The following is a 143,434-nucleotide window of genomic DNA, read 5'->3' on the forward strand; positions in this document are numbered from 1 at the left end:
CTTGAGAAAGCATCCCGAGGATCCCGGCAGATGAAATGACACAAACATTGTGGCGGCTCAGCCTCCTGGGGGGATGAGGGGCTCTGTGAACAGGCCCCCAGCTGTGACTGCAGGTTGGATCCAGAGAGCACAGCCCCATGGAAGCTCCCGTCTATCAGGAGCTGTTGCTTCCCAGACAAGACCTGGGCAGCAGGGACCAGTCTCTTCAATGGAACAATGTGCTTCTGGAAACACTTCCCATGACGCTTGCAAGTAAACACGGAGAATGGTCAGGCCTCACCGACCTGAACCCAACGCTGGGCAGAGCTGGAAACACGGGAGAGACCGTGTCGAGAGGCCCTTTCACTAGGCCCGGGCCTGTGGCACCTGACAAGACTTCAGGGCACAGAAGAGTTTTGGAGGCGAGAGCACTGAGTGGTTGGAGCCTGGAGGATGCAAGGGAGAGAGCCCCTCCCACCGGGCCACCAGTGCAGTTGCAGTTGGCTCTCTGTTGCTTCCCACTAGAGACTGCCCCTTCAGAAAAAGCAACCTGCACCAAACAGCCTGTCTTTTCTGGAACAACCTAGAGTTTACAGTTGAACTCTACCATTGGTACAGAGGGATAAAAAAAGGCCGACATATTTAATATGTTATCACTTTACTTCAACTATTTGTCAACAGTAACACTGATATATTTTGCAAATATACAATACACAGATGTGGCTTCACACAAGCAGCACCGACGACACGCAGCACAACCTGACTTTCCCTCGTCAGAACAGCACCCTTTAAATGCAGAGAATGCCTTGGGGAGCTGGCTCTGACGGGAAACCAAAGGTTCAGTCAGTGGACTGGGGGGCCTCCCACCAGCTGGGCCTGGACCAAGTCAGGCACGCCTGTGCTTTTTATTGCTCTCTGAGCAGATGCCCGAGAGAGAAAAGCTGTACCAACGGGAAGAAAAGGCGGGCAGGTCAAAGTCACACTTCTTTTAAAAAAGGCTAAACTCTTGGTGCTGTATTTGCTCTCTGTGGAGATTAACAAAGTGCTGTTTGCAGATTTGCTGGTATGATGACCTCAATGATATGACAAAGGGGCAGGTGGGGAGGAAATGGACACCCAGCCGCTGGCTAGGGCGGGCTCCCCTCTGTCGTCTGCCGTCCGGCCACAGCTCGCCACACCTTCCACGGAGCACGGAGCCCCGGAGCCCACAGTCCTGCGTTAGCTTCGCCCTTTCTGAAAGGGCTCTCCGCCTGGGCAGGTGCCGTGGGGCAGTCCTCGGGTCCCATGGCTTAGGAACACAGCACTGGTGGCTGCAGTGGCTCGAAAGGCTGAAACTACAAAGTATGGCCCATGGGTGACTCAGGCACAGAACTGGACGCGTGCAGCGCCCGGCCCCAGGGAGCAGATGGTGTCACAAGACGGAAGCAACAAGAGCACAGCTGAGATCATGTGATGCCCTGGCAGCTAAGTGGACCATGAGGAGGCAGCGGGGGCTTCACCAGTGAGGCTGGCACGTGTCAGCTGGGGTCACAGGGCCACGGTGATGACACGGGGTTATGCTAGCACATGACTACATGAAGTTACAATGATCACGGCTACCACTCAGAAAATAAAACAGGGAACACACACCACCCTGGGTTGCTAAACACTAAGCTCAGCCTGCAGGTCTGAAAGCGGTTCCCCTGGAGCCGGGCTCGGGCTCCTGCCTGCTGGAGCGGGGGCGGGAGGAGGAAGTGACGGTGCTGAGGGGGACGAGGGCCAGCGCTGGTCATGTCATGGTGGAGGTGATGCATCTGCCGTGCATGGGTGCCCCTCTCAGAGGACTCTGAATGAGTATGCTCAGAATCATGTGCCTATAAAAGGAACATGGATCATGGAAATTCACAGTTTTCACAGCCGTTCACGTGTGCATGAATCTGGGTAACCAACATTCTAAGACAACCAGTTCTCAACTAGTTATCCTGAGTTGCTACTGCAGCTTACTGCACTTTATCTACTTGCTTACCTGAAATAACAGAGCAGTTATAATACTGAGTACTTATGATAGTATTCTGTTAATAAAATAAGGATTTATATAAAGCAATACTGGACTTTTTAAACAGTTAGATGCTATGCTACTTGGCACAGTTAGTAATGATCTGTCAGTCCTGGAGGGACTTCTCTGAGTTGGCTCCTAGCATCTAGGTCTGGTCTCCTCTCAGTCAGCTCAGGTGCTGCCTTCCTGTTAGGGAGTGGAGCTCCTTGTAACATCTATATTGCTAACTTTGTGGCCTGAAATGTTTGCCTTTCACACACGAATACTACCTATACAGTATATACATATATTTATTTAAATATTTATATATTTATATTATATAAAGTTTACTTACGTATTCTCATCAACCATATCAGGTCTACTTAATTTTGCCCATTGTTAATAAAAGAGCAATAATGCAGCAAGTTTTGGGTTTTCTGTTTTGTTGTGTCTCTGGTTTTTTGTGTCTTGTTTCTTCTTTCTCTAGACTTTTCATATGCGTGTACAATTAGGGAGGAGGGAGCTGAGGGCTGCAGTGGGGGCGGGAGTTCAACATCTTGGCTGGAGGGACTGTTTCAAGGCTGACGGTGGCTGAGGCCCACCTTGGGTTGAGGTGGACGGTGGATGGAGCCCCGGGCACCTATGCTGAATTAAATCAGGAGCTCTGTTCCCTACAACACAAGCCCATGGGCTCAGGGGGTTCCATCCAAGCCTTGGGGAGATGCGGGGAGAGATGGAAACAGAAGTGCCCAGGCCTGGTCTGAGGCTGGCTGCCCCCAGGCATGCCTATGTGGTGTGCACTTGCTCTGGGGAGTCTGGGATCCCCGCTCAAGCTGTCTACACAACTGTGCTGATGCCACTGGGTTTGGCCTTGCTGCTGGTGGGGGGCGGTGGGGCAGGGGCCTGCCCGTGGTGATGTGCTGTGTGGCCCGAGTGGCCAGGATGGCTGGCATGGGCCAAGGGTAGTGGTGGGTGGCTATGTGTGTGGGCCCCGTAGGGCAGGTGCCCCCCATGGGGGCTGTGGTGGTACTGGTGTGCATGCGGGACGTGCTGGGGGGGGTGGTAATGGTGGTGGTGGTGGTAGGGGGGCGGGTTCTGCTGCAGGTGGCAGTACTGGGTGTGGTGCCCGTGTGTCGGGACCTGTGGAGGGCCCTCTGCAGGCCCCTGGTGGTGGCCTGCCACAAGGTGGTGTGGGTGGGGCAGGCCTGGCGGGTGTGAGGGGGGCTGGGGAGGGGCTGAGGGCAGGTGAGCCTGAGGAGGGGGCTTCCCTCTCTTACTCCCAAACAAGGAGCCCAGGAGGGAGGAAGAATTAGGCATAGTCTGGTGTGGGCGAGATGGACACTCTCGTGTTGATGTAGCTCTCCGGCGCATGTGAGGACTGCTAATGATGGACCCCTAAAAAGGAAATTCATAGAAATCAAAATTAAAAGATCTTAAAGCACTTATGTCAGAATGAATTTCTTCTAAATGTAAAAAGTTTACCCACTGACTGCTAAGCCTTAGTTTTAGTTCAACTCACTGGCCGCCGAGGGGGGGCTGGGTGAGGCTGGGCTCTGGCGCCACTTGCCGCTTCTCACACAACTCTGGCAAGTCGGCAGGGGTGGGGGCTGGAGGGACCTGGGGAAGGGGCGCTCCAGTGAGAAAAGTAGAGCTGGGGCAGGAGGGGAGGTCAACTGCTGTGGCAGCATGAGTTTGGGCTCTCCTCCTGACAAGCACCCTGTCACGCAGGCGGCCTGAGCTTTCAGGTCAGAAGTTTGTTGGGGGGTGTCTGAGCGGCGTGTGCTGAGAGGAGTGGGCAGGCTAGTGTGCATGGAGAGGAACCCCATTCCTGCTGAATTGCAGCCTCAGCTCTCCGGGCCCCATCAAAGGGCCCGAGGCACCTGTCTGCCTGAGTAGAACCAAGATTTCTGGGAAAGTGGTGAAGGAATAGGAAGGCTCGGGAAACCCTGCCCTGGGCATGGGGCTGCCTGGGCCTTTTACTGCAGCTACCTACTGCAAACCAAACAAGGGAAAAGAAACAGAAAGATCTGCAAGCTGAGGTTAAGATGTGAACAGTAATATAGAGATGGCTGGAGGATGAATGAAATCTCATGAAATCCACAGTTTCTCTTTCTCAGGTTTTCCTCCTCCCCGGAGCTAGCTAAGCAATTCCACGGTGCCCTATCTGCAGACACACAGCAGCTGAAACTCCAGGAAGGAAGCAGTGGGGACTCTGGAGCATGGAGGTCAGGAAACCAGCAAATGGGGAGGCTGCAGGCACTCAGCAGCCGCTGCTTCTGGCCCAGGAGCAGTGCTGGTGGGTGGGGACAGGGTGGGTGGGGGTAGGGGGAGCGCCAGGAGCCAGGGATGTTAATGAACCATGCTGGGGTCACAGGGGACAAGGGTGAAGTGGGAACTAAAACACACAATCCAGAACCAGCCTCCCACCCCCTGGCTGCAGCCCAAACAAGCGGTGAGATTCTAGCAGAGGGGAAGCTGCATGCACCGGGGTGGGGGCTGAGGCAGGCGGGAGGGGGTCTGCGCCTCTGCAGTAGTGAAAGCGCAAAAAAATAAAAAAATAAAAAGACAACAGGTATAAACCAAGGATCAGGGAGGCAACACACGACAGCCGGCTGAACGGAGGAGCTTCCTACTTACTTCCACATTGCTCTCTAGCGATCCCGCACTGCTGCGCCGCCCTCGCTTCCCTGCCCAGAACATGCAATACCAGAGGTTAGACTCAGACGGGCAGCAGGATGCCGCCACCACCACCAGGCTCAGGTACCCGGCCCACCTGCTGGGTGTGAGGGCAGGGGGAGGGGCTCAGTGGGGAAGCTGGTGGCAGGGCAGTAACTAGTTAATAAAAAAAAACTACGGGATTAAAAAAATAAAAATAAAATTATTTTCAACCAGCTCCTCTCCTGGACTGGCAGTCTATGGGGAGGGGCCTCCAGGCAAGCTGAGGCGGGCACACAGGTGGGGCCCAAAGTCCCATGTGCAAGTTGGCCACAGCGGCTGCTGAAGAAAGCTTCTGCAATGACTGACACAAACGAGACGTGGTCCTGCCCAGGGCCTGGCTCTCAGTGGGTTTCAGGCATGTATGGTATGGACCTGCACATACATGCACACACCTCCAGGCAGGGTGGGGACCACGGTCAGGGAAAACGGGACTTCAAGTCCTTTTCCTCTTGGAGCCTCTGGGGCCAAGTGTCTGGTTTGTGCAGAGCCCTGGCCAGGGACAGGAGGAAGGTCGGGGGCTGCTAGGAGGGGCCTGGAGTCCTGCTCCCCTCTGTGGGCACCCCCCTCAGGATGCCGCAAGCATTCCTTCGGGGCTCACTGCCAATGCCGTTTTACGTCCCCAGCTCATGGCGCACGAGCACACAGTATGTTAGCCATAGTAGAGGAAGGCTGAGTTTTCCTCTTGGCTCTGGATGCCCAGTGCCCATCCTGGCCTCCACAGTCCTTCCAGAGGACTTCGTCATGGATTCTGGCAGGACATCCAGGCCAGGGGGAACAATGGTGCCCAAGCCGAGGGGTCCAGCCTCCATCAGGTCTCTGGGAATGCAGCCTCCCCTCCATGTTCTCTAGGATGCTGTCCATGCAGCCTGGCCAGGGGTGAGCACCATGCTGGTTCTTGGTCAAGTTTCACAATGATGCAGGACAGGTGGCCCTCTGCCCACGCCAAAGAGTAGGAAACAGGTTCTGATCAATGGCCTGGCCAGCTCAATTTCCATAGTGAGCAGGGTTCACTCCCAGGTCTGCCTGTCCATCTGAGGCTGGAAATCTTGGCCATGCTGAGCTGGACCCAGGCCCAGACCAGGCCCAGGAGCCTGGAAGATGGAAACTGCCATGTGCCTCTCTGTGGCCCATACCTCTGTGAAAGGGGGTTGCCTGTGGGTCCTCTGGGCCTCAGGGTAGCACCTGACCATGCTGGGCCATGCCCAGGAAAAGGCCTCACTCCTGGGCAGGCTCAGGGGAGGTTCAGTCCTTTTGCCTTGCCTGCTGACCCCTCCCTTCCCCAGCCTAAGTTCCAACTGGGAGCCTGAGGTCCATAGAAGGCCTTGCTGGACTTTGGCAAGTGTGAAAGGGCCTCAGAGCCCACTCAGGACAGGGCCACACAATGGATAAGGCAAGAGAGTTTTCTACCAGTTACTGAGGACCAGGGAAAACTCTTAATCCCAGCCAGAAGAAAGATGAGGGCCACATTTCCTCACCTTCCAGCTGGTGTGAGAAGGGGAGTAACCTTCTCAAGGCCCTCCTCTTCCTGCCCGGTGAGGGCCAGGACTCAGGAGAGCTTTAACTTAAGTAATGTTAAGTGTCTTAGAAGTCATTTCCACTTCTGGATCAACATGAGATGGAGGTGTCCCTACAGGAGCTCTCTGCCCTCATCCCAGAGCCCCTCCCACAGGCACTGCCACAGACACTGCCTGCTTCACATCCGTGTCCAGATGGGTGCACACTGCACACACTGTCCATAACAGAGGAAAGCATGCCAAACAGTGGCTTACCCCCACTCCCCTACACTACCCCTCATCTGCACTCTTTCTAGGGAACCTGCCCCTTTTCTCTGGATCCTGCACTAGCTTCAGGTGAGTCCCGCCCCAGCCAGCACCTCTCCTAGGGCCTGATCAGAAATCACGTCTGGAAGCGGCTCCCAGAGTGGCTCTTCAGGGCCTTCCCCTGCCTGTTCGCGTCAGGACAGACTGTAAGCAGGGCTCTCTGCCTAGGGTCTGCCCGGTGGCCCTTAGCAATTCTGGAGGCCAAACAGGTGCACCTGCTCAGGGACAACAGCCACACACCCTGGGCCAGGCCCTGTTCTGAACACTGGGCATATGCCAACTCTCTCAGAGACCTTGCAGCTAGGGAAACAGGCAGAGAGCTATAACTTGGCCAAGGCCTGATAGCTAATGAGCAGCAGGCAGAGGGAGAGATCTTATCAGTATGGTTCTGAGATCAGTGTGCTGTGTGTCCTCTGCTGGGCTCTGCTGGGGTGGCCATCCCAAGCGCATCCCTGAGCATGGCCTGTCCCAGGAGAGGCAGCCACAGGCTGTCTGTATGCAGAGTGCCCATCTTGGGGCAGCAGGTGCTGCTCTGGAAACTGGCCACAGGAACCACCAAGTCTCCCCAGACAGGGCTGCCCTGGTGCAGGACACAGCAGGCCCAGCTCCAAGCCTGGAGTGGTGACAGGTGCAGGCAGGCCCTGTATCCCCGTAGGAACTGATGTGGAGCAGCTTGGCTGGGACCGACGGACTGCAGGGCCCTCAGAAAGTGTCTACAAGGACTTGAATGAACTGGGGTAGGGGCTAAGGCCCAGTTACACTGTGTCCATGGTCCTAGACAGTCCTTGATCATAGGTCGGCAGGACTCTGGTGCCACTGAAACAAGTGCAGGGCCCCACCAGAGGGAGGGACATGGGGTGAGGCCTCACAGCTCAGTGGAGAGCTTGGGCTAGAGCCAGGCCCCTTCCTCTAGCTCTCAGAATGTCAGGGGCCCCTGGAGGCATCTGCTGCCAATCATGGACATCAAACCATGACTGCCTCATGGGTCTTCAAGGTTCATGAAGGGCTGAGGCCACATTCTTGGTGAGCTGCCTCCTGGATAGAGGTGTGAGCGCAGGTCTGGGGCAGCTTCTCTGAGAGCGATGACCTGCCAACCACTGAGTGTTGGCTTTCCTGAGGTGACAGACTGTGGGGGCCTTGCCTCTTCTTGGAGAGGTCATCTTGGTGAAGCCACAATGGGTGGGAGTGATGCTGACTCTGAGAGCTATGCTCCACCCTGGTCCAGAGCACCTTATGCCATGTATCCAGCTGCTGAGTCCAGCATCTTCTGGAAGGCTGCTGATGCTGGCCTGTCTCCCTCTGAAGTCACAGGTGGCCAGTCCCCAGTCTGGGGTCTTGGGGACTGCCAGGACTCAAACACCCACCTCCAACCTTCCTGGGGTCTGGGGGCTTTCTTTCCTGGGAACTTGTTTCATTGTAGCTTTATCCCTGAGAATACACAATCCCTAGAGTCCTTCTCAGCTCAGAATCCCTAAATGGTGGCGGCAACAGTAACAATAGATGGAAATTGGCCAAACCTTGGAACTCTGACCCTCACATGGCCATGTGCCTGGGCATGGGCTCTGCCTGACACCTGAGCTCTCAGCTCCGGCAGAGTGGACATCTGCGGATGGAGAGCCTCAGTCCCCCAGAGCCTTTGCTGCCTGAGGGGGCTGGGCAGAGGCCAGAGCCCACTCCACTGCACAAATGCAAACACAGGCCCCAGATCCCACCTGCAGAGGCCCACAGGAGTCCAGGTGTGTGTTGCTGGTTTTAAGAAGTCACAGGGAAAACCAGTGGTTCTCAGCCAAGGGTGATTTTGCCCCCTAGAGCACACCTGGCAATTTTTGGAGACATTACTGACTGTCATGGCTGAGAGGTGGAGCCAGGGATGCTGCTGACCTCTTGCACAGAAATGTCCCCACAGCCAAAGATTATCAGGCACAAAATGTCAACATGGCTGCCATTGAGAAGCCCTGGGTTAACCCTCATGCTGGCAATGGATTTCTGATTTTCACTATGGAGGGAAAAAAATGACAAGACAAAAGCAAAGGAAAAATCCAACTCAAAAAAGAAGAAGAAGAAAAAGAAAAAAGAAAAAAATTTCTGGGAAATAAATAAGCCAAACAAAGGGAGACAGAGCTGCTGGCGAGGCAGGTACCAGATGGGGTCATGAGCTGGCTCTCGTAGTGGGACCTGGAGCTGGCCACACGGTGATGCCTGAGGCAGGGTGGGATGGGTGAATCCCTAAGAAAGGAGGGGCCGCTGGGTCCCTGGAGAAGCGGCGGCTTATCTCAGCCTGAGAGGATCTCCCCCAACAAAGCAGGGGCCCCTGGGGCCAGGATACCTGGAGCCTCAGGGCACATAGGCGCCAGGGTCCAGGAGCCTAAAGTGCTGGGCACAGCCCCCTGCCCCTGTGCAATGCCTGGCAACCCCCATGCCCTGCAGACCCCGAGCCTCCTCCCAGGAGAAGCTGACTGGCTAGACATGACGAGTAGGGGGCCGAGGACACTGCCAGGGTGCACCCCTCACTCCACAGCTCCTCTGACAGTGCAGCAGGCAAAGCAGGCTGGAACAGCACTCACAGGCACTTAGCTTAGGTCTGCTCCCACACCTCCCTCCTTCACCTGCCCAGCCACGAGGGCTTGGTCCTGTGAGGGCTGGCAGGGGAAGCTCCTTGCTCCCTGATACCCAGGCACAGCTTTCCCCCAATCTGTGCCCCAGGAAAGCTGGGAGGCTTGAGGGGTGCTGCTTGCTTGGGGGTTAATAGGCTGGCAGCAAATTAAACACACAGAAACAAAGAACAATAAAAATCACAGTTTCCACCAGGGCTTTCCTGAGTCCTAGGGCCAGTTGTGGCTGCCGATTCTGGGCTGGACAGAGGCCAGAAGGGAGGCCTCTGGGGAGAAAGCAAGACAGGGATAGCGGGAGAAGAGTTTCAGACACAGCTTAGAGAGCTTTACTCCGTCTCATTCATCAGCATAAAGCGCAGGGTGTGGCAAGAGAGTGCAGGGCACACCCACCAGCAGGCCTGGCTCACTTGTGAGAGTGCTTTTCAGAAAATAAAGAACAAATAAAACCCCTGGAAGAAGAAAGGGAGAGTGGAGGTGATAACTGCCTTGCTGTTCTGCCTCTGACAATTTGGTCCTGTTTTCTTTGGCCTTTTGGTGATGTCTTCTCTGCATGAGCATGTGCTGCTATGATTTGGGGACTGTCAAGGAAAACCCAGCAGGGCTCGGTACAAGCCCTGCACCGCCAGCCACCTGCATCACCTTCCCAGCCCGCAATGCATGTCCCAACCACGGGGGTGCCTGTCTGAGACCCAGGCTCAGCTCTTACCAGCTTCCGACAGGTCCCTCAGGGAGCTGCTGAGGGCACTGCGCTTGAGGCCCTCGCTGCCAGCGTAGCTGTCGTCCAGGCAGGCCCGGCTCAGAGTTCCACTGCCCGGCTCCTTTTTGAGGCTGGAGCACTGGGACATGCTGGGCCGCACGACACCCTTCTGTTTCTCGAGCTCCGCTGCAAGGGAGGAGCAAGGGCCCAGTAAGTGGAGCATAGCCTGGAGAGGGAGGGGTGGGGTGGGGCAGAGCTAGGACCCCCCAGGAGGAGATGAAGAGGACCACCCTCGGTTCAGAGCTGGCACTGTACCAAGTCTCCATCTACCCAAACTGGGGAAAAAGGAAGGGTGAGCATCGTCTTGGGAGAGAGGTGTGATGGCTACCTTCAGGATAAGGGAGCCCAAACGAGATCCCGAAAGGGAGGTGGTGGGAGAGGGCAGCGTGCAGTGTGGTCCACAGAATGGCAGCCACTCCCAGGCATGAGGGTCCCAGGGAGACAGAGACGCTGGGTCTGGAGATGAGCAGGTGTCAACCTGCCTCTCATGGAAGGGCCAGAGGTAGGCACACCTGACCCTCCAGGTGGTGAGGCTTGGAGCCCAGAGAAGCAGGGGTTATCATCAGCTCTAACAGAACCCAGGTGATGGGTGTGGCCGTGACCTCATCAGTCTGCCAGGGAATATAAAACCACGTTGAAGTACAAAGAGCTCAGCTCCAGAACTCTGGGAGTTCTTGTCCCATGGAGTGACCAGGAATCAAAGGGCCTCCAGCTGGGCCTCTGAAGCCCTGGCTCTCATCAGGAGGCCTCTGCCACCCCCCTCCCTCTGTGTCATCTTCTGTGGCCGGGGCAAGTGGTCTGCCAGTCACATGGACAGAAAAGACCAGGGCACCTCATTTCTGTGGGCTCAGAGTCGCCGGGCCGCTGGCTTCTCCCCGGGAGGCCTGCGACTTACACTCTATCCGGTGCTTCTCCATCTCCTGCACCTCTGCAATGGACTCCCGCAGGTCATCACTGAATTTCTTTCGGTCTTGAGGGTTGGGAGCATTGAAGTTTATTAACACCTTCACGTCTGCTCCAGGGACTGCAGACGTGAGCCGGATGCCATTGGGGTAGTCTGCAAAGGAGAGGAGTGGAGAACCAGTGGGCCCTGCGTTCTCTGCCCTTGTGCTTCTGGTCAGGAAGATACCAGTATGGGATGGGCGTGACAGAAATTATCAGAATGCAGGCTCTCAGCAGGCACGTCTGAGGGTGAGGAAACGCTTCCATAGTGCAGACTGGAGGGGCCACCAGACAACCTCCATCTGCCATCTCAGGTCTGTGCTCCTTCATATGTAAGTCAGACCTGGCTCAGACCTGGTTGCTCTGAGGAGAACCTCTCCAACCTGAATGTCAAGGCACCCAGACCCTTCATTTCCACTCTGCCTGGGGTTAGAGACAGCAGCCATGAGCTGAGTCAAGAGGAGAAGTGGCATCCTGTGCTTGGTGGAGTCTTACCTGTCATTTTAGATAGTTCTAAGAGGAGACTGAGCTCTCTTCTCTCCCAAATGGCCTCCAGACCCTCAGCAATGCTGGGGTCCACTGTGGGTGCCCCACAGTCAACACACTCTATGTTGAGTGCAGTGTCTTTCTGCTCAGACCTGCCTGGTACCACTTCTGAGCTCAAGGGGCCTTTGGGGCTTTGGTCTCCTGGAAGCACCTCTCCCCTCTGGGAATCGAGCTTCAGCCACTGGGAGTTTGAAGGATCGTGACTCAAACACCAACCCACCTTTGACCCATGTCAAGGCTGAAAACTCAAATGCTTAGAAGTGCAAGTGAGTCTCCTGGTGCAGGTGGGTCTGTGAGCAGCCAAGGGCATGGGGTGGACAGTACAGCAAGGACCCCACCATGCAGGGATGAGGGCAGGGATGCCCAACACTTCTCATTTTTCAGAAGCCAAAAATATTAATGTGAGGATTTAAATATCAGCTCAACAAATTTTTAAAAGTATACAAACTAAATATAACATAACTGAGCCAGATCGACCCAGGGCCTGACAGTATGTGAACCCTAGTGTGAAGGCACAGCCTGTAGGAATGTGAGGTCAGTTCTCACTAGCATCTGTGTCCATGACCATGGGGGCGAGCCCTCGGAGTCTAAAACTGATCCAGGCACAGCTTCTGTCTGGAACTCAGTCTGGCCAGGCTGCTGCTGGTGTGGGGGACACCAGCCTGCCTGGTGCTGCCAGGTGGAAACTGAAGCAAGGCAGGCCTTTTGGCCTTGGGTGGGGCAGACATTTAGGATAAAGAAGAGGCAAAGGGCCCAGCCCGTGTGGATCAAGGGTTGAGGGCTGACCCATGAACCAGGAATCACAGTTTGATTCCCGGTCAGGGCACATGCTCTGGTTGTAGGTTTGACCCCCAGTGGGGGACTTGCAGGAGGCAGAAGATCAATAACTCCCTTATCACTGATGTTTCTCTCTCTCTCTCTTTCTCTCTCTGAAATCAATAAAAACATTAAAAAACAACAATCTGTTCCAAACAACAAAAAAAGCAGAGGCAAAGAGCCCCAAATCCAGGCCCTGACACTTTCCACTTGCAGATGGAAGGCTGAACAGACAGCATCACAGCAGCCTGCTTGAGAGGCTGAGGCGTCCCTGCTGCTGGAGACACAATGGTGCTCCATCAGGACAGTCCTCCCCCAGGCAACTCCAGAACACACGGGGCGGCAGAACCACCACCCACCATCTCAGGAAGGTTGGTCTAGCCTGCAGCTTGGACCTCCAACAGGAAGAGAGGAAGGGTACAAGGACGTGAGCAGGAACAGCGTCAAAAGATAAAGCCAGTGGGGGTTTCCTGGTTGGAAGCCAGCTACCCTCCAATCCCCAGGCTTCTGTGACCCACTTCCAACCAAAGGTCTTCCAACTGTACTTAAGAATAAATCCTGACCACGCATTTCCTCTGTGCCAGGAGTGCTTTATGTGTATCTAATCCAACGATGTAGACATTGGCATCACCCCATTTTACAGACAAAGGAAACGCAGCCCCAAGAGGTTAAGAGACAGGCTACATAGCGCTTACCATGAGAACTGGGACTGGAGCCTGGTGGCTGGCTCTGGGCCCAGCCCCGGACCTGTACGGCCCGTGTCACCTTCACCTGTTTGTCTGCCCACATCTGCATATCATCCGTGCCATTTGCTTCATGCTGTCTTATCAGCATTTTATTTAAAAAAATTTACTCTGCCCTAAATATTCTTATCACCTGCCAGAAGTAATAGTAAAAATAAACCTAGAAAGCACCACATACGATGTTATTAAATTCTTCCTGATTACTACTGCTTATCAGAGAGCATTGGAGAGCTACCCTGGGCTTCCATCCCTGATGGTGCAGAAGGAAGGAGGGAGGACAGAAGCGGAGGGTGGGTCCCAGCCGCTCGTGCTCAGGGCCCCAGCCGAGGGTAGCCCAGCGCAGACTTACACTGGCTCTCGAAGAGCAGGACCTGCATGCCGCACAGGGAGAAGGACTGTCGGAAGTTGTATGTCACTGAGTTCTTCTTCTTCTGGAAGATCTTGGTGACCTGGGAGAGAGAGAGACAGAAGCTGAGCCACTTCATCTGCCCGGTCCTGAACAGCTCTGGAGTTCAGGACTGAAGATGGACTGATGGCAACATGTGCTCCTGTAAGAATTACTCTGCAGCTCAGAAATCAGGGGCTGCTGCAGGAGGGAGAACCAACCCGGGGAGGAGCACACACTGATCATGCCAACCACGCTCTGACGTGGACATTGTGCTCTGTTCCTGGGAGACCTCGGTGCCATCCTGGTCGGCAACAAAGCCCCTCAACCCAGCAGAGAGGTGGCAGGCATGTTACCTCATGTGGCACTGAAGACACCGTGCAAGGGTCTGATGTCCAGGGCCTTACCTGATCACTGTATCCTCAGAGATTAATTTCACAAAGGAAACAGATTCAGAGGTGTGAAGTGACTTGGTCAAGGTCAGGATGCTTAATAAATAACTTGAACCCACACATGTGATTCCCACCTCAGGAATCACAGAAGTGCAGCTGGTCCTCATGTAGGTGGGGACTAGGGAGGGGACCTCTAGCAAGAAAGTCTGTGGCATGCAGGGGGGACAAAGGTCTAAGAATAGGTTCCTCCTGCTCTCTGCAGAGGCATCTTCATCCCCATCAGCTCACATCAGTACACTCCTTTTGGGGGGGCAAGAGCTCCTCCATCTCCCTTTGGGGATCCCCCTTCTCTGCCACCCTCAATCATTAGTCCTGGAGACTGTGGCCCAGCTTTAGCCACTGAGACAGCACCACACCTGCCTGGCCCCATGACTAGCTCAGGCTTGGGCACAGGGAGCAACAAGACCTTGGCTGGATTCTTAGTAAGATAATCCCACTGGGGGCCAAGGAGACACGAATAGCCTGGGGCTGCTGGGGCTGACTTTCCCATTTTGGTTAGGGCTAGCGTGAGAAGGGAGCCCACAAAGAGGAGGAGCCCACAAAGCTGAGAGATGGGGATCATCAAAAGGAGTCCTGCTGACATGCTTGAGCCTCTGGAGCAGCCAGGGCTGAGGCTCCAAGTCCCCCTCTGGACTCACATAAGTCAATGAAGCCCCATTTTCAACAGTAGCAGTTTGTGTTAGATTCTGCTCCTGGTAACCCAAAGATCTGGGCTCCACCCTGTCACCTCCACCCCCACCTGTGTGGGTATTTCCCCACGTGCAGGCACATAGCCAGGTCTCCCTATGTAGCAGCTGTCAGCCACAAATCCATGGGGAACCACGTACCACCAGGAGGTCGTTGAACAGGAAGATTTCTCGCTGGTGCAGCCCAAGTTTCTGGGGCTTATTTGGGTCTGGAACCTCGAAGAGTCGGCAGTAACAGACCAGCCGCCGGTGAGGCAGAGAGAGGACCTGTAAGGGGAAGGGAAATGCTGTGCTCAGTAGCTGGCCACACCTCGGAGCCTGGGCAGCACAGGAATCTGGCCTGAGTGCAAGGTACCCAGCTCTTGGGCCTCGTGTTCAAAAAATGCCTTTTCTTACAAACCATGAAGAAGGCACGGTGTTTCTGGCTTGTAGCTATTTTCCCGCTCTGTCTGTGGGACCTGGGTAAGTGTGTTGCTTCTGTTCCATTCTTTCAGACAGGCACCAGACTTCTTAAAGCACCATGCTCACATGTGAGCCCCCAGCTAGAGAGGAATGCTTGTTTTCTGAGTCCCCACAAAGTGCCCATTAGTCCCTGTAAACGTTTTTCTAGAGTCTACTCTAGATGAGGAAACTGAGGCACAGAGAGGTGGAACAAGTTGCCTCAGCCACAAAACCAAGAAGCTTCAGAGCCTCCAAATTGCTCCACTCCCCCAGCCCCTCCTAAATGATTTCAACATTTCTGAAGCCTGAAAGGCCCTATCCAAACCCTGAGCCAGCATTCACTGCTCTTTGGGGCCTGGTCTGACCCTCTGCTCTGAACACACCTATCACAGGTTTAAAGAGTCCCCACCTTGCCGCAGGCCAAGCTGCTATTAGGTCTGGTCTGACCAAACCATCATGGAGGCCTGCTAGTGGCTCTGGGAGTGCCGAAGATCCCGCAGGAGACAGAGGAGTTAGCAAGGAGATAGCACACGCCCGTGTAAGATCCCCAGAGGGTAAGCATAGTGGCAGCCAGGGAGCATTAACTCTGCAAAGGGTGCCAACTCTGTAAGGGTGCCCTGGTGGAGGGTGCCCGAGCTCAGCCCATCAGAGGACGAGATAAGGGGCACACTCAGGAACAATGTTTTCTGGAGCAAAAGCACAAAGGAAGGAGGAGGGTGGGATGTGGGGCTAGAGAGGTGGAAGAGGGCAGGTCACGGAAGTATCCAGGGGTCCTGGTCTCTCTCTGGGGAAACTGGGAAGAGGGAGGCAGTCAGAAGGTTTTGTGCTGCTGACTCGGCTGACCATGAGCGGTGAGGACAGACACAGGAGGGACGTGTCATGGGACTGCAGGCTGGCAGTGTGTGCATGTCCCCAAGGGACATGCAGGCATACCTCCGCAAGGCTGTGGCCGTAGAGAGGATCCTGATGTAGGAGCAAGTTTTGGGGGACAGAGTTGGGCTGGGTGGGGAAAGAAAAGGCCCTCCAATGCACATCAGAATCAGTATCTTAGGGTCTGGGAACAAGCCTGGGTATCTGAGCTCAGCCAGGCCCAGGTGAGAGGGAAGGGGACTATCTGCCTTCAGCCTGACCTCACAGCCCTCCCCGTGAGGCTGTGATCTCTGGGCCTGCAGAGATTTGAGGCTGGGTTAATTATCAAAATCAAATTTTTATTGCTCTTGAATTAACTGTGGATGTGGGAGCAGGGAGATGTGGGCACACTGGGAACCCCCAGGGTGGGGTATTAGCCAGAATGAGAAAGCAGAGAGATACTCACACAGCCAAGCCCATGATGCAGGGATCCAATCTACATGGGGAAACACAGTAAACAAAAAAAAAGAGATCAATGTTCCAAAAGATGCATCTGGGGCCCAAGGAAACTAGAGGCAATTGCCAAAGAGGCAATGGCCCTCCTAAGGCACCTTCCCTTACTCTATCCAGCCACACCCAAGAGGAGAGGCAGGGGTGCCTCTCACTGGCAGGCTGAGGGCATTCCCAAGTCACCACAGAAATGTACAACCCTGCCTGCTGGCTTATTAAAAGCCTCAGGTTCTCAACTGTAACACAGAGCAAATGGTTGTTATTCCAAAACATCAGAAGCCACTTAAAGAAACCCAAATCAGGAAAGAATTCTCCAGACCTGCCTGAAAGGTGCATCAGGGCTACCGGCAGAAGCTGAGGCCGGCAGGGCACCTGGGTGGGAAGGGGGATGTGAGCACCTCAGGCCCTCCAGCAGCTCCCCTGGGACACAAGGCCACCACATACCGGCTTCTTCCCCACGATAAGCTTCTCCACCTTCTGCACCTGGGACACATGGTCTTCATTGGTCTTTAGTTCCCGCTTGCGGATCCGTTCATAGATACCAATCAGTGTCTCCCGGGGAATGTCCTCGCCATCATCTACACCTGGGCAGGAGACAGTGGCGAGGCGTCAGTCAGGCCAGGGCTTGGGTGGTCCATTCAGCCTCAAGCCCCAGGCTTACTCCAATTTACCAGTTTCTAAGCCAAATCAGACAGCAATCCCTTTCACCAGTCAGCAGAACCACATACCTTCCACACCCACAGCTACCAAACATCCTCAGTCAACCACAAATTCCTCAGAATCCTTCCACCAGGGACAAGGCCAGCACATTCACCTGGACAAGCGTAGCAGGGCTGCTCAGAAGGCTGATCCTGATCACAGCCCATGGGGTGGGCACACCATCCCCATTCCACAGACAAGAAAGCCAAGGCCTGGGGAAGGTGCTGGGTTGGGGTGAGGGAGGCTATTTGACAGGGTTTATAAGTTCAGGCTCTAACACTGGGCCCAAATCCTCCCTTCAACCCTTGTTAGCCTGTGACTCAGTCTTTCTGAGCTGGGCATCTGTGAAAACGGCCATCAAGAGCACAGGTGACTCCTCAGGGCTATGTGAGGAAGTATGAGCAGCTGGTGGTGTGCCCATAAAGTGAGAGTTGGGAGCATCTGAGCAGTTTTGCCAGCTGTTGTCCCACATCACATGGGCAGAATCCGGGGGCAGGACTCAAATCCGGACTGCTAAGACAAGTGCATACCTTCTGCAATACCACTGTGAAAATTGCTGTCAGAAAAGAAACAGCCCTACTCACAGGAGAAACATAAACCCATACCTATCCTCAGACCACAGAGGGGCACAAGTCCAGAGGCCTGATAAAACTGTTGGTGAGGCTGTGGGGAGGGGCCCGCGATGCCCTTCAGACCTAGCAGAGGGCCTCACTGTGAGTGCTCTGCGCAGGGAGTGCTCTGAAGTCAGCCTCCCCGCCCCTCAGGGGCAGCCAAGCTTGGGAAGAGGGTGGTTCTGCCATCTCCTGGTGGCCTCTGCTTTCTCCAGCCTTCCTGTTATGGAGGTGCCCACCACCAGGGGGCGCACTGGGCAGTTCCAATCCCAGGGAGGACACAGAGGTCCCCAGGATTGTCTGACCCAGCAGCGGGACTGACAGAGCAGCCTTTATTACAAAAGTAAACACAACAGTAGAAACTTTAAACAGCTCTTGACTTTAGACCAGATTTTTTTTCCCCTTTTTAAAAAATATGACACCTCTTCCCTGGCTGCTCGAAGATGGGCCGTCATCACGAACGACACAGTAACTATCCGGAACAGGAAGTTTACGGCCAGCAGACTGTTCCGGGGAAAGAAATGCTCACTGACGTCCTTCGTGCTGGGAAGTCAGTAGTACCCAAGACAGGAATTCGAGAAAAACCAGCCAAAGTGTACAAGGCCATACCAGGTGCCATCTTTGTGTCTGGATTGAGAATTCATTCTAGTGGGGGCCAGTCAACTGGCTCTGGCATGATTTATGATTCCTTGGATTACACAAAGAGAAATGAACCCAAACACAGACTTGTATGAGAAGACGGCCTCAAGAAAACAGAAAGGAACGCAAGACCGGAATGGAGAAAGCCAGGGGACTGCAGAAGCCAGTGTGGGTGCTGCAAAGAGAGCCGGAGGTGGGATGACAGAGCAGTGAAGATTCTTCAGGGGCTTTATCTGTGCTGTCTGGGCAGATTTTCACTAGAGGATTAATAAATTAAGAACTTTTAGGTGAATAAAATAAAAATAGGATGCCATTTCTAAGGGGACCTCAGTGCTGCAGCTGGTATTTCCAAGGAGAGGACATAGTTCCTGCCCCCTGCTGCCCAGGGACCCCAGGTGTTCAAGGCCCAGCCATCAGCCACATGGAGTCAGCTGGAGGACAGCTGTTCCCGTTTAATTCCTTTCCCATCTCACGCCAAGAAGGCCTCCCTTCTTGCTGCCTGCCTCACAGCACCTGTCTAACATGGGCCCACCTGGAAGGGAGGGCAGCCTCAGCCTCAGGGCCCAGCCAGAAACAGCTAGTGCTGGAATCAACAGCAGTACTGTCTTTTCTCTCCATGTATTCATTTCCATGGCTGCCTATGTGTGGCAAATGCTACTGGCTTCCCATCACAGTGGTAATATACAGTTCCTTTAAAAATGTATTTAAATAAGTAGACAAAAAAAGGCAAGTTCGCCCAGCTGGGAGTGGCTCAGCGGTTGAGCATCGACCTGGGATCCAAGCGATCGGGGTTCGATTCCCAGTCAGGGCACATGCCCGGGTTGCGGGTTCGATCAATGACTCTCTCACCATTGATGTTTCGATCTCTCTCTCTCCCTTTCCTTTCCTCTCTCGGAAATCAATAAAGATATTTAAAAAAAAAAAAAAAAGGCAAGTTGGTTTCAAGAGAACCATGAAGTGTACAGGATGGGTGGCTGGGCAGATGCTGGGAGGGGTGCAGCAGTGACGGGGGTGGATGTGCTGGCCCGTCTGTCCAGCTCACACCTGTTGGAGGCCTCGGAGATCCCAGCACCCAGGCTCCATTCTGGGCTCCTACACATGCTCCCAACCAGGCCTGGTCAACCAGTGTCCGGCCTGGCCCTCTGGTGCTGTGATGAGCTGGTTTCTCAGGTCTCTGCCCTGTGACTAAATCCCCTCTCCCTGGACCTGCGGACACCTGTTCACCCTTTAATAACAAGCTAAAAACATCACTTTCTCGCAGAGTTAGAACCCCTGCATCTCCAGACCCAGGCGTGTGCTACCCATGTGTACCCCTAGGATGGCACTCGCTCTTTATGGCAATTTGTGCTGTGTTCACTCATTTTTGGGACCAACACTGCCCAAAGACCCCTGAACAAGAACTGGGTGTGCCGGAGCCAGGCCCCGTGCTCTCTCTGTACCCAGCATGAGGCTATGTTGCCTTCGCCTCTCACCCCACACAGGGCTGTGCCTCATGCTTAGAGGGTGTCCGTGGAGGCTGTGTATCTGAGCCTGGGGCCGAGCAGCTCACCTCGGAGATTCTTGACAAAGTCCTCCAGCTTCATCTTGCGCTCGGGCTTGACGTTGGGGCTGTACATGTCCGTATTGAGCAGGATAATAGCGAAGGCCAGGATGAAGATGGTGTCTGGGTTTCGGAACTGCCGCACCACCCCAGGGTTGCAGATGCAGTACCGCTGGCTGGGGGTGCGGAGAGGGAGGGGGGTGAGGACCACCTCAGTCAGGCAGGGATTGAGTCTGCCACAGCTCCACCTGGCGCTACACAGTGGAGGCTAGACACTGCCCTCAGAGCCTGGCTTCTGCAGCTGGTGAACAGGAATAACACTTGCCTGGCAGAGAGCTGGCCTTGGCTGTCCATTGCCCCTTCTCACCTGTGCTGGAGCTGGCAATGGCTCTCAGGGTGAAGACCACATTCCCCAGGCTCCTAGGACCTGGTACAGCCACAGGATTAAGTTCTGGCCAATGGGATATGGGCACCTTCAGGGCTGTGCCTTAAAAGACAGGGGTGAGCCCAGCCAGCCTGGCTCAGAGGTTGAGCATTGACCTAGGATCCAGGAGATGGCGGTTTGATTCCCAGCCAGGGCACATGCAGGCTCGATCCCCAGTGAGGGTTGTGCAGGAGGCAGCCGATCAATGACTCTCACATCATTGATGTTTCTATCTCTCTCTCCTTCTCCCTTTCTCTCTCCGAAATCAATAAAATTTTTAAAAAATTTTAAAAAAAAAGAAAAGGCAGGGGTGTGCCCTCCACTCTCTTGCCCTGCCTGGAACAGGGTGTGAGAGTGGGTGTTGGACCTGAGGTAAGAAGAGCCTGTCCCCACACCAGCTGGGAGGGGGACACACTTCCCTCTCTTTTCAGCTGTGGCTGCTGGGGCAGCTTGTGAAGGCACCTGACTCAGCAGCCTCACTGAGTCATCTGCCCACGATCCTCACTGCCTCTGACACACCAGAGGCCCTTCACTGGTACCCTCTTGGAAGCACGGAGAGGGGCAGAAACACAGAAGAGGAGCCAGGTGGGGCATTGTTACTGAAGCAGTGCCATCAATGCTCAGACAACATGGACTCCAATTCTGTCTTCCCTGTGAGGGCCACCCCCTCCAAGAAGCCCTCCTGGGAGGAAGCGGCTGAACACCCCCCTCTGAGGCCCTGGGACTGCCCTCCTCCTATATCCTCGCTCCTCCTTGGCCATCACTGGTGCTGCGGCAAAGTGCCGGGGCAGCAGCAGACTCAGGCCTGTCATACCAGCTAGGAGCAGAGGCCCTACACAAATGGTGTGCACAGTCCCGGGGCGGAAGGCGGGGCAGTGACCTGGAATACAGGCTCTCTGTGGTGCTAGGTGCTGGGCTAAGTGTGCCCACCCACCCCAGGTGCTTTTAGCCTTCCACCCTGCCCGGGTAGGGGGGTCTTGTGTCCCCACTCTACAGGCAAGGGCGTGAGGCACAGAAAGGCCAGCAAGCACAAGGCCACACAGCTGGTAAGTGGTGGAGTGGGCATTAGGACCAGGCCCTCTGGCTCTGCAGCTCAGGCTCTGAGTCACTGTGAGAGAGTGGCTGCCCCATAAAAGGGCACACAAAGGAAAACACAGGTGGACTTCTGAATAGATGAGGCTCATGAGGACTTGAAGGAAGACAAAGACTGTTCAAAAACCCTGGCTCCAGCACTGACCAGTACAGGAGGGGCTTCTGCCTTATCCCCCAGTGAGCTCAGGGCCACCTGATACTGCAGAGGGAATGGGGCTAAGGAGATCCAACCCTTGAGCTAGGAACCTTCCTCTCCCCGATACCTGCCCCCTGCCCTGACGCAGCCCCAACCTGAAGGCCTCAATGAGCCGCTCCACCTTCTGAGCCTCCCCTTGAACTCGAATGTGCGCCTGGAACTTCCTGAGGGCTTCGTCCAGCTCCATGGCAGAGAAGTCCATCTCGTCCACCACGCAGCTGAAACAAGACAAGGCCGTGTCACTGTCTGTACAGCCTCTGCCAACTTCCCATAGGCGAGGTGAGCACCTGCTTGCAGAGGGTAGGGCACAGAGGGGTTTGATGCACGGGAGCCACTGCACACACGCTGACACTTGTCTGGGAGGGCATCTGCTTAGCTTCCACCAATCAGCAAACAATTCAGATTATGGCCAAAGATCCCTGTGCTTCTGGGGAGTCCATAAAGCCCCGAAACTGCAGGAAAATGCTGTTTATACCTATGTGTGCAACTTTCTAGACATACAGGAAGCCAGAGCATATAGCTAGTCCCAGGAAAAATGTTTTCAAGTGTGTGGGTTACCCCAGGCACTCAGCAGCCGTAATGTACGAGTCTGTGTGTCCGTGAGGGAGGCGGGAGCATGCACCCATCCTCACAGGAAGGAAGTGGAGGCCGATCTCACACAGCCTGTCCTCTCCCGGCAAGGGTCTGCAGAGAGGTGGCTGGGTTTGGCTGGGTGTTTTTGAGACCATCCTCATCTGCCAATCAGATGGATGGAGAATGGAGCTTGGGGAGGCCTCCAGTTCTTACCACAGCCAAGCATTCGCCTTACAGCCTGCTCTTGTCCTCTGGTCAGGACCCTTAAACAGAGAAGGTGGGTCTAAACCCAGGATCGAAGCAGCATAAACTGGTGTCCAGATCATGTCTGTAACAAAGACATAGCTATCCTTGGGGCTGCAGAGGCTTGGCCATGGGGGACCTAATTCCACTCCCAGAGCTCACCCTCCCCTGGAGTGATGGGCTTAGGATAAGCTGCTGTGCCCCCAACCTTCCCTGAGCACTAAGTGCTCTTTGTGGGGAAAGTCAGAGGGCAGGGCCACCAGGGACGACCTGCTGACCAGCTCCCTAGCAGTGCTGGTGTGGAGGATGGAGCTGTGGGGGGCTCGCTAGTCTCGAGGGCGCTGCTGCTCCCCCACCCAGGAGAACACTACACAGGCTTCCTCCCGGCCAGAACCAGTGTGGGGCGGGGCCCAGAAGGCAGGGGGTGCAGACAGCTGCACTAAAACGTCCAAGGCCCAGCTCACCAGGACGCCAGTCTGCTGTCCCCTGAACGGTTTCCTCATACCACCTTAGGGGGGAGGGTGGGCATTAACCACACTAACAATGCAGCAGGCAGACTTTCCGGGACTGAGGCGAAAACAGAAATGCTGAGCTGAGCAGGAAGAAAGCAGACCAGATGGGCACACCTGGCCAAGGAAGGGCATAGGCTCCCTTCTGCTAGGTACCGGCCACATACCAGCCATAGCCAAAGGCCCTGGCTCACTGCATCTCTTGTGTGTGTGTCTGCATGTGACTGAAAAAGTACCTATGTGCATATGGGAGGCCCTGTGCGGGGGGTGGGGGGAATGCACCCAGGCCAGTCCCTCTCCCTCTCCCTCTGACCCTGAGTTTCTTCACTTGTGGTTAAAGAGTCCACAGCACCCACGTGCCTCCCCCAGGGGAGCAGCAGAGGCAGCAGGTGCACATGTGGCCAGGCCCTCCTCCTTGCAGAGGGTCTGACCCCGAGGCCATGCACCTCGCTATCCTTTTCCCTGATGAGGCAGGGGCTGGACAGAAGGAAGCCACTGCCATTGTTACTGATGGTTAGCTCTCTACTCCGCTTAGATTTCTGCTTCTGGGCTATCTGCCCAAGGTCGGCATACCAGTTCGTAACTGCCCGAGTCAGAAAAATCCTCAACAACAGGTCTGGGGAAAATCCTCCAGGTCTCAGAAAAGGGTGAGCAGAACCCACATACCAAGCCATCCATTCCTCTGGCTTTGGCTCCTTGACTCTGAAAGGGGGTCATCAATCCCTGATACCCACCCCCACGGGTGACATATGGACATGGCCTGACATAAACACAAGGGTGCAAATGTAGGTGCCTTTCCACTTTGGAAAGTCTCAAGGAGGACTGGAGAGATTTAGGGCATATACTGGCAGGCTTCTCAAAAATGCCAGCAGCTCCCAGGAAGCTGGAAACCCATTTTTCTGCAGGGTTCCAAGCAGCTGAGTGCTATGGCCACCAGCTCTCTGGGCTGGTGGGTTGTGGGGTGAGGAGATGGGGGTTGGACTCTTACCCCCGATCTCCCATCCAGGAGGGGCAAGAGAGGGAGGCAGGTGGAGATCTGGGTGTGGTGCTGCCCATCTTGGAGGTGCCGCAGTCTCTCTGGGCCGGCTCCCCTACTCCTTCAGAGGGCACCTGTCCAGGTCCTGACCCCCACACACTGCCTCACCTCAGCCTGCCTGAAGAGGAGTGGCAGTGCCAAGGGTACGTGGGGGGTGCCCAAGGGTGGATCCCACATGTATGCCTGAATAAGTAGGTGTAAAATGGTGTGGGGGTGTCTAGAAGCTAGAAAAAGTGAAGGGGAGGACTGAGTGTGTGTCCCAGAGCAGGACAAGGCTGGCAGGCCATGGAGTCTGTCACAGGAACGTGTCCATACTGATCCCAACCCCGTCCCAGAACTTACTCCAGCACATCGCGGTTGAATTGCTTCTGCCTGTTGCCCAGGAACTCGCCAATCATCTGCCGGCTCAGGCCCTTGCGCTGCAACAGGAAGTGGGCTACTCCCACTGGTGTGTCCGGCACGAAGCCACGCTCAATGAGGTATTGGACACCTTTCTCAGGCTTCCTGGGGGGAGGGACAAAAGACAGGCTCAGCCCTGGCCCTCCAAGCTTGCTCTCCACCCCTGTGGGCACTCAAAGCTCCCCAGTTGGCCCTTGGAAACCCCAGGCTCCAGGCACCCTGTCCCGTCCCACCCCCAGCCTGCAACATGGGGGAACCCAAAACTGCCTAGACCCTGAACCAAGAATGGGCAAGACTGGGCCAGCCACGGAAGCATAGCTGTGGGTACTGGAGCAGGGACCCTCCCTAGCTGGCCTGTATTGCCCCAAACACCGGCCCCATACAGAACTGCCCACCCAGCTCTACTCTATGCTCCCCACCAAGTGGAAGCTGGTGCCCCATGCTGCACTTCTAGGCAGACTTGAACCCCTTGCCCAGCACGTGCTGGTCTGCCTTCCCTCGCCCTCCACCCACCCACAGAGAATGAATGCCTGCGGAGCACTGCTCTGTGCACCATCACCTAAGCACCCCACACCCACTCACTCAGTCACTCACTCACTTCTTACACTGCTCCTTGGGGTCAGCACTCATTACCTGTGTTGTTTAGGAGCCCAACAAACTTGTGACCTTGCCGTGCTGTGAGGACTCACTAACAGAGCTGGAATGATGCTCACAGTAAGCACTGAGAGAGGTGCTAAGGATTAGCCCTGACTTACGTGAAGAAATGAAGGTGCAGCACATGCCCTGACTGGGCAGTCGCTGGGGGGCTGAGAGGCCCCCTAGGGGGCTAGGTAGGGAGCCCAGGCAGGCCCCTTCCTTCCTTGGGGCCTCCATCCTGCTGGTTGCATAGTATGACATGAGCTTGGCTGACCTCACAGGGACGTACTGGTGGTCCAAGGAGACAAGGTGAGGTGAGGGGCCACAAGTGTGACCCTTGGAGGGCAGGCATCCTCGTCTGACAACCCCAGAACTTGAGGAGCTGCAGAGGCCTTAGGGCGCACGCAGCACCCATTCTCATGGGGTAAATCAAGTCGCCCACTAGCTGGGGGCCGGCCTGCCCCTTGCCCCTGTGGGCAGAGGTCAGTATTCTGCTGCTGCCCGGGGCCTGGATACAAGGCTAGGGTCAGCTGCCTTTCAACGCTCTGGCTCCCACTGCCAGCAGTGTCCTGCAAATACTAGATTTCCACTCGTAGCCAAACTGAACTCCTGCTGCAAGGTGACCCTGCTATTTTTATCCTGGATGACTACACACCTTGACCTCACCCTCAGGAGACTGGCAGGGAGCAGTTGCCAGCTAGATGGTTCCTGGCACTAAAGTGGTGACAGAGTGGTTCTGTTCTATCACCCCTGCCAGCCCCCCACATGCCCCATTCTTCCCCATGACTCTGGGGACTTTAACCAAGAACCTCCCACTCCAGGCCTCTCCAGCCCTCAGTTGCTGATGTAATGGCCAGGGCCGGTCACGTTTCCTCACCACCCACTCCAAGCTGGCCCACAGGACCCCAGTCTATGCCACTTCTCCTCCCTCAACTTCTAGATGAGGGGGTCAACTGGGCCTGTGTTTCCGCGTGGCAATGACTGAGGGCTGGGCTAGGCGTCCCTGACTCAGGCACTCTGAACCACCCACCCACACCTGGCCTGCCTGGCTGATGGCCCTCAATTTGGCAGAGTGCAGCTGACCTCCCAGGATGTGGGATGGCTGAAATCTCAGAGCAACCCCCACAGCAGAGCTCTCTGCCTTCCTCTTGAGCAGCTCCAGCAGGTAGCAGGCATGATGATACCTGGAAGCTGACGGACCCCACGGGTTGGATGTGGATGGAGGGAAGACCTGCCTCCCAGTGCAGGCCCTGGGCTGGAAGGGACCTCAAAGGCCCCCATAAATAGCTTCTAGCCCAAGCAGGAGTCCCAGCACACCGTCACCCCAGGCGGTCTCTGAGGCCTGGCTTACATGCCCTCCAGGGATAAAGCACTCACTCCTTCTGAGGGCTCCTGTTTCATCATGGGGCAGCTCTGGGGACAAGGACACTCTTCCAGAGTTGGGAGAGGTCTGGCCTGCTTCACCTATGACAACACTGGCTTAGACGAGGATCACCTGGACCCTTGCCAGAAAGGAAGTGGGAGGGGCACAGTGAGGCTTGCACCTGGAACACAGGAGCAGGGGACCCTAGGGTGGAACAAAATCCCCTCCGTGGACAAGCAGGCTGAATAAGGGTCCTGCTGGGTTCCCGTCAGGACTGTGGGATACTGACCCCAGGTCCTGTCACTGCGGTAACCCCAGGACCACTGCTCCAAGACGGTAGCCTCCTGTGAGTTCTGCCTCCTGGAATCTCAGGAGACATCTGTGGCCCAGCGGGCAGGTAGAGGTGCACAGGGCTGCACGTGTGGTAGCAGTTCCTTCACTGGGTTTTCAGAGGATGCGCTCAGGAGCCAGGTGGCAGGGGTGTGAATTGCAGCCTGGCCACCTATCAGTGGAGTGACTCTGGGAGCCTCAGTTCCCCTATCCGTAAAATGAGGCTAGTAACAGTCCCTACCCTACAGGAGATCATCACTTAAAGCATGACAGGCCGGAGAACAGTGCCTGGCACACTGCCAGTATATCTAAGTATTAGCCATTCCTATTATTTATAACTTCTCTGTCCACCAAGCCACATGTTGGGTCCTCCTGAAGCCCGAGGCCCTTAAAGCACCCTCCCCTTGGCTCCGGCTCTCAGTGCAGAAGCCCCAGCTGCCACCCACGAACACCTCCAGGCGAGGCTCTTGGTTCCACTATCTCTAATCCTCATTAGGCCTCTGATGGCAGGGGCTCATTTTCCAGGTGTGGCCAGAGAGGCTCCGAGGATGCAGGGAATTAAGTGGCAAAGCTGGGGCCAAAACCCTCTTGCCACTGGTTCCTGGACCCCACCCTCCCTCCAGTGATGTGAGCCAGATGTATGGTCCCAGAGCCAATAAAATGGCAAAATCTCAGAGGAACACCTGGATGTCAGGCTGACAGCCGCAGCCTCCTCTAGCAGGCTGGGATGGGCCCTGCCCGCCAATCCACATCACTTTCTCAGGTTTCCGTTGTTTTGCTTTTCTTCCTGCTCACAGCTCTCCCACTTTAGATCCATCATCCAGACCCTCCATGTCCCCCTCAAGAGGGGGTCTATGCGGGAAAGCTCACTGCTGGGAGTGGGTGGGAACTAAGGGCTGTCCAAAAGGCTGGGTGGACAGGGGAAGCAGTTAGGGGTGTGGAGAAGGGTGGGGGGCTGGGGAGGGAGAAAGATGGGGAACAAGAGACCCACAGGGAGAACCATGGGAAGCAGAGGTAGGTGGTGGAGAGGTAGGTGGTGGAAAGGTATGAGGTGGAGAGGAGGGACCTTCAGGGGAGGGACCCCGGCTTTGGGCATCAGGGTGCTCAGTGTCACTAGAATCCCCTGCCCTCGGTCATCCTCAGCCGGCAGCCCCAGGAACCAGCCACAGCGCTGCCCAGTCCTAGAAGGTCTCAAGCTCCCAGCTCCAGCTTTGCCTCTGCAGAGGGCCCTGGGCCTCTGTCTACGTAGAGTCCAACCACCTGCCCTCTTGTCTCCCAGGAGATGGCCAGTGTGCGTACATCTGTGGAAAAGCTTTGAATCTGTGTAAGAAAGGTATTTGCTTATTTAAATAACACAGTTTTGGAAAAGCAGTTTCTCCTTCAATCCTCCCAACAAACCCCTGAGATGGTAAATCAAGGCTCGGAGGCACAAAGGCTGCACTGGGAGGAAGCCAAGCTCTGTGCTGCGCCCTCATGGAGGGGTAGAGGGCATGTTTCACAAGGAGTCCAAGGGTTCTTGCCACGGGGAAGGGGCTGCTACACAACTTTGCCCCACCCCCCACATGCAGCCAGTGTCACTGTGTCTCTCTCAGCATGCTCAGCCATCACTGTCCACTAGCATGCTCTGCAGCCAGGATGCTGTTCTAGACTCAACACCGCCCGGTACCGCAGCCACTAACCACACATGGCTGGTGGGCACCTGTACTGCAACTAGTACACCTGAGGAACTGGGTTAATTTTAATTAGCTTTAATTTCTATTTAAATAGCCACCTGTGGTTGGACCTCACTGTTGTAAAAATTCAACTTACAACTAGTTCAATTCTGAGCTAAAGGCAACTCCAATGAGAAGCCCATCAGGATTTTTCATGGGTTGTAATAAGCAGATTCTGAAATTCATGTGCAAGAATACCCACCAAGAAGAGCCAAGACACTTTAAAAAGAACAAAAGCACGGTTTTGCCCTAATAAGAAAACACATAAAACTAAAAGTCTGATGTTGGCAGAGCAATAAAAACAGATCCTCTAACCATTAGGGTGGAGCTGCACAAGTATCTTTAGTCTGTTCAACTGGTAGGTGTGGGGTCCCTGAGACAGTGCCCAGAGTGTAGAAGGTGCTCAGTAAATACTTGCTGAATGAATGAAGGGGTCCAAGCACAGACTTAAGTTCATGCAGGAATTAGATGGAATTTCAAGTCAGTGAAGAAAGGACATACAAATATCAAACCATTGTGTTGTGTACCTGAAACTAATATAACGCTACATGTCAATTATACCTCGGTTAAAAAGTGAAAAAAATAAAAATAAAAAACTTCCATTGGATAAGAGAGCATAAACAAAGTTAAAAGATATTTAACCTTTAAAAGACGGCATTTAAATTCCGTCGGCATTTAAATTCCGTCAGCATTTAAATTCGGCCAGCGGGACCCACTCCTCGCTGGGAACTAAAGTTCCCTTTCGTAGGATAAAGGATAATTAAAAACCAAATAAGGGTGAATTGCATGGTATGTGAATTATAGCTCAAAAGAAAAAGTAAAAAAAAAAGACAAGTGGTGGGAAGTAAGTATTTGTAATTACAAAGGATTAGTATCAACAAAATACAAAGAACTTCTAGTCAAATCAAAATGACAAATAACCTAATAGAAAAATGGACAAAAAATAAGAACAGACATTTTATAGAAGAAAAAACCCAAATGGCCGAAAGACACACACATAGATGCTCCATCTTAGAAGCAAGCAGGGAAATGCAAATAAAAACAAGAGACACCATTTCTACTCTCAGATTGGGGTGAAAGGCAGGTGATAAGATGGATTGTTGACAAGCATGTGAGGGAAAAAGGAACTCTCAGGTCCAGCTGTAGAGATAGGAAGTGGGTAAGCCCCCCTTTCAAGCGTAAATTGCAGTTCCTATTTCAATAAAAACATGCCTAAGCCCAGACAATTCCACCTCTTAGCTATCTTCCCTGGACACTCTCTGGGGAGTGTGTGTAAAGAGCAGATCTATCCTCACTGTCCTCTTATTGGTCATAGTGAAAAAGCGAAAGCAACTGGCCACATAAATATGGATTAGCACAGATGGACCTATGCAGCAGCAAGCAGAAATGAGGCAGTCCATGGCACTGACAGGGAAGATCTCCAGACCATGTGTCCTTATCACAATAAGATGATCCTCATAACTGCAGGCCCAGATGATGTCAGCAAGGCCATAGTAACAGCAGCTAATCCTCGGGGAGGGTGGATTCTGTGCTAGCAGCGGCTCTAACTCAGCACATCCCCTCCTTTCCTCCTCACACCCTCTGAGGTAGATGCTGTCGGGGGCCTCTGGGCTGTGCTATCCAAGGACATTCAGAAGGAAGTAAAGGTGCTAGGCTTGAGCCCAGGCAGTCTGGCCCAGATCTATGTCCTGAACCACAGTGGTCTCCAGTTCCTAAGAGTGCACACACATACACAGAGACAGGGATCTGGGAGGAGAGATCCAAAATAACAGTCACAGGGGATGTTACCCTAATCAGAGGTTTCATTTCCTTTGGATAAAATATTCACATACTACACATGTATTTAGAGGTAGGAGAGGAAACAGGGGGATAAACGGCGATGGAAAGAGACCTGATTTGGGGTGGTGAACACACAATACAGTATACAGATGACGCGTTGTGGAATTGTACACCTGAAACCTATGTAATCTTCTATCACGTTGAGACAAGCAGAACAGGGGAACTGAGAGTTAAACAGCAGTGTGCAGTCATCTAGCATATCCTATCTCCCTAAACCAGGGACACACTTAAGAGTAAATGGTTCTCCCCAACCAGAGGGTAACTATCTTAAATCACCCCACTCAGGGAGACAGACAGCAGAACCCAATTAGTGCCATTTGCCAGCCACACCCAAGGACAGATGAAGTGAAGAGAATAAATCTCATTTTGGTACATCAGCATAAAGTTGATAAATATTTTGTTGAGATCCTCCCCCAAATGCACAGCCTTTAAAACCTCTCAAAACGAAGGTCCCAGCGCCCACTCTCCCTCCCAGGAGCATGCCCGCACCTTTCCCCTCTGCCTCCCCTTCTTCCCCACAGGCACGTATCTCCTAAACTCTAAGGGATCCCACAAGACTTGCAACCAGGGCAGTGAAGGGCAGTGGCAGTTCATTCCGGGCAACCCCCTGAGCCTGTCCCCAAGGCCCCCTTTTCTCTGACTTCTTAGTGAGCCAAAAGCAGCCCAGCCTCATTCCCCAGCCCTTCCTTGTTTCACATCCCCAGCTTTAATAAACGTCCTCTAAAATTGACATGGACTTGTGTTGTGAAATCTTTCCTGCATGAAGCGAAGAACTCACATACTACTGGCCAGTCCTAGGCAGACCTGCCAAGGGCCAGGTCCCCTTTCCAGTAACAATGCCACACCAATAAATTCAGTAAGAAAGAAAAACCAAAAAAAAAAAGACTAACAGAGTTAGAAACAATCTACTGGGTGGCTGAGGGAGACTGTTTTTTCTGGCCTCCACCTGTCCACTCAGCTGGGACTCCCACAACAGAACACAGTATCTGCCAGGACCGAGGTAAGCTTGGATACTGGGGAAAACCCCAGGTTATCTCAACCCCCAGTTATCTTGGCCTCCCCTAGGAGGGCACAGGCCTGGGTCTAAGTTGACCCAGGAAATAGCTGTATCCTGAAGCAGGTGGGGCAGACTCTTTGTACAGAGCTTAGGATGGCCTCAGCAAGACATGACCTTCCCTGCCCAGCGTGCTGTTCGGCCACAACTTGCACAGTGGCAGGGCTGATCCTTACATGCAGCAGACGACAGGCAGATGGGAGTCTCGGGAAAGAGCACCCATGGCAGATATCAGGTGTCCAAGACTCTTAGTTCTTAGCTGAGTGAGGACCAAAGACCCCCAGACCCAACTGGCCCCATAGGAATGCAACATTCCCTATTCCTGCCCTCTGGGACAGGCCTCTCTGAATCCCCCAGACAGCACTTCCACTTGTACCAGGGATGGCTCAAAAGTGCCCACAAGACTACCCTAATCTAGGAGACAAGGAAGCAGGAAAGTGTAGTAAATGTGTTAGTAACCACCAGTCAGGCTGGCTGGCCACATCCTCAACCCTGACTGGTGTCTGGTGACCCCAAATCCCAGAGGCCCCACGGGAGGAAACAATGTGAAATCTGAGGTTTAATAACCAGAGCCTGCCAATGTCTCCTCCAAGGGAGTGTCCAGCCCCTTCCCCTTTGCTTGCTACTTCTAGCAGTGCTAAGAATAGCCTGCTTTTAAAGGCCTGCCTCTGTCCTCAGTTCTGCTGTCAGGACTGTCCTGTATACCTTTCCAGAACACCTGAGGGAAACAGCACTCAAGAGGCCCAGTTCACACTCCTCCCAAAGGACCTGGTGGCTGGCTGAGACTTCTGCTAGCACAGGCTTACCTGTGTCCACCTCCATCAACAGGTGCCTCCAAGTCCAGCCAGCACACAGACCACACCATGCCCTTGCTCAGATCTTCATGCTCCACATCACCCACCATCCAAACCCTGGAGCCTGATGCTCACAGCCAGGCGTGGCATCACATACTGCTGCTTTATGTAGTTTCCTGAGCACCTGCTGTGCACTGGTCACTGTTCTAGGTGCTGAAAGGGTCCTGAACTCATGTTGCTTTAGCAGAGAAGCCCCTCATTCTGCCCTGCTCAGCCTGTCAGCATCTGCTCTCCCCACAACACTGCTCACTGGGTTCTAATCTCCCCGACCAATAGCACTGGCTATTGCAGGCACTGCTGGACGTCCACCCCTGCAGGTGCTCACAGAAGCACTGGGGCATGAGAGTAAGGCCCTGGCCAAGGTCCCTTGGGTGTCACTGCCCCACCCTTCTCATCCCTGCATGACCAGCAGGTACTCACTTGTTGAAAAGGTTGAGGCCAATGCGATAGTGCCTCTTGCGGATGACATCATTGCTGAAAGCAGGAGAGTCCCAGCTGTTGCGGGTCTCCTTGTGATAGGTCTGCTTGCTGAGAGTCTGCTCCCGCAGGCTGTCGCGGGATGACGACTCAGAGCTGCAGTTGATGGTGTCATTGGAATTAGAAGTGCTGTTGATGCTGTCGTTGTCCCCATCTGAGTAGTCTGACTCTGACTTGCTCTGCCTGTTGGCTGAACCATTGATAGCCAGGTGGCCATCAAGGGGCCTAGAAGGCCGGGGCCGCAACTCTGGCTCCTCCCGGGGCAGGCCCTTAGGGGGGCCACTGTGGGGGCCGTGCTTGGGGCTGCCCTGCTGCCCACTGAGGCTGCGCTCACAGGCACTCTGTCTCTTGAGTGAGCCACGCTCTGAACGGTCACTAAGGTCCACAGAGCTGTCACTGGGTGGCTCAATGGTGAGCAGCGGGAGGTGCTCCCCCCGCAGCCGCTGTTCCTGCTGCTCCAGCGACGGTGTGCTCTGACAGCTCGTGTCAGTGTCCCGTTTGTCATCCTTGTGAGCCAGCGCCCAGTAGTCCTGGGCGGTGCCCCCTGCCCCCAGCTGCAGGTCTAACTCAGCACTGGATGGCAGATGCCCCGCCTGGGAGAGGGGCAGGGGTGGTGACAGCTCCTCCTCGTCGATATACAGGGTGACATCACTGTACGAGGCTGTCATCTCGTCCAATTTGCGATGGTCCACAGCATGCAGGGCTGCCTGGGGCTCGGTGTCCCGGGCTCGCCCACTCACGGGGACAGGCATCTCCTCAGTATGAAGGCTGCGACAGTTGAGGGCGTCATCGATGGACTCAGCCAGTGATTTCACCTGACGAGAGAAGGCGTCCTCCAGCTCAGTGATGGCGTCTGCAAAGTCACTAGATGGGGCAGAAGACTTGAGGGAAGGCGGCTCACTGAAGTCACTACACTCAGAGGGCATCAGGGCTCCCAGCTGAGAGCCATCATTGGTCACGGAGACCTGCTTCCCTTCAAAGTAGGAGCTGTGCATCTTCTCAGGCCCCTCAAAGGAGAACTGCATCCTCATGTTGGACAGCACAATCCGGCGGGACATGCGGTTCTCTGACATGGAGCTGCGCAGGCGCTCGAAGTTCTTGTTCATCTGGTACTGGCGGAAGGCCGTCTGGATGGTGCGGGCTGCATGGCGGGTCACGAGGCGCCCCCCATACTTCCGTTCTAGCATCTCCACCTGGAGGGGCAAGGAGAGGAGAGTGAAGACATTCCTGAGTGCTGGAGTAGCAAGATACCTATGAGCAGTCATTCCCTCCCCAGCCAGTTGCGGCACCGTCTGGGAAGGCTTCAGCATGTCCCTAAGCTGCTTAAAACCACTGGGGCATGCTAATGTGCCCAATCTGGGTTCTAAGGTTAAATAAGATGGAGAAACACCTTTAAAGTTAAAGCAAGTATGTTCTTTGCAGGACTTCTCAGAACCTTTAAAAGGTGGTGATTCCTCAAACTTCTTTGGCCACAGAAGCCTTGCACATCTTGTGGTATGCAGTTTAACACAACTTTGGAGATGTTGGAAGAGGTGAAGGTAGCCCCTCCAGAGAGGAGGAACCTGAGGCACGTGCAGATTAAAACACCTGCCAGCCCTGGCTGATGTTTCTCAGTGTTTAGAGCATCAGTCCTTGCACTGAAGGGTTGCAGGTTTGATCCCCACCCTGGTCGGGGTGTGTTTAGGAGGCAACCGACCAATGTATCTCTGTCACATCAATATTTCTCTCTCCTTCCCACCCCGTCCCTCCTTCCCTTCCACTCTCTAAAAATCAGTGGAAAAAATATCCTTGGGTGAGGATTAACCACAGAAAAAGACCTGCCTAAGATCTCAGTGAGGCCCAGGCACTGAGCATCAGCCGTAGGCTTCCAGACTTGTTTCCTTTCTATGGCACTGACAGTGCGTTCTTTGTGGCCTGGAGGGGTCACTAAATTTTAGGGAGACCTGAGAGAATCGCCAAGCTGAGGAACAGGTTCCAAGGCCAGATGCCTGGATTCTAACCCTGGCCCTGCTGAGACACTGTGCCAATCACTCATTGAGACTGAGGCAAGTGCTCAGTACATGCCAAGTTCAGGGACACCTGGGGCTAAAAGACCCTCAAGTGTATTCCTGGAAGGTGTTGACAGATTATGGGGTTCCCAAGTCCCCCACTATACAGATGAGGAAACGAGGCCCAGAGAAGAGACCTAGCGCACACCAGGGTTGGGAGCACCTTCTTATTCTCTGGTACCACAGGCCCTGGCAGCCCTTCCCCTAGAGTTTGGAGGTGGAGCAGGGCTGCAGGCCAGTGACAGGGGCTAGGACTCTCCAGTGTGACACATGGGCTTCCAGAAGTCCTGAGGCTCACACCAGCCCACTTGTGACCAGGCTATGAGGGCTGTTGCCTGCGCCTCAGTCCTGAGTGAGAAACAAACGTGCACCTGGAGCTGGAGCCTGCTTGGTGGGAGTCCAGGAGAAGGAACTGGCCTCTCAGGGAGCCGGGAAAAGAGGCACCTGATGTGGGGCCAGGAGAGCTCTCAGATCCTCGGGAACAAGTCACCCTGCTCAGGGGGCAAAGCAGCACACCAGCTCACCTAGGTCCCACCTGCCTAATCCATGCAGGCACCACGCCAAAGCTGGCAACACAGAGACAGTTTCCTGCTCTCAAGAAGCGAAGAGTTGCCCTAGCCAGTTTGGATCACTGGTTAGTGTCAGCCTATAGATGGACGGGTCATGAGGTTCGATTTGCAGGTTCAATTCCTGGCCAAGGGCATCTACCTTGTACCTCAGTTGCAGGTTCAATCCCTGTGTGCAGGAGGCAACCAATCAATGTGTCTGTCTCACATCAATGTCTTTCTCTCTCTCCCCCTTCCTCCTTCCCTCCTCTCCACTCTCTCTAGGGAAAAATCAATGGAAAAAATATCCTTGGGTGAGGATTACCAAAAAAAAAAAAAAAAAAAAGAGAGAGTGAAGAGTCACCCTGGCAGGTGTGGCTCAGTGGTTGAGGTCGTCCTAGGCACCCAAAGGTTAATGGTTTGATTCCTGGTCAGGACACATGCCCAGGCTGTGGGTTCAATCCTCAGTGGGGGTGTGCAGGCGGCAGCCAATCGATGTTCCGCTCTCACATTAATGTTTCTCTTTCTCTCTCCCTCTCCCTTCTTCTCTCTCCAAAAATCAATAAAAAAAAAAAATTAAAAGAAGAAAAGAGTCTGTCTCAGAGAACAGAAGCACAGACGTCACTGAAATAAAGTCAAACAGATGCTGGAGTCGGGAGAGAGGGCTGCTCAGAGCCACTGAGGGCTGGAACAAGGGCTCACAGCCTCACACACCAAGGATGGGCACTGGTCCCCACTTGCCAGCTGGCAGCCTGTTCGCCTCTCTGGAAAGTGAGAGCATGCCCAGTTCCGTGAGCCACCCATCTCAGGGATGCCGGTCCTCCAACGTGGGCCACACGAGCTCCTGGGGGGTCCACAGGAGAGGAAGCAGCAGAACAGGGGAGGGGACAGGGGGTTGGGGGGTGCGTGTGGCTCAGACTGACTTTTCAAATCTTGGCCAGATCCAGTCAGCAAGGGTGGGTCTGTTTTTCCCTCACCCTGAAGGTGACTTCACTCCACATCTGTATGCCGTTTGTTGTTTGGGTTTGACTGCAGCTTTGTAAGCCCACAGGGCCAATAAAAGGCGCAAGCTAAGCTCCAGGGAAGCCCTCCCTTCTCTGCCCTCCAAGGCCTGTGGTCCTGGGCCCCTTATGTCAGCCTTTGGGATAGGGAGGTATTACCATGCCAGGGCTCACTCTGGGGCCTATTTTCTCCTGCTAACTTTTGACTTCACAAAGTAAGCAGTGACCCTGTTTGCCTGAGACCAGCTCCCCAAATCTGGGGGTGCAGGGGCAGGAGAGAAGAGGGACTTCAGGAAGGCAGAAATGGGCTGTGTTTTGTCATCAAAGCCCCTCAGTCCCTCCTGTCGGGCCTCCCCAGAGCACACACTGACCCAGGCCCGCCCTGACATGCCCCCAGGCTCACTGTGGCCGCTCTTCCCTCTAAGCCAGCACCCACCCAAGGCCTGATCTGAAGCTCACTGGGACACAGGGAGGAGGTCATCAGTACGTGCTCACCTGACATTCACAATGACTTCCCATCTGCAGATACTCACACACTTCTCAAAGGAGGCACAAAGAAGTAGCACGACAAGGAGTCAACCCTAGCCGGGGCTCTCCCATCAGCCCTCACTCCCCCTTTAAAGGGGCACTTCTAACAGCAGGGAAGAAAAACTGAGAGGCCCTTCCACGGAGCAGAACGAGCCACCTCTCAATGACTATGCCTCCCACTCCTGCTGGCAGGAAACTACCAGGAGGTACAGAGACCCAGGGACCTGACTGAAAATCCAAGGCTTCCCATTGGGCTCCTTTCACTTAAATGGGACTTTGTATCACACAGATTTTAACCCCTTTGGAACCAGGTATCCTACATTCATCTGGTAATTCTCTTGTAATCTGTTCTATTCCCACTTTGGTCTTACTTACCAAGAAGCTCAGCACAGAGTTAAATGCTCAGTGACCATCAATGTCACTTCTTCACTCTCACCTCTTAGCACCTCTTCCTGCCATCCTCTCTCCCAAGTCTATTCTGCTTCAGGGCCTTTCAACTGCTATTACCTAGAGAGCCCCTTCCACAAACACCCAATTCTCAGGCTACCTTAGAGAGGTTTTCCCCACCACCCTCTTCCAATGCTGTTACCTCCCATAATCACTTAATTTCTGTCCCCTATTTCACAATCTCTAACATTTGTATCACTTTCTAGAATTAAACTGTGTCTGTATTGCTAACCTGTCCGTGGTCTATCTCCTGGAACCACAGTGTCAGCTTAAGAAATGGGGCATGACCTTGTCCACTGCTGACACTCCAGCACCCAACACAGTGTCTGGCACAAGGTGGACATTTGGCCAATAGCCATGGGACAAAAATCAACAGCTGTGGCCATACTAAGGCTATAGGAAGCACATGGTTGTTTCTATTGGCTTCCGTTAGTCCTAATCTTTCTTAATTCTATTTTAGTGGTCCTGCTGCACATGTCCTTTACTATAAATTGTTTCTGATCCACTTTGGATCTAGGTGTAACTGATAAAGGGAACAGAGGCTGTGCCCCCTGCTGTGTCCACGGGACCAAATACCACAGGGGCAGAGGATTATTTGCTCCCCCACCCTGAGAATGGGCCATTTGCTATTAGGTACTAGCCACTTGCCATCTCCCCTCTCAGTATCGGCTCACAGGTAGAAGCATGAAGTGAGATCAGGGCTGTCCAGAGTCAGAGGGCAACACTGAAAGCAGGAGAGAGGTGCTGGTGGGGAAAGACCCACCTTGGGCAGTACCTACACTGCTCCCCGGAGAAGTCAGGGCCACAGCAGGCCCGAACCTTTGCTCCAAAGACAAATGGGAAGACTCGAAGCAGACAGAGGGCAGCCAGGAGTGGGGCAGATGTGGGCAGAAGGGAAGATAAGACAGGGTCCTGGTGCCAGGCCGGTGCAGAGGTGTCTGCTCAGGACCCACAGGAGACTACCCAAAGCTGTGTGCCCAGGAGCTTGGAAAAGTAAGACCACCTGACCCTCCCTGCTTAAACAGCTGCTTCCAGGAAGCCTGGGACTTCTCCTGAGGGCTAAAAGTTTCCCTCGTAGTTTCATGCCTGAATTCTTGTTGAAGTGCCTACTATGTGCCTGCACTCCAAGGGGCTAAAAGTGAGAACTCTCTGATCCCCAACTGCCTCCTGCTCCCTCTGCTCCCCCACTCACCACCACCCAGCTGGGAAAGACCTTTCCTCTCTTCCCTCAACCCCAAGAGGCTTTCTCTAGTCCTTCCTGGAGCCCAGCCAGGTGGTGCATCAGCCTTGCTCAGCACACAGGCACTGACCTCACAGTGCGGGTCTGGGTAAAGGCCCCTCAAGGAGGAGTGTGGCCTTAGGATTGGGTGATTTCCCACAAGGATTCTAAGTTGTGAACTGGAAGGGTATCATCGCTGGTTCTTCTTCAAGTAAGAGCTATTTCCCTTGTAAAGTAACCTCCCTCCCTTCTCCCCGGGGGCTTCCTGAACAGACTTCCCAAGGGTCAGAACTCTCCTGGGGACTTAGAAACTCAGCAGCCAGCCACACAACCTGTGTATCCTTGTGGTGTCAGGCCTTGACAACCAGACCGCCAACATAGCCCCTGGACTCCAGCCATTAGGGCTGGGAACAAGGCAAAGGGAAAGGCCTAACAGAAGAAATGTCCAGAGTTCAGCCTCTTCACTCTGACTCCCTCCATCATTGGGAGGAGCCAATCAGCTCTGGCTTAGGCAAAGGCTCTTTCTTAGGGAGCTTACACTTAACTCATCCTGCCGCGTGTCAGAGCGCGCAGAGCACCATCAGGGAAGCTGAGAGGCCCACTGCCTCAGGCGGCCCCAGCAAAGGGCTGCGTCGTTCCTGGGGGACACGCTGGCAGGCCGAGCAGCACTGCTGCCTGTCCCCAAGTGGCCCAGAGTCTGGTCCCACCTACCTGCTTGTCTTGCAGGTCCGAGGAGAGCTCATAGCTTTCAGAAAGGGAACGTGAGCGCTTGATGGCCTCCTCCTCAGCCTGCTTGCGCAGGATGGAGGTCGAGTGCTGCAGCTTGGGCCTCCGTGTGCGCTGCCCCAGTGGCCCGGAGTACAGCCCATAGGCGCCCCCAGAAGTGTGCTCGTAGTGGTCTGGGCTCAGGCTGGAGCCAGGTGCTAAGGGGTCCTGGTGATAGGCTGAGGGGCTGTCCAATGATGTGCAGGTCTCGCTGCTGGGGGCCTCGCCCTCCACACTGTAGAATAGAGAGGAGAGAGGCCTCCAGTGAGCAAGAAACCAGAACCCAGGGCATTTCGGGGCACCAGGAGGTAGGAGCGGGTAATGGCCAAGAGGCAGCCTACCATACTACAGTACGACTCCAGCCAGCCTTCCTACTTCCCATCACCCTCCTACAGTCGATCACTTTGTACAGCCAGAGGGACCCTGCCAAGACTCCACTCCAAATCTTCCTGAGGCGCACCTCCCTGAGGTTTCATTTTTCTCTGTAAAACTTATCACCTTCTAACTCTGACACTTTACTAACTGATTTTCCTTACTGTCCATCTCCTATACAAAAATGTCAATTGTGAGGACAGAGGTGTAGCCCACTGATCCACTGATGATACCAATGTCTAGAACAAAGCCTGCACACAGTAGGTACTCCACACTTCCAGAGAAGGCACACAGGCCACCCAGGCTACAGTCCTCCTCAGTGTTCCTGTCAGCAGACCAATGGGCCAACTGGTTTACCCCCTTCCATTGCCTCCACTTGGCACAGGGATTGGCAGGGGGACATTGCCAAGTGTAGAATGTGAGACTGGTCCCTGACTCCTAGGTGAGACTCAAAGTAGGGGCTTAGAGAAGGAGGCTCTGGAGCAGAGAGGGCCCAAGACGAAGGCAGCAGACCCACACAGTGAACAGGGAAGCAGCCTGCCTTTCAATTCCAATTCTGCCCTGAGCCAGGGATGGGTGACAAGACTTCAACTTCACCACTGGCTCTGGCCTCTGGGAACATGCAGTGGCTCTCCTGTGACAAGGGACATCCCATTCTGCTCCCTAGAAGCTAAAGTGTGACAGAGGTCCATCTCTGGGGAAGAGCCCTGGGCTAGAAGTTAAGAGACTGGGTGTGCCTGGCTGGTTCGCTCAGTGGTTGAGCATCAACCCATGAACCTGGCGGTCACGGTTTGATTCCCAGTCAGGGCACATGCCTGGGTTTTGGGGCCCCATCCCCAGTAGGAGGCCTGCAGGAGACAGCTAATCAGTCACTCTCTCTCCTCACTGATGTTTCTCTCTCTCTCCCTCCCCTCTCCCTTTCTCTCTCTGAAATCAGTTTAAAAAAAAGAGACACTAGGTGCTTTGCTTTGATCTGCTGTGACCTAGGGTGGGTCAGCCCTCATTTCAAGGCCTGCTTCCCTATCAGTAATACAAATGAGCTAGCCTAGATGCCTTCCAGGGGCAGAGGAATGCCACCCTTCACAACTCTCCTGACATCAGTCACCAGCAGCAACTTCCTTTGGGTATGTGTTGTATTGGGTAGGGAAAAGGATGGGGACAGGCAGAACTTAAAATTCCGTACTACCCGGCCAGCGTGGCTCAGTAGTTGAGCACTGACCTATGAGCCAGGAGATCGAGGTTCAATTCCTGGTCAGGGCACATGCCTGGGTTGCAGGCTGGATCTCCAGTGTTGGGCGTGCAGGAGGCAGCAGATTAATGACTCTCTCTCATCATTGATGTTTCTCTCTCTCTCTCACTCCCTTCCTCTCTCTGAAATCAATAAAGATATATATTTTTTAAAAAATTCTAGTACTATTTTGTGGACAATAAAGGGGCTCTGTAATAAATCTAACCAAAAGTAACCTCACAGGGTGATCTGATCATAAATTCATAACTGGGCAGGTCATGGTGGGTAGTCACACCCCAGACCTATAAAAAAGGCTTATTTAGCCCTAGCCAGTTTGGCTCAGTGGTTAGAACGTCAGCCTTTGGACTGAAGGGTCTCAGATTCGATTCCAGCCAAGGGCATGTACCTCAGTTGCAGGCCTGATCCCTGCAGGGAGCATGTGGGAGACAACCAATCAACGTGTCTCTCTACATCAATGTCTGTCTGTCTGTCTCTCTCCCCATGTCCCACTTCCACTCCACTCTTTCTGAAAAGCAATGGAAAAAATATCCTCAGGTGAGGATTTAAAAATTTAAAAATTAAAAAAATAATAGGCTTATCTTTGCCTTAAGCAAGCCCTGTCTTTTTCAGACCCATCAGAAGTAATCATCTTCAAGGAAGCACATAATCTTAACTAACCTGTGGTTTGTTTTCTCTCAACTTCATGTAATCTTCCTTCTCTCCCCTCCTTAATTCCAAATGTATAAAAGACATTGCAAAACTCTTTCGGGAGCATCTGAGATCTTGCTTCCTGGAAATGCTGTCAATTTTGGCTCAAATAAACTCTTAGAAAAATTCTCTACAGGTGTGGACATTTCTTGCATCAACATTTACTTGGTGTAGTGTTGCAGGATTCTGAAGAAGCCCACCCAGGACCACCCTGCAGACCCGTATAAGGTAGGAGGTTCCAGCAGGGGTGCACTGTGCCCCACAGCCCCCCCCTTCACACTGGACAAACTCGGATGAGTTTCTCTTGAAGTCCTGGACCTCCCTGCTTTAGGTAGCAGGTCCTGACTTTGGGCTGTTCTTAGAAAATCCTCAAGGTCGAAATGGGTTGAGAGAACCCAGGGAAAGCAGAGAAAATGGGTTGCTGCTTTTAATCGTAGGGTTTCAGGGTTTTTAAATCGGATTGCTTACTAAGAGTCTGAACAAAACCTTTTCTGGTTAAATGAGAGACTGAACTCTTGTTAGGTCCAAAAAAGAAAGGATATTGCTTCCCTAACCTGGATCAGGTATTCTTAAGTGACTAAGAATCTTTGTGGAGTTGCCTGAGGAAATATTTCTCCAGGGTGTGAAGCAGTCCTATAGAGAGATTCAGCACATCTGACTCATCCAAAGACGGGCACACATAAAGGCTTGTCTTCCCTATAAGTGTGTTCAGGCTCTACAGATCTCAAAGGAAAACTATAACTGGGAAACTGTGCCTCCGAGTCCAAGCCCCACAACCGTCAGCCCCCATTAATACTCCTGCAGGATCCTTTGTTACTTCTAGTCATTTCCAGGCACAATTAGAAAAAGCTGGCTGTAAAATTAGGCAGAATGAATTGAAAACATTTAATTGATTTCTCAAAGCTTCAAAACAAGGGTTTAGATAAATGGATCAACCTATGATGTAGTTTAGGTGGTGACTCAATTCTTTGAGGTATTAAAAATGCCTTTCCTCATACAGATGACCAAGAGACATGAAAAAATGCTCAAAGTCACTAATCACAGAGAGATGCAAATTAAAACCACAATGAGACATTACCTCAGATCTGTCAGAATGGCTCCATCAACAAATCAACAAATGACCTGTGCTGGCCAGGGTGTGGGGAAAGGGGACCTAGTGCACTGCTGGTGGGAATGCAGACTGGGGCAGCCACTGTGGAAAACAGTGTGGAGTTTCCTCAAAAAATTAAAAACTTACCTGCCATTTGACCCAGTGATCCCACTCCTAGGAATATATCCTAAGAAACCTGATACACTAATCAGAAAGAATCTATGCACCCCCATGTCCACAGCAGCACAATTTACAATAGCTAAGATCTGGAAACAGCCCAGGTGCCCATCAGTAGCTGATGGATAAAAAAATCTGTGGCACATTCACACCATGGACACTACGCAGCTGTGAAAAGAAGGGTCTCGTACCCTTTGGGGCAGCATGGAGGGACCTGGAGAGTATTTTGCTAAGCAAAATAAGCCAGTCAGAGAAAAACAAGTACCACATGATCTCACTTATATGTGGAATATAATGAACAAAATAAACTGATGAACAAAATAGATCCAGAGACATAGAAGAATGGAACAGACTGAGGGATCTCAGAGGCAAGGCAGGGGTGGGGGAGTGGTTGGGGAGAGATTAATCAAAGAATTTATATGCATATGCATAACCTATTGACATAGACAATATTATGGGGAAGGCCTGGAAGTGGGGCAGATGCAGAGTGGAGGGATCAATGGGGGGAAGGGGGACATCTGTAATACTTTCAATAATAAAGATAAATTTAAAAAATAATAAAATAAAATGGTTGAGAACATGTTGCCTTAAAATGAAATTAATTTTCTGTCAAATTTATTTTCTTGCAAATCCAAGTAGATCTCAAAGCAATAACAAAGACCAAAGTAGAGAGCTATTTTAGACATTTGTTTGTCTCTAATACCACAATGCAATGAAAAAACTTAAATCTCCTTAAAAAAAAAAAAAAAAAGCCTGTCCTCATCTTTAAAGGGGAAGGTCATTTGGAACTGCACTTGTCAAGGACAGATACAAATTTTAAGTGTCTTCTTATCCCAACTGTAAAAACAAAATTTGGATCCAACTGTTCTTTTATAAACGATTTCATTTTTCTCATGGCTAAAAAGTCTGTATGTGTTTCTATATATCTATTTGTAAAAGTGAAACAACTTTTTACCTCCGGATGATATTGTTAAAGTTAATTTAACATATTAAAATTAATTGACTTTGAAAGCAAGCACTTGTAATGATTGGATATTCTAAAATTCTCAGAAATACAGAAACTAACCCAAAAGCTTTTCAAGTTCACGTGATCTAGAATTACTCTTTAGAAAATAAAGTTAAATTTTGTTGGTTTAAATAGAACAGAAATATCTTTCAAGTTATTGATACGAAATGTAATATTTGCATTTACCTTGTTTTACAAAAATAATCCATGAATTGACTTTGACATCTATGAAATATGTTTCTAGAGGTTTTAAAATGTCTTTATAAATTTGATTACTAATTTTCACTAGAAATTGAGGTTTTTAACAATTAAAAATCTCACAAGTGTAGGAATCACTTTGTGGTACTCCAGAAGGACCCCTGGAACACCTCAAAAGATTTGTTTTGTTTTTTTTAATGTTAAATTGCATGGGAAGCATTGTAAAATAAGTGATAAAAATGAGTAGTCAGTGTTATGAGGAACCCAAGACAGCTGCTAGCTTCTTTCCAGCTCCCTGGTGAACCCCATTTTTGCATTCCTTCATGCATCACCGTGCACTGAGGCTGGACTTAAATTAGATGAAGGAACTTAGGAGCTGACATTGTTGAGAGGAGACACGACTGCCAAGATTTGATAAAGTCACTTCAAGAAAATGCCAAGTAGGTGACCACTTCCATTCACTGCAAGCTCCCAGGAGACAAAGACTTTAAAGGCCACCGACTGCTGCCTGGAGATTTTGCTTATTGGAAAGAACATCAAATAAAAGACACTCTCCAATCTCATCGGGAGGCACCTTATGAGGCATAGAGAAGGGACATTGACCCCTGTCTCTGGCACTTGCCTCCACCTACAAGGGACACCAAAGACTCCTCTAGGATGAGAGGCCCCTGACATCGGAGGTAGACAGCTGTCCAGAGACATCAACAAGGTCCGTGTGCCCACAAATTGATGCTGAACGCAGAATCCATTTCCATTGCTTATGCCTGTCTGCTAATAATATTCGCCATAGTAACTATTATACTTGTTCTTTGTTTTTCTATATAATCCAACCCTTTAAAATTACTGACCATGTATAAAATAACTGTTAACCCTCTTTTCATGTCTTATGTGAATGTTACACTAGATGCAAAATACAGAAAAGTGAGACAAGGAAAAACTCGATCGTGCTGGCCCACAGGACAGAAACGACGCCAAGTGCTTGTCGCAGTGAAGGCCCAACAGGCCTGACTGCCTTCGTTTACCTGCCCTTCCCTTTTGGAAATTCTGGCCTCAGCTCCCCTCCCATGGTTACAGTACAGCCTCATCGCCAGTGGTCCATCTTTTCAACGAGACAACATCCATACTGAGACTTCCTAAGAATGAGCCTTCCCAGCTCTGAGACCACAGTATCCGACCAAGAGGTTGGTCATCAACACACCCTTTGAAGTGATTTATGACCAAATAGGGGAACTGTGGACAAAAAAAAAGGGGGTTCTATGGAAAGTAACTTCGCAGGGTGATCTAATAAAAAATTCCTAACTGGGCAGGTTATTGTGGGTAGTCGCACCCCAGGCATATAACTTTTTTAGTAAAAGGTTTATTTTTGCCTTAAGCCAGCCCTGTCCACTTTCAAATAAGTGGTAACCACCCTCAAAAAGCACATAATCTTAACTATCCTGTAATTCAATCTCCTCCTTGCTTTCTCCCACCTCCATGTAATCTTCCTTAGTTCCCTCCTTTAATTTCAAATGTATAAAAAAAACTTCAAAACTGTCATTCTCTGGAGCATTTGAGATCTCGCTTTCTGGCATGTCATCAGTTTGGCTCAAATACTCTTATAAAAATTCTCTATAGGTTTGGATATTTCTTATGTTGACAGTTCTGATAAAGCTTCAAACAGTGCCTCATAATAAATAGCATGTGGAAGAGTGAAGCAGTCCCCATGTCAGACCTGCAGGCGGTCAACGCCAACTTACAGATGAGCAGTCTCCGTGGAAAAGCCCACCTGGCGACTGAAAGACTCGTCCTCCCCCCGCCATCCCACCTTCTGAGAGCCGCCTGCACACACCTCGCCAGGACACCCCCATGCTGGACGTGCTTGGTCACAGCTCTGCTCATGTGGATTTAAAATATCCTGGCTACCCTGAGTTTGCAGAAACACAAAGAGAGAGGGAGGTTTCTGAGCATCCCCAGAGGCAGACACCTGTGTGCTACCTCGGAGCTGCTGGTGGCTGTCAGGGAGTGGGGCAGGCCTGGACCCTCACCACTGCCCAGCGCTCGGGAAAAGGAGCAGTGCCCACCTCTCATGTAGGTGATGGATTCAATCCTTTCCCTAGCCCTTGCTGATCTGGCCTCAAAACAAATGTAAGCAGGCAAAACAGGACAATCTTCCTACCATCAGGGAAGGAAGCATGGGCTTGGGCCTGCCTGTGAACTTGTGAGGTTGTCATCATTCCCAGTTGCCTGTGGTTTGGGGCAGAGGGGGTTAAGAGAAACAGGTGAGGTGAGGGTCACTGAACTAAGGGCTGTACCTTGCCTTGTAGTGGGCAAGGGCCTGGCTGCCCAGATGGCTGGGCTCCTAGGCAGGACATTAGCATGGTGTACCTCCCTGGAGGGAGGGTTGGGTCTAGCAGGAGGGGCACTCTTCAAATCTGGTAAGAATGGAGATGATTGTGAGGAGTCAAGAACTTTCTGGAGCTATGCCAGCTCAGGAGTCCTGCTCTGCGCAATGCCTGGCCTTCTAAATGTCTTAGGCCAGCAGGTTCTAGAACATGCTAGTGAGAGGGGGCCCAACCTCCATTTAAGGCCAAGGGAAGGGGTCTGACAGTCACCACAGCCTTTCCCTTCATGATGCAACTCCAGCTTCCTCTCCTCTATCAGTTAGTTCTACCTTTGAAGGTGGTCTAGGCCACCAGCAAGGTTCCCTGGATTATCGAGACGGCCTCCTCACTGGTCTCCCTGCCTCCTCTCTCCATGGCAGTCAGAACTATCCTGATAAAACATAAACCAGACCAAGTGCCTCCTCTACTCCTCATTACACTTAGAAGACACTGTCCTTGACATGTCCTTCAAGGCCAGTCCTCAGCGGGGCTCACCTTGGCTCCTCTTCTCCTTGCTCATTCTACTCCAGCCTCGGACTCCCTCCCTCTCTTCTCAAGAGGGAGGCACACTCCTGCCTCAGGGCCTTTGCACTAGCTATTCCCTCTGCCTGGAACACTCTTCCCCAATATCTGCATGGACCTCACCCTTACCTCTTTCAGTTCTTTACTCAATGCCACCTTCTGAAGGAGGCTCCCCCCTACTCACCTAATTTAAAACCACATCACCCTCCCCTCAGCATTCCTAATCTCTACTCTGCTTTTTCCCCCTCTCCATGACAATCATCACCTTGGAACACACTGTATAATGTATTCATTGTATTTTTTGGTTTCCTGTCTATCTCCTGCATCAGAACATAAGCTCTATGAGGGCAAGGATAATTTGTCTGTTTTGCTTATTGATATTCCTCAAGTGCCGACATGTGTGCCCACTAAGTGTTCATTAAATACTTGTGAATGAGTGATGCGCTTCCCACCTGCTGCGTGCTGAGTCCAGAAGCATGATTTCTTCTTACATCATCCCCACTCGACATCCATGTGCTACAAACCTACCTTGTGATCTTTCCCCATCACTAGGCAGTGACACAGTGACCTGAGCCAGAGTCCTGGACGTCATCACTTCAGTCCTCCCTAGAGCCAACCCCACCCCTGTCTCATTCAATCTGTCACCAAGTCTTGTGGAATCTACGTGAATGATGTCCCCTTGAGTCGTGAATGTGGCAGCCCTTCCATGCCCCCAAAATCAAAACCAACCTCAGACTATCTGATAAGAAGAAAAGAAATGGCAAGGCCATCCTACTGCAACCACCATGGTGCCACACCCAACACTGTCCTCCAGTAAAACAAGTGGACAAAAGTGAGCACATCATGAATGTAGATATGCAGCTTAAGAACACATCGTGAGCCAGAGAACATCACGTCTTATTGGTCCCAATCAAAAGCTACACAATATTAGACATTAGAAGAGTCTTTTCTTAACCTGGCTGACAGATAAATTTTTTAAGTGAAAATGCCCAGTGTTGACAAGTACGTGCATCAACAGACACTCTCAGAAGTAGGTGGAACTTTTTCAGAGTAGCAGCTAGAAATAATTATCAAATTAAATCATGTAGATTGTGACTGGCTGAACCAATAAAGATGCTTTATTTATAGCAGCACTCTAAAACTTGAGGATCTAAGCCCCTGTCCTGATTAGAGCTCAGCTCTAACCCTAGTTTTTTCTTGAGCAAGGAGAAAGTGTCAAATGAGAGCAGAACAGTCATCTTCTCACTTGCCACAGCAAGATCCCCACAGCAGATTGCTCCAGAGACAAAGCTCTTTGCTTCTGACCTGTGTACATAGATGGGACTTTTGGGTCAGGGAGCTGCCAGGTCCACCTTCACCTCCACGTCCACCCTCCTCTCCCACTACTGCCTTTGCCCTCCTAAGCCTCCAGGCCCACCCAACCACGCCTTGAATACCACTTCTTTGCCACAGTTATTTCCCACGTGTTCAGCATCTCATCACCCAGATTGGTTCCCTTGGTGAAGCTTCTCCCACAAGCAGGACTGAATACTCTGTAGTCGGTCCCCAGTTCCACACTGGGATTCTCAAACTCTTAGACTGTTGGGCCACGCGCAAATCAAGGAATGGGGTGGGCACCTGTTCCAAGTCCCTGGTATTCCCTGACAGTGTGGTGTTTCTGGAATAGTCTAAGATGATTAGGTGGCTGCTGCCTGCAATCGAGAAGAAGCTCCTGGTCCAGAAATCCCTTTTCTAGAAACTGACACTAAGAAAGGATCAGCGGTGCAAAGGAGCGAATATAAGGAATTTCAATACAGTATTGTTTCTAATTATAAAAATTTGGAAATAACCTAAATGCCTGTCAACAGGGATTGATTCAAATTGATTATATGTCCATATAATGAAAACAATGTCAAGATGGGGGAAGATCTGGTTTAATAGACGTTCTTATAAAAAAAAGAGAGGAATCACAAGTTTCATATGAACAGCATTGTGGTGCAGCTGGGGAGCCAGTCACTAACAAGAAGCCAGGAGCTGACACTGCACTGCCCTGCTGCCCACCGCCAGGGCCAGATCCTGGCAGAAGACAGTGTATTGGTGCTGCACTGAACAACTGTCCAGAGCCCCAAAGTGGGGATCGCAAACCTGGGCACATGCGCACCACTCCTACTTGCCTGCATGAAGCAGACATTGCTAACGGATCACAGGGCCCCTCCCGCACATCTTGCAACACAGCACTCCACAAAGCTCACTTCCCTTGGCATGTGAGGTCAACTCTCTTTGATAACCCCAAATCACAGTATGCCAGGAGCAAACCTTGGGGTCTAGAAATCACCTTCCACCAAGCTGGGACTACTTGGCCAAGAGAAAAGCAGCAAAGGGAAGACACGATGCCTGCCAGCGAGCCTATAGTGGGTTGACAAGTAAAGGATGGAGCAGACTTCTCCTGCAAACAGAACCATGATCATGCTGCCCCACTTGAGAAAAAGTGCTCTCCCGTGGCCAGGGCTGCTCAGGAGGTGGTAAGCAATCTGTCACTAGAAATGTGCCAGCTGCAGCACGTCAGACACCAGTCAGAGGTGTGGCAAAAGGACTCCTATACCAGCTAGAGCTACTATAGGTGGTTTGAATCTGTACCCCAACTTGCCTCTCCCCACTGCCCTTTACTTGTATTCCTTGGCCTCTGAGGGGCCACACCCAGGTCTCAGCTCAAATCCTACTTCCTCCATGAGGCCATCCCCGCCTACTGCAACCCCACTTCCACATTCCTTGTCACTGTGTGGATTACCTAGAAAAAAAGAAGTCCACCCACTCTACCAGGAGTCCCTGAAAGCCCTGGTTTCCAGCAAAGACAGGGACCTGGGACCGGCTCCTTTCCAAGATGCAAGATCCACTTGTGCACAATGGGACCCAGAGGTGGGACCATCAAAAAAGGGCTGGAGAGCAGAAAAGAGCTGGAGCTGCACACAGATATCTCCACACTCGGCTCCAATGGCCCAGAAACTCCAAGCTCTGCGTCACTGGATGGTTACCCTAAGCTGCCCCTCTCCTCTCCAGTTTTCCAAACACGCCTTCCTCCACGTTGCTATTTTTATGTGGGGAAATGTCTGGATCACCACAGAGTAGCATCCAGAGTTTCTGACTACCCTAAGATGTGGAAAACGAACAGAGAACATATGTGAAATGCCCTCCCACCATGCCCTGCCTCCTTTCTGCCAAGGTGGGGCTCAGTGGGCACCTTGCTGTGGCCTCTAAGCCAGATGTCTAGGCTGGAATGCTGGCTGCACCATTTACCAGCTGTGTGGCCACAGGCAGGGAGACTTTTGTGCCTCAGTGTCCTTTCCTGTTAAATGGGGGTGATTAGAGTACTGACTTCACATGACTATTGTGAGGCTTAACAGAGTTGATACAGGTGAAGTCCTTAAAAGGCTGTTTTGCTCATAGAAAGCACATTCTAATTTCTGTCTTTGGGAATTCTTTGATTGAGGGCCCAACCCACAAGCCCCAGCAGTTAGAGAAGAGAGGGGCAGACAGGCCCAGGGTGGAAGCCAGGGTCACCTGCCCCCACTGCTGCAGGGCCTCTCTCTCTGAGGACACCTACCTCCAGCCATGGGCCATAGGCACTGGTGATGATGGAGGGCAGGAGAGTCCTAGAAAGGGACCCAGGCCCCATGGCTCAGAAACCATGTCCTGACTCTAGCTGGGGAGTAAGTCAGGTTGGGGGGCCCTCGGTCTCAAGGCCACAGTTGTCTCTAATTATGACCTGTGAAGTCATAAGTGACTTTTCTCAAGAAAAATGTTAGTCGGAGGCGGCTCTGGGCATAGGTGAGGGGGCAAAGGGAGGGGGCATGGCAGAAACAGGGGCCCACTACTAGGTGCCAGCCGTTCCCTCTAGCATCGATGATGATGGCAATGATGACAGCTAATGTCTACGTATCTAGCAGTGCTGTAAGGCTCACATGTAGCTCACTTAGTCCTCAGGCATAGAAGGTCGAGCCCATGCCCAAGGTCACACAGCCAGTGAGTGAATGAGAGCCCAGGCAGTCTGGCCTTAGAGCCCACACACTCACTCACAGTGCACACAGACTTAGCCACACAGACTGGGGTTATGTGGTAGGTACAGATACTGTGCTGAATGTTTAAATTACATGGCTGGTAACCCAAACACCATCCCTGGGAGTAAGGAGGCAGCAAATCACTGTCCCTTCTGAAGATGACTCGGAGTCACTGGGCTGAGGTCACCCACGTAGGGAAGAGTAGAGCTGCAAGCAGGTGTATCTACCACCTGGCTGCCCAGAGGAAGAACATGCAGTTGACATGCTGGGGCAGGGTTGGGGTTGAGAGCCTGGGGGTCCTGGGGTACTGCACAGTCACGCGATAAGTAAGCCTGGGCTGCGTGTGGCCAGGTGCAGTCATATCACATGGTAAAGCCACACTCTTCAGAGTGGGCCAGGCTGGAGCAAGTGGTTAAATGTCCATACCAGGAGCCTCATTCCAGATTCCTGGCAGTCTTCACAGGCCAGAGCAAAAGGGTCTCCTGAAATGCATATGTCCTCATGCCTGCAGGCCCTGTGAGCCTCCTACCCCCACCCGGGGCTCTGCTTTCAGGGTTTCTGATTTCCAGAAAAGGAGGAGCCTTCCAACTGCTCAGGCCAATAATCTGAGAGTTACTCCTGGCAGGACCTACTAATTCCCAGTCCTCACAAGCTCCCTTGGGGGGCTTTCTGCACTGGTCGCTGCCTAGGCTCTATTAACCCAGGTTTATCACCCAGGATGAGAAAGGGGGTGATCTTGCTCAGCTCCAGGTCCTGGGGGAGGCACTCAGACAGACCAGGGCGAGGTCTGGGAGGGACAGGATGTGGAAAAGAACTGGAGGTCTTGTCCCCTGCACAAGGGCAGGGATAGCTCAGCTGAACGGAAACCTCAGGACCAGCTGCCACCCCAGGTCTCTCTGGGGGCCATCCTGGGGAAAAGGAAGCAGGCAGGGCCATGAGACCAGAAGCAAGGTGAAGGCAACCTGGGGGCTTCAGAGAGGTTTTTAGTAGTACAGCTCCTGGAAAAGGGCTGCCTTATGTAGGCATTCCAGCAGCATCTGAAGACCTCTCCCGTCTCCCAGAGTCTCCCAGGATGCCTGAGCCTTACAGTTTGGCCCACAGCTGGTAAATGGTTCTTGGAGAGGACACATGCCCACATGGCAACTGAAGGGACTTATGGACCCCCAGGAATACCCAGAGCTCAAACCCTCTTAGGGTGGAGCTGCTGAGTCCCTTCCTAGGCAAGCCCGGTAATGCTGGACGTCTCCCCTGGTGGGCAGGGCTGGGATAAATGTGACCTAGAAGGAAGGGTCCTCAGGAAAGGTGATAAGCAGGAGAGAACACAGGCCAGCCTGCAGGGCCCAGTGCAAGGCTAGGGCAGGTAGACAGAGAGACAGCAGGGGTGAGTCCACATGTAGCACATGCTTGGGCACACATGTTGAGCCCTGCACTCAAAGCTCCAGACACTGCCAAGACCTGGGCCACAGGGGCAGGGGGGGCCACCACCCTCTCAAAAACTGAAAAGATTTAGGGTGTGAGTCTATGTGAGGCACAGATTCAATGTGACATCGACCTAAACATCCAAAGTGACTTTTGGTTAACCAGGAGCATCATATCCAAAATGAGGGAGGTGATGAGCTTTCTGGACAATTCAGAAGGTGCCCTATAGGGCTTGATGGAGGTCGGAAGGAATTGGGAGGGTTTCTGCTTTTACCCAATTCCCAAATTTGCTTTACTGAGAATATACAGTAATCACAAAGGAATAAACCCAACATCCAACTGCCCAGGCACTTCTCCTTCGATGACTAGCATATTTCTCGAACCAGGATCAAAGCTGGGCACCTGCCTTCCCTCCACCCGACGAAGTCCAGCAGCTCTGCAGCCCACACCACAGCTGACTGATAGCACCTCGAGCCTTCCAGCTGCTCTGGCCAATAATCTGAGAGTCACTTTTGGCAACTCTTTTTCTGACACCCTGCTTCCCATCTGCCAGCAAATTGGGCTGTTCCACCTTCAAAACAGAGCCAGCATCTGACCACCTGGCCTGTCCCCACCCCTTCTACCAGCCTAGTCTGCGTCGCCCTAGTCTCCTTCCTGCATTACTGCCACAGCCTCTCCAGGAGGGCTCTTTTGGCCTCTCTCACCACACCCTCCACCCTCCTTTCAGCAGTTGGGATCCCATTAAAACACAACTTTGACCAGGTCCCTCCTCTGCTTCCACCTCACTCAGATTTAGAATCCAAGTCCTCACAGTGACGTCGAAGACTCTGCAGGACCTGTGTTCCACCTCTGCCCCGTGCGGAGGCTGTTCCTCTACACTCCTGACACATTCCTACCTCAGCACCTTTGCATATGCTGTTCCCTCTCCCTGGTGTCTTTTCTCGTAGCTATCCACCTGGTTCACTCCCTCACCTCCTTCAGGTCTCTGCTCAAAGGTCACCTGAGTTTCAGTGTGGCTTTCTGTGACCTTCCTCCTCAGCCCTCCTGTATCTTTCCCTGCTCCTTTCTCTCTGCAGCACTCATGCCACCACCACATCACTATATGTGGGAATATGACTGGGTGGCTTCCCCACTAGGATGTCTGTCCTGTAAGAACTGGGGTTCTAGAACAGGGTCAGCCACACAGAAGGTACACACACACTGCACTAATCCGATCCAGCCAGGGAAGCCTTTTTTAAACAACCCAGACTCCAGAGGACTGCTTTGTCTGCCATGTAGACTGTAAGGTCTGTGGGAGCAGCAATCCTGGGCTAGGGTGGGAACCAGCTTACAATAGCTACAGCCAGACCATCAAGTGGCGTTTCAGATCCTGGCTGGGGATGGAGGGATAGGAAACCACAGACACACAACACACCCAAGTTAACATTTCTATGCAAAAAATCCACATAAACATGCCTTGGAATTGTCTAGGAACAGGTTTTTAAAAGGAATGCTAGAAGTGTGTCTATCCCCTATCCCCACTGTGGGGCCTGAAAGGTAAGAAGGCCACGCACTGACATCCCTCCCTTAGGACAGAGGGAACTCCCAGAACCAGAAGACCTCAGAGGGCCTAGGGCCAGGGCACTCATACTGGCTGATCCCTGCACTTAACTGGAGGATTTCACAGCCTATTCCTGCTCAAGCCCAGGAAGTCCCAAGAAGTCAAAGGACAGTCAGCAGCAGGGCCCCAGAAATGGTACTTTGTAAAAAGCCCCAAATGACTATGACATGTGGTCTGGAATCCCAGCATGTCAAGCTCCTCTGTCACACAGATGAGGAAAATGAGCCCCAGGAGGAGGAGAGACCTACCAAAGCTCTGCCAGGCACCTAGAGGCAGAGCCCGGCCACCGCCTCTGTGCTCCACACTGTGGCGAAGAGCCTGGAGCCAGCCAGCATGGCTGTTCAGTTTACACAGAGTGGAGGTCACCTTCATTTTCTTTTTCCTTTGTGAATTACAACTAGGTACCAGCAGTGTTCCCTCAAAATCCAGATTTCTGGCTTTTCTTAGAAAATAAAAATCAAAGAGAATGCATTTCCACACAGCACCCATTGCTGAGCTGATCGGCAGCCACCTTCAGTTCCCCGGCCCCTAGCAGGCTGCCTACCTGCCGCACGCATGCCAGTGATGCCAGCTGCCGGCACTGGTCCAGCCTGCTACACCAGTGCAGTGAGCACAGAGCTGCAGCCGCAGAGCTGCCACTGGCTGCGTGCTTTGTGAGACTTGCCCCAGTTGGACCTCAGTTTCCCACCAGTAAAATGGTCCTCAATTCACCTGCCTTACAAGGCTGTGTCATGGGGGTGGGTAAGAACCAGGCTATGCACACAGAAGGTGCTCAGGAAATCGCTCTGTGCTCAGACTCCAAGCCCCAGCCAAGCCATAGCAGCCAGAGAGCTCAGGCTCCTCTTCGGCCCCCACAGGACAACTGGGTCCCTAAGCCAAATCCTGAGGGGGGTCCTCAATTCACTTCCTTACTTAGGCTTAAACACAGCTAACAGCTAACAAGAAAATCTGGGCCCTGGCAGGGTAGCTCAGTTGGTTAGGCATCATCCTGATAAGCCAAGGTTGCAGGTTCCATCCCAGTCAGGGCACATGCAAAAATCAACTAATGAATGCATAAATAAGTAGACAGCAAATTGAAAAAAAAAAACAAAAAAAGGAAGAAGAAACTTGCTACAGAGTTGTTGTTTTTTAAAGGAAGGTGATTTAGGAACCTAACTGGTTTTAATGTCTTTAGATATTTCTCTGGACCTGAAAAAGTCTTATCAAACCATGGGCAGGACAGCCGGGTGCATAGGAACTAGATGTAGACACAAAACCTCCCCATGGAAAGTCTATCCCCTCCTGGAACAGTTCCTTCAACCCTTCTCTTCCCCGGCTAGTCACTTCATTCCATAAACATTTATTGAATGTAAACTATGTGACAGACCTGTGTCAGGCACTGGGGATGTGGCAGTGAACACACAGACATGAGCCCATTCTCACAGGGACCCTGAGGACACCGATAGATGATGATGATGGCTTGTGTTAGAAACAGTCCTGGGGAAGCATCAGGCCCTGTGGGGTGGCAAGCAGGACCCCAGTGCCAGAGGCAGGAGGATTTCCGGGAAGGTGCTCACCATCAACCAGGGCCGAAGGAGAAGCCATGTGGCAGGTGAGAGCTGCTTCCAGTTGAGCAGACAGAGGTAGGTGTCCATGGTGTGCACGGGGATAGAAAAGTTCAGTGTGGTGGGAACATGTATGGTGGGAGGGGTAGGACCAGAATTTGCAGGACCTCATAAGGCTTGTAAGGAGTCTGCACTTGACAGTACCCTGCACTCCAGGATAAGAGCAAGGTCAAGGGCGAGTCCAGGTTTAACTAGAACAACAGCAGTGGGTTCTAGAAAGGCAGCTCTAACTGCAGAATGCAGGGTACTGGCAGGGGAAGGACAGAGGGAGCCGTGGCAGTGACTCTGGGGAACAGCAGGGCCTGTGCTAGGAGGTGCCGGGGATGGAGAAGAGGACCATTTTGAGGGCAGTGACAGGCTTGAACAACAAGACAGCTATGGGAAGAGCAGAAGGAGAAACAGGAGTCCTCAATGTCCTGGAAACTAGGCTGGTCCGGCTGGATGTCCCCAAGAAGCTGAGGAAGCTAAGGACAGTGACATGGTCACAAGCTGTTAGCTAGGAGCTGGGGTAGAAGTTGGGTTGTGTGGGGTAAGAGAGGGAGCTGGGGCAGAAGCATGGAAACTGAAGATAACTTTAGAGTTGGGGGCTGAGAAGAAAGTGGAAATGGGGTGGCACCTGAAGGGGGAGCACTTCTGAACAGTAACAGGAGAAGAGAAGGCCCTGGGAGGGGCAACCAGAAGGAAAGGGTCCTGAGCAGGGGCTGAGGACAAGCTTAGTGGGCAGGATACAGCCAGGCGGGAGCCCTTCCCTTTTGGGGGGACCTCAGTTTTCTCTGAGGGGTGGGGGGGAGGCCTGACACCCTCCCCCAACAAGCTGAGGCTCAGACAGGACCAATTTCAGGAGCTCAAGGTTTGAATTGGGCAAATCAGAGAAAATGGACATTTTAACCCTGTGTTCAGCTGCAGAGAGTAGGCCCACAGACCCTACCTCTGGCCAGTGTCTATCCCCATGTCTCTTGGCCTCCATGACCCTTAGACCCCTGGGATGGCTGGCTGCCCCACCAAGCCCAGGGGAAAGGGTCTTGCTGACTCCCCAGCCTACCAAGTCTGCTGCACAGGCTGCCGCATCGCCTCTAGTTACCAGGCACTGAGCCTCCAGAGTAGCTTTTATACACCTATAAAAACATAGGGCTTCAAACAGTGAACTTCTTAGAGTGCAAGGCTATTTTTAGAGCTTTGCTTATTGACCAACATTTAGCATTTCTCTGTTTGTCAGCTGCTGCTGGCAAGATGAGTAGCCACGGGAGGACAAGAGGAGAGCAGCTAGGAGCTAAGGGGGTCTTCTCAGGCCACTCAAGCATCTCAGGAAGGTACAGCTTTCCTGGACATCCAACCTGGAGTGGGGCTAAGCATGGCAGTGGCGCTGACTTACCCTCCCTGCCCTCTGGTCAGGTGCTCTGCATGGTCTTCGAGGCACTCACCACCCTAACATTGCAATAATGTGAGAGGAAGAGAGTCTGGGCTGAACTCTGACACCTGGGTTCTACTGCAACTGCTCTGAGTCTCATTTACCACCTGATGGCAGGACCAGGCTGCCACTTGGTGGCATCATGGTGGAATCTGGGAATGGGACCTAATTAGACAGGATTACTCCAGGAGGGGTGAGGTGGAGCCTTCCTCAGACAGGGCTTGTTCTCATCAGCACACAGCCAGAGGGAAGAGTAAAGTCTCCTGTCCTGTGCACCCAGCATGCATGATCAGGCCCTTGCCCCATCCTGTCACCAATGCCTGGCTAGGTCAGCTTTCAGGCCTGGGGGAAGTGGCTGCCATGGCCTCCTGGGCCCAGGCCTCCCTCCCAAACATAAAGAACATCTGCCTGCCTGCCTGGGATCAGGCTAAACCTTCCCCCCACTCAGTCACTCTCACTAAAATAGCCTGGCGGACCAGTGTGGGGGCTGTGGAAATTAGAATTCAGGGTTCTAGAGACAATGAGGGGTGAGAAGTCAGCCCCAAGAACCTGCAATCAGATCTCCCCTGTCCGTTTATGACTTTGGAGGCTCCCATCAGAGAGGGCCGAGGGTCTTGACTGTGAGTAAACACAGCACCCAGTGCAGGGCTAGGGGAGGCCCCTTGTGGCATGTGGGTACCAATGCAGGGTGTTCCAAGGCACTCAGAGCATGGCAAAGGTGGAGAAAGGGGTCACCAGGAAGAAAGAAGGAAGGGGGATGTTCTGGATCTACAGGTACCATCTCCCTGCACCTCCACTGTCTCCAACTCAAGCTCTTGGGTTTCTTCATAGCACATCTCATTATATCTGACTACCTCTTCTCATTCATTCTGATTTTTAAGTCTGTCTCTTGCCATTAAAGAGTCAATTCTGCAAGGGCAGAGAGGTGGCTGCCTATGTAGCCTGCTCCTTGCCCAGGGTTTGGCACAGCAGGTGCTTAGTATCTGTTGAATGAACAAATGAATGAGTAACGCTACCAGTAACTAAGGAACCAGCACAAACCTAGGAAGCAGCATCACTCATTCGTTCATTCATTCATTCACCAAACACAGAGATAGGGACAACGCTCAATGAATAATCAGGCTCTGAAGCTGCAGAGCTCTGTGCCCAGAGCATCCTCTCCCCCCAGCCCCACATGCCTCAGCTTCTCCCTGGCCAGGAGCCATGAGGATCACAACCCTCTCTTCTTCCTCTAAGGCCTCTGGGTGGTGCCACTCTCATTTCAGCCTCCGCTGGCATTTCACCTAGGCTACCTCATTCACTCCCCACAAGCCAATGGCAGGGCTCACTCCTCTGCCATTTACAAGAGGGAGCACAAAGGCCTGGAGGGGAGAGAGGCTTAACCAGGTCACAAAGTGATATTTGGAACACAGGTGGGATGGGACTTGTGTCCATACTCGCTCCTTCGCCCTCCAGCTGGGCCTTGGAAATTCTAAACAGTTGCAGAAACTGGGAAGTTTCCCAAGGTACAGACATCCGTTCTGCACCCAGAATACTACTGCCCAGGCTACTAGTCACAAAAGAACAGGGGATACATGCAGCCCCACCCTTCAGGGACTCCCTGGCTCCCCTTCCCTGAGCCTACCCTGCTCCATGCCCACCTCACAGGCTGGGCTGGGCCAGCACTGGTGAAGCCTCAGACAGGAAACAGGAACAGAGACTCACCCCACAAGCTGGCAAACATGCACTTTTACTTGGGCTCAAAGCCAGCTGCAATGAGGCCCTGGGGAGGGGCAGGGAGCCTATGCAAATACCCTACTATCCAGCCCAACCTCTGCTTGAGGATGTGCTACTCATAGTGGCATCATTATTGGAGGGCCCAACCTGCCTGAGGATCTCACCCCATATCCTGGGGACGAAAGCACCAAGCCAGGGGACAGGCCTAACCCAAGAGGAAAATCAGGCCTTTCCAGAAAGGCTGTGAAAATGCCCTTTATTCTCCCTGGGCCATTTGAGCCAGGACAGAGGCAGAGGTCAGGTCCCTCCTTCCGGGACCCTGGGCCTCAACTCGGGGACAGCTGGCTGGCTGGAAGGCCTGGAGCCACTGAAGAGTCAGGCCCAGTACCCACCCTACCACTCCTTATATGGACACTTAAGACAGCCCAGAGCTATCCAGGAGACAGGGCCTCTGTGCAAGGAGCTGGCCCAAAGGGCATTTGGAAAAAAACACAACAAAAAATCACTAAAATGAATCACCAATATTTTACCATCTAAAGGTCTGATATGAAAATCCAGGCTTCTGACTTCTCCTGGGGTGGGAGTGGGGTGGGGGGCATGCGGGGCAGTAGGGATCTGGCCACACTGGGTCCATATTCCTGCTTGATGACAGTCAAAGAGAGTGTCAGCAGCCGCGCCCATCAGACTCCTGTGCTGTCCCATCACCATGTCCTGGTCACACCTGGCCTGCTCGTCTCCCTCACATCACCTTCGTGCGTATTGAGGGCATCTGCATTTGCTTATGACACTTGCAAAAACAAAAACAAAAATTCAAAACCCAACTCAAAGAGCAGAAGTCAGATCTACAGCTCTGGGATCAGTCATTCCCAAGGAACCCGATTTAGAACACCAAGTCCCAAGGGACAGGGCTCAAGCATTCCCACAGCTCTGCACAGCTGGCGTAATGCCATGGCCTTCCGCTCTGCCACATACTCTGAGTGCTTGATTTTTATAAGGCTATCAAAGTGATGCCACCATGATCTGCAATTCCATGGTCAGCAGAGCCACCAAGCTTCAACGCACCAGATGTTCTCCCTCCTCACTTTCACAGGGCTAAGATATCATTTAAAAGGCATCTGATATCCAGTGTTTATTCCAAAACTAGACTCTCAGGTGATACCCTGGAGTTGGAACCTGAGCTCTGCCCGCCTTCAGCAGACCCTTTGCCCATCTATGTTCAAAGAATGCCCCTGTGGCTCCAGGTGCACCCACAGGGTGGTGAAGCTCTGTGTGGAGAACAGACCAGGTTGAGTCTGGCTTCCCCACGTCTGGGCTGAGTGACCTGGAGCAGGTTACCTCACTTTTCTGGGCCTCCATCCTGCAATGGGTATCATTCTTACCCCACTTACCCAATAAAAATGTGGGAACCAAGCAAGAACACGCTTTGGCAACTGCAAATCCCTGTGCAAACATGTGGGGCTACTTCTGCTTTGCACCACTGATCAGAGAAGGGCTCCAATGAGAGGCTTCTCCTGGGCTGTCAAAGCCAGAAAGAGGGACATCAGGAGAAGCACTCTCCAACCTACCACCAAAATAAGCACTCCCTGCTCAGGGAAACCAGAAGCATCTCTGTCTGTTATGGTCATACAGAGATTCATACTTTCAAAAGCCCCTTTCCTTTTATTCTACCCACAGCTTACCTGGTCTTGTGCAACAAAGTTTACAAAACTGCTTCCCTTGCCTTGGTCTCCTCTGTAGCTGGCATCACCTCTGTCCTTTCTGTATTTTTTATCAGCCATTTTCTAGAGCCTGCTCTCTGACAGGCCCTCACCCCCAGCTGAGCCAGGGCAGTTCTTGTTGGTTTTGACTGCATAAAGATGACCAAAGCTTCCAACCTCTGGGCTCACTCAGAAAGATTTTCAACATGTGTGCACAGAGCCAAAAATCTTCTCAGTTGAGCCAAATTAAATACAGAGGCCTCTAGTTATTTCCATATGCACAAAACAGACTTAAATAAAGCAGTTCTCTGTGGAAGGCTCCAGCAGACAGGGCTGGGCTGTGCCCCAGGGACACCCCAGGGGTGCTGGAATCGAGGCACAGGCTGGGGAGGCGGGCTCTAGGAAAGAGTGTGGGCAGAGGAGAAAAATGCCCGTCTTACAGGCCTCTCGGCCTCTGGCCCACCCTGATGGCCAGAGCCAGGCATGTGGCCCTCTCAGAGCCCAGGACAATCCTGACGCCAGTCCCATTCCAGACTGCCACCACCACTAAGCTGCCCTCAGAGGTTCCCCTTGCGCTTGCCCACCCTAGGATCCCAAGAAATACCTAAAATGCAAATCCTTCAAGTCCTTGCTGGTCTAAAGTTTTTGTCACGGTCCAAACTCCTCAGTGTGGTACCGACACCCTACCCTGCCCACCTCCCAGCCTGCTGAATATCTTGCTGACCCCATCTCACTCTGAAGCTCCATCCATGTGGTGCTGTCTGCAGACTGGCAGCTAGGTGCTGGGGTGCTAGTTCACTGATACTGTCCCTCTCCTAGGACACTTGGTGACCCACAGCAGAGGGAGCATAGCCCATGAGCACCCACAAGACCCCTCTGCCCGAGGGTTAGCTGACCCCAGGAGGGGCTGTTCTATGTGTCCTGTGCTCAGTGCCAGCTCAGGGGTCAGAAAGCATGCTATGGAATGAATGAATGAATGAATGAATGAATGAATGAATGAATGAATGAATGACCATGGTGGAAAGAATAACACAACGGATTAGCAGATACAGTGCTGTGCCAGGCATGCTCTGAGTACTTCACAGGGAACTAACTCATTACCCTATGACAACTTGATTTTAGTAGATTTTACTTTTTAAAGTAGTTTTAGGTTTCCTGCAAAAATCAACAAAGTGCAGAGTTCCCATATAGCCCCCGTCCCCCATGTGCACAGCCTCCCCCACTATCAACCTCCTGACAGTTGATGAACTTAGCTACACATGTCATAATCACTGAGTCTATAGTTTACATGCAGACTCATTCTTGGTGTCATATAAATCAACCTTTTGAGGAAGGTGCTGGGTCACCTTCCCATTTTGTAGAGGGAGAAACAGAGGCACAGTGAGACACACAGAGGGTAAGGGGGCAGGGGCTGACCAGGCACTGGTCCACAGTGGATGGAGCAAACTGTGTCACACCCCCACCTTCCTCATATTTCTCCCTCTGTGGGAAAAGCCCACCTGCTTTGTCTGTCCACTGAACTCCTCCAGCCCTTTTACATCCTGGGCCTGTAGCCACAAGGCTCCATAGTATTTCAGTATCTAACTGGCCCCCATCTGACATGGTACCTAGAGCAAGTGTGCAGACAGGGTCTGGGGGAAAGAATGAAGGGCCCCTTTAATCTCCTGTAACTGCAACGCTGACACAGAGCCCTTCCCTGGAGACTGTCTGGCACCTAGCAGGGAGAAGCTGTGTGACCTGGGGCAAGTGGCTTGGCCTCTCTGTGCCTCAGTTTCTCAGCCATAAAATGGGGGTACTGTCTACCTCCCAGCCAAATAACACACACAAATCCCCAGCCTGGGGTCTGTTACCCAGGAAGCATTTGGGTCGTTGCTATCACACTCAGGACTGCTAGTGCTTCCCCACAGCACAGGGGCATCACCAGAATCCAGTGGGGGCTGTCAGACGGTGAGCAGGCAACAGTGGGAAGAGTCCTTCACGAGTGGCCTTAGCTTAGAAATAGGCACCAGACCATCTGGTACAATATCAGTATCTCCTTGCCACACAGTCTCTTCTATCCTGTGAAGCAAGTACCTCCTTGCTCTCAGGGGTGAACGACTAGGGGTGGTCAATGGTGCAGAGCAGGACTGAGGCCACTGTTGGTTTATTACCTAAACTTGGTTGAGGGCCCTCTATGTGCGAAGCACTATGTTAGACACTAGTGGTATTAATAATAATATACTCTTAAAAATGACAGCAACTAAAATTTCTTGAGCACCTACTATGTGCAAGGCTCCCAAAGCAGCACTATGGGAGGGCCTGGCATTGAGCGATTGGGTAAAGGTGAAAGAGGGTTAGGGTGACTCTGAGTTTCTAGGCAGAGCCTGAAGAGGTAGATGAAGATATGGAAGAGAACAGATTAGGGAAGCAAGAGGTAATAAGGAGCCAGGGTAGAAGCCACAGGATGGAAGAGACTGTGTGGCTAGGAGACGAGGGCCTGGCAGGGGCCTGGGGAACCCCAGTGCTGACACCAGCACAAGGTGGGAGAGGAGCTGACCAAGTGGGCTGGGAAGGAGCTGCGGTGTGGTGGGAGGAGGCCCAGCAGCGCTGATCTCTTAAGCCACAGAGAGCAGCAGCTGTAGGCAGCAGGTCAGGCTACCCAGAGGCCAAGCAAGGTGAGGGGCCAGTACGTCTATGGGAGTGGGGGAGGCAGGTGCCACTTCCCAACTCTACCACCTGCTAAGGGGCAACCTGGGGGCAACAGGCAGGAACCTGGGGACACTCAGCAGAGAGCCCCAGTCTTGCCCGGAGAGCTGAGGCACAAAGGCAAGTGTCTTGGGCACCACTTCCCCCAGGAAAGCCCTGCCTGAGAGGAACTCACAGGCTGGCTTTCCCCATTCACTTATAGACACAGGGCCTCCCACACAGTTTCCCCAAATGGGGCAGGCATCACTTGGTCTTCTCGGCTGAGAACTGGCCCAGGCAGCTCACACAGCCAAAGACTGTTGAGGGAGGCTCTGCTCGAGAGGCCTCTCAGCAACATGACACCTGCACCGCTGGAAATGCGGCAGACCACACAGTGACCCCACACAGCAGGCCTCACAGCAGGCCCCTGATGCAAGTTCAACAACATGTCTGGTATCTGCTTTAAAATAATTGGGGGCAATAAAATTGCCCGTGGGAGTCATTATGCCATTCTCTCTATTTCTGTAAGGCTGGCCAGGGTGGCTCAGTGGTGGAGTGAGGCCTAGGATCCAGGAGATTGAGGTTCGATTCCAGGTCAGGCACGTGCCTGGGTTGCAGGCTCGATCCCCAGTTGAAGATGTGCAGGAGGCAGCCGATCAGTGATGACTCTCACATCATTGATGTTTCTCTCTCTCTCCCTCTCTCTGAAATCAATAACGATATAAAATTAAAAAAAAAAAATTTCTATAAGAAAAGTTCAACCAGTACTAAGAATTTGCTACCCGCATCAAGGCCAGCTATCTTCCTGAGTTACTGTGCCATTTTTACTACGTAGGAAAACAAAACAGAACAGAACAAAACCCCTGAACATTTAAATTATGATTCTGAGAAAGGTCAAGGGCCCCAGTGGGAAGAGAGAATTCATGTTCGCTTACCCACACCTCCCCTCTACTACCAGCAGAGAGAAGAGCTATTTCCCCAAATACTTCCTCTACAACTCACACCCAGGACTAACTGCACTTCAGGGTCCTTTCCAGGGAGATAACAGCAGTAAGAATAATAACTGGTAGATATACCAGTTAGTGTCTGTATTACTGAGCACCTACTATGAACCTGAACTCCTCTAGCCCCTTCTCTCCCACTGTCTCCAGTTCAGAGTCATCCCAATACCGACAGGGAATCTGAAGGGCAGTTCTTACACCCACATGACCTCCTAGGGCTGGCAAATATGTTTTTGAGATTCAATGCTACTAGTCAGAGCTTCCAAGTATGCTCTGATGCTCTGTTACTCTGCAAAGTGAGATGCTGTCGATCCACAAGTGCCAGGCCCACTGGAGGTCCTGCAGGTCCCTGTCTCCCCACTGCCCCACCCCTTCCTGCCTCTGCCTCACCCTCCATTCTGGAAAGCCCAAGCACTCCAACAATGTCAGGAAGGGGAAAGTTCTACATTAACCAGAAGACCAGATTTATATTGTGCATGGGGAGATCACAATACTGGATATCAAACTATACTACAAAGCCATTGTAATCAAAACAGCCTGGTACTGGCACAAGAACAGGCAACTACACCAATGGAATAGAACAGAAACCTCAGAAATTGACCCACATCATTACATTCAATAAATATGTGACAAAGGAGGCAAGAACATACAATGGAGTAAAGATAGTCTCTCAACAAATGGTGCTGGGAAAATTGGCCAGGCATATGCAAAAAGATGAAACTAGACCAACTTACACCATACACAAGAATAAACTCAAAATGGATAAAAGACTTAAATATAAGTTGTGAAACCATAAAAATCCTATAAGAAAACAAAGGCAGCAACATCTCAGACATCTCCCATAGCATAATTTTTGCTGACATATCTCCTAGAGCAAGAGAAACGAAGGAAAAAATAAACAAATGTAACTATATCAAACTAAAAAGCTACCCACTGTATGGGAGTACATGTTTGTCAATGATACATGTGATAAGGGGTTGATTTCCAAAACATATAAGGAACTCATACAACTCAACAAAGGGAAGGCAAACAATCCAACTTAAAAATTAGCAAAAAGCCTGAATAGACACTTCTCCCAAGAGGACATAGAGATAGCCAAAAGACATATGAAAAAATGCTCAATGTCATTAATCATCAGAGAGATACAAATTAAAACTACATTGAGGTATCACCTCACACCTGTGTGAATGGCTCCATCAACAAATCAACAAGTGACACGTGCCGGTGAGGGTGTCGAGAAAGGGGAACCCTAGTACACTGCTGGTAGGAATGCCGACTGGTGCAGACACTGGAAAATGATATGGAGTTTCCTCAAAAAATTAAAAATGGAACTGCCATTTGACCCAGGGATCCCACTTCTAGGAATATATCCTAAGAAACCCCAAAACACCAATCAGAAAGAACTTATGCACCCCTATGTTCATAGCAGTGTTATTTACAATAGCCAAGATCTGGAAACAGCCCAGGGGCCCATCAGTAGGTGAGTGGATAAAAAAGCTGTGTGACATTTACACCATGGAATACTATGTAGCTGTAAAAAAAAAAAAAAAAAAAAAAAAGGATCCCTTACCCTTTGCTACAGCATGGAGGGACCTGGAGATTAGTATGGTAAGAGATATAAGCCAGTCAGGGAAAGACAAATATCACATGCCTCACTTATTTGTGGAATCTAATGAACAAAATAAATTGACCATCAAAATAAGTCCAGAAGCATGGAGGCATGGAATAGACTGACGTATCTCAGAGGGGAGGGAGGGGATGGGAAGAGATTAACCTAAGAACTTATATGCACATATGCATAACCCAAGGACACAGACAATAGTGTGGTGAAGGCCTGGGGGCGGGGGGGGGGGGGGTTAGGGGCTGGGCAGAGAGGGGAAAGGGGGGAATGGGGCACATCTGTAATAATGTCAATAATAAAATATATACATTAGAAAAAGGAGAAACAGATATAAAGTGATGCTGCCCTGATGAAACAAACCAAAACAAACTGTCAGAGTTCAAGGCCTTCATGGTCTGCCTACCCTTCATCTCCCTGTGTTTCTGTCACGTGCCTGTACTACAGGTATATCCAAATACTATTTGTGGAATTCCAAATAAACCATAGGCCTTCACACCTCTGTATTCTTCTCTCTTTCTTCTCCATCACCTAAAACCCAACTTAGTCCTCATGGCCCAGCTCACATGTCATCTTTGCTGGCTATTGCTCAAATCCAAAATGTAGCAGGCATTTTGATATGTTTACAAATCACATCATTCTTACCCTACCCGAGTTCATCACCAAGTTTGTTGCTTTTACCACCAAAATACTTGAATTCTTCTACTTCTCTACCTCCATTGCTAACATCCTAGTTCCAGCTCTACAGTAACAGTCTCTCTTCCTCTCTCTCCTCAGCCATTCCTGTACCCTCCAATGCCTGTCCACTGAGTTGTCATTCAGTGGCTTCCCCATGAGTATCAGAAAACCTGAAGTCCTGTGTGGCCTACAAAATTTCACACAATATGGCCTCTGAGCATGTCCCTGATGCTATTTTCAAACACGGTCCCCTTCTCACTCTGCTCCCTCAAGCACTCTATGCTTTCTTCCACCTAAGGACCTTTGTCCATACCTTTCCTTCTCCTAAAATTATCTTCCCACTACTCTGCCTGCTTGTCTTTAACTGGTGGGACATACCCCATCCTTTGGGTCTCAGTTGAAATGTTTCCTCCGAGAAGCTCCCCCTTATTCTGTCATTTAAATTGTGGAACCCAATATTCTTCTAATAGCACACTATTTTTTCCTTTATAGCGCAGATTCCATTTTGTAATTACATATTTATTTGCTTTATTTTGCTGTCTGTCTCTGCCATGTACCTGATAAGAGGGAGTATCCTACCTGTTTTGTTTACCACTATATACTAATGGTCTCACACTTTGGAACAGAGCTTGGTATGTAATAGGTGCTGAGTCAATACATGGAGGAATAAATGAATGTACTAAACTTTTAAAAAATCTATGTTCTGCAAAGTCTGAATAAGTTATTTTCATTTTTTCTTGCCTCAGTTTCCTGGTCTCTAAAATGGGAACGATATCAACTATTTCACAGGACTCTTGGGGGGGGTTGAAATAAAGTATTTTAAACACTCTTAACTGTCCACTCTTAGTGGTCTGGGGAAATCTGGGGACAGTGGACTATAAGCACACAAAGCCTATGGGCTTTAGTCCCTTCTCACCAAGTCTGCGATCTGTTTTACCCTCAGTTGCCACCGCCACTGCCTCACACCATAAACAGTCCTGGCCATTCAACTGCTTCCCTCACCACCATTCCCTCTGCCTCACTCTCTCTTAACACTGGCCTTGTCCACGGCTAAAAAGCGAGTTCCCCTGCCATGTAGCAACATCTCTCCCCTAAACAAGTAACACAACCTAGTTCCAGCACAGTTGAACTTCTCAGCTCTAAACTGCTAACTAAAAGCCACCATCTGTCAGGTGTTTCCTCTGTGCTGTTTATGCACTGTGTGTGTATTAACCCAATCTTCACACCAACTCCATGAGCTGCTACTGGCACCGCATGCTACCAACAGGGGAACTGACACACAGAAAGTCTAAGGTACATGCCCAAGATGATATAGCATGTGAGGGTCAGAGTTGAGGTCAGGGTTATCGAAGCCTGGCTACAGAATCTGCCCCTTAACCATCTTCCCTCACCAAATGACCATAAGGGGCATGAAGCTAATTCACCTTCACAGACGTAGAAACTGAGGCCCAGAAAGGAGGTATGAGGAGATGACTGATGCCAGGACTTCTGGGGAGGTCACATGTCAATAGTTCACTATAGCCAGCCCTGCCCATGCCTCTCTGGAAGAGTTCCTGACTCTGGAGGGAGAGATTCTTCCAAGCTTAGTAATAATGAGGATAAATAAGAACAATTACAACAATGATTATAACTAACACTTATTGAGTGCTTGTTATAATACAATAAAACACCATTTTAAATGATTTACATGCACTAACACATTTAATCCTTACACCACCTAACCTCATGGCCAGAAACAGAGAAGCAAACACATTTGGACAGAAAGCATTCACACTGGCAGAGAGACTCCAGCCCAGCCTGGAAGACAGGCAATTTTGAGGAACCCGAATGAGGAGGCCACCCACTAACTAGCTGGTGACTTCCCAAATTTTCCAGGTTATTAATGGTCCTTCTCTCCTCTGGTGGGATCAAGTTCACCAGCCCACATGCATGCATGACCCCTAATGACGTCAAAGGCCCTGGCCTTGGGTTTCCTCACCACAAAATAGCTATTTGCACTGGTCTCGCAGTGAGTCAGCTTTTGTCCCCAAGATCCTGCTACACACTGAGGCTGGTCTGAGGCGAACGTGCCACCCTCAAAATGCTGCATGTGCTCAGACTCAAAGGGCACTGTCTCAGAATCCTGCTGCAGTGTTTTGGGAAGCGGCTCTTGGGGTCTGCAGGGTCTTGCAAGACACCAGGGTGAGCCCAGAGAGCTCAGGGGATACCAAATGTGGGGATCCTGACACCATAGGACACCAGACACCTGTTCTGTGGTTTGGGAAGGATGCAGAAGGCTCCATTTATGATGGTGATATATTTTGCTGAAGATTGATTAACCCCAGAGGAAGCAGACCCTGGCTCTGAAGATCATAGACCCTGAAGCCAGGCCTACTGAATCCCAGCTCTCACACTTACTGGCTGGTGACCCTGAGCAAGTCATGTAACCTCCCCTCAACTGAAAAAATAAGAACAACAGAAAATTGCTTTAAAAATTAAGCACTTCACATGGAGTCCACTAAACGGCAATCATGGCTATTATTATCATTATTGCTCTGACCTTCAAATGAGGAGCAGAAAACAATACTGGCACAGCTTCCCACATATATGCACAGGCAGGGAACTCTCGCTATGGTTCCACATCTGGGCCTCAAGTTCAAATTAAACTGTCACCATGTTAGGAAGCCACAAACCAAGAAAATAAAATATAAAGAATGATCCTTTCCATCCAGGAGCACAGAAGCCACAGCCATGTACAAAAATGCATAAAAAGATACTGAAGTCGGAGCAACTAGGACCAGGCCTTGGCCCCTCAAGGAGAGATTTCATAAAGAGCCATGGAGGCTCCAGAAACAGTCTTCAACCCTGAGACTAACAAAATGGAAAACTGAGAGGAGACACTTTAATTCAGCAGTAATTTCACAAACAGGAAAAGGTGGTAACAGTGATGACAATGACAATAGCTGCCATTCTGGGGGCATCTAATATGTGCCAGTCACCAGGCAAAGCCGCACATCCCCCCAGGAAGTAGTTTTGGCTCCATTTCATGGATGACAAAATCAAGGCCCAGACAGGGGAGGCAACATATCTGAAGCCAGCTGGAAAGAGGCAGAATTGGGGTTTGGGGCAACCTCAAAGCCTTGCTCTGTGATGCAGTTTCACATTATTAACCTTTGTTTCTCTACATCTAGCCCAGGGTCTAGCACAAAGTAGGCTCTCAGTAACTGTTTGATGAGTAAATAAAAATTAAAAAAAACATAGGGAAGTGCAACATTGGGTGCCCTTGGGTCACACACATCTCCCCAGAGAAGAAAGCACCCATCCACACTCAGGGGGGCATGTCTGCATCCACGGGCTCATTCACTCACTCACCATGCCTGTGCCTGTCTCGGGCCTAGGGCTTGGAGGGACACTTGCCCAGCTAGGGGTTCAGCCATGGCAGCCAGAGGAGTGGCAGGTCCCAGAGAGCCATGCCATGTTTTCCACCATAATCACCATAACTTTTCTCTCAGCAGCAGCTAATGCAGTGGGAGCAGCCAGATTCTGTAAGGCCACACAATTAATTCTTCAAGAGCCTTAATGGTCTTTAAACTCATTATGATTTGCTTTTGAGGACAAATAACAAATCACACTCAGCAGCCTCTGAGCATCTTCCCTCACCACACAAACACACAAATACGCAAGGACCTGAGCCACCTCTGCAGGAACTCTCCCCAGGCCAAGCCCATCAGAGCTGTGCTGTTGTCTTGCCACTGTGTTTACTGGGCAGATATTCCATCATAATTCAAAATAAATTTACAAAAGAGAAAGGAAGAAAAATCCAAGGGGTTAGTGGCAGTGGGAAGAGCAGAACACTGATCTGAATGATTGGGGCATCTGACTAAAGGCCTGGGGCTGGCCAGCTCAGCAAGGGCTCCTAGACACCCACTTTCTCAGGCACCTCTGTGAAGCAGTATTATCATTCCTTCCACGGAGGGGGAGACTGAGGCTCGGAGGGCTGTGATAGCTTGCAAAAACTGGGATTTGAAACAAAGTCTGCCTCTCAGAGCTGCCCTAGACTCAGAGATTCTCCTGGCAAACCATGATCCCCTGTTCCACAGAATCCAGCCAGATAACACCCATACACATACACATACACACACACACACACCATACTCCTGCAGTCCAGGGAGCCCTGTCCAGTGTCTTCCAGAAAGGGATTGCTTGGCTATGCAGATGACAGTCCTGCCCTTGTTGCTGAACTGAAGCTGTGCAAATATTAGCACAACTAGTTCATAGTCAGACCTGTTTAAGCAAAGGCCGAAAATCCCAGAAGGGCTGGCAAGGGCCGCCAGAAGCCTGACATCAGAACATCTAGATTTTACTCCAGGCTCCCCTTGTAATATTCTGCGCCAGTCACTGGATCCCCTACCTAATGTGCCCATTTAGAAAGAGAAGGTAGGGAGAGACCAGGGCTGCTGCAAGGCTCAAACAACAAAGCATCAGGTACTGCACATGAGGGCTGTTAGAAGGCCTGCTCTTGCATGATGTGCACTACCACGAGAGGTCTTGGGCTGCTGCAGACTGGGGTCCTCCCGAGGTCTCTGCAGCATGCTGGATCCTTTCGGGGCTTAGAGAGGGAAAGACAGTCAGCTGGAAGGACTCTGGGTGAGGGCAAACTGGCCAGAGCAAGGAGCTCCGAGCCTCTGCAGGTCAGAAGCCGGGCTGATTCCCTCTGGCCCTCCCCCAAGCTTCCTTCAGAACCACATCCCAGGCGCTGAGGAGCAAATGTGAGCTAACTGCACTGAGGCAGAAGGGTGAGCTAATGTGTCCCCAGCACCTAGAGCAGTGACTGTACACAGCAGGCACTTAATGATCCACAGAGCCTTGGTCCTGACAAGACTGAACACTCAAACTCAGTTTTCTCTACTGCAATATGGGGATGCCAGGACCACAAGGACAAGAATGCAAACGCAATACCTGGCGGGACAGCAGCTTCAGGCAGTGGCAGGTGTGGGATAGGATATCAAGACCCTCATTCTCAGACTGATCCACTGATTCCAGACAGCTGGCCCTACAGCTGCAACTTGATTGGCCTCTGCCAGATGCAAGGAGCAATGGGACCTTGGGAACTGTACCCCCACCATCTCACATGAAGCCTCAGGCCCATAGTCTCAGGCCCCTGGCGTGAGGAAGAGGCAGAGAGGAACATAGGCCTGTTCTCAGTGCACCTGCCAGACACAGGCTGCAGAATTCTTGAACTCAAAGATCAACCAGTTGCAGGTGGGCCTCCCACCAGGGGGCCTGACACAAGCCGAATCAGCTTGTCAACAAATCCCCTCCACCCCTTAGCCCTCCTCCTAGGAGGGGCCTGCAGACAGCTCCCGGGTCAGCTGTGTGAGGAAATTGATATTCCCAGCACATACACACTCTCTCTCACTATAAATATGGGCCCATGGATGTTCAGAGAGCCACCCACAGGCCCTGAAGCAGAAAAGGGTTGGTCTCTGGGACACCGATCATCCCCCCCATTCCTGACTATACCAGGCACACATAAATAAACACCCGCAATCCCACGAGCAGCCCTCTCACGGCCAAACAGTAGCCACAGAGAACTCAACCTCCCTCAGTTCCAGGTGGCCCTGCGTGGAGCACACCTGAACCACCTGCGCACAGCCCCTGAGCGGGTCCCTCGGCGCGGCAGACGCCCGGGCAGCGCGGACACACAGCCCAGCACAGGCCTAGGGTCTCGCGCCCGCGCCCGCGCCCGCGGGACGGCGGCCCGTCGGCCTCTGGCCCACCTGCAACCGGGCGCGGGCGCGGACGCCGCCGGCCACACTCACTCGCTCGCTCTCCCGCCCCCGCCAGACACCAGCTCGGGTCGCCGCGCCCGCGCCGGCGGCAGGTCCCGCCGCGCACACGCGCAGGCCGCGCCGCCTCACCCCCACGGGCCCCGCGACTCCGCCGCCGAGCCCCGCCCCGTCCCGCGGCCTCGGGAGCTCGCGCGTCGCCCCCCAGCCTCCGCACGCGCGCCCGTGCACCCGCGGCCCCCACGCCGCGCGCAGGCTCGCACGGGCCCGCCGCCGCACGCGCGGAGCCGCGGCTGGGCGCGGCCGGCCCCGCCCGCGCCGGGCGGCGTACCCCGCGCCCCGCCCCCCCGCGCCGCCCGGCTCGGCCCGCCGGGCCTTACCCGCTGTCAAGCTCCAGCTCCAGCAGGGACTGGGTCCGCTCCGAGTTGCAGTGCAGGCACCACATGGCGGCTGCGGCGGAGCTGGTGGCGCCGGTGCCCGGGCGCCCCGGGCCCAGGCCCCGCCGAGAACCGCCTACTCCCGCCAGGGGCGGCCGGATCCCGGCCTAGGGCCGACCACCGGGGCCTGACCTCCCGCCACGCGATCGCCTCGGCCACCACGGGCGCCTGCCAGTCCCACCACTCCCGGCCCCAAGCCCCACACCCAGGCCGGCCAGGCCCGCCCCTCAGCCGCCCCTCAGCCGCCCCCGCCCGCCGGGCGCAACGCTGGGTCTGGCCGGAGGAATGTGGCCGGGGGGGCGGGGCCAGGGGCGGGGCCGCCGGAGGGAGCGCGGGGCGGGGCGCGCGGGGGGCGGGGCGCGCGGGGGGCGGGGCGCGCGGGGGGCGGGGCGCGCGGGGGGCGGGGCGCGCGGGGGGGCGGGGCGCGCGGGGGGGCGGGGCGCGCGGGGGGCGGGGCGCGCGGGGGGCGGGGCGCGCGGGGGGCGGGGCGCGCGGGGGGCGGGGCGCGCGGGGGCGGGGCGCGCGGGGGCGGGGCGCGCGGGGGCGGGGCGCGCGGGGGCGGGGCGCGCGGGGGCGGGGCGCGCGGGGGCGGGGCCGAGCAGTGACTGGCGCAGCAGGTGATTCTCAGGCCCAAGCCCCTGGGGCCCAGCAGGCTAGGCTTTTTCGGGAGGGCTGTGGACCCCTCCAACACAGATACCCCCAAAGTGCAAGCACAACGAATACAAAGCCCAAACCAGCCAACTAGCCTGCTCTGCTGACGGCGCCCATCTCTGCCAATACTGTCTCTGGGCCTCAGTTTATAAAACGGGGCCTTTGTTCTCCTGGATGGTGTAATTCTGGGGCTTTGGGGCTCCTGCCCCAGAGAAAGAAGTAGGTCTCATCCTGAGACTGGGGACACCCTTCTGGGGACTTTTTGGTGAGGATCTAATGGAAGCAGCTTCTTTCTCCCTAAGCCCATCTAACCCCCAGCCCTTCCCTCACTCAGAGCTAACTTTCAGACCCCCACGGCAGGCTTAACATAATACTTAGTATTTTAGGTCTCTTTACTGAGATTTGGTCCTCAAGACAAAATTGTAATGTAGGTGGAGTTATTACAGGTCCCACTTTCCAAAATAGGAAACTGAGGCTCAGCTTAAGTGGGTAACTAAAGGGCTTCCCCTCTCCTAATCCTCTCCCAGGCTGCTCAGCTCACCCTACTATAAGCAATCATGGCTTGCTCGTCTCCATGTGCATATTTACTTGTTTACTGTCTGTCCTTGGGCTTCATGAAGGCACCACAGTGACCAGCACCCACACTTGTGGGATGCCCAAATATGGTTGGGAGATATCAAGCATACATAGATATAGTCAAAAGCCCACCTGTCCTGGGCTGCCCCACCTGCAAGTACATCTCCTGGACGGCCAGGCAGCTGGCGGTTCTGTGGGAGTCAGGAATTGTAGGCCCACTAAGGTAGAGACATCATCTTGTGTCCTTTTAAATATGCTCTTATTGATTTTTTTTTAGGGAAAGAAAGAGAAACATTGAACAGCTGCCTCCTGCATGCCCCCTACCAGGGATGTAGCACAAAACACATGCATGTGCCCTGACCAGAATTCACCGGGGACCTCTCAGTACATGGGACAACACTCAGCCAACTGAGCCACACTGTTCAAAAAACATAATCACCTCCTGTATCCTGGGGGGGGGGGGGAGGGGGGGGCGGCTGGTTGAAGGGGGAGGGGTAATCTGCCCCAGCTTGAACTGCCCTCTAAAAATACGCTGCAGTAAACAGCCAAGAGAATTCCCCAACCCAGCTGCTAAAGCACTCCAGACAGGCTCCAACAGCTTCAAGACCCAATTCTTTAAGAATCCAGGCACTTCTTCAGGCCCAAGGCCTCACCACCCACCAGACACTGTTCCAGCTGGGATTTAGAAGAAGGGGGTTGAATTTCTGTTAGTGTTTGGAACACACAGGATGGAGTGCCTGAAAACCAAATACTTCTTAATTCTCTTGTCCTGTTTTATCTTCCTGCTAAGTGTGCCTCTTGCTTTTGCTCAGTTAACTGCCTCACAGATTAATAATTTAGCAAAGTATGATGTGAGCAAGAAAAGTTCCAGCCTGGAGAGGCAGAGAAAGCCAATTTTTCTGCTGAAATCAGTAGACTGGGAAGAATCCGTACATGTACCATTTGGGAAAATTGCTTAGCCATCTGAGTCTCAGTTTCCTCAACTGTAAAATGAGGCTCATCAGCCACCTCTACCCTGGCTAATTCACCTTGCCATTTAATTTATCAAGCATTTATTAGTGCTTTTTCTGTGCCTGTCTTCTGAGACCTCAATGGGGAGATACTGCTGTGGTAGGTGTTCCCCCAGTATGATGTCATGATAGTCTGGAGGAAGGACTCTTTGCCCCATGAGAGGCTCCAAAGATAAAGGAACATTGGACTGGGCCATGAGGGATAAATAGGAGCCCATGTAGGGGGTTATAGGATGCAAGAAAATCATTAAAATGTTTACTTCAACTGTATTGTCCTGGTTCTAATTCCTGAGATGTTCGTCTTGGCCCATTTCATGTGCCTAAACCCAACTTCGTCCCCTCTCCCTGGCTTCTGAAAGCCTTTCATTTTCCACAGCCTCCCTGCTCTCCTTGGACCAGACAAGTGGCACTCCCCCAAAGGTAAAGTTTGCAGTCCCTTTCCTAGAGCTGTCAGGATGAAGGCAAGCCCCTCCCCATGCTGGCCTCGAGGCCTGTCTGCTTCTGGTTCATCTCTCCAGCCCTTGTCCTTCATCACGCCCCCACTATGCACACCACACTTCCAGCAATACTAAACTTCTTTCAGACCCTAAACTCCCCACTGTGCCTGAAGCATGGTTAGGACTTTGGGTTTCAGCTTTCAATGTCACTTCTCCCAGAAAACCACCCCTGACTGGCCCCTAGTCCAAGTTAGAAACTCCTCTTGTACAGTATACTCTCACGTTACTCTGAAGCTGCTCTTTCATCACACCCATGAGTTGTATTATTGCCAGGTGGGTTGGGCCTGTATCCTCTGTAGCATCCCTCATGCCTGTTATGAGGCCAGAGACACAGAGGTGCCCAGCAGCTGAGCAGATCAAAGACTGGTAAACTAAGGCCTGAGAGGCAAATTTAGCCCACTGCCTGCTTTTTTAAAACAAAGTTTTATTAGAACAGACTCACTTACATATTGTCTATGGATACTTTTGTGCTACAACAGAGTTGAACAGTTGCAACAGAGATGTATGGCTTGCAAAGACTAAAATATTTATAGCTCTCCTCAGAAAAATGTTGTCAACCCTAAGATAAATGAAGCTCCCCTGAAGAAGTTTCACATTGGCTCCAGATACGCTAGCAAACGCCTTGCCCTTTCAGCCAGACCCCCAGTGCCCTGGCTCAGGCCCCAGGGACAAAACCAGACATCATAGGGGAAGATGGTGATTCAAGCAACACCAGGTGGGCCAGGTAACCCTCAGGCAAGATGGCAACAAGGCAAGACAACTCACTGTTAGGAGCGAATCCTACAAACTCACTACCCATGTGCACAAAGACTTAGGCCAAGGATATCACCTGTTTGTAACAGCAGAACACAGAGGAGGAAACACACAATGTCCCTCAGTGGGGACAGGTTAAGTAAAGCGTGGTACACCCATCAGTGGGAGTCCTATGTTTAAATAATGGCAGCAGCATCATACACACTTATAGGAAAAGATCTGAGACACAACACTGGCATTGAAAGTCCAGAAAAGTGTGAAATGTATTTACAATAAAATACATGCCCTGCCGGGCGTGGCTCAGTGGTTGAGCGTCAACCTAGGATCCAGGCGATCAGGGTTCGATTCCCGGTCAGGGCACATGCCTGGGTTGCGGGCTGCAGCCGATCAATGACTCTCTCATCATTGATGTTTCTATCTCTCTCCCTTCCTCTCTCTGAAATCAATAAAGATATATTTAAAAAAAAAAAAAATACATAGAACACTGGTGTGCTTATATAGGATAATGTTAGTGAAGACTATTTCTCAAAGGAGACCCAAGAAACAGGTACCACTGGCTGCCTCTGGGGAGGGAAACTGGGGGTTCCAGAGATTCCTGGCGATGGGCTCCTGCCCTCTAAGTTGGAAGTCTAGTTGGGACAGAGGTAGGAAGGAAGAAGGAAGACTTTTCACTCTATACCCTTCCATAGTGTTCAAATTTTTAAATAAGTGTTTATCACCATAAGAAAACTACAGGCCAGTGAAATAAAGAAATCAATAAAAGACATGGTAATCCAAGGGATTAGAAGCTTTTTGACATCTTCTAGCATTTTCTAGGAGACTCTGAAGCCCGTCAGAGCCAATCCACAAAGACCTCAGTTCCAGACTATACACAAGTTGCCTCTGGCCACTATAGTCCCCTTGTCTTTTTTTTAATATATCTTTATTGATTTCAGAGAGAGGAAGGGAGAGGGAGAGAGAGAGATAGAAGCATCAATAATGAGAGTCATTGATCGGCTGCCTCCTGCACGGCCCCTGCTGGGGATCAAGCTCACAAACTGGGCATGTACCCAGACCAAGAATCGAACCTAGATCTCCTGGATCATAGGTTGATACTCAACCACTGAGCCACACCAGCTGGGCAGTTCCCTTGTCTTTTGAGCAGGCTGTGTCTTACTGGTAGCCATAAGAATCAATTACATTTGCATTATAGTCCTTTCTAGCTTCCCTTTCAGTATCTATTAGTCATTAATATGTTACTCTTCACAATACTGAAACATCACTGTATAAGAGCCAGAATGCTGGGTCTAGGAGGAAGCTCTGTGGTCACCCCTCCGGCCCAATCCCTTATTTGACAGACAGGGAAAGTGAGGCCCAGAGAGATGAAGGGATGAACACTGACACTGACTGGCCCAGGCAACCTGCCTCCCAGGCCACAGTGCCCCCTGCTGGGATGGCTCAGCAAGAACAAGGACAGTCCAGCATAGAGCCTGGGTATGAGTGAGCTATAGGGAGCTATGGGTTCCACACAGAACGGAACTTATTCGTATGAATGTTGGATGCTGTAAAAAACAGAAACATCTGTGAAGCACATGGAATTCTCTAGAGTGACATCTCAGGGAAGCTAGTCAGTCTTCAGAAGAGAAATTATCCAGATAAATAAAGCTGTTCTTTTTAAGGGCCAAGTTACTTTTTCCATTTCAATCATTTTTAATAGAAACCACTTGCAAATCACGGACTTCTCTGACCTCATTAAACAAAGTAAACTAAATTATGTTGGCATAACTTGTCTTGCGAGGTTGAGGGTTATTTACCCAAACTGGGTAGTATGGCCATTTATCTGCTCAAGCACTACCTTGGTTGTCATCCAGTCCCTAACACTCTTTCCAGCCCCATTCCCAGATACCATCCCTATGATACAGCTCCTCCCAGAATGCACCAGACACTTTCCCACCCCAGTGCCTTTGCTTATGCTATTTTCAATTCTAATTCTCTTCATCTGCTTGGCAACCTCCTACTCAACCTTCAAAGACCAGCCCAAATATCACCTTCTCTTTGAGATGCCTCCCCTAGTGTCCCCACCCCCCAGGCAGAGTGAGAACCCCTCACCCAGACTGTGGGTACCTGGGCAGGGACAATGGCTCTTCATCCACTCTCCACCCACTCATCCAAGTGGGGCTCTGACTCTGCCACTACTTCATGTAATTGGCCTGGTTCCAGACACCTATCACAGCACCTGGGGGATTGAGTCCCAACCACAAAAAACTCAGTAGCACCTGGGTTGGCCAAGGCCTGGACCACGGTAATGGGATAAAAGTGGCCTTAATGTTAGCGTATCCTAGAGCTTTAGAGATAGAAGGAGACACCATTACCCAGTGCTGCCCTCCCACTATTCAGATGAGGAACCTGAGGCTTAAAAAGTAGGGACCCCTTCCCCAATTCATCCTGGGGCACAGCCAAGAACTGGTCATCTGACTTCCTTTCCATAGTTCCTTCACAACTGCTCTGACAAAGGAAGCCACAGAGCCAAGGAACCATCATGGTTTGAGGTGCAAAGAGGCTGCTTTCCTGTGGTATTTAAGTGAATAATAAAAATTAGATGCAGTTGTTATTATGCCAACAGTGGACAAATGGATTAATACAGCCTGTGGGAGCACCAAGAAGGCTACAATAACAGGACCACAGGACACAAGGTCCAATGCCAGGAGAAACAAAACCCCACACTTGTATAGGTATAGGGAGGCCTAAGGGAGCTCTGAAAAACCTAGCATGTTACTGACCAAGTGAACATAAGAACTAAGAATAGTTACTTCCTAGCCTGGATCCCCAGAGCACTCCATGCTTCCAGGAACCCATTGCCCACAGCAACCCCTGCCACATAGATGGTGTTGGTTTGTAGCAAAAGTCTTCGAAGATGGTGGTGGTAGCCACAGGTTGGAACATGCCGACCGAATCCCTCCCCAGTCTGGCCCTCCTTTGTGGGCACACCCCGTCTGCTGGGCCCAGGAGGGTGAGCTGGACTGCCTGTCCAGGAGTCCAGGGGGCAGGGCACGCGGAGAACAGACCTGTGGTTTCTACTTGAGCTATGAGTCTATTAAATGGGAAATGATCATCTACAGGTCTTGCAGGACTGAAGAGACTTGACAACATCAGGAAGAAATGTAGAAGCAAAAAACTGAGCTGCTGTCTTCACCAGTGAAGGGCTCATCCCTGACCCCCACCCTCCCGAAATCACACTGTTCATCACACTGTTCCCATCAGGGTGCCCAGCCAGCCCCGAGATACAATCAAAAGTGCCCCCACTTTAGCCTCTCATACTCAACCCTTTCCCTGGCTGGTGGCACTACAAAGTCACTGCCAGATCCTCAGGAAGGGAAGGGTAAGACCCATAATGCCTAATCTGAGTGGGCTGAGCCCTCCCAGGAAAATAGCTCCAGGCTGTTCAGGTCTGCTCCTCTGTGCCCATTCTCCCTGCCTGAGATGGAGCCCAGGCTGCCCTGGTTCTCTGCCCCAAATGGAAGAGGCAGGCCTGTGCCTAGTAGTCCCAACAGACATCCTCCCCTATCCCCCATGTGACCACAGGCAAGTTAGCCAGCTTCCCAGGGCCTCCATGCCTTCACCCACAGAGCAGGGACAGACCTTCCTTGAAAGAGTGATGTGAGGCTCAGCAATGACACCTCTAACTGCCTAGCCGTGCTGGGCACCCAGGAGGCCTTCAGAGCCTGGCAGTCCTTTCTCCTATTCCACTGTGGCCCTTGCGCCTCACACCAGAGCTGAAGCACAACAAAGCCGCATGTGTTGAATGGGCCTCTGAACCAGATGCTACATCCTAAAGAGGGGCCACATCTAGAGAGAGAGGGGTCACATCGTAGAGAGGGGCCATGTCCCAGAGAGGGGCCAAGTCCTAGAGAGAGAGGGGTCATGTCCGAGAGAGGGGCTATGTCCCAGAGAGGGGCCACGTCCTGGAAAGGGGCCCGTGGCTGAGACAGCATCAAACTCCATCTCCCTGCACCTGGTGTGTGAACTTCCATCCTGGTAAAATGCACTGGTCCTGCTGAGCCTCCTTTCTCACCTCCCTGCCTCCTCTTGCCTCTTCCTTACCCTCAGGGGTGCTGCCTCCCTCAGAGTCCTGATCCTCTCCCACAGGCACATACTCTGAATCGGGCACTTTACGGACTGACGGAATTTCATCCTCAAAGGCCCTCCCTTCCACAGATAGCTGAGCCTCAGAGTTTAGTCACTTAGCGAAGGACACGCAGGTAGTGCCTGGATGACAGGGATTTGAGTACAGGCCCATCTGGCCCAAACCATGAGCGTGTTTTGTTGATAAAGTGGCCCTGTTCCTTCCCCCAGCACAAGGAGCCTCTTGAATGCAGACGCTGTGCAGTGGGCCTCATCTGTGCCACTCCACGTGAGCCTCCCAGTGGCCTTCCCAGGTGAGTACTATGACTATGGCCCTCATCCTATCATCCAGAAAAGGAAAGGGGTCCTCCAGCATGCACTCTGGCCCCCACTGTCCACTCTCAGCCAACTCCTAAGACCCCGGCCACAAATCCTGATTCCCTTTCTAGGGAAGGACCCACTTCCTCTCTGGATGGAGTACAGCTGGGGAGAAGCAGAAGGGAACAGCAGCAGCCGCCAGGGAAGGACTTGAGGCTTCTGCCAGCTCTGCTGAGGCTGCCCTAGAGGCCCAGGTGGAGTCAAACCAGGGCGGCCCTCGTCTCTGCTCCCCCCTTCCCTTCCCCAGCTGCCTGTGCCTGCTTCCCCATTCCTCCCAACAAACCAGTCTGGGGGCTAAGCCCGCTCTCAGGGGGTCCCTTGCTATGAAACCCTTTGGGACCAGGGATGAACTGAATTCTGTGGTTCCAAGCCCCAGCAGCCAGGCCTGAAGTCTGGGAAGGAGACAGACCCCCACTTAAGAGCTCTAAGACAGTGCACACATGTTCCACGGCACGGGCTGCCACTCGCTGTCACTTCCTCGAAGGGACCTCCTTGGGCCCCCCCAGGTATGGCACACCCTCATTCTCTTGATCTCATTTTACTCCCTTTAAAGCCCATCTCACAGCCTATATTTTTATCTTGCTTAATTACTTGTTAACTTGTTCACCACTGCCTGTCTCTTCTACCAGAATGAAGCTCTGTGAGGGAGGGGACTTTGTTCACCACTGTATCCCAGTACCCAGAGGTGTTCGGTAAACGTCAGATAAATGAATGAATCTTGGTGAACCAGATTCATTCTGGCTCAGGGAGCAGCACAGGGGTGGGGTAAGACTTGTGCGCCTGGAAGGGGACAGAGACTCCATTCCTGATCCCCTCTCACCACCGTCTTCTTCAATCTGAGCCAACATCTCCCTTCACAAGCCACAGACAGATTCTGAAGGGCAGGTGAGACTGTTTTGCAGAAACACCAGTTCTTATCTCCAGTGTGCCCAGTACTTACAGGAACCTGTCAACTCAAGATTTTATACACACACACACACACACACAGGCATCCCTGTGGCAAAGCCTGACTCCTTTGATTCGGACCATCCTTGACATATTTGGGTTTCTTTCCTAGTAGCTTTGCTTAAACTGGAGCCAGTCTTCATTAAAAGGAGTGGGGAAATTGAAGGAACCTGGAAAAAACATAGAGAGAAAGCTACATGGGCTTGCGCTGGTACAGAACCTCATCTGGTGGTCACTGCTTCAGTCACCAGGCAGGGCTAGGCCCACATTCTAAGGGCTGTTAGGGAAGCAGCTTGCTTACCCTTAAGCCTTCATACCGCAGAACAGCTACCAAGGGGGTGCCAAGCCAAGGCCCCAGCAGGCCTCTCCTTTAATGAATAGTTGCATTCATTTATAACAAGTGCTGGGGGTGCCTGTTTTGCAAATGGATGCCACTAAGTGCTCCTAAAACAACAGCTTGTTTTAAGTGGGTTAAATATCCTCTGAGCAATCTTCTTTATGTGACTGATTTAAACAACACCTCCTGTTGTCCCAGTGGGAGGAAGGCTTCAACCTGCTTGACCTGACTCCCTTGATTCGGAACTAATGGAGGTGGGGTACATGTGACATCTGATTGATTATTTAAAGAAATCTATGACTGAGACCATGCACATCCCTAACTGTTCAACAACTGCCCACATTTATTACCATCCACTTTGTGTCAGGCCCTGACTAGGTGTCTTACAGGATGCAGAGTGCACTCAGATGTGGGCCCCATGTGTGGGAAGCTCAGCAGGTCACAGGGCTGAGGAGCACTCACAGTCTAAGGTGTCTGCCCTGTTGCCACACAAGCTCACAAATCACAGCATCTCTACAAGGTGGGCTTGCATCCCAGTTCATCATGGAGTTCCTGAAGCCCGGAGAGGGCACATAATTTGCCCAGACACAGAACCCATTAATGTTGGAACCAGGATTAGAACCCAGGCACACTGTCACAACCTATGTTCTTTCCACTCACTCAGTGGTTCTTAAAGTATGGTCCCAGGGACAGCAGCAGCCAGTCCCAGGAGGGAATGATTAGAAATGCAAATTCTCCCTTCCAGGTGATCCTGACACCTGCTGCAGTTTGAGAATCTCTGTACTGTGCCAGGGCACTAACGTGGATGATCAATGCAATCATGGAGCAACCTGGGAGAGAGGCAGGAATGAATGTGAGATGGTGGGGCAGCTGTCAGGGAAGGGAAGAGGTGACACCTGGCTTGGTACTTGTGGCACGAATGAGAATTCTCTGGGTGGCCCAGCAGAAGGGCTCTACAGGTACAGGGAATGGCATGGGCAAAGGCTTAGGGAGCTCGGAAAATATAATTATAGTTCTGAAAATATGTGGAATGTGAAGTGTGAGGCCAGAAGATGGAGTAGGGGCTTCACCCTGTGGTGTGTATGAAGTGGATAACAGCTGGCAGGAGAGGCCTGGGCTTATCCCCACGTTAGTTTCCCCGAGGACCACACAGCAATGTATACCAATTCCTTAATGAGAGACTATCTGCCACATCCATGAAAAACCAGTCTCATTAGGACAGATTGAATTTTCCCATAAAAATAATAACCAAAGCCAAAGCACTGTTATAAAATACTGCTCTGATTCTGTTCTCAGCAGAAGGCCTCTGTGAGGGCCTTTTGGTTTAAAACAGAGATTACAAGTATGGAGAGTCCGTGTTACAGAAGGCAGACGACGGGTGCTTCAAAGAACGAGGTAGAATGTGCATTGCTAAGTGAAAACAGTAAGGTGAAGAATGCTGTATTTGGGTAAAAAAAACAGGTAGGGGGAAGAGTATGCACACGCACATGCGTGTGAGTGCAATAATAATATATGCATAAAATCTCTCTGGGGAACTGGGACAGGGCTGAGAGGGTAGCTCCCTGTTCACTGTGTACATTATTGAGCCACGTGATTATGTTACTTCCTATAAAATAACGAAATATAATTTAAGCTATTTTGAGTGATAAAGAGTTCAAGACACGTTAGGACCAACTGCCACTTTAGCTGTATGTAATCAGACGGGATGAGCGAGCACTGGGAGGGGAGTAACTTCCTCCCAGGCTCCATGTGATGAGTCTGCACTGCTACATGCTGAACTGACGGCCCACCAGGAATCAGCTCCCACCCACCTGCAGCCTGGGTCTCATACTTCCAGAAACCCTGCATGGTGGATAACTGGGATCTGAGAACACACTTTTTGCAGCAAGAAAAAAAACACCCTCAAGCGTGTAATGACTTCACTGTCAGCTAAGGCTGGGGAAGGATGCCTTGGTAGAGAACCAGGCAGACTGAGAGGTTGGGGAGGGAGAAGGGTAGAGGTCACGACCCTGTCCCCCTCCTCTGGAAACACGACTGTGCACCCCCTGCATTATGAGGAGCAAAGGACAGGTCCCCAGGGAGTACCTCCTGCACACAATGTCTGCAGCCATCTCATGGAATCAGTTATCGAGTCCCATTATTTAGTCCATAAGGATATCATGGCACAGAGAGGTTAAATAACATACCTGAAGGCTACTCAGCTGGTCATGATGGAGCTGGGATTCCCACCTGTGGATCTATCCATGAAAAGTCTAGGAGCCTCTGTACCAAGTGGGCCTTGGGCTGGTAAGAGAACCTGACCTCACAAAATAAGTGTAAACCTCAAGCCCCAGACAGGGCCCTCCAGGCTTCTGGAGTAGACCCACAGCAGCAACACAATCACTTATGCAACACAATCCACTGACAAGTTTGGCCTCTCTTACAGTCTGCATAAATGACTGTCATTTATGTGTTAATAGCAAAGACATCAAGGTTTGGAAGTTTCTGGAGTGTTAGAAACACAATTCGTAATTACAAGCACACAAGAATTTGTTCAACGTGTCAGCTATGTGTGCAACAATTATTACCCTGGTTAACGGTAATTCACATTTAATATGCCATGTGCACAGGGACTGAAAGCCCTGAGTGGGGTGTTGGGCTTGCACCTCAGTTATTTTCCTCCGGGTCATCTCCTCTTCCAGGGTCCCTCCTGACTCCTCCCGAAGTGGGGCTCATCCTCACACAGCCGTACCGTGTACCTGGTGGGTCTCTCATGGGGCTCGCCCCTGTTTGGGGGCACCCAAGGAGGAAAAGTGCACACTCCTTCCCTGGAGGCATTCCTGCTGGATCTTGCCTCTGCCCCAGGGAGGGGTCCTGTTCTAGGCTTGCTTCCCATTTTTCCGGGCCAGTCTGGGGACAACACTACCTTCTAGTAAGTCCCTCCCTGCTGCATGCTGCTTGCTGTTAAGGCCCTAGCTCTGCTCCTGGATCTCCCTGACCTCTGTGGCAGGGATGGTTAGCTACACTAGCAGTAGCAGAGACTGCCATTTCCAGAGCACAGATTCAGTGCCACAGATTCTATAGGGTTCACACAGGGTGTCTGCAACCCTTCCAACCACACAGACGACGGCACATCCATGTCTTACAGAAGAGATGGGGTTCAGAAGAAGACTGCACACCAGAATTCAAGCGGCTGGGATCAGATACCAACAGATGGCACAGGCCATGAGAGCCCCACCTGGGGACTCAGCCCCCATCTGGAAGGGGCTTCTTTACTCAACACACACTAGCATCTCTGTGCACCAGCTCTGGTGCCAGGCACAGGGGCTACAGTGGAGCAGGGACAGGGACCGCCAGGCTGTGAGTGTTGGGCATTCACTGTGTGCTTTATGCATAACTTGCTGACTCCTTGCCCATCCTGAGGCCAGAGCTTTATAATCTGCATTTCACTGACCTGAGGCTACAGAGGGGAAATCTGGACCCAAGCACTCCCCTGCAAAGAGTGGTTTCACCCAGTGATCCCCAGGTCAAGCTTAGTGGCAAATCTAGATAGGCTTGAAAAGACAGCTCAGGGTACAGCTGATGGAGTGCTCCTGGGGGTGGGGGGAACAAAAGACAGGGTGGTGGCAACTGCAGGCTGCAGCCACCAAACCAGCAGTTTGGATGCCGGCTCAGGGTGTAGGTGAAGAACAGGGGAAAGCTTAGCCCGGCCTTGGCATGACCAGAGCAGTCCCCAATGGCACTTCTCAATGGACTGGTCCCCGCTGGCCCAGCCCACCTGCCATCACTGGGGAGGCTGGCACCACCTGTGGCCCTGCTGGAGAACTGCAGCCTGGGCTTTCCAGCCCCAAGAGCCAGCCTGCAAAGTGGGTAGTGCCCCACACCCTGGGGGCAGGTCCCAGAGGGTGGTGGCTGAGCCAGCCTCTTTATCCCACCCTAAGCTTCCTCATTCAAACTTACTTTTTCCTAAGCCACCCTCCTCCACAGCCCTCCTTGTTGTATAGAGAGAGGGCAGCTGGGTCAGGAAGCAGAGCCTGCCTGGACTCAATTTCACAGACATTTGAATCTAACATGTCACTGCCCTGCTTCAAACCCTGGCTACTCACTGCTTAAGAAAAAGCACCAAACTCCTTGCCATTTTCACAAGCCCCTGTGGATTTGGCCTCTGCCTGTCTCTGCCCTTCCCACTCTGCTCTAGCCTTATACCCAGCAAGTCAGCTCCTGCCCCTGGGCCTTTGCGTGTGCTGTTCCCTCTGCCCGGTACACCGTCTCTCTCTTTTCACCTACTTAACCTGACTCATCTTCACGCCTCAGCTCCTCCAGGGAAGCCTTGCCTGACCTTCTCAGGCACACTGAGCAATGCCTCCCAGCACAGGGTCTATATGGTTCCCTGGACAGCTCTGTGAGCATAAGGTTCATGTCTGCTCTACTCACTATTTATTTCCAGCCCCAGCGCAGTGCCTGGCCCATACTAGTAGTTCAAGAAATATTTGTGGCCTTGCCAGCATGGCTCAGTGGTTGAGCATCCACCTATGATCCAGGAGATCTCAGTTTGATTCCCAGTCAGGGCATATGCCTGGGTTGTGGGCTCCATCCCCAGCAAGGGGCATGCAGGAGGCAGCCGATCAATGACTCATCACTGATGTTTCTCTCTCTCTATCCCTCTCTCTCTGAAATCAATGAAAATTTTTAAAAAATCCTTCATAAATAGTATTTACTTCCCAAGGGGATGGACACTGAGGTAAGGGCCCTTTATACTTGAGCTCTGGGGGATGTTAATAGATGATAAAGTACAGAGGTATCTTGACCAGGAGTCGACAGCCTGGAAGAGCTAGAGCTGAGATGTGGACTAGATATGATCTGAGCTGAGCCATTCCATAGCCCCTCAGGCCAGGCACATAGCCTAGCTCCTTCTGAGGATTCACCTGCTGGGTCTGCTTAAGCTGTGCACAGATGGAGGAGGGGTTGGAGCTCCCTTTCCCCTGGGATTACCACAGGGGCCTGGAGGGAGATTCTAGAACACTGAGCACAGGAAGACCACATAAGTGGGAAAGAGACCCCCATGCTCAGGCACTTCTTCCTTGCCAGTGAGCACTCCAGGCTGGTCCCACCACCACCATGCGGGACCTCTGCTTCTAAGAGGTGCCCTCTTCTGGTGAATACAGCCTTTCAGGCCCACAGTGTGGCAAGACTGCGCTCTTTGCCCACTGCTCTTATCCAGTATGTGGCCTGAACAACTGTATGTTGGAGGTGCCTGGGCTCTGGCCCACTGGTACTGGGTAAACCTTGGTCCCAGCCATCCTCCCAACATCAACAGTAGATCCTGCTCCTCCTTCAAGGGGGCAGGGAGCCCTTCTGGTGAGGCCTTGTAGTCATGCATGCATGTAGCCACCTGCCACTTTCTTTCCTCAGACTCTGGGAGAGATTTTTGTGGCTCAGATAAGATCCAGCAGGTCTAGGAATCACAAGGCCTACCAAGAAATTGTCAACAGAACTGAACCCTGACTTTAGTTGCCTCACAGGGAACTATCAAAGCTTAACAGGAAGGCAGTAAAAATCCCAGCCCAGGCAGGACGGGTGATGTGTGGCTTGCTTGGGTCCTCAAGGAGACAGGCCCTCAGTCCTCTCACTGCAGCCACCACAAGCCCTGGGCTTCTGCAGGGAGTCAGGAGTCAGGAGCCAGGAGCCAGGAAGAGGTCCAGGCCTGGCTCAAGGTCACCCAATGACCAGCTGGCAGCCGGGCTGGGGCCTGAGCCAGGTCCCCAGGCTCCACCCTCAATCCAGAACCAGATCTGTTGGAGTGGGGAGGAAGGGGAACAGGTCTCCAACTTGGGCCTTCACTGGGCACAGAGGGACTGTTCTTTGCAGTCCCCCTATTTGCCCCGTGCCAGACTGCAGCCTCTTTCAAGTCTTGCTGATGAGGAAAATCTGGTGCCAGCATTCACAAATATGTGTGCCTTCTGGAATGAGGCAGCAGCCCAGGCTCCAGCCCAGTGGGTGGATTTAAAGGCCCAGAGGGAAGTCACAGGGTGGGGGCAGAGCAAGCTAATGGGTGTTTTCTTTAAAATACGATGGGATATATATATATATGGTACCCCCAAAATTTATACACATACTTTGAATAATTATAAAGGCAGTACTTATTAAAATACATTTCATTTTCAAAATTGAGTTATCACCTGTTAAAGTATATATACATTTTTGGGGGGACATCCTGTATATCCCCTGAATATTTCTTTTTATTAAAAATCATGTTTTTATTGATTTCAGAGAGAAGGGAGAGGGAGAGATAGGAACATCAATGATGAGAGAGAGTCACTGATCGGCTGCCTCCTGCACACCCCTTACTGGGGATCAAGCCTGCAACCCAAGCATGTGCCCTGATTGGGAATCGAACTGGGCTCCCCTGAATATTTCTGACCAGCTATCCAAAATATGCTTTTCATGTTTGCTCTGGGGAGGGGTGGAGCAGGTATAGTTTTTATTGTATCCTCTTATAATATTGAACATCTTTACCATGTACCTGTATTTCCTAAGCAAATATTAAACTCATAGAAATAAACACATAAAAAGCCCAGGAAGAAAGGAAACAGACAGGAGCTTGGGATTTCAGAAGAGGAAGGGCACTCGGGTATTGACCTTCCCTATAAAAACAAAAGTTAACATTTCCTGAGTGCTTGTGGGAGCTGCCCATGTTGAAGCCCCTTTGGGCAGGTTGCATTTCAGCCTCAGAGTGACCTGAAGAGGTGGATACAATGGTTGTCATAAATGAGGGGACAGAGCCTAAGTCCTAAGCACTAGCCTAAACTGAGCTGGGCCCAGAAGCTCTGGTTCTTGCTCCTGGCCCCTCCAGGACCAGAGTTCCCAGAGAGCCCCAGGGAGCAGCAACCCTGCTCTGGAAGCAATTGGTAGGGGGTGTATCATAGCTGAAACTTCCTGGGTCATGTAGGCAGGCTGACGAGATCCCAGGGGTCCATTCCACCCTCCTGGGCCAGGCCCAGCTGGACCACAGCCCTGCCCCGAGCCTCAGTTTCCTCATCTATTAAATGGGTGAATCTTTCCTACCTTGCAAGGTAGGAGTAAAGATTACCCAAGGGGAGGTACCTGGCACATGGAAAGTGCTCAGTACACACCCATTCCCTTCCTCCTCTTCCCAGCCCTGATGACTCTAGGGGCAGGAAGGCTGAGTCCTGCCAGGCCAGGCACTGCGCTAGGGAAAGGCACCAGGGTCTGGAAAGCACATTGGAGGCTGGCAGTGACTCTCCTCCACCCAGTGGAGGCCCTGGACATTGAAATGAACAAAAAGCCCCTCAGGAAACTGGTGGGCAGAGTGCGTGTGTGTGTGTGTGTGCGCGCGCTCCCATGGGCTTGCATGGGGGCCAGAGACCCAGCAGGTCCTTGCTACAAACGGTGGCCTTCCCCACATAGCCATCTCCTGGCTCTTGGCTGCCCCAAACAGATCCAGATGGAAAGGACTGGGAGGAGACACTTTCTTTTCCAGACAGAGTTGGTCAGGGAAGACATGGTGGGGCCCACCCTGGCCCTCCCTTACCTTGGTCCAGTGCCCTGGGTGGGGGCCTCTGCCTTGCTGGCTCTGGGGAGCTCTGTGGCCCACGTAGATGAGCTCCTTCTGTACCACCCCCCTACCGCCTGCGCAGTGGTCAGTTCAGGTCATAAACCCTGAGCCCAAGTCAGCACCAGCCAGACATGTGACAGACCACAGCCCCGCAGACCTGTTTGGCAGGAGGAGCAGCTGCTCCTGGCACTTTCCATGTGCCAGGTACCTCCCCTTGGGTAATCTTTACTCCTACCTTGCAAGGTAGGAAAGATTCACCCATTTAATAGATGAGGAAACTGAGGCTCGGGGCAGGGCTGTGGTCCAGCTGGGCCTGGCCCAGGAGGGTAGAATGGACCCCTGGGATCTCGTCAGCCTGCCTACATGACCCAAGAAGTTTCAGCTATGATACACCCCCTACCAATTGCTTCCAGAGCAGGGTTGCTGTTCGCCCTGCTCTCAGGGGCCAGCAATGATCCCCAGCTGCTGCTGGGTCTCCAGCCCAGAGCCTTCAGTCCTGGGCTCTCGTCTGCCCCATAAAGGTACTGCCACAGGGAGTGATGGGGAGGATCCGTGGGGGGACAGGTAAGGGGCAAGGACACACTCCTCACCCAACAGTGCTAGGCCACCTGGGTAACTGTGCACGAGAGAGAAATGGGTCCCTTAGCTCACTCCATAAATGAGCATCAGACCCAGGTAGATTAAAGACCTACTGGAAAAGGTGAATATGGGAGATTCTTCCTGACCACAAGGCTAGAAAAAGTATCTTAAAACACACAAAACATTAATAATAAAGTGAAAGATAGACCTGACTACTTAAACTAGGAACTACGAAATTATGACATCCACCTCATAACCCAAGGATACGTGAAAAAGGCAACATGCTTACAACATATGTAACTGACAAAGGATTAACATCTGGAACACCTAAAGAATCCTCCAAGTCAACAAGAAAATAAAAAACAGCTCAAGGTGGGCACTTCATCAAAAAGGAAATCCCAATGGCCGTAAATGTACAAAAACACTCAACCTCATCAGCAATAAGAGGAATGCAAATTAAAATCACAGTGAGAAACCACTACACATCCACCAAGTGAGCAAATATGACAAAGGCTGACAACAGGGAGTGGCAATGAGGAGGGGAGCGGCGCTGCTTTGTGACGCTGTGTGTGCTTCAAACCCAGTTCGAGGTGTACGCCTAGAGAAATTCATGCCACATGTGCTCGGACTCAGGTTAAGAATAGCCCCAGCTGGAAACAACCCTCATGTCCATCACGGTAGGCCGGATAAATAAACTGTGGCCTAGGAACGCAACGAAATACTACACAGCACTGACAAGGACAAACTGCAGCTACTCATAACTGGGCAAGTCACACAGCCACAGCTTTGAGCAAAAGTAGCTGGACCCAAACAAATATCCATAGTCCAAGTCTGTATTATAGAGAGCTCAAAAATGAGATGAAATTTTATTGTAAAAAGTTGTTCAGATAGGTGGTAAGGCAGTGAGAACAAGGAGGACAGTATTCTTTCCATCTTTTTGTGTGACGGGTTACAATCCCATTTAGGTGTGTGTATGGGTGGTGTGTCTGGGGGGCAGGGGACAAGCAGGGACAAGCTATGACTGTCGCACCACCAGGTGGCGCAGCCTCAACGTGACAGCGACGCAGCCACACGGCTTCCAGCGGAACAGGCTCCTCCAACTCTCTCATTTCACAGAGGAGATCAGAGGATCAGAGACAGACAGGAACTTGCCCAATGCAGAGCAGCAAGTTAGAAGCCAGCAGGGGCAGGACTGGAATTTATGTCGCACAGAGCCCACACCGGGGTTCCCTCCTCTTCACTGCAAATCACCTTGAATACCAGCCAGAGCAGGCTTCTTCTTTTTAGCACCTAACGCTCTCTGAAATTCTTTCATTTGTTCTCAAATTTACTGTAGGTCTCCTGCTGCTAGAATAAAAGCTCCTGGAGAGCAGGGCATTTGTCTGTTTTACTCCTGTGGTATTGTAGCTGGCACTCCATAAATATTTGTTGAATGAGGAAATGAATGGGGCTGACATTTGTATTTAGACTGTGAGGCCCTGGAAACACTTAGTGGCTTCTATGATATCCCCAGAGGAGAAAATAAAAATAACCATGACACTCACACACTGTCAAAGAGTCCTCTTCATCACTGGCACTACCGTCACCCTCATTCCAGGAGGAGGGAAAAGAGGCCCAGGGAGGTCTGGTGACTTGTCCAGGGTCACAAAGTTAGGAAGCTGAGAGCTGAGATTGGGACCAAGTCCAGAGGCAGGCTGGCTCTCAGCAGGTGCACACACCTGTGACACTTCCTGTCTCCACACACCCCCAGCCCTTTTGGGTGCCGATTACAACTTCCAAAGTACTTTCTGGTCTCTTCCAAGCTCACTTGGCTCAGGGAGGGAAAGGTATTGGCTGAAGTAACATGAAGCCCCAGCTCTCTGACCTCCAAGCTTCCCAAGTTGGTGTGTACGACAGTGACCATAGCAGATGCCCATGGATTTGCCATTGGACACTAAATTTCCTTCCTGCTTTGCTGCACACCAAATCCTCAGGACCTTTGGCTAAGTCCAAAACTTGGTCCCAATCCAGCATCTGTATGAGCCGAATAATGAAATGTTCCCATAATTCTCGCTGAAACTGTATTATCATCCTGTAAGTCAGACAGAGAAAGACAAATGCCATGATTCACCTATATGTGGACTCTAAAGAACAAAATAAACAAAATAGAGAATAAACTGATGGTTGACAGAGGGGAGGGGGTTTGGGGAGATGGGTGAAAAAAGTGAAGAGATTAAGAAGTAGAAATTGGTAGTCACAGAATAATCATGGGGATTGAAAGTACAGCACAGGAAACATAGTCAATAATATTGTGATAACTACATACGGTGCTGGGTGGGTACTGGAAATATCGGAGGAGCACTTTGTAAAGTGTATGACTGTCTAACCACTATGCTGTACACCTGAAACTAATAGGTTAAATGTAAACTGTAATTGGAAAAAAAAAGAACCTATATTACCATCCTGATAGCTTCCACCAAGTTCTCAGATAATTTTTAAAAATTATTTTAGCTCTGGAACTAAAATGACCCTCCGGGGCATTTACACTAACAGATATATCAATCCTCTCCCCAGCCTCAGTTTGGATACCTCCAATGAGAGGGACTTCACTAAGTTGTAAGACAGCTTATTTTTGGTGTGGATTCAGCTAAGTTGAGCACAGCAAAAACTCATTAGCCCCTGGCACTAGAAACTAGGAGGTGCCTCAGCCACCTTCCTACCCTCAGGGAGTTCACCATCTTGCAGAGGAGACTGTCACCCCAACAGAATGGGACACAGTACAGGCTGGGATTTCCTTCTAAAGAGCCAGTATGTGAGGACCAGGCTCCTGTACAGGATTACAATTCCCTGCAGGCTCCTGTGGATTTCTGTGGGTCAGCCTGGACTCCACGTTCACTTGAGTCTGAGCACAACCCCCTGAGGATGTCTGGGCATACAAATACAAACTCAAAACTGTTGGGGCCCTAAGGCAACGGAGTAGCTCTGAAAGCACTATCAACAGTGGTGGGAGGGAGGTGCACTGCTGCCTTATGGGGTTCATATTACTGTTTTAATATTATACTTCTAGAACCTTCATACACATTAATGGGCGGGTTTGTGGTTTTACAGATGAAGTGTGATAATGCATGTGAGAGCCATCCATTACAAGGCCTGGCAAAGAGGAGCCCATGCTTTAAAAATGTTTGCTGGGTTTGAACTGCAAATGTGCCAGATCATACCACATACACACTGTTCTTTGAAGAGTCACAGAGAACTCGGCTGCTTGCATTCCTGCTTTCCCAACTTGGCACTTACTATGGTAGCTCCACCGAACAGCCAGAGAAGGAGGGGGATCTTGAAGACTGGTGTCTCACCAGGGGTCTGAAGTCAGTCCTACCTGTGTTCCTCACACTGCTCCTACTCAGTGATAACGGTATCCCAAGGGAGTGATGTGGGTATGAAAATGATAAGAATGCACAGAGGTTGCCAGGTGGCAGGGTGGGGTGTGCATTTCTGCAGGAGCGAAAAATAGGGCAAAGCTGGGTCCAGTGGGAAGGTGGTGAGCACTAGAAGACGCTGCTCCTAGAAGCAGGTGTGAGTCACACTTCAGGGTGGCGGTGAACACCATGGCTGAGCAATGGCAGTGTATGGGACCCCAGGACACACAGACCTTACCAACAGGACAGCCTTCACCCAGTCTCTTTCATGTAAGAAATACCTCCTTATAGAAGCGAATGCCACTGCCTACCCCCTAATTATGAAGGACAATTGGGGAGTGATGAGACAGACGTCTAGCCAACCTTCCAGATTCATAGCATCCTAACCAGTGAGTATTCAGATCCAACCTGCATATCCCAGTGACAGGGAGCTTACCACCACTACAAAGGATGGCTGTGCTCTGCCTGGCTAGGGATGCTTAGACGCTTAGCTTACTGCCCTCCCCAGCAATTAGGACACTGAGGTGGAGGAAAGCTGAAGACACAATGGGGCCCAGTTCTGGCTTGACCTTGGTACTCCCCTCTGCACAATGGGGAAGGAGTGTGACTAAAACCATGGGGTTGTTGTGGGGCCAGAGGAATAGGGTGAGCAGGGCAGGGTAGGTTGGTTAGAGCAGTGGCTGGAAGGCAGGCAACCATGACCCCCCCCCTTTAAGCAGCCTTGAGAGAGGGTGGCAACTCTGGTCATGAGACCCAAAATTACTTAATGTTTGCAAACTGTGCAGGAGCTAGAGTCTCCCGCAAAGGAAGGTGTCAGTCCTCTCCTTTGTCCCTCCACTGCAGGGACCTCTGTGGCGAAGCACTGAATCCTCTGAGTGCAGTAACTCCCCAAAGATGGCTGGAGTGCTGAAAAGCAGTATGATGCTGTGTGACCTTGGGCTTGTCCCTGCCTCTCTCAGGCCTCAGTTTCCCCTTCTCTCACAGGGGATTGGTCCCAGGATGCTCCCTCCAGTGCCGGCGCTCAATGGCTGTGCTGCGGGCATTCTGGCACCCTAAGCACCTCTTAGCTTGTTCTCCTGCTTCCCGGTGGGTCTGGGGCTGTTCCTTTTCTCTCCTTTTGAACCCAACTGCTGGGCTCTGGCCAGCCCAAGTGAGAAGCCAAGCATAAAGCTGGGGCACGGGAGGGTGACCAGGGGCCATTCCTGTGCCATCGCAACTCAGGGCCGCTCCGAGGGCTGTACAGGCAGCGTGTGCGCTCTGCAGCTGGGACGGCGGGTGGAGGGGGCTCGGCGCGGGGCGGGGCGGCGGGTGGAGGGGGCTCGGCGTGGGGCGGGGCGGCGGGTGGAGGGGGCTCGGCGTGGGGCGGGGCGGGTGGAGGGGGCTCGGCGTGGGGCGGCGGGGCGGGTGGAGGGGGCGCGGGGCGGGGCGGGGTGCCCACCTCCCCCCCACGGGGCATGCCCAGAACGAATGTGCGGCCTCGGCAGCGGGCCCACCGCTCTCCAGGTGGGCTCGTGCGTCCTGGGGGCAGGCCGGGGAGGGGACACCGCCCTGTGTGCTCCCTTCGCTTCGGGAACAAGTCAGCTGGGGCGGCTGAGAGCTTGGCAATTTAAAGTGGCGACTGAGCCGCAGGAGAGGCTTCCCCACGCCGGGGTGAGGCAGGCGGCCCCGGCCCGCCTCTGCCAGGCCCCCGCGCGCCGCCGCCCAGAGCAGCAGCTCGGGCGGGACAGGGCTTCCCGCGCTGCGCCCTGGCCCGGGAGGCCCACCCCTGGCTGGCGGGGCGACGGGCCTAACCCGGGACAGCCCCGTCCCGCCTCGGCCCCGCTGCTCCCCACGCACCGGACGCGGAGACGGCCGCGCTGCTTCAGCCCCGCACCAGCTCCCACGCCCGCCTCCCCTCCCAGGGTCAGACCTCCCGCGAGGCCCAGGGCCAGAACCTGCCTCTTGCTGCCCGAGGTCACACCGGGTCGGGGTAGATCGGATTAGGACCCGGACCCTCCAGCCCAGCGAAGCTCCCGACTCCCTGCCTGCAGCGCTTCCCAGGCCCCGAACGGCGGGGCCGCGGCGGGATTTCTGCGCGAGGCGGCGGTGCGGGGAGGAGGGAAGAGCCGGAGGCGGCCACCCTGGGCCCGCCCGTCTCCCCGCGGCGGGCGCCTCCCGGGGGCCGCGCTTGCAGCGCCCGCAGGGCTTCCCGCAGCCGGGCCGAGCCTGCCGCACCCCCACCGCAGGGCGCCGCCACGGGAGGCCGGTCGGCGCTGGACTGCAGCCCCGCCGCGTCGCCCGCAGGTCCGCGGCCTCGGAACCCCCGCCCCGCCGCAGAGCCGCCGCGCCCCCGCCCCCACGGCCCCAGCTCCCGCACCGGGTCTAGGCCGCCCGCAGGCCCGCCTCCTACCTCGCGGGTCCGCCCGCAGCGGCCGAGGTCGCGCCGTCCCCGCGGCGGGCGCGGCCCCAGCGTCGGGCGGCGGGCGCGGGGGAGGGGGACCCAGGTGCCCTCGGGAGCCGCAGCCTGCGCCCGGCTCTGCCGCCGGCCCCACCACCCGCGCGCCATAACCTTGGCCGTGGCCTCGCCGTGCCTGCCTCAGTTTGCCCCCTTCGAAAGGTGGGGGACGGAGACGGAGAGGTTGGTGCCGCCCAGGTGCGGACCCCACACGCGCCCGTGCGAGCTGAGCGCGCGGGATGGGCGGGGCCGCTGCGGCGGGCGGACCCTCGGGGACGCTGGCGGGGACTCTGCGCCCCAGCATTCCCTGGGACTCCGAGACCCCTGAACAAACAGCGGGGACGCACCGCGGCCCAGGCCGGCGCCGCCTGCAGAGAAGGCCGCCCGCCGGCGACGCCCGCCCCCGGCCCGAGCCTCCCGGGCCCGAGACCCACCGCGCGGGCGGCCGCGGGGTGCGCGCTTCCGACCTGCGACCTGCGCCTCGTCCGCGAGGCCCCGAGTCCCTCCTGCGCGCGCCTCGCGCCCGGCCCGCCGCTCATCCCCGGCAGCACTGACTCAGCACCGCGGCGCGGCGGGGCCCGAGGCCTGGCAGCCGTCCCGGAGCACCGGCGGCGCCGTCCCAGGGCCCGAGCCGTGGGGACAAGGGCGGGGGCAGGCGGGAGGGGGTGCTCGAGGGAGGGCGCCCGGGGAGGGCGGGGGCCGGGCGGTCCCAGAGCCCGCGCGCCGCCCGAGGGGCAGCGGCTTCCCGGCGGGAGCCGCCGCGGGACTCGAGCCGGCGGCTGGGACGCTGCGGCCGCGCCCCTGGGCGGGAGGCGGCCCGAGCGGCGGTGAGGCCCGGGGGCGTCGCCCCGAGGGCGAGGGGCTGCGAGCCCCGCGCAGGGCCCGGGCGTCGGGTCAGCCGCGCGGCCGGCGGCCGGGAAGGAGCCTGCGGGGGGCGCGCTGCCCCGACGGACGAGGCCGCGGCGCGCGGAGCCTGCCGCCGTCCTGACGCGCCCGCGCCCGTGCGGGCCGGGGCCGGGGCCGGGCCGGGGGACGGCGGGCGCCCGAGGGTGGCCGCGCCCCCCGCGCGCCGCCCGCGCCGCTCCCCGCAGGCCGCCTGGTCGCGCTGGGCTTTGGGGGCGAGACGAGCCCCGCCCCGCGCCGAGGTTCACGCCTCGGTGTTGTTGGAGCTCTTGCTTCTGAGACTGAATTGTATAATTTCAGAAACATTTTTTGAGAGAGCGCCTGGGGGGAGAAAACATGGCTCCCTGCGCTGATAACGACAGCGCCCCGCGGGAGCCGCGGCGGGCGGGAGGCGGCGAGGGGCGCGGGGAAGGTGCTGGGCCCGCCCGGGCGCCATGCTGTCATTCGAGAAGCCGTGAGGGAAGATATTAATTTAACTGTAAAAGTTAAAACTTCTAAATGGAATAAGAACAGCACACAAAATTTTAAAAAGACAAATGGAAAAGTTAAACCACGTCTGCCGCGCGTAGAAGCTGGCGGAGGGAGGAGCCTGTCCCGCGGCGGCCGCGGGGAGGCGCTCGCGGGCGGGTCACCGCGCGCTCGCTGGGGGCGGAGCGGGGCGCGCGGCGTCCGCGGGAGGTTCCAGGCCCCGGGAAAGGCTGGTCTTTGGCTGCGGCGGGCGCGGGGCGCGGGGCGCGGGGCGCGGGGCGCGGGGCGCGGGGCGCGGGGCCTGCAGGGCAGGTCCCTCCCGGGCACATCTAAACGCTTATCTACGCGCGCTGCCTTCAGAATGTACACGCCGCGAAACGCCCATCGTGGCGCCTTCGGAGGGGCGGTGGGGCGGGATGTGTGTGAGGAGCTTCACTTTTCATATTACACTTTTCTGAGGATTAGTCCATTTTTCAAAAGTCCCCAGGTGTTATCTAGTATAGGCGCAGGCTCATGGGTCAGTTAAATCTGTTGCTGTATATGCATAGAAAAAATTAAGTAACTTGTATTAAAAATTAAAACGATTTTTGAAGTGAATAAAAAGTGTTGAAACACCTGAGGGCCTGGCTCACTAGGTCATCGTTATGACCATCCATTAAAAAATGTGCCTTCTGCTCAGGGACTGATAAGGAACAGTCTCCAAGATATTTTGGTCAGTAGAAAGAAGGCGCAGTACAGGGTGTAGGGTGTGTTACCTTTTATGTTAAAAAAAAAAAAAAAGAGGGTATAGGATATTATCTCTGACAAAGATGCTGAAGGAACTGGCATGGTGGTGCCCCCGGGAAGGGCACGGAGAATTGAGAAACAGGTTGGGAAAGACACTGCTTGTCACGGAAATGTTGCATTTAAACGTTTTCTTTGCACTATATGCATGTGGGGGGTTTTCAAATTATCTTTAAAAAAAATCATTTCTGGCCCTGGCCGGGTTATTCAGTGGTTAGAGCATCGACCGCAGACTGAAGGGACCTGGCTTTGATTCTGGCCAAGGGCACTCCTGGGCTGCAGGCGCCATCCCGCCCTGGTCGGGGCACAGGAGGGAGGCAGCCGATGGATGTGTGTCTCACATCATGTTTCTCTCTCTCCTTTCCACTCTCTCTGAAAAGCAATGGAAAAAATACCCTCAGGCGAGGGTTAAAAAATAATAACAGCCATTTCTGAAATGGACATGGAGTTGGGAGGCCTGGTTTCCAGGGCCTGCTTTGAGGTGAGCTGGGGGTAATTCCCGTGTGACCTCAGGGGAGGGTCCTCTCTCTGCTGGGCCCCAAGGCCTTTTCACCTGGCCGGCAGGAAGCAGGGACCGGGGAGTGCCAAGGCTCCCTACAGCCCCTCCTCCACACCAGCTTCAGAATCTTCTCACTGGGAGAGCCAACCAGATGTGGAAGGGGGCTGGGGAGGCAGCGGGCTCCCATCCTTGGATGTGTGGGAACAGAGGCCAAGGGTCAGCGGTTTGCAGAACTGCTAAGATCCCTCCTGACTTGCCGACTTGCTGTTCCTGTTTCCTTCTCCACTCACAGTGCCCTGCCTGGAAACTCTTGGTTCATATTTCTTCTCCAGGTTTCCTGTGGCAGTGGTCCCATTTTCTGGGTTAAAGGCCAGTCTTGTGGAACTGGGACAGATGACACAGCACTCGGCACCTACATGGGGCTGAGATGCCAGTGGGAGCCAAAGCCTCACATTGGGAAACAGAACCATTCAGCCCACCCAGAGATCAACCGTGACCTCAGTCCTGCTTCTTTCTCTCCACAGGTAGCTCTCCATCCTTATGGCCATTCTGGTTCACATCCCCCCATGCTCCCCCCGTCAGTCATCACCCAGAACCCTCTGTGATTCCCCATTGCCCACAAATCCAAGTAGACACTCTTCAGCTGGACATTCAAGTTTCTGTACTTTCTGGCCTTAATTTACTTCTCTAGTTCTTCCCCTCATCCATGACTGTCCTTTATTTAAAGCAGTTTTTCAAAATACAGATTCAGTCACCAGACTTCTTTGCTCAAAGCCCTCTCCGGCCCCCTGAAACCTGAGGATAAAGTCAAAGGTCCTCAGGCTGGCATTTAGAGCTGGCATCTGCCTCCTGCCCAGCAACATTTACAGCTGCTTCCTCCAGAGTCAAACTATACTTAATGCCCTTTGAGCACACCGTGCAATTTCAACAGAGTATCTGCACATACTGTTGCCTTGGGCTCCTTAGTATATGAAGAGTTGTTACAAATCTGTGAACAAAAACATGAACAATTCCAAATAAAATACCCAACTGACCTAACAAGGTGGTTCGGGGGGGAAATACAAATGGTATAAACACACAACAAGGGACACAACCTCACAAAGAAAAAATCATAATGATGACATACTACTTTCATCCATCAAATTGGCAAAAATTTCTACAATGCTCATGTCTCTTTCAGTTGAAGTCCAAATCCATCCTTTAAATCCAGCTGCAAACATGTTCCCTCCTCTAGACATCTTGGCTCCCACAGTGCCCTGTACTTCCTGAGACAATGCTTAGAAGAGGCCAGGCACAGAGCAGAAATTCAGTCAATGTTAACTATTAATAATAAAAATAACCACTGCCACACTGTTCTGTATCGTCGGCTAATGGGTCTGTTCACCTCCCAAAGCTCCCTAATGGCAGGGATGGAGCTGGAGTCATCTCTGCTTTGGTAGCATCAGCACAGGGCCTGCTACAGAAATATGCTTAACAAATGGGTAAGCAATTGGGACAGATGAGGTGCAGGAGGCAGAGGAACCAGCCCTTAGGGGCTGCTCTGCTGGCAAGTGGAGGTGCTGCTATGGAGGAAAGGGGGGTGGGTGTAAAGTCAGGTAGTGGGCATGGCCCCAGGTTTGTAATAACACAACCTCCACCAATTGGTGCCCACACTGTGTCAGACAAGCACTGTGCTGGCTCCTTGCCCACACTATAACTATTCTTTGTACTTCTTCAAGATGGCTGGTGCTCCCTCCATTTTACAGATGATAAAACTGAGGCTCTAGGAGGGTGGCTTCCTCCCAGTGTGGCTCTGATTACCCCACACTACCTCTGTACTGGCTTGTGGGCACTGACAGCTGCATGGCTTTGGACATGTCATTTTCCCTATTTGGGCCTCTGCCTTCCCATCTGAGAAATGGCTGTACACTGTGTTTCTCAAAGTTAAGCACTGGTGATCCCTATGGTTCATCAGATCCCACCTAAAGGACCACTGCACCCAAAGTTAAGTACAGCTCTACCAGAGGACCCCTTCAAAACTGCCTGACCATAAACACACAGGAAAGGCAGCCACAGAAGTCAGGCAGCACAACTGTTTATTTTAGAGTCATGCAGGTAATCTGAACATGTTTTTGTGAAAGTGAGGTAGGGTGTCATCTTCAGGAAAATAATGTTTAAAAATGGTCTGATGGACAAATGGTCTGATGCGAAGATAATTCATTGGAAAAGAGTTTCTTTATTCAATATCACTGGGACAAGTGGCCATTGACTTGCAAAAGGGTGCATTTGGACTCCTATTTCCCATCATACAGAAAGTTAACTCAATCATCAAAGATCTAAATATAAGAGTTAGACTATAAAAACTCTTAGAAGAAAACAGACGAGTAAGTCTCTGTGACTTTGGGTTAGGCAATGATTTCTTAGCTATATAATAAATGCACAAGCAGTAAAAGAAAAAATTGATATATTGGACTTTATCAAAATTCAAAACTTCTGCACTTCAAAAGACACCATCAAGAAAGTGAAAAGGTAAGCTACACACTGGGAGAAAATATTTGCAAATTATATAACCAAAAACAGACATGCATTTCGAATATAAAAAACAGTATGACTCAATAATAATAAAACATACAATCAAAAATGGGCAAAAGGCCTGGCCTGTGTGTCTCATTGTTGGGTGTCGTCCCATAAACCAAGAGATCACCAGTTAGATTCCCTGTCGGTGCACATGCCCAGGTTGCAGGCTCAGTCCCCAGTGGGGTACAGGCAGGAGGCAGCCAATCCATGATTCTCTCTCATTGATGTTTCTATCTCTCTCTCTGTTCCCTTCTTCTCTCTATAAAATCAAGAAAAATCATACAATTTTTAAAAAGTACTTTATAAAGGGCTTTGTTAAAAAAAAGATGGGCAAAGGTTTGAAGAGACATCTTACCAAAGGAGCTATATGAATAAGCAACAAGCACATGGAAGACGCTCAACACCATTAACCACAGGGAGGTGCACACGAAACCACAGTAAGGCACCGCCCCACTTCACACTCACCAGATGGCTACAATTTAAAAAGGCAGACAGTAACAAGTGTTGGTGAAAATGTGGAGAAACTGGGCCCTCATACATTGCTGGTGGAAATGTAAAAAAGTAGAACTGCTGCAAAGGATTCCAAGATGGGGGTGGATGGAGTGGAAGCTACCCTGACACTCTCCTGGGACCAAACTGGAATGACAACTAAACTATAGAAAAAGCATCCTGAATAATCAACTGAAGACTAGCTGGGGAGCACCCTCATATCCAGGGAGGAAAAGGGGAGACTGCATAGAGACATGTAGGAAGTGCAGAGGCATGAGGGGGCTGGCCGGGCTCCCACAGGCAGCAGCTGAAGGTCTGGAGGAATATCTCAGCTATGGGGGGTTCCCACTGAGGAGTCTGGGGCCTAAAACCCTGGCGGGGCTCCCCAGCCCAGAGCACCATAACTGAGACAGGTGCCCACATAACACCTGCTGTGAAAAGCAGCAGGGTTTCTGTCTGCCAGGGAGAGGCAGCTGGAACTGCAGGCACCCTCTTAAAGGGCCAATGCACAAAGTTTTGTGTGCAGCCTCTTACCTTGGGCTCCAGCTGAGGGAGGGCAGAGTGGACTGGAGCTGTGTGAGGAGAGTCCAGCACTGTGGGCTCTGTAGATAGAGCTCAGATGGCAGCCATATGGATTCCTGTGCTGAGTCATTCCCCCCATACAGCAGAGGACATCTTTCTCAGGCAGACATTTACCTTCCAAGCAGCTTTTGCCTGGAAGGGAGGAAGCAATTGCCTCACCCTGCTGGAAAACCTCTTCTCCAACCCAGTGGAGTTTCTATAGCCTGAGGCTCATTAAGAGACTGAATAACAGCCTCTGGGTACTTTGAGTCTTTGCCTGATTTGCTTCTGGACCCAGGGCTTGGAAAAGCAGACCTTGATGCACATCTTGGTCCTGTCCAAACACACCCAGCCCCATCAGAAGGAACCACAAGCTGTGGAGTGTGGAAAGCTTCAAACAGGGTACTCAAGGCCAGTCACAAACAGTATCTGACATCGACCTGCACCAGAGATCATCCAAAAGACTGGGAGCCCTAGCAGATCCACCTAATACATAGAAATAAACCCAAAAAGGCAGCCAATAGGGGGAGACCAAAAAACAAGCCCCAAGTGAAAGAACAAGATAATTCTCCAGAAAAGAGCTAAATGAAATGGAGATAAGCAATCTATCAGATATAGAGTTCAGAATACTGATCATAAGGATGCTCAACAGCATGAGAAAAGATATGGAAACTATGCAGGAGATTAAGAATGACATAGTAGAAATTAAAAAAAAACATTGGAAGGAATAAACAGCAGATTAAGAGAAACTGAGGATCAGATCAGCAAACTAAAAGACGGTAGAAAAAAATCAATCATGGAACTAAAAAGAAATCAAAAAACAGGAAGACAGTTTAAGGGAGCTGTGAGACAACATGAAATATAACAATATTCGCATCATAGGAGTGCCAGAAGATCTAGAAAGTAAACAAGCGTTAGAGAACCTGTTTGAAGAAATAATGGCAGAAAACTTCCCTAACCTGGTCAAGGAAAAAGTCACACAAGTTCAGGAGGCACAGAGAATCCCAAGCAAGAAGAACCCAAAGAGTTCCATGCCAAAAATTCAAGACAAAGGGAGAATCTTAAAGGCAACAAGAGAAAAGCAATCTGTTACCTACAAAGGGGCTCCCATAAGGCTGTCAGCTGACTTCTCATCAGTAACTCTACAGGCCAGAAGGGAATCGCATGAAGTATTCAAGGTTATGCAAAACAAGGATCTGAAACAAGACTACTCTATCCAGCAAAGCTATCATTCGAGGTAGATGGTGAAATAAAGAGCTTCCCAGACAAAAAAAAGGCTAAAGGAATTTATCACCACCAAACCAGCATTGCAGGAAATGTTAAAGGGACTGCCATAATAAGAAGCTGAAATAGAGAGAAAGAGAAACATAGGCATAAAAAAATAATATGGCAATAGATAAGTACCTATCAGTAATAACTTTAAATATAAATGGATTAAATGCTCTAATCAGAGGACATAGGGTAGCTGAATGGATAAGAAAACAAGACCCAAGCATATGCTGAGACCCACCTCAGAACAAAGACTCACACCAGCTGACACAAAAATAGGAACAAAAAACTTCTGGAGGACTTTAAAGGAGAGATTGATTTTACTGGATAGATCTTTCAGACAAAAAATCAACAAAGGAAACAGTGATTCTAAATGACTCACTAGATCAAATGGCTTTAATTGACATTTACAGAACATTTCACCCGAAAGCTGCAGGATAGGCATTCTCCTAAAGTGCACATGGGACATTCTCAAAGATAGACCACATGTTAGGACACAAAACAAGTCTATTTAAGTTCAGGAAGATTGAAATCATAGCAAACATCTTCTCAGACATTTACACCATTGAATACTATGCAGCTATAAAAAAGAAGGATCCCTTACCCTCTGAGACAGCATGGTGGATCCTGGAGAGTATTATGCTAAGTGAAATAAACCAGTCAGAGAAAGACAAGTGTTACATGATCTTACTTATATGTAGAATCTAATGAACAAAATAAACCAATAAACAAAATAGATCCAGAGACACAGAAGCATGGAACAGACTGACGAATTTCAGAGGGAAGACAGGAGTGTGTGGGTGGGGAGAGATTAGCCTAAGAATTTATATGCATATATGCATAACCCATGGACACAAACAATAGTGGGGTGAAGGCCTGGGGGGGAGAGGTATCAGTGGGGGAAAAAGGGATATTTGTAATACTTTCAACAATAAAGATAAATTTAAAAAAATAAATAGGTAAATAAATTTAAAAAGTGCAGCTGCTGCACTAGCCAGTGTGGCTCAGTGGTTAGAACATTGACCTGTGCACCGAAGGGTCACGGGTTCAATTCTTGGTCAAGGGCAAGTACCTGGGTTACAAGTTAGATCCTGGCCCTGGTTGGGAGAAGGAGGCGTATCAGAGGCAACCAAATGATGTCTTTCACATTGATGTTTCCTCTCCCTCTCTCTCTCTCTCTCTCTCTCTCTTCCTTCCTCCCTCTCTCCCTTCCACTCTCTCTAAAAAATCAATGGAAAATATATCCTCGGGTGAGGATTAACTACAACAACAAAGTGCAGCTGCTAGAAACAGTTTGGTGGGTTTTTTTTAATTTAAACATAGACTTACTATGTGACTCTGCCTTCTGCTTTTAGGTGCCTATTCAAGAGAAATGAAAGGGTATGTCCACATAAAGACTTACATGTGAACGTCCATAGCAGTATTGTTCATAATAGCAACCAAAATGTCCATTAACTAGGGAAACAACCAAAATGTCCATCAACAGGAAACAATAGATAAACAAAATGTGGTCATTCATATAATGAAATATTATTCAGCAATATAAAGGAATGAAGTACTGACACCTGCTACTACATGGGTGAACCTTGAAAGCATTATGCTGAGTGACAGAAGCCAGTCACAAAGGTCATATACTGTGTAATTCCATTTATATGAAATGTTCAGAAAGGCAAATATATATATATATAGATGTGTTTGTTGGGGGCTACAGGTGTGACAAGAGAGTGATAGAAAATAGACAAGGGTTTCTTTTCACGGTGGTGGAAATAATTTAAAATTGTGGTGATGTCGCTGGACTTGGTGTGCCCTGAGACTTTTGCAGAGCCTCAGACCCAGCACTGGCACCGAGTTTGAATGTGTTTCAATTTGGTGAACACCACTTGCCCTTACCTGGTGACTCACTGATAACCTGCCTCATACAACCAGCAACTCATGTTTGAAGGAGGCTGTTCCAGTGACTGAGCCTAACAGACAGCTGGCAGACAAAGGCAGATCTCAGGGTACCTTGGGCCTTGGCTAACCTGTCATTGGGCTCCGTGCTGGTGGAAGCCAACCTTGGTACATAGCTTGACTCCTCCCACATGCACCCAGGCCCAGCAGAGGCAGTTACAAACTGTGGATTGCTCAGTAGCTCCAGACAGGTAGCCCAGGGCCAGTTACCTGCAGCGTCTGATATTGGCCTGCACCAGAGTACTTCCCAAGAGGCCCCAGAACTAACACACCCAGTGGCAGGCTTTGAACCACATCAGAGCATAACCTAATTAGCTCACAAATGGTACACCCAAAGGGAGATCTTGGCAGGCATCAGACCCTGCTGGAGTGAATTTGCTTTGTGGGGCCAACCCCTGCACAGCAGCTTGTACACTGTAACTAGTAATAATCCTTATAGTCAGCCAACCTGAGGGTCAACAACACACACAATAGGACAACAGCAATCAAGACTCAACTACAACAGAAAGACTCACATAACCCATAGAAGGGACACTCCTGGAGCACCTAGCTCAGGTAATCAAGGAGACTGCACCACTGAGTCCCACAGAACACCTACTATATAAGGCCACCATACCAAGACTTGAAGACATAGTAGATATATCTAATACACAGAAACAAAAACAGAGAGCAGCCAAAATGGGAGGACAATAGAGAGTTGAATAACTGAATTATCAATGGAGAGTTGAATAAATGAATTATGGTGCATCCGTATATTAAAATATTATGCACACATTTAAAAAAAACACTCCCAACAAACAAAAGTCCTTGGACCAGATGGCTTCACAGATGAATATTACCAAACATTCAAAGAAGAACCAACACCTATCCTTCTCAAACTATTTCAAAAAATTCAAGTGGAGGGAAGACTACCAAGCTCATTTTATGAGCCCAGCATTATCCAAAACCAGATAAAGACACTACAAAGGAAGAAAATTATAGGCCAATATCTGATGAATATAGATGTTAAAATCTTCAACAAAATATTAGCAAAACAAATTCAGCAATACATTAAAAAGATCATACACCATGACCAAGTGGGATTTATTCCTGGAGTGCAAGATTGGTTCCATATGTGCAAATCAATTAACATGATACATCACATAAACAAAATGAAGAATAAAAAATCATATGATCATAACAATAATACAGAAAGAGCATTTGACAAAATTCAGCATCCATTTATGATAAAAATTCTCGGCAAAGTGGGAACATACCTCAACATAATAAACCCATGTCATACTCAATGGGAAAAAACTAAAAGCATTTCCCTAAGATCATGAACAAGACAGGGGTGTCCACTATCACCACTCTTATTCAACATAGTCCTAGAAGTCCTAGCCACAGCAATCAGGCAAGAGAAAGAAATAAAAGGCATCTAAATTGGAAAAGAGAGATAAAACTGTCATTATTTGCAGATGACATGATACTGTATATAAAGAACCCTAAAAATTCCACACAAAAACTACCAGAACTGATAAATGAATTCAGTAAAGTAGTAAAATACAAAAAAAAATTCAGAAATCGGCTGCATTTTTATAAACCAATCATGAACTATCAGAAAGAAAAACTAAGAAAACAATCCCATTCACAATTGCATAAAAACATCTAGGAATAAATTTAACCAAGGAGGTAAAAGACCTGTACTTGGAAAATTATAAGACACCGAAGAAAAAGTTGAGGAAGGTACAAATAAGTGGAAACATATACAATGTTCATGGGTAGGAAGAATTAACATCATTAAAATGTCCATACTACCCAATGAAATCTACAGATTCAGTGCAATTCCTATCAATATACCAACAGCATAGTTCATAGAACTAGAACAAATAACCCAAAAATTTGTTTGGAAACACAAAAGACCCCAAATAGTGACAACAATCTTAAAAAAGAAGAACACAGTGGGAGGTATCACACTACCTGATATCAAACAATACTTCAAGGCCATAGTAATCAAAACAGCCTGGTATAGTGGCATAGATCAATGGAACTGAGTAGAGAGCCTAGAAATAAACCCACACCTATATAGCTAATTAATCTATGACTAAGGAAGCAAGAACATACAATGGGGTAAAAATTTAATAAGTGCTGTTGGAAAAGATGGACAGATACATGCAAAAAATGAAACTAGATCACCTTCTCACACCACATACAAAAATAAACTCAAAATGAATTAAAGAAATAAATGGAAGACCTGAAACCATAAAACTCCTAGAAGGAAACATAGGCAGTAAACTCTTTAACATAGTTCTTAGCAATATTTTTTCTAACATATGTCCTTGGGCAAAAGAAACAAACAAAAAACAAATGGGACTACATCAAACTAAAAAGTTTTTACACAGCAAAGGAAACCATCAACAACAACACAAAGACAACATACTGAATGGAAGAAGATATTCTCCAATGATACATTCAATATGAGGTTAATATTTAAAATTTATAAAGAGTTCAGTCAACTCAACACCAAAAAAACACAAATAATCAAATTAAAAAGTGGGCAGAGGACCTGAATAGACACTTCTCCAAAAAGGACTTACAGATGGCCAATATACATATGAAATGATGCTCAATATCACTAATTATCAGGAAAATGCAAATTAAATCACAATGAGATATCACCTCACACCTGTCAGAATGGCTGTCATCAATAAATGAATTGAGAAAAGGGAACCCTCGTGCACTGTTGGTGGGAATGCAGATTAGTGTACCCACAATGGATGACAGTGTGGAGGTTCCTCAAAAAATTAAAAATGGAACTGCCTTTTCACCCAGCTATTAGATAGGCTAGGTACAGAAAGCCATGTACAAAAATTCAGGTACAGAAACACCAGGGCAGAAAGCCCCAGATGCTCAGCAAGGGGAGAAACTGGGAGAACAAGAACTTTGTGCCCAGGGGAACCTCTCCTCCCCCAGGATATTGCTGGTCGTGAGGTTTGGACCCTCTGAGCATTTCCTCCCTGAAGACAACATCCAGGCCTCAGCTGTATTTCAGCTCCAGGCCCAGAAAAGCAGCAAAACCAGACAAGTGATGCTGTGGCTGCCTCAGGACCTGCCACATTGACAATGACCCCGCCCTGTCACCAACCAACCAGTGGAGACCAGGACCCTGAAAGAGCACCCCTGGAGAGCTGATGAATATTCTATTGAGATTCTCCCCTGAGACCTTCCCTAAGATTCCCGCCTGCAAGAAGAGATAAATACACTCGGGAAAAAGGACCCGGTGTGTGCCCCCTCCCCCAGGGAAGCCAGCAGCGCCATCTCCCTCCCCCCTTCTTCCCTCCGAGGAGGAACCCAAGAGAGTTGCAACCAGGGGAGCAATGGGCAGTGGCAGCTCGTCTGGGCTCGCCCCCCGAACCTGCCCCAAGGCCCCCTCTCTCTGACCTCTCAGTGGCCAGAGCCGCCAGCCTGGGCTCGCCTGCTGCCTCTTCCACGCACCGTCCTTGTCTCACTGTCCCGAGTTTATTTTGCTGCCATTATGGACCCTTTGGCTCAGTGCTGTGCAGCCCTTCCCTTTGGGTACCCCATCCCCTTTGAATAAATATAATTTTTTTTTATTCACCCTTCTAAGATGGTATTTAGCTACCCATGCACCACCAACCTAACCTTTCACCAGCAACCCACTTCTGGGTATATATACAAAGAAACCCAAAAGACTAATTTGAAAGAATATATGCACTCCATGTTCAATACAGCATTATTTACAATAACCAAGATATAGAGGCAACTCAAATGCCCATCAATAGATGAATGAATAAAAAACCAGTGTAATATATTGGAATATTACACAGCCATAAAAAAGAACGAAATATTATTTGCAACAGCATGGATGGACCTAAAGGGTATTATGCTAAGTAAAATAAGCCTGAGAGAAAAAGACAAATATCTTCACTTATACATGGAATCTAAAGAACAAAATAAATGAAATAGAAACAGACTCATAGATACAGAGAACAAACTGATGGAGGCCAGAGGAGAGGGGTGCTGACAGGTGTGGTGAAAAAAGGTGATGGGATTAAGAAGTACTAATTGGGCCCTGGCCAGTTTGGCTCAGTGGCTAGAGCATCAGCCTTCGGACTGAAGGGTCCTGGGTTCGATTCTGGCAAAGGGTATGTACCTCGGTTGCAGGCTCGATCCCCAGCCCTGGTCAGGAGGAAACCAATCAATGTGTCTCTCTCATATCGGTGTTTCTCTCTCTCTTCCCTTCCACTCTCTCTGAAAAGCAATGGAAAAGTATCCTCAGGTGAGGATTAAAAAAAAAAAAAGTACTAATTGGTAGTTACAAAATAGGCATGGGTAAAGCATAGGGAATACAGTCAATAACATTGTAATAACTATCTATGATGCCAGGTGGGCACTTAATTTATCAGAGGGAACACTTTGTAACCTATATGAATGTCTATCCACTGTGCCGTACAGCTGAAACTTAATATAAAATAGTGCTGAATGCAAACTGCAATTAAATTAAATTAAAAATAAATAAGTAAATTAGAATTCATTAAAAATAAATAAATTAAATGGTGGTCAAGCCTCAGTTCTCAAACAATTCGGTTCTCAACCAAGTTGTTCACAGAAAAATATCTCCGTTTTCTAACAAAACCTCAGTTCTTGACCTGACAACCCTTTCATGCTGATGTATCAGCATTACAAAATGCATCTCTCAGGCATCTCTGTTGTTTTTTTTTGGGGGGGGGTTGCTTTTGTTGCTGATGAAATGGACAATTAGCACAACTTTTAAACATAAAGAGGCATCAAGAGTGTTGGTGTTGCTAAGGGTGTGATAGCGCTCACAGAACAACAATCACAGGCAATGCAAGAAAATCTTTTGTTGATCTGGGTAAAGGAAAAGCAGGTAGCTGGAGGCAGTGATAAGTGAAAAAACGAAGATGCCGCATGCTGACCTGAGAGATGCCTTGGAGTGCTGAAAGCGATTGCTTAAGGCTAGTAGGGGATGGTTCAATAAATTTAAGAAGTGTTTGTTTATAGACAAAGCAGTACATTAGACACGTACTGTACGTAAGAACGGTTAAAACGGAATCATTTGGGGTCTGGAACAGATTAATTCAATGTACATTATTTCTAATTGGAAAAATAATTTGGTTTTTGAACAAACTGCTTCTTAAATAGTCTTCCAGAATGAATTAAGTGTGAAAACCAAGTTTCCACTGTACTTAAAATTAGTGAATTTTATGGTAGATCAATTATATCTTAATTAAGGTATAATTTAAGAAAACACTTGATGACTAAATGCAATGCAAGATCTTAGATTGGGACAAAAACTTGACATAAAGGACATTAATTTGACTATAAATTGTATATAAATTCTAGTATCATGTCAATGTTAAACTTCCTGGATTTGACTACTGGCCCATGGTCATGTAAGAGAATGTCCTTACTGTGGACGAAAACGGGCCACATGCTAACCTGACAAGCTCAGGGGAGGCCTGTGTGGTGGCCTTGCAAACTCAGAGACCTAAAGTAACCACACAGGATGGTCTGAAATTAAAACTTTTTAAACTGAAAACAGTTTGGGCTGTGTAGTCAGGTCCTAGGCCGGCATCTTCCCTGACAAAGGTCAATCTTTACCCTAACTGAGCCTGTCTACTGTCTTTTGTGTCTACAATAATGTTCCTTTGGAATGTCAGAGTGATTCCCCCCTTTCCAGACCCCTCAGGGCACAACCAGTGCACCAGGGCAGAGCCCATAAATCCCCTCAGTCATGTTAATTGATGACTGTTAACTCTCCTGCACCCACCTGTGTTAAAGATGTGTGCGTCCATCGTTTTACCTCTCATCCAGTCCCAGAGGCCCCCCCTTTGCTTTCTCTGGCCTCCCTATCTATCACCAATGGATTCCCTGTAACCCACTCACGGCGTGGCTCCTCTTTTGACTGTAATACATAAAATAAGGGGCAACACTGCCATCCTCTAGAGCATTTTCTCCATCTGTTGAGCTTTTGCTTCTCAGTAAGTGTCCACAGTTTGGCTCAAATACACTCACAAAATTCTTCACAGGTCTGACTGTTTCTTACGTTGACATTCCTCAGGAGTAAGAGTCCTCACTGCCATGTTTGCAACCACCTCTCAGATGGATCCAGAAGAAAATGCGAGAGCGAAGTTTGGTGAAATGTTACTGATGATGAATTGGGTAAAGGGGTACATGGTAGATTTGTTTTGTATTATTCTTGCAGGTCTTATTGAAGATTGAAATTATTACAAAGCAACTCCTACAACTCTTAAAGAATCAACGATTAAAAAACACAGGCCCCACAAGAAGAAAAAGCACTGACCTAGTGTGAACACAACTCCCATAGGCAGCGCCCCTCTCATCGTATGTCTGTAGAATCCCAGCAGCCAGAAGGCAAGGGCTCAGTCATGAGCCAGAAACACACGAGGAGATGGAAGGGAAACCCCTCAGCCGTGCCTGGGCTACAGCTCCCACCAGACACTGTGCCTGGAGGGCAAGGATTGGTGTCGGAATCATCGCCATTCCTCTGGATTATAAAAAGTCAACTTCTGTCCCCACATAGCAAAGAGGGTCACAGGTTTCAATTCTGAGGCCCACAGCCTAGAGGGAACAGGCAAATATGCTGGGCCACCTCAGCAGCAGAGTTCAGAACATACGCAGCGAGAGAGGGTGGTAGGGAGGGGAGCTATGGGCTGCGCATGGGCAGGGCTGCAGGGAGCAGGGCACCTCCCCCTCCCACCTCAGAAACCAGTGTGAAGCTGTGCAAAGGGCTGGCTCGAGGAGATCCACGAGGTGGCCTTCCCCAATCCCAACCCCCACGCCACCCCGACCCTGCTCAGATTTCTGCACCTAAAGGTTCTAGGGATTCCCAAGTTTGGAGCCCTGAGTTATTTTAGGGGCTCTTGCATCCCCTATGCATATGCACCATGACTGGTAGGCCAAACAACTACTATCTTTCAAAACAAAATAGATGCTGTTGCAATTACTAAAATTCATGGATTTCAAGCTCATCTGAAATGGGTTCTTAGTGGTTTATATTTTTTGGTCATGGATACTAACACTCAGGTGTGTGTGAGGTGGTGCTAAGGGAGTTTATTACAATTTTGGGGGATCACAAGGCACCCTCCCATTACTGGATAGAGTACATGGAGCCCCTCGCTAGTGGTGGGGAGAGCAGGGTTGGAGCAGGGGCACCAGACGATGAGGCACCAGGGCTGCTCCTCAGCACTGGTTGCTGGTCCTGTCTGCATGGAGGCAGGGGGTCAGAGCCAGGCCTTCTGGAGGGGCCCAGCCCCACTGGCCCTGTTCACACCTGGCACCACATGCTACCAGCCCACCCACACCCAGCAAGGGCAGTGACTGAGATGAGGTTTCTGTCCCAAGCAGCCTGCTCAGGGCCTGGCTAACCATGAACGTTGGTGGCTGCACCAAGGGGGCTGAGCTGGGCTCAGGCCAGCTGACTCCTGACTCTCCACTTCTTAGCTGTGAGCCACTAAGCACTAAGGCTATGGTTAATGCAAATGGAGAACTGAGTTTTTAAATGAAGTATTGTTATTTAATTTTAGCTAATTGAAACTTAGGTAGTGCTTATGTATGGTGGTTTCTGCCCTGGGCAGTGCTGCTCTAGAGGCTAAATGGGGACAGAGAAGGGATGACACTGAAGGGGAGCTGCTGGGTTAGACCCCCTTCCACTCACAGCTGGGGTTTAGGGTCCCCTTCTCACCACAAAGGCTGAAATGCCTGGGCAAGCCTTGGTGCCCTCATCTGGTCCTGCTCAGAGGCCTGCAGGCTCACATGGGCATGAGTTCCCTACAGGCAGGATATACAAGCCAGGGACTCTGTACAAGGAGCAACTAAAGGGTAATTTTACCAGGGTAGTTTTTGGGTTTGTATGCAATGATGTTAGACCTGCTCCCCTCACCCCAACTTTTGTAAGACAAGAACCCAGTAAAATCCTTACGATGATATATACTTTGTGACTACAAAATATGGCCACAGATTCCCCCATCCTGGTACCCAGGCCCCCCTGCAGTGGGACTTGTCCTAGCCTCCTCCCACCCATAGGTGGGGTCCATTTCCCTACTCTTTGGCCACATGACTTTCTTTGCACAGTAGAACGTAGTAGAAGTGATGCTCAAGTCAGTTCCCAGGCAAGATCCCTCAAGAGATCTTGCAGCCCCACCTCCAACCATTGTGGACAGAAGCTGACCTGTCCATGGAGAAGGGGCCACTGGGCCATGTGAGTGGGGTCATCTCAGACCCTCCAGGCCAGCTGAGCCTCTGGAGGAGCACAGCAAATGAGTGAGCCCAGGGGAGCCAGGGTATCTGCCCAGATTTTCCAACTGTCAGGATGGTTTACCTATGGACTGTTTTGCTCAATAAGCTTTATGTAACATCATCTGTCCAAGCATGTTTTTCTCCATAGTTTGGGGCCACTGACACAAGCAAGCCCATCTGCAAGCAAAGACAGGCCCTGACCATTCTGCTTGACCAAGGTTGCACCCGCAAAACATCTTGTTATCCTCCAAGACATCCTGTTCCTCCGACAATCTTCATGGCTGGAGAATGCAACACAGACCCACATTGTACTCTATCTTAGGCCCCTATGAAAGGAGGCCTAACTCTTTTTCGGTGCTGACACCGTACTGTTGGTCTCAGCCCACTGAGAGGATGCTTCAATAGAATCTTCTAAACCTCTCACAGTACTTCTCGGCCTGGTTCCTTTCAGTATCGGCATTGGCCTAACACCAGTCAGCATAATCCTGCGCAGAAAGAAGCCACTACACAGCGAAAGCTGACCAAGACGTCACCATGCCACGACCAGTGAGACTGCCTGGGGCGGGTCACAGCTCATGCCCAGCCCAGGGCCCTGAGGTGTCCCCTGGACCCAGGGTGGGGTGTGGGGGGGTGTGGTGTCCAAGAGCAATCTCCACAGCTCCCAGGGGAACTTATCTGTCCTTTAAACAGAGTGCAGAGCTGAGTGGGGCAGGAGAGAAGCAGCCTTTGGGAGATGCCTAAGGTCTGAGTCAGGCAGGTCCGGTTGGTGCTGAGTGGACCAGCCTCTCCTGGTGCATTTACAGGGTGGGATTCAGTGCCCTTGCCACGGGTGGGAACTGCTCTCCTCTCACAGGTGAGGAAGCAGATTCAGGAGTGAAGACACCTGCCCAAGCCTCCCTTGCCAGGACCTGCCCACACCCAGACCCAGCTGCTGCTTTTTTTTTTTTTTTTTTAAGAATTAGAAACCATCTGGCTTTTATTTATTTTTTTATTTTGCTAATCCTCACCTGAGGATATTTTTTCCATTGATTTTTTTTTTTGAGGGAGGGAGGGAGGGAGGGAGGGAGGGAGGGAGGGAGGGAGGGAGGGAGGGAGGGAGGGAGGGGAGAGAGAAACATAGATGTGAGACTCACTGAACCTGGACTGGGGTGGGGACTGAACCTGCAACCCAGGTAGGTGCCCTTGACTGGGAATCAAGCCCATGATTCTTTGGTTCATGGGCTGACACTCTAACCACTGAGCAACACCAGCCAGGGCCACACCCAGCTTCCTAGTCTGCCTGTTACCCAGAGCCCCCACCCTGCGGCCTGCAGACTCTGTGCAGACACCCCTTCCACTCCCAAGTGAGGGTGGAGGGTAAAGGCCCCAGAAGGAGCTGGACCGCTGTCAGCACAAGGCTCTGTCTTCAGCAGTGTCCAGGTGTACCAGGCAGGGCCTTTCCCCCACTGCTGGCCCAAAGGCCATGTCAATCATCCACGTGATGAGCAGTGGGGGCACCAGCTGGAGGCCAGCTGCCACCTGGGAGGAGGGCGAGTGCCAGGGTGGGGAGCATGGGAGCCTCTCTCCACCTACACTACCTTCTACACTGGTCAACCCTACAAATCCCAAAGGAGCGCTCAATCCCCGTTCTGATGCTGCCACTTTCTAACTGGCAACAAATGTGGACAAGTTACTTGGCTTGCCTCTGTTTCCCCATATGCAAAACAGGGTAGATATTCTTGACAGGATTGCTGTGAGAATTAAACGGGCATGCAGCGTGGCTGGAAGCATAGGTGGGTACTCAGAGAACCAGGGTCACTGAAACGCGCACCAGGTGTACAGGGCCCAACAGTGTCCAGTCCACACAGGTGCTCCAGGAACAACATCCGTCATTATCTGTGTGTGGAGGCCACAGCCCAGGGAGGGCGTGGTCCACGTGGGCACATGGGGTGGGGGCAGTGCTGGGACTGTCTGTACTTGCAGATGACATATCACCACATGCATCACCAGTGAGGTTCTCAGCAGTTCTGAAGTTTGGGGCTGAACCCAGCTTCGTCTCCCTGCAGCACCCTTTCACCACCACCACTTACCACCTTCAGCCTGGGGCTCCAAGGCAACCAGGACAAGTGCCATGTGAACACAGGTTGCTGGACATCTCCCCTTCCCCACAGCAGCTCAGAGGTGGGCCTCAGTTGGCCCTGCCTCCAGCAAATGTTTAACAAATGAGATGAAACACCTCCCAACAGGAACCCTCATCCTTCACAACTGGTGGAAGCAGGGCCCAGCCTACCCTGGGAGTGGGAGCTGGAAGCCCTTGGCCCTCTCTCCTCTGAGCCTGAATTCCTGGGCAGCTGTCTACCTTCCTCCTACCTCCACAGCCAGGCCACCTCCTATTCGCTGATCCCCAGCTGAGAGGCCCCACCATCTCCCCCACCCCGTCCAGGGTTCATCCTCACTGCACATCTAAAGCATCCTGTTGGCCCCGCCGGCACGGCTCAGTGGCTGAGGATCAACCTAGGACCCAGGAGGTCGGGGTTCGATTCCCGGTCAGGGGACAGCTGGTCAATGACTCTCTCATCACTGATGTTTCTCTCTCTCTCCCCTCCTCTGTCTGAAATCAATAAAGATATATTTAAAAATAAAATAAAAGCATCTTGTTCTATTGTTTGCTTATTTCCTGTCTGTCTCCCCAACCCCTAATGTCAGCTCTGACGAGGAAGGGTCTTGGTCTGACTTCCTTACTACTTTGAGCAGTGCCTGGCACATAGTAGGTGCTCAGTAGATATTAACTGAATGGTTAAATAGAATAACTTGATGTACTCCAGGGCAAGAAGGGGAGTCATGAAGGGAAGGGACTGTCCAACTGTCTAGTGGAAACATGTCATGCCAGAAAATCCCATCCCGTGGACTGGGCGTCCCTTAATCTTCTCAGTGACCCTAGAGGTGTTGCTTGGTAAGCGATTTTCCAGATAAGGTAGCTGAGGACCAGAGAAGTGAAGTGACCTGCCCAAGGCCATACAGCTTATACAAAAGAGAGCTAGACTTGGGGCCCAGCTCTCTTAACATCTACAGCCATTCATGCCTTCTGAGAGTTCACCACACAGAGGAAAGAACTATAACAGCCGTGCACCGACACCTGCAAGGAGCCCAGCACAGGGTTCATTCATTTGTCCATTCTGTCAGGCAATTATAGATCCATTCTGAAGATGTAAAATTAAGGCCCATGTTATCCCTGTGACTTGCCTAGCTCATAAAACAAAGCAGCAGCCTGTCTAGGACTGGTACTCAGGCCCCCAGACTTCCCCATGTGGTGACAGCTAGGTTACAGTGTGTTATGCTCTCACTGCCTCAGTTTCCCTTTTTGCAATGATGACTTCACACCATCTGACATGGTGTGATGTCATCAGGGAGGTGGGACTCTTGCCTGGGAAGTCTTAGGGCTAAAAAGGAAGTGGGTAGTAGCTGTTTCCCCATCCAGCCCACTCCCACCCTGGTCCTAAATCAGGTGGATGGTCACCTCCCTTTGATCACTTCCTCCAGAAATTCCCTAGGAAATGCCCCTGTGCCTGAGCATCAGTCCAGCTTACAGGCCCAGGGGCCTCACACTTCATATCCTCCTGCTAAAACTATCCCAAGCAGAAATGAGTAGTCACAATAATTATTATGCATATATATTTGTGTGTGCATGTATATCTACATATTGCTATATTCGTGTGTGTGTGTGTATGTATATATGTAGCTGATTAGATAACAAATATATTTATCTACATAAGAAAACAACAAAAGCTAAGTTGACAGTGTGCTGAGAATGAGGGACTGTAGTATACCACAGGTGCATCCCTTAGGGCAGCCTCCTCTCCACAGGTGTGGCTCCAGCCTCCTACCCCATCCTTGTCTCCAGTCTCCACCCTGCAGGTCAGTCCTCCATTCAAGCTCTGGAGGCATCCTTTTCAAACTCGAATCTGCTTACTGAAAGGCAGTGGAGCAGACAGTTAAGAGTCTGGGCTTTGGGGTCAAACAGATTTGGAGTTTGAGACCATTTGCTAATGGTGTGACTTTGGGCAAGTGACTGCATCTCTTTAAGCCTCAGTTTTCTTATCTGCAAAACTGGGATAGAAGGAAACCCTACCTGATGGGCTGACAGGAAGGGATGACATATGTTAAGTCGCCTAGCACCGAGCCTGGCAGGTCCCGTCAGATCACAGGGGTGGATGTTAGATGTATCTGCCTGCCCAGCCTCCATTCTCACTTTGAGTGAGGTACCCCAGTTTTCTTTGGTGAACTGCCTCCTCCCCACTTAGTCTATCTAGTTTGTGTCAGCTAACTTCATTCTTAACTCCAGAGTATTCTGCCTCTTCACCAAAGTTATTAATCCAGGAATGGGCAAGTGACCAAAGCTAAACCACTGGAGTCTGACCGGAAAGCCCTGCTGTCATGTTTCTGCTGGAATTATCAGCTGTAGGACTATTGTAAACCTGGGAGTGAAGTCATGAGACAGGAATGGAGAACTCAGTCTGGAGAGACAGTTTGAGCCCGTGAATCAAATTATACCTGAAGCCCTGTCTGTTTTAGAAACAGAAGGAGAGAGAGTGACATCAGAGGAATGGCAGCATCAGAGATCCCCTTGGCCTCTCCCCTGAACTAAATTCAACAAAGAATTCCCTACTCAACACAGAGGCATGCCTGAGAGACCTGCTCATTGAAACATCTAAAGGTGGGCAACCAGGAATAAGTGGGGAGGTGAGAAGGGAGGAAAGCTCAGATGGCCCTCAGACGTAGCCCTGCAGCCAGGAGCTTGTGGCATGGCAGGGAGAGGAGAGGAAGCCAGCAGTCCCAGGCCATTCCTTCAGCCAGCCAGGAGGAACAGAGAACTGTGGGGGGCAGCCCAGGAGTGGCAGTGGGGTGAACAGTGACTTAGCCAGCAGATGCCTGACAGAGCATGGGGTTCTGCTGTGCAGATGTGTTTCTGACAAAGAAATGGAAACAAAGAGCCCTGCCATCCCCTTGGATTCCCCAAACTCACCTCCCATTGCCCTCAGTATCGGGTCGAGGAACATTTTATCTGTAAACCAAGAGCTATGGCAGTGGAACCTCTGTGAATGATCCCAGGGTTTGGTGCTTGGGGCTGGACCCCACAGAGGTCCAAGCCCAGGATCTTCATTATGGTGAGGGCAAAGCAAACCCCAGCCCTAAGCAGCACAGCTGTACTGTCTTATGGAGGCCCATGAAGGTAAAGTCTGGGAGATCACAGAGGTAAAAAAAAAATCTTATGATTCAGCACCACCTACTGGAAAATAGCAGAAAGACCTCTTCAGAGAACGTTGCTATAGAAGGAACATTTATGCCTAGAAGGAGCGGAGCAAATACCAGAACAACCACGGTGGGGAGGATGATCAGAAAGAAAATGAAAACTCCCCAGGAAGCAAGCTGGGACACATGGGAATATGTGACGTAAATGACAGAGATTTCAAGATTGCAGTTCTGAAAACAGTCAATAAGATGCGAGATAATACAGACAGGCAATTCAGTGCACTCAGAAAACAAATAAGTAAATGAAATGAGTACCTTACCAAAGAGACTGAAACGTTAAAAAAGAACCAATCAGAGATCCTGGAAATGAAGCATGCAATTAAGAACATCAGGAACGAGCTACTGAGCATAGAAAACAGAGACAATCAGATGGAGAAAGGAATTAGTGATATCGAAGATAGTAATCTAGAAATGACACAGAGAGAAGAAGAGAGAGACTTCAGCATAAAAAAATGGAAGAGGAGAACTATTGGATTCCATCAGAGAAAGTAATATTAGAATAATAGGCATTCTAGAAGAAGAAGAGAGGGTGAAGGGAACAGAGAGTGTATTCAAACAAATAGTGAATGAGAACTTCCCAAACCTATGGAAAGGACTAGATCCTCGAATCCAAGAAGCAAACAGAACACCTAGTTACATCCAAAGAGGCCCTCTCCAAGGCTCACTGTATTAAAACTGTCAAAAATTAATGACCAAAAAAAAAACCTCTCAAAGCAGCCAGGGAAAAGATGGAAGTGGCCTACAAAGGAAAACTTGTCAGAATTTCATCCGACTTCTCAGCAAAAACTCTACAGGCCAGAAGAGAGTGGAACCAAATATTCACATGTCTGAAAGACAGGCATTACCAGCCATGAATAATATATCCAACAAAATTATCCTTTAAATATGAAGGAGAAATAAAGATGTTCCCAGACATTCAGAAGCTGAGAGATTTTATCAACAGAAAACCTCCACTGCAGGAAATACTCAAGGGGGTTGTTCTACCTGAAACAAAGAACAGAAGGTCACAACACTATGAGTAAGATCAACATAACTTACAGCATAAACAGGGATAATTGTGATGACAAAAACATAAAAGGGGAGGGGTAAAGGTCTGAACTGGCAAAGAAGGGTGAACATCAGATGCACTTGAAACAAACAAAAAAAACCATTGTATACATGCAACTTTATCTTTTATAAACCTAATGGTAACCACACTCAAAAATCCCCCAACTTAGACACATAGCTTAAAAAAAGAGGACCCAGAGGAAAGAAGTATGAAACACCACCAAACAAAAACAGCAGACAGAAGACAAAGGAAAAGAACCAGTGGAGACACAGAGCTACCAGAAAACAAGAGATAACAAAGCTAAAGGAAATCCTCATGCATCACTAATTACCCTAAATGTAAATGGTCTGAATTCACCAGTAGAGAGGCACAGAGTAGCAGAGTGGATCAAAAACAAAACCCAACCATATGCTGACTTCAAGAGACACATCTGAGCTGCAAAGACAAAGGTAGATTCAAAGTGAAAGGTGGAAAATTATTCTCCAAGCAAATAACATCCACCGAAAAGCAGGTGTAGCCACACTTGTATCTGACAAAACAGATTTCAAGACAACAAAGATAACAGGAGACAAAGATGGACACTTCATAATTATAAAGGGGACACTACATCAAGAAAACATAACACTTCTCAATACATATGCACCCAACAAGGGAGCACCAAAATACATAAAGCAAGTACTCACAGAACTAAAGGGAGAAATAGATCAAAACACAGTCATAGTTGGGGACCTTAATGCTCTACTGACAGCTCTAGAAAGATCATCCAAACAGAAAATCAATGAAGAAATAACAGCCTTAAATGAAACACTAGACTAAATAGACATAGTTGACATTTACAGAGCCTTTTACTCTAGAACATCAGGTTATACACTCTTCCCCAGGGCACATGGAACCTTCTTAAGAACAGACCATATGCTGGGTCACAGAACTAGCATCAACAAATTCACAAAGACTGAAATTATACCAAGCACATTCTCTGACCACGATGCCTTGAAATAAGAACTCAACCGCAAAAAGGAAGGAAAGAAACCCACAAATACATGGAGATTAAACAACATACTACTAAAAAATGACTGGGTCAAAGAAGAAATAAAAAGTGAGATCAAAAGATATATAGAGACAAATGATAGTGACACTACAACATATCAAAACTTCTGGGACGCAGCAAAAGCAGTAATAAGAGGGAAGTTTATTTCATTACAGGTCTATCTCAAGAAACAAGAGAAATCCCAAGTAAACAACCCAACACCATATCCTAAAGATCTAGAAAAAGAACAAAAGCAGCCCAAAGCCAGCAGAAGAAAGGAAACTTGGTTTTAACTCACCAAGTGCGTCTCCTGCGGCCCAGGCCTGGCTGGCGCACACAGGGCTAAAGCCCTGGCACCTACCCTCAGGGGCTTATAGTCTGAAACAAACAATTTCCCGTTTGGCTCAAGTCCAGGATCGCAAAGATGACAGTTTTTAAAATGTTATAATCAAACCAAGAACATTAATTTTAGTTAGGGCCAATACTCACTGAGTCATCACTGCACACGGGCAGTGCACGCAGGCTGCCCGGCCCTCGCCCTGCGCAGTGCGGTCCCCACTTTACAGAGGAGGAAGCCGAGGCTCAGGGGGTTTCCGCAAGGGGTTACAGCACCAGTGGGGAGCTGGGACCTGACCTCCACCTTCCTGCTCCCACCCACGCTGTCCCCTGCCTGCTCGCCTCGGCCGTGCAGGAACACACTGTTGGGGGCAGCTTGGAAGTGGTGTAAAAACATGCCGATTAAAACTCAGAACCCAGCTGGCTGCCTCTGGTTGCTCAAGAGCAGGTGGAACGCACACCCACTTCTGCAGGGGGTCTTTGGCTTCCCAAGGCATGCCTAGCCTATGGCTATGCTGTGCCCATGTTTCGCAGGCATCAGGTTTCAGATTTACTATGTTTGTTTCCGGCTTCCAGTGTGGTTAGTCTGCTGGGAAGGTGTTTCAACACACAACTGTTGTGAATATGGTGACTTCCCCACATGTCTCTGCCACAGCTGGCACCTAGCAGCTTCTCGATGGCGGACAAGAAGCCACTGAATCAGCCAACCCGTGAGTCCCAGATTCTAAGCTCAAGGGGAAGTCCACTTGAATGACTATTTAGAAATGACTTTTGCTCCAGCACCTATTTTATTCTCTGCCGAATGGAGATGAAGAACTCCAGGGGCTGCTCCAGGACTGGGGCGAGGCATCATATGGAAGCGACAGGCATGCAGCAGGTGCTCACTATGTGCATGCTCCCTTGTCCTCCCAGCCGTGAAGCTGGGCCATCTTTCACCCACATGCAGCCTGGCTCACTGCAGTCTCAGGGCTCTACAGAGAGCAGCCCTGGGGCTGCTACTTCTGCAGCTGAATGTCCTCCCACTCCACCCCAAGTTTTAGGGGCCGGTGGGGCAGACAGCCCATTCCTTAGCACTGGAGTCCAACCCACTACTGGCAGCAAAACTGAGACCCAGTGATAGGGAAGTCATGAGGTGGCTCACCCTGCCCCTTACCCCCAAGACAGAGACCACATGGTACACTGAGGGGCTCAGGGTCACTCCAGGTTCAAACCCCAGCTCCCCAACGTACACCTCCGTGGAACACTACACAGACACGCTGACATTCTTGGGCAGTTTCCACATAACCACAGTGGTGATCATTCTTCTCAGGCTGTTGTGAGGCTGAGATGGAGAAACAGGACTCAGTGGGGATCTCCAGGTCCCATCTCATCAAAGGGGACTTCTCAAGGGGTAATGCCAAAAGCCTCACCAGGCCTCTCATTCTCCATCCAAAGCTTCCCACCTACCTGGGGACCATCCTCCAAGTCCCTCCCAGACTTGGGGATCTGCATGTCCCCAAAGTTCTGCTCTGATCATTTCAGAAAGCTGAAGTTGTCAGTGGGTCGTGGGGGTTCCAGGGGCACACGGCAGAGATGGGGAAATGGCCCTGGGGAGCCTTAAGGGAGAGGCCTGTCTAAGTCAGTGTCCTCTCAGCACAAAGTCAACCCCAGTGGACTGACAGATGGCAGGAGCCGCAGGTCCTGGAGCCAGGGAAGCCTTCTGCTCCCTCTGCCTGGACCCCGTGTGCTCAAAGCTTATGCTCCAGGAGTGAGGGGCAGCAGCTGAGGGAGGAAACTGCACCAAGCAGACTGCAGGGGCCCCAGGCAACTGTGTGACCTCTGCAGGCCTCAGTTTACTCAGCTTTAGAATGAGGCTCTCAAGAGTCCGTCTTTCTTAGGGTGGTTTTGAGGTTCCCCAGTAAAGAGCCAACCAGGGCCTGGGGCTGGTCTGATGCCCAGAGCTGTGAAAGGACTTCCCTCCTGCAACCAAGGCTGCCTTTCCAGGCAGCTGTGGGAAAATACCTGGGGTTGCTGAGCCTATGTGCCCTCCAGGTAGTGTGAGAGGCTGCAGAAAACAGGCTCAAGAAAGTAGCATAAACCCTGGCAAGAGCCTGGAGACTCTAACCACAGAAGGCGGCCCTCACAGTAAGCAGCCCCTCCCAGGTTTCTCAGGCAGCCGAGACCCCTCCCTGCCCTGGGCCAGGTGTCAGGTACTCACAGTGTCACAGGGTATGGGGTGGAGGTCTTCCTGGAGCCCCAGCACCCTGCCGGCCTCCACGGCCCCTGGGGACAAGCTGTGGGCCCTCCCCACTGCAGCCTGACGTCTGACTTCCTCCCTGCTCAGCCAGGCCAGCATCCAGGAAACCACACCCCGGGGAGAGGGTGCCAGGCACCCTGGGGCCCCCACCCACCCTCCCACTGGGTCCCAGACAGTGCCCAGGGGGTTCTTTCAAGGTCTGGCCAGTCCAAATGGCCTCTTTTGCTGCTCTATCACCAGGCAGGCCTAGAGGCTCCAGTCAATAAATAATACAGCTCCCTCCCTGGCCAGTCTCTCATGGCTGATCGTGTTTCAGGGCCACTCCAGTTTCCTGAGGCTGCTTTGTTCAGAGCAGCAGGCACACTGGGTCACCAGCCATGTGGGTGCTAACACTCTCACTGAGGGCCAGCCCGAGCGTGCAGGACAAAGGCAGCCCTGGAGAAAGGCTGCCCTACTTACTCTAAAGCAGCTGGGCCTGAATGGGAACCAGGTGGCACGGCAGGGGCAGGGGCAGGGGCAGGGGCAGGGCAGTCAGCTGGTCTCTCGCGGCCAGGCTGCGCTCCCCACCCTGGTGCTTACCACCTGCAGAGCCCTTTCATCACTGCCCCCTTCCAGGCCCATCCCCCATTTCTGGAGGCCATGCCCAGGTCCCTCCTCCAGGAAGCCTCCTCTCCCATCTGAATTCCAACTGCCAGTCTGCCGGTCTGTCTCCTTTAGGTGTCATTCATCATCTCTCTAGAAGGGGCCACTGCCTCCTGACCAGTCTCTCCAGGACCCCCTCCCCCGCCGAGTCCCTGCCCCTCCCTCTCCACAGCCTCATTTCCTCACAGCAACCCGAAAGATTGCTTCCAAACGGACAGCACACCCAGTGATTATCCTGCTGAAGAGCCTGCCCTGTCCCCCTCACCCAGCGCACTCTCCAGACCCTGCCCAGCCCTCCAGTGCGAGGCAGTGCCTGCCTCCCTGCAGCGCTCTTTCCTGGCTCTGCAAGATCGCTCCTTCCTGCTACTCTCCCCTCAAGGCCGCCTTCTCACACAGGCCTTTTTAAAAATCCTCACCTGAGGATATTTTTTCCATTGCTTTTTCAAAGACAGTAGAAGGGAGGGTGGAAGGGGGAAAGACACAGAGAGAAAAACATTGATGTGAGAGAGACACATTGATTGGCTGCCTCCCACAGGCACCCTGACGGGGGAGAGGAGTGAACCCGCAACCCAGGTACATGCCCATGACCAGGAATCAAACCCGTGACCCTTTGGTGTGCAGGCCAACACCCTAACCACTTAGACACACCAGCCAGAGCCTTTTTTTAAAAAGGCTGTTTTATCAAAATATAATTCACTCTCTATAAAATTCACTCCATTTAACGTGTACAATTCAATGATTTCAGCATTTTCACAGAGCTATGCAAACATCACAATTTAGAACATTTCCATCACTCCAAAGAGAAACCCAGTACCGGTGGAGCAGCCATTCTGATCCCCTGCTCCCAGCCCTAGATAACTGCTAGTTTCCTGTCCTGTGGGCTTAACTATTGTGGACACTCACTCTGTGGTCCTCTGCGACTGGCTGTGTCACTCAGCACGATGTTTTCAGGGGCTACCTGTGCCATGGCACATATCGGCACTGCCGGCCTCCTTAGGGCTCCACACATTCCCTTGCACAGACAGTCCACGTCCAGTTTACCCCTCACCAGTTACGAGAGTTCACCACCCAGGTCACGGGGCCCCTCCTGCCGCTCTATCGCCCAGCCCAGTGTTCCCCTCTTGCCTCTAACCCCTGCCCGGACATCCTCATCTCTGTGTTGTTTACTGTTTCTCTCCTGCCTGAATGTCAGCCCCATGAGGCCCGGGCCTTCCACCTTACTCTGGCCTGTCCCCCAGAGCCCAGTACAGGCCTGGCACATAGTAGGTGCTAAGCCTTTTCCACCGTCTGCTGCCGTTGCCTGTGTCCATGGAAGCTCCCTGCTGGCTCTGAGCTCTCTGAGGACAAGTGCCTCACCTGCCAAGAAGGGCCTCACCAATGGCCGTGGCAGGACACTAATAATGCAAGGCCCTCGGGCCCCGTTCCTTGTCCATGGGGCGGTGCTCCTCATAGGAGGGAGTCAGAATGGATACCGAGCACCCGATACAGTGCCAGGCACAGAGTGAGGTCCTCAGCCTGCACGCAGACGCCACGTGGGGCAGGCCCGGGAGCAGCGCGGAGGGCTCTGCACCGACATGGCAGGCGGCCCATGGATGCAAAGGCACAGCAGCCATGAGAAGGGTCCGTGTGTGGTTTGGGCAGTGCCCAGAGCAAGGGGGTGCAGCTCGAACGCTGCCCTGCGCCTCACTCAGCTCCGACCCCTGCCCAGAGAGGGGAGGGACAGCGGTGCGTGTCCAGCAGGAAAAGATGAGGCGGGGACTGAAGACATCCTCAGCCTCGGCGAGTCCTGCCGCTGCAAGCTGTGCCGGGACGGGGGAGTAGACAGGTGGGGGCCCGGAGCACAGGCCCGGTGTGCTGTGTGGAGGGAGGCATCACGGGAAGAGAGGTGCCAGCTCCGTGTAGGAGAGGGTTTCTGAGCAACGGACCTGCCCATGCCTAGCCCAGGCTAGCACGCCAGGAGCTCCCAGTCCCAGGGGGTGCAGGCACAAGGCCTCCGCTGAGGGGCATCGGGTGGCTAATTATCGGGGAAGCTCCCTGGAAGCTCCCAGACCAAGGCTGCCAGCTGTTCCCCACTTCTCTCCAGATGCACTACGAAGGGGGAGGGACTAGGGGACAGGTCTGCTCAGCCCAGGCCCTGCCCCATCGCTACCCAGCATCCCAAGTGGGCTGCCTGGATCACTAGGTAGCTCAAATGCCCCACTGGCCTTCGAGGCACAAAAAATAATCTTTTGTTCCTGAAATAAGGCGAGATGCAAAAGTGATTTTCCTGTCTGACCCCAGAAGCTGAGGATTCCTAGTACCACAGACTAAAGCCTGCGGCAGACAGGGGCTGGCGGTGTGTACTCAGAGACAGGGTCACACCCCACCCTACAGCACCCACCCTGCCCTGGGCAGGCCCACGGAATCAATTCATTTAATCTCAGAATAACCCTAAAAGGCTTTTACGTGGCAGAAAGGGGTTGAAACAAGTTTCAGACTCAGGTAGGCCTCACTGCCAAGCCTGTGTTCTCCCCGCCTCATCACTCCGCCTCCCTCCACGCTGACAGTCAGAGGGAAGGAGGGGGACAGGGACCCCAGGGAAGCTGCCCACTGGGTGCTGAGCCAACAGAATCCAGTTAGAATCCTCCCCCAAAGCCCACCCAGCTGGCACTGCTCTCCTCACTTTACAGTAAGGAAACAGGCCCAGGGAAGGTCAGTAACTTGCCCAGCACTGCATATCCCACCACCCACCGCGGCTGCCCGTGGACCCAGCGTGCCCAACTCCTGAGCCGCTCTGTCCGGGAAATGGCCCAGGGCCAGGGGATCCCCTCTCAGTGACCTCAGGCCAAAGGCCTAGAGACCCTGCCCCTGGTTCCTTGGCTGCAGTCTCCAAACCCCAGGGCAGAGGGTCAGGGCTGGCTGGCGGCAGTCTACTCCCACTCACACCTCATGTTTTTCCGGCTGTGAGTGGGACTCGGCCAGCTCATGTGGAGGGGAATCTGAAGATGCAAGTGGAAAACTATGCACTGTCCCACACCCTCCAATTCATCTCTGTGGCTGCCACCAGCCCTGCCTGGGGCCACAGACCTGCTGACTCAGGTCTCCCCTGACAGCTGAAGGGGTTAGGACCCCAGCAAAGGCCAGCTCCGTCCGTCTCTCAGGGAGTGGTCTTAGCCACCTTGGAGGTCCCCAACAAAATGGGGAAGGGCAGAGCATGATTCCTGGATCCCCCCAAGGCCATCTTCCCCAACTCACCGTGGAGGTGCCCTGTACTTATGGATGTTCAGTGAGGTTTGGGGTGAGCCCAGTGCTAATCATGGTCCCCACGTCCACCCTCCCAGTACTCACAGCAGCCCTTTGGTGCAGGCGCAGATATAAATCCTGCCCATCACCACTGTCTGGCTAAGCGGCTGCAACACTGCCAGCATTTACGAGCCACATAGGCTCTGCCCCACAGCCTGCTGAGCAGCCTGTGTGATCCCCACTCAGGAGAAGAGGAAACTGAGGCATGGAGAGGCCAGTCCCTGGGCTCTGAGGCTGGGCTACTCTTTGTGGCACAGCCAGGCCCACTGAATCTTGTAAATAACCCTGAGGTTTCCAGGGCGCCAATCCCCAAACACCATGGGACATAATCAGAAGCAGGAAAAAGCAGCACAGTTACGAAGAGGGCACATGGCGCACTCACCCACGCCCAGGGGTGCGTCCCCTGCCGGCCCTGGACTCCAAGAGGTCTTTCCCGGGTCTGAGGAGGGGCAGGCTGCCACCGACTCACTCCAGGGCAGCCATTCCCACGGCTAGCCAGCATCCCATCTAGGGAAGCCCTCGGCCCTCACTGCCCCTAAAGCATGCGCAGGCCTGCGGCCTGTTCCTGCCGTGCCTCCCGCCCTCCCCGCCCACCCATCCACCCAACTGTAGCCATTATGACAATGGCTTCTTGTCATAGTGAGAGTGAGATGCATGGCTGGGTTCCTCCTTTCCCTTTGGCTGCAAGGAAGCTCAGCAATTTCACAACAGAAGGACCTCAGGATGCTACAAATATCTATTCTGCTCTATACTCCTGCCCAGGTCATGATACCCTATTCTAAACTGTAATTTTCCTGGTCCTGATGTCTTATTATTTAATTTATTATAGGTATTTCCTATAAACTGTGACAAGTATTTTGGGAGAAGGAAGGAAGGAAGGAAGGAAGGAAGGAAGGAAGGAAGGAAGGAAGGAAGGAAGGAAGGAAGGAAGGAAGGAAGGAAGGAAGGAAGGCTTATATAGTTTACTATATACCAAATACTGAGGGTGGGAAGAAAGAGGGAGAATCTCCTAATCCCTTACCCTTTGTAAAACTTCCCTTTAAGTAAAAAATATGCTCTTAGGTGGTATCCAGGTACATGTCTTCCTAATAGGTGGCTGCCTCTTTAAGCCCCTCACAGATATAAATCCTGGTCTCACCCAGAGCTCCTTTACAGGTGGGACTGAGACGGCAGCCTTGCCTGAGATCACACAGGATCTGGTTTCATGCTCACTGGTCTGAATCCTTTCAGCCGCCCAGCCCTGCTCTGCCTCCATCTCCACCTCAGGGCCCCTTCCAGCCGCACCTCCATCTGTCCAGCTCAGGGGAGGCGCGCCATCAGCAGGAGTAGTAACACTCACTCAGTGCCTCAGCCCTGCTGGGCCCTGTTCTTTGTATATCACCCGATTTAATCCTCACTAAACCTATAAGGAACTGCAGGGAGGCAGGCTTATATAGCTTAATATATACCCAATTATGAGGGCCAAGAGGTGAAGCCACCTCACATTGTTGGTAAGGCCAAAGCCAGTTTTAAACTTGGGCAGCCAGGTGCCCGAGTCTGCCCCTGACGGTCATGTAAAACAGCCTACACTGTGCTCTGAAGGAGAGTGGGAGCCCCATTTTGCCAGTGGGCAGACTCAGAGAGGGTAAAAACAGGGCTAAAGTCACACAGCTGTGCTCAGTGTCCCTGTGTTATGTAACAAACGCCAAATCCCACGCACACTGGGGAGTTTGTCAACCACACTGTATCTGCCGCTGGCATCCCCCAGTGGCCCTCGGGGTTCCAGCCAAGTGCCCGCACACTCCAGGGCCATCCTTCCATTCTCCCCCCTCCCTCCTCATTAGAGACTGAGTTTCTCCAGAGGATGCCTGCCTGCTTCCCCGCCCTCCAGCCCTGCTCTCCCAGTCTGAGGCTGCCCCAGACCTCCTAGGGCCCATGGAAACTGGCCAGCCTGCCTGCCCGCCCCGCTGCCCCCACAGGCAGTGGCCAGGCAGAGCTGTGTCCACCACGTCCCCCGGTACCTGAGGGTCCTCACGGAGATGCAGTACTTCCACATAAGGCTCCACACGGCGCTGCCGCCACCCTTCATGCCTGGCTAGGCGGGGGAGTGAGTGGCCAAGGGGCCCACGGCCACTGCCCTCCGAACCTGGTCTCCCTCCAGCCAGGGGCTGGCCCTTCTCATTGGCTGTCAAGCCACTTACTTCACGGTGGGAAGAGAGAAAAGGCCCAAATGCCAGGGGAGAGGGTGAGGCCCAGCAGGTCCCAGCCACGGGGCCCTGCCGCCCCCGCCAGCTGTGGGACGCTGACTGGCAGTCCGCCGCTCCAGACCCTCCTGGCTGGCAGCCCTTGCACACCAGGCTCTGTGGCTTCTGCACAACCTTGCGCCCCCTCCTGCCAGGAGACGGCAGTGGCTGGGGGCCAGGGCAACGGTGAGTCACTTGGGGTGGGACAGGCAAGGGGTGTCTGCCGGAGGGAAAGCACACAGCCCGGCTGCCGCTGCCGGTGTCCAAAGGCTGGCAGGGGAGGGGAGAGCCCGAGCCTGAGGGGGGAAGGTGGGCGGGAGGCGAGGGCGGGCCCACATCCTCTCCCATTTCCCCAGAGGCCTAAACCCAACACCCGCCTGCCTGCCCACGCCCGGCCCACCACAAGCACTGGCCAGGCCAGAAAGAGGCTGTCGGCCTGCTCGGCTCCTGGGGGAAGCTTGGGGCAGACAGAAAAGTAAAGACAATCAGTGCTGCTTCCTGGGAGACTGGCCAGCCCACGAGGGTCTCCTAGTGAGAGAGGCCACTTTCAGCCCTGGACAGGCCACCTCCTTGCGGCTGAGGCTGACTCCTCTGTAGCCTCATCACCTCGGGCTCTCAGAGCCCTGGACACAGGTCCAGACCAACTCATCGAATCCTCCCCACAGCCTTATAAAGTGGATTTATCATCAGCCCATTGCACCCGTGAGAGAAGTGAGGCACAGATAAGGGGAGTTACAGGCCTAGTGGTAGAGATGAGACCTGAACCTTATAGCCTGGCTGCAAGCCAGCTCCGCTGTGTAGAGCCGGGGAAGAGAGTAGGGCTGAGGGCGGGGCCCCTCTGTGCAGCCCTGGGGTCTGAGCCTGAGCTGAATCTGGGCCTTTCCAGATTGGGGCCCCAGATGGAGTCTCCACCCTCACCCCCACCAACTGCTCCCAGGCCCAGCCCAGGGCAGGCAGAGCCCCCAGCGAGAATGACTCACAGGTCAAAACTGGAGCTTGTAGACCCTACCTGTCCCTGTCCCCAGCCCCCAGGACGTCCCCCAGGGGACAAGTGGGCCCAGACTCGGGCACCCTGCGGGGCCCTGGGCATCGTGCAGCTACCAGTGCCATCCTGTCCCCACCTCACCCATGAGGAAACCACGGGCCACAGAGGGGCATCCCTTGTCCACAGAGGGCCCCCAGGTCCCCAGTATGGCCTGTGCAGGATGCGAATTCCATCTCAGATCCCAGCCTGATTCCCACAGCAAGGGGCACAGCTGCATGCTCACTTATCCCAAGCCAGGGATAAAAAAGAACTTTTTATCTGAAAGCAAGATGGGTTTCTACAAAGGCTGTGGCCTCTCTGGGGGCCCTAGAACCCCAAATTCTCTCTCCGCCTCATCAAAAGCCACCATAGTGGGTCTCTACCTGCACTCACTCACCCCCCTCTGGTCTGGGTGGTCCCTTGTCCATTCAGAGTCAAGAAAGAGATTGTAACAACCTCTTTCTCCTCCCGAGGCATCTTCCTGACACCTGCTCCCTGTCAGCCCTTTGCCTCTCACCTGGAACCCTGGGTTTCCATCCGTGGCCTGTCACGTCCCTGGCAAATCTGAAGCTTTTCTCTCTCTATCTCAAGCCCTTGTGTTGCCCACCAGTGTCTGATTTCCCATGTCTCCTGGCCCTACAGCCCCAAGCTCTGGAGCAGACCCCCTGGGCCTGGACTCAGCCCCAGGGACACCCACCGGTGTGCCTGCTCTGTGCCAAACTCAGTCATGGCTGGCACCTGATAGAAGCAAGTGGCACTTTGACCCTGGAGGTGATATCAGAACAGGTGTCATTTTTAGGACCAGAGGCCCAAGATGCTTGTGGGGGCCCGTTCCAAGTTCCTCTCCTGGAAGATGCCCCATCACCAAAACCTCTCTAGGGCCTGGGACCTCACTTCTTTGTTCCTCCTGGCTGCGTCCACCTGTGTTCGTGTCCTTTTTAACAGCATCCCATTAGGGCTTCTCTCTTCCCATTTTATAGATGGGGAAACTAAGGCACAGAAATGGGTGTGGCTTTCCCCAGCTTCCAAAGGGCATTGCTTACTTTTCAGAAAGCTGCTTTCTTGGTTTAGATAGATAAGGGGACTGTCTGAGGGTTAGGAAAGCCTTGGGGTGAGTCTGAGCATACAGAAGTAGCGCAGGGAGCCTGCCCAGCAGGAGCCGCCAGGAGCCCGCGTTCCCACCGACTCACAGGGTGGCCCTTGAGGGTCCAGGGTTAGAAGATCCTGGCAACCCCACTCCATAGCCATCACCCTGGTCCAGCCTCAAACCTGAGCAGCATATGCCCCCCAGCTCACCCTGCTTTGTCCCAAGGTTCTGATGCCAGCAAAACTTGTCACACAGCAAGAGTGCCTAGTGGGGACAACCTGGGGTGTGTGGCCCCCCGTTTCCACACTGTTCTCAGAACGCCCTCCTGGCCCCTCAACTGTCCTGGGGTGCGGCATCATCCCCACTTTATGCACGAGGACTTAGGCACCCAGTGCTTAGGGGTCTCCTGAATGCCCACTGCCACACTCCCCCTGACCACGCACCAGGCCCCTTATTCATCTCTGACCCCCTTGTCCCTATACAAGTCATCTCAGCTATCCGGGCCTCAGTGGCCCCGACCCTCCTGGCTGCGGTGAGGACAGTGACATCAGGCCTGTGCGATGTGTGACCCTGGGTCATCTTCTGTAGGACGGCAGCCCCTGACCTCAGCTGTCATTTCAAAAGCACCTGTCACTGCTGGGCAGATGTTAGGTGCTCAGTGGCTGGCTGTCCCCCCTCTTACAGTGGGGACCAACAGCAGGAGGCCACAGTGGGTCATCAGAAGGCAGCGAGTCTGCGTGGAAACGCCCACTCCCTCAGCTGTCCCCTCTCCCAGCCACACAGCCCAGCCGGGCTCCAGCGCGCTGGCTGGCCTCCAGCTGAGCCCGTGATTCACACAGTCCGCTGAGGATGAGGTCATGCTGCTCAGGCGAGGAAAGAAGCCGCTTGTTCCCTGGGAGACGCTGATGCTGCGGAGAACTTGGCCGGCTCAGGCTTGTGGTTACCGGAGGGAGGCAGCAGCTCCAGGACGGGTGGCCACCGATGAGGACTCCATTCAGGCGGACGTGACTGGGGGGTGCCACTCTTCTGGGGGCCAGTGAGGGTCCATGAGCCTTGGGCCAGCCTCCAGGCCTAGTGGGTTTGTCCCCTCTGCTTGCCTGTGAAGAGTGTCTGTGGTCCTCAGGGCTTTGAAATCCCCCAACTCTGCGTTATGTCTGCCTGGCTCATCCACGAAATGGGGACCTCTACTCCACTCCCACCTGTGAGCTGAAGGCAAGGGTGGGGTTCTTGAGGCTACATTGGCCCTGGCCTGCTCACTAGTTCTCTGTGTGCCCTCTCAAGGGGTCTCCCCACCTCTGGCCCATATTCCACTGTCCACCATAGGGTTGCTCTAACACCCACCACCCTGCCTCCCCACACAGACCTTCACCTGCAAAAGAAAGACCATGCCTGGGCTGGGATAGGAGGCCTCTGCCATATGCCATCTGCATTGAGCTTCTGGACCCCTGCAAGCTGCCTCTGTAGTCACACAACCAGCACTCACAGGCCTCCTGGCCGACCCCCCGGGAACCAGGAATTCTGTGCATCTGGCCCAGCTTCTCTCCACGTGCCCTGCAGATTGATTCTCCACTCTGCCCTGGGCCACGGACACATAACTAGGCTCCAGTGCCCCAACCTCCTGCTCTCCTGGGCCCTCTGGGCCACAGCACCTGGTGGGCAGCCCTTTGCACACACGCTCACTCCTTCTGCATTTACGTAACCGGTCCCTCCCCGCCCTCAGGCCTGGCCTGGGAAGGCCTCCCCAGTGTTCCCAGCCCAGGCACTAAACCTTCCCCTGCGAGCTCCCTGAATCCCCACCCAGCCACCCATGCACCTCTGCCCGATGAAGCCCCAAACGGCGGGCTCTGCACTCACTCTCCCAGGGAGCCTGCTGCCCCCACCAACCAAGGGCACCTCCCTTGGAGGACAACTCCAAGGCCCTCCGTCTGAGAAGCCCAGTATCCCTTTGTTGTTCCTTCATCCATTTAAGAGACACTGAGGCCTCCCTGTGTGTCGGGCACCACGTGAGGACTTGGTGAGGAAGGCAGTGGCACTGGGAGGGCTGACATTCTGGTGGGACAAGCACCAAGTGAGCACATCTACAAAAATGCCTTTCGGTAGTAACCTGCGCTATGAAGACAAAGGAAGCAGAGAATTTCTTTGGGTGACAAGCTTCCCCTGGCTCCCTCTCTTTCCACCCCACACCCTCCCCATTCCTCGAGCCTGGGCTGTAGCATTTCTCCCCCTGCCTGCGCACTGCCTGCATCCGGGTCTGGCCCCTTCACTGCTGGAGCCCATGGAAGGTGGGGAACATGTTCCTCGCAGCTCAGGTCTTGGCACACGTTCCCCGGATGAGCCTCCACAGCGACCCTGGGCAGCGGTGGCCCTCACTACCTTCTCTTACAAATTAACACCTTGCCAGGGTGATCTCAAAACCCAGCTCTGCCTGTCTGACTCCAAACCCCGAGCTCTCTCTCCTGCTTTGGACTGAGAACAAAATGAATCACTGCCATTTATATCTGCAGAGTCCAGAGGTGCTTGGAGCAGGCCCAGGAGAAAGGTGCACACTTGAAACATACCAAGTGGCCCGAACATTGAAACCCTTAATCTTCTGCTTCTTAAGTAGTGCTAGCCTTTGATGAGTGTGCGGGATGCCATTTTCCAGATGGGAAAATGGAGGCACATGTCCAGATTATTGGGTCCTGTGGGGCCACTTCTTGGCTCCTAGCCTCCTGGGCGGCTGAGTTCTGCCCTCTTGTCTCAGGCTAGGAGGCCACCAGCACTTGTCTCACGCCAGTAGGAGGCCAAGCTCATCCTCACCCCACCTTTATGGCACAGACTCTCTCTGTGGACACCCTACTATTTAATTTAATACTATTTAGTATTTTCTATTGAAATCAACTGACTTAAAAAATTGGTCCAAGTCTAAGCAAATTCCCTGATCTAACTCTTAGTTAACAGGGATTTTAGGAGACACAGGCACAAGTTAAATGACCCCACTGAGAGAGATGACCAGCCCCAAACTGAATGTGGGATGTGCTAAAGGCAAATGGCCTGGTTTCTTCAACAAATAAACAGCAAGGATGAAAAAGAAGGGACTTCTAGATAAAAGGAGACTTAAGACACACATGCAGTGTGTGGGTCCCATTAAGATTCTGGTTTGAACAAACTGTAAAAAGACATTTTGGAGACCATCTGGGAAAGCTGAACATGAAAAATATTGTGGAGTGGGTGGAAGAAAGATGACACGCCAGGGGGTGATTCATGGTGGGGCCCTGAGGAGCCATTCTCTCTGCTTCCAACTGTGTTTCAAATTTACAACAATAAAAAGTTAACACAATGCACAAAATACCAAATTAGCTGGCATTCACCTCTGAACACATTTGTTTTAAAAGGAAACTTTATATCAGTCTCCCAAATGGAAAACTAGTATCACTTGCTGGAAGTAGAAGGTTACCATGAAAACAAGACAATGTTACTCAATTTCAAGCAGATACTGTTTCCTGCCAAAGGTGCTGGGCTTAAAACCTGCCCTATCTTTGTTCCTAAGAAGGTCTGGGAGAGACCATGAACTTCCTCTCATTGTGGGCCCACCTGTATGGGACACTGCAGGTAACGCCCACGAAACACATCTTCTCACCTTCTGCTTTCCCTCTGCCACGAGGAAGCAGTGACAACCCTGGGGGCACATCCACCCAGCTGGTGGACCCTGCAGCAGAGGGGCTCCACAGGGCACTCTGAGAATCTCCAACAGCTTGAGCTTTCCGCATCACACAATCCAAAAGCTTTAGAGCTGGGGTTCAGAGGAAGAAACTGAGACCCAGAGTGGGGCAGGCACTGTCCCAGGTCACATGGCAAGTCTGTGGGGGGAAACCTGGAAGGACAGATTTAAGGTTTTCTGACCGCTGAAACTCTCCCTTGTTCACAGATACTTACTGGGCACCTGCTGTGTATCAGGCATGGGGGATGAGAGGGCAGGGGTGAACCAACAAAGTCCCCTAGAGCCAGCATCTGGAGGCCAGGGACGGAGGGCGCAAAAGCTAAGCAAACAAATGAGATAATTTTGGAGTCATGAGGGTGATAAAACAAACTGGGGACCATGAAAGGTGACAACTAGAGGACAGTGGTCCTATTGAATCCAAGGGGATCAGGGAGGACCTCTCTCAGAAGGTGACATTTGAGCTGAGACCTGAAGGACTGAGAAGGTGGCAGAGGGGCTATCTGGGGCAGAGGCCCCAGGAATACACGAGAGCCTGAGCACATGCAACCAGCCCTCAGCAGCTCCAGGCTCTTATTTTAACTTAGTAAGTCCACACTTACAGGAAAGTTGCAAGAATACAAAGAATTTTTGTATAGCCTTGACCGCATTCCCCACGGTCCCAGGGCATCTCATTTGCTTTATCATACTCTTTCTATGCACACACTCACACACACACACACACACACTCACACACACTCACTCACACACACACACTCTCACTCTCACACACACACACTCACACACACACTCACACACACACACACACACACTCACACACTCACTCACACACACACACACACTCACACATTCACTCACACACACACATGCTCACACACGCTCACACTCACACACACTCACACACACACTCACACGCATTCACTCACACACACACACTCACTCACACACACTCACACACACACACTCACACACACACGCATTCACTCACACACACACGCTCACACATTCACACACACACACGCTCACACACGCTCACACACACACACACACGCATTCACTCACACACACACACTCACACATTCACTCACACACACACGCTCACACACGCTCACACACACGCTCACACTCACACACACTCACACACATGCTCACACACACGCTCACACACACACACGCTCACACACTCACACATACACACACACGCTCACACATGCTCACACACACACATACATACACACACTCATACACACACAGTCACTCACACACACTTTTTAAGAAATTGTTTGAAGGTAAGGTGCCCGCCTCAAGCCCCTGCTACCTCAGAGTATGTTTCCTAAAAACAAGGACATTCTCTTACACAGACACAGTATGAGTTTCAAAGTTGGGACATTTACAGCTCATTCAGTTACCTACTGGTGTCCTCTGTGGAGAAACAATCCCAGATTCCTAAGCCTCCTTTACAGACATACAGAGGAAACATGCACTCTCAGGATGGCCTGCCCAGAAGACCTCACCGGGCCCTTTGGAAGTGGACATGCAGCATCTGGCCAGGCCAGTCAGGGCAGCAGCAGCCCTGTGCAGAGCCGAATTGGAGCCTCATGCAAACGGAAAAACGTGCACCCTATAAACTTACCAAAATAGCTTCCTGTATTTTGAACCAAGCGAAAGAGTTAATGTAGCTCTAAGGCAGTATCTACTGCCTCACACTGCGCAATACCTCTGCACGGCACCGTCCGTCCTCAGTGCACCCTGCAGGGCTGGGGAGCCGCAGCCCCTTGGGAAATGCCTGTTCCTGTTGCACAGTAACGCAGGGCTGCAATCAGACCGCAGCCTGTCTCATGCACAGCTCTGACATTCCGTTTGGGGCCTCGCTCGCTGCACCCTAATCCCAGTCCTGACCACCACACCCAGACACAGCGGCTCTGCCGAGCGCACGCAGAAGGGGCCGGCGAGCCTGAGCGCGGATCCCGGCTCCGCCTCACAGGGGGAGCAGGTCCGATGGTGCTTCGCTCGCTCGGCTGACAAAATGAGGTACCACAGGCTGGGCAGTTTAAACAACAGGAAAAACTTTTTCCTAGTTCTGGAGGCTGGAAGACTGAGGCCAGGGCGTCTCCAGGGCATCTCCTTCGGAGGCCTCTTTCCAGGCGTGTTGACAGCCGTCTTTTCACCATGTCCACACATGGCATGTTAGTCAGGATCCTCGAGAGAAAGAACAGGATGCACACGCGTGTACACGGACATGCACATATGCATGTATGTATTTAAGAACTGGCTCGCGTGACTGTGGCGGTCGGCCGTCCCAGATCTTCAGACGGCCTGTGGAGGCCTCGACTCCAGAACTTTTGGGAGAGCCGAGGGTGCTCAGTCCACACAGCAGCGGCTGCAGACCCAGCACAGCTATGTCTCCACTTGAGCCCGAAGCAGGAAAACGCGGCTGTCCCCGCTCCACGGCCCCAGGCGGGTGACAGGCCTGTATCTAGCCCTTTTGTTCTGCTCAGAGCTTCACCCTTGGGTGAGGCCCCACGCGTGACGGGGGGCTGCATTTGCTCTGCTCAGTCTACCAACTTAAATGCTGATCTCACCCAGACACCCAGACTCTCACACCCAGAATAATGTTTGCCAAGTAGCTGGGCGTCCCTGGCCCAGTCAAGCTGACATACAAACTTAATATTCAGACTGGGCTCCCCCCATGTGTGCTTGCACCCAAACTCCTCCTCTTATAAGGACAGCAGTTATATGGAATACGGCCAACCCAGTGACCTCATTTCACCTTAACTGCCTCTTTAAAAGCCCTATCTCCAAATACAGTCCCATTCTGAGGTACTGGGGGTTAGAACGTCAAAGTATGATTTCTCACCCCGTAGCCAGAGAAGGGGCTCAGCCTGCGAGCACTCGGGCCCAGCTCTTCCCTCCTCTGATTGGCTGGGCATTTGGAGCTCATCAGAGTGGCATGTCCCTCCCAAGCAGGCTGGCCCATCCACCCACTGCCAACATCTGGCTGAGGTGCAGACAGCCACTCGGCGTGGATTAGCCTCACATGCAAGCTTGACAATCACGGAAGGCAGGAAGGTCTTGTCCCAGAAAGAATATTCTCCTGAATAAAATCTTCATGGTCTTAACACCCATTCCCCCTCTAATACCCACCCTTTGGCCACCACAGGGATCTTGCTAAGACACAGAAGGCTGTCGGGAGAGAAGAGGTCATACGCGGGAGACTGGAGCCCAACTTGCCGCACCGGCTTCAGCCTCTCAGGTGCGCCGGCAGGGACACGCCGAGTCAGGCAGCGGGGGCCTTGTCCCCTCGAGCACACTCACTCCCCTCTCTATATACCTGGGCTTGACTTGGCTCTGGCTGCTTGATTCTTAAACTTTCACTAATAATTCTGCTGAACACAATTCTCAAGACCCATAACAACTTGGTCAAACTGAGCCTTTTGCATGTATCTCACCCACACCACACTCTGGTGTGCAGGGTGCCTGAACAAGGAGAGTGTGCTTGCAGGGGACACGGGCCTCTGCACTGCCCAGCATGCAGACTCCCTCCTAAAAGCCCTCTCGTGTTGCTGCAAGAATGGCCTCTCCCACGAAGAGTGCAGCGCTGGTGGCGGAAACGCCGGGGCTTGTGTTTTGGGCAGAAGCCAAGGGGTTCCTGGGCCTACTTCCTACAGACGCTTCCCCTGACCTCCCAGCATAGTTAGGGGGCAGGACGGGAGCCAAGCTCAACCAAACAGGCTCTCCTCTGAGACTTTGCATCCTGAGTGGAGGCATGCAGCTGTGGGCTCCCTGGGTCCGCAGACTGCGTTAGCTGCGGCCTGCACAAGGCTCGGGTCCACTGCTGAGCCTCTGAAGCCCGAGAGTGGTGAAGGAAACTCCCTTTCCCTCTAGCTGGGCACAGGCGATTTGTTACTCACCCCACACTGCTGGACACAGTACTCACAACTCTCCCATCCTCACATCGTTTTCATGCCTTTTCTGCCAAGAGCATTGCCTTCCCCATTTCATGGGAAACCCTCCTGACCCCTCAGGACCCATCTCAGCTTGACAAGAATCCTCTTTAGCTTTCCTAGGAAATGGTCTCTCTCTCTCTCTCTAATAATAACCACACTTTCTTTGAACTTACTTCATTAATAAAAAAAACTACCATTTATCGAGTGCCAACTGTGCCCCCGGTGCCCTTGTGCCCATTAGGTGCTTTTCCTAAGCCCACTTCCGCTCAGAACGTAAGGGTCAGAGTGGAGCAATGATCTGGATGTCACTGTAGCAGACTATTTCCCGAGGAGACCACAGTGCATCCCCTGTCCTGCGGGGCCTACGAGCCCTTCCATTCCTGAGAGCCGCTGGGCCCAGGGCACTTGCCCTTTGTCGTGGGAAGGACTTCCTGATGCCCAGGGGCAGAATGCAGTGGAAGTGAGGCTATGACCGCTGAGGTCTGGTCATGAGCAGCGACGTGACTCCCACTCTGCTCTGTGCTTGCTCCAGGAACCCAGCCACCACACTTCGAGGAGGCCCGGCCCCGGGGAGGTGGCGGTGTCTCACCAGACAGGCGGTAGCCACTGCAAGGTGAGTGGGAGGGTGGAGAGGGCGAAGCAGCCCTGCCTGATACTGAGGGGGACAGGCCCCGCTCAGGCTGGAGGCCCACAGGAAGGACGAGCACCGTCGCTGTGTTAAGCTGCTACGCTTGTTCCCCCCACAGCAGTGCAGCAGCTACACAGCCAGGTGTCACATCGTGTGGGTGACGCACGAGGCAGCGCTGCTTAGTGCAGTTGGTCACCAGGATGGGACTCACCGCATGCACCTCTGTGACCTTAGGCAGGCCACTGACCCTCTCTGGGCCTCTGTTTCCATGTCTGAAATATGGGGGAAATAACAGTGCCTATTCCATAAAACTGCTGTGAGGACTAACGGAGACACCACATGCAAAGCATTTAGCACATAAGAACATTCAACGAAAGTGAGTAATAACAGCAACTGTTACCAAAGGGATGAGCCTGGCTGGATCCCCAGTCAGCCTGACCTCGGAGTCCGCGCTGTCCCGGGGGCCCACTGTCGAGCCAGACCGCACTCCCAGCTGAGAGCTGAGGCCTGGGCGCTGCTGTGCCTGAGGGACCCTTGCAGCCTCCAACCAACCCTGGAACCTCTGCCTGTCCGGCCCCCCGAGCTGCGGGTCTGCGGCGTCCGCGTACTGTGGCTGTGTCTGGGGAGCTCTGCTCATGCTGAGCTTTCCACACTGCGTTGCCGACACGCCTGGCCTCGGTCATTTCCAACAGAAGTGGTCTGTGAAAGTTGCCCAACAGGAAATAAGCTGACCACTGATACAATCTGAGCTAGTCCTACAGCCGAAACCAGACAGACACACGGAGCATGCCCGGAGGTGAGGACTCAAAGTCAGCTCATGGGGGAAGGGAGCACAGGGTTACAATCACCTGTGACCCCCCCCCCCCCCCCGGGAGAACCTGGAACTACGCAGAGCCAGAGAACAGCAGCGCTCTTCTCACCTTCCGCTTCGGGATGCCTGATGCTGAGCGGAGCTGCAGTGGTCTTCCCCCAGTTACAGCTCCCTCTTCATCTTTCTCTCTCTCTCCTTCATACATTAAAATATCGTCTGGTTTTAATACCAAGTGTAGATAAGCACACAGACACACAGGGACTCTCACCGCTGCTGGTGAGGACACACACTGCTGCACCCCTTTGGTAAACAACTTAGGAAAGCCCATAACATTGAAGGATTTGCATAATGTCCTGGTCCAAGCCCTATAGAAACTCTACACGTGTGCAGGAGACGTGCAAGAATGCTCACTGCCAGAGCCCCATCTGCAGTACTGGAAAAGGGAAACCACCCAGACACGTATACGCAGCAGAACAGGTTTATAAATCAGGCACCATACCCCCCTTTATTTGCAGCTTTGCTTTTCATGGTTTCAGTTACCCATGGTCCAAAAATATTAAATGGAAAATACCAGAAATAAACAATTATAAGTCTTCAGTTGAGCACTATTCTGAGTAGCAGGATGAGGTCTCCCGCCGTCCACTCTGTCCTGTCCAGCGAGGTGTTATTCCTCTGTCCAGCAAAGGCACGCTGGACACTGTATTACGACCCACCTGCCGGCCCGTTAGTCACTGAGTAGCCATTGAGGTATCTCAGTGCTTGTGCTCGAGTTGCCCTTGTTTTACTTAATAATGGCCCCACTGCCATTCACGTAACTATTATTGCAGTGTACTGTTATAACTGTTCTATTTTATTATTAGTTATTATTGTTAATCTCTTATGGTGCCTAATTTACAAATAAAACTTTGTCATGGTTATGTATGTACAGGAAAAATCACAGTATATACAGGATTCAGTACTATCCTAAGTTTCAGGCATCCACGGGGGGTGTCTTAGAACATATCCCCGCACAGATAAGGGGGGCTACTGTATTTAAATTGGGGCATAACTGTACAATGGAGTACTATACACCAACAAAAAAGAACAAATAAGAACTACACATAGCAACAAATTAATCTCACTGGTAAAATGTTAAGTGGAAAAAGCAAGTTGGCATCTTGAAGAGATATTTACACACCCGTGTTCCAGCAGAATCGCTCACCATAGCCAAGGGCAGAGGCATGTCCACCAGTGGGTGAAGGACAGACAAAATATGGTCCATCCACACAATGAGTGTTCAGCTTTAAAAAGGAAGGAAATCCTGCCTGGCTGGGTGTGGCTCAGCGGTTGAACGTCAACCTAGGATCCAGGCGATCGGGGTTCGATGCCCGGTCAGGGCACATGCCCGGTTGCGGGCTCGATCAATGACTCTCATCATTGATGTTTCTGTCTCTCTTCCTCCCACTCCTTTCCTCTCTCTGTAATCAATAAAGATATATTTAAAAAAAAAAAAAAAAGGAAGGAAATCCTGATACATGCTACACCATGGATGAACCTGGAGGACATTGTGCTGAATGAAATAAACTAGTCACAACAGGACAAATATATATATATATATATATATATATATATATATATATATATATGTATGTATGTATGTATGTATATGTATGTATATGTATATATGTATATATGTGTGTGTATATATATACACATATATATATTTAAATATATCTTTATTGATTTCAGAGAGAGGAAAGGAGAGGGAGAGAGAGATAGAAACATCAATGATTAGAGTCATTAATTAGCTGCCTCCTGCAGGCCCCCAATTGGGGATCGAGCCCATAATCTCGGCATGTGCCCTGATGGGGAATCAAACCCCGATCACCTGGATCCTAGGTTGATGCTCAACTGCTGAGCCACGCCCGGGCAGGCCAGGACAAATATTTTTATGAGGTCCCTAGAGGAGGCAAAGTCACAGAGACAGAAACTAGAATGGCGACTGCAGGGGCGGGGGGCAGGGGGGGCTTAGTGTTTGACGGGGACAGAGTTTCAGTTTTATAAGATGAAAACAGTTCCTGAGATGATGGTGGTGATGGTTACTCAACAGTGTGAGTGGACTTCATGCTGCTGAACTGTGCACTTAAGATGCTTAAAGTGGCCAATTTTATGTTAAGTCTTTTACCACAATTGAAAATTTTAAAAAAGCAAGTTACAGATTATAATACCATTGTATCTGAAGTTCAAAAACATGAACAGTCTTTTGTATTAGCCAAGTTATAAAAATGTGCGTGGGAAATATACACACCGAATGGGGGCAGGGGTACAGCTTAGGGTTACCTTTGGGGGGGAGGCGGAGTGGGATCTGAGGGGCTCCACAGAGGCCGTTCACGTTGGGAACAGTTTACTTCTGAAGTGGGCAATGGGCATTTTCTTTGCACCTGAACTATTTCATTAACAAGAGTACCTAAAGTCTGTGTGGCTCTGGGAATTTGGGAGAGGGTTCTGTGCCCTCTCACATGGCCTCTGAGCCAAAGCTAAGGGGCCTGCAGGGTCACCCCGCCCCCAGGGGGATGTGAGCACTTCCCCCGGAGGCGCAGTGAGCACTTCTCTCATTTTCTAACTGGAAGCAGCAGCTTTGCTTCTCCACCCCCCACCCCCAGCCCCTGGCAGAGCTCAAAGATTATTTTACATTAATTTAAGATCACTAATAAAGAATAATTAACAGCTTCTAGGGAGCTGAGCACACCCTGTGTTTAGAAGTGGTAGTTAATTATGCATTGTCTGAAAAATACTCTTTTCAAATTGAAGTTTCAGGTCGCTGTTTTTCTGTTTGTTTTTTTGGTTAATTCTTAC

The 143,434-nt window shown here is 51.8% G+C and overlaps 1 protein-coding gene across 4 annotated transcripts; it reads right to left on the minus strand.

The window, feature by feature from the left end:
- Positions 1-620: 620 nt before the first annotated feature.
- Positions 621-72,432, minus strand: IQSEC1 (IQ motif and Sec7 domain ArfGEF 1). Of its 4 annotated transcripts, XR_015714661.1 has the most exons (15): positions 72,298-72,432; positions 38,996-39,284; positions 32,440-33,689; positions 24,175-24,336; positions 21,567-21,689; positions 19,769-19,935; positions 16,715-16,854; positions 16,227-16,256; positions 14,612-14,737; positions 13,297-13,396; positions 10,796-10,957; positions 9,850-10,026; positions 4,631-4,680; positions 2,349-3,388; positions 621-1,832 (listed from the first exon to the last, which is right to left on the minus strand). XR_015714661.1 is itself a non-coding variant. In XM_087818042.1 (14 exons), the coding sequence occupies exons 1-14, from the start codon at positions 72,360-72,362 to the stop codon at positions 2,831-2,833; spliced, it is 3,399 nt and encodes a 1,132-aa protein (XP_087674168.1). In that variant the 5' UTR covers positions 72,363-72,432; the 3' UTR covers positions 621-2,830. The 4 variants fall into 4 exon arrangements, 3 of the variants coding, with proteins under 3 accessions (XP_087674168.1, XP_087674170.1, XP_087674169.1); XM_087818042.1 differs by having other exon boundaries at positions 621-3,388; XM_087818044.1 differs by lacking the exons at positions 621-1,832; positions 4,631-4,680 and having other exon boundaries at positions 3,290-3,388; positions 72,298-72,425.
- Positions 72,433-143,434: the final 71,002 nt, after the last annotated feature.

The sequence above is a fragment of the Miniopterus natalensis genome, chromosome 6 (genome assembly GCF_054644295.1).
Source record: "Miniopterus natalensis isolate mMinNat1 chromosome 6, mMinNat1.hap1, whole genome shotgun sequence".
In the NCBI taxonomy this organism is placed as follows: Eukaryota; Metazoa; Chordata; class Mammalia; order Chiroptera; family Miniopteridae; genus Miniopterus; species Miniopterus natalensis.

Excerpts from the sequence above, each read along its gene's own strand:
- IQSEC1 (XM_087818042.1), bottom strand. The coding sequence starts at position 72,362 with ATGTGGTGCCTGCACTGCAACTCGGAGCGGACCCAGTCCCTGCTGGAG. Across the intron at positions 39,285-72,297 it reads GAGCTGGAGCTTGACAGCGG|TGTGGAGGGCGAGGCCCCCA; the intron begins GTAAGGCCCGGC and ends TCTATTCTACAG. Across the intron at positions 10,958-13,296 it reads CCTGCTCTTCGAGAGCCAGT|ACTACCCCAATGGCATCCGG; the intron begins GTAAGTCTGCGC and ends TCTCCTTTGCAG.